Source organism: Ambystoma mexicanum, chromosome 3q (assembly GCF_040938575.1).
Source record: "Ambystoma mexicanum isolate Mex_15411 chromosome 3q, UKY_AmexF1_1, whole genome shotgun sequence".
NCBI lineage: Eukaryota > Metazoa > Chordata > Amphibia > Caudata > Ambystomatidae > Ambystoma > Ambystoma mexicanum.
In genome coordinates this window covers 1,076,964,620-1,077,108,798 of record NC_090926.1, presented here as the reverse complement: position 1 = coordinate 1,077,108,798, position 144,179 = coordinate 1,076,964,620, and positions in this window count along the sequence as shown.

The window sequence follows — 144,179 nt, the reverse complement described above, 5'->3', positions numbered from 1 at the left end:
GAAAGAAAAGATGCCGAGAGTAGTACCGCTAAAAGGCGGAAAAATAAGGCTCAGGAACAAGGACGCTATGGAAGAAAGAATGCCAGTCGGGAGGTAAATACACAGAGGGCACGGGAACCAAAGGCACCAGTGTAGCGAAGAAACAGGAACCAGTTGCAATGCAAGGAGGGGGCGTGGCTAACCTCAATATGAAGAGCACAGAACGTAACAGCTAGAACGCTGCACAGGGCGCCGTGAAGGGTGTATTAATGGCGCTTCCACCGTGTCCAACACTTCCATCGTCCTGTCCTCATGACAGTATGCCCCCTTCTAGGGGTACCTACCCCGGGTTTACCGGGATGAAGGGCATGAAACTGCCGTACACATCTGGGAGCTGAAATACTGGTCACAGGTTCCCAGGAATCTTCAGCCTGAGAGTATCCTTTCCACCGGATCAAGTACTGAAGTCTGCCTCTGTAATACCTGGAGTCCAGGATCTTGTCTACTTCATAGACTTCTGGGTCAGGTTCCCTGCTCTTTATCTGGAACCTTTTCTTCCGGTGGTGAAGATCAGGGATAAACGACTTCAACAAGGAAGAGTGAAATACTGGATGGATTTGGCTGAGTTGATAAGGAAGTTTTAGCCGAAAAGCCACTGGATTAATCCGAGCAGTGATAGAATATGGACCTAGTTATTTGGGGGCCAATTTTGATGGATGAGTCCATCTGGGTAGGTACTTGGTAGAGAGCCAGACCTTATCTCCGACCTGCCAGTTAGGATCTTGGGTGCGGTGTAGGTCGGCCTGGTGTTTATATCGGGCTCGACTTTCTTGTAGATTACTAACAGCCATCTTTTGGGTCTTGTGTATGTTTTCCAACAGAGAATCCACCGTTGGTAGGTTTGAAGGTTGGATCTTATCCAGCGGAAAGGATCGGGGATGTTGCCCATAAATGCAGAAGAAGGGTGACATCTTGATGGCTGAGTGTACTGTATTATTATAAGAGAATTCGGCCAAGGGGAGGAGTGACACCCAGTCATCTTGTTGATCATTGACAAAGCAACGGAGGTACTGCTCCATGGTGGCATTGAGTCGCTCTGTCTGTCCATTTGACTGGGGATGGTATCCAGAGGTGAGAGCTCTTTCAATCCCTAGTAGGTCACATAATGTCTTCCAGAATGTTGAAGTGAATTGTGAGCCTCGGTCAGATAGGATGGTAGTTGGAATACCATGGAGTTTAATTACGTCTCTGAGAAACACCTGTGCCATCTCCGGAGCCGAAGGTACTCCCTTCAGAGGGGTGAAATGACCCATCTTGCTGAAGCTGTCAACAGTAACCATAATTGCAGTGTATCCTTGTGATAACGGAAGATCAGTTACAAAATCTGTGGAGACATGTGACCACGGAGTAGTTGGTAGTCTGGGTTGTAGTAGTAGCCCTGCCGGTTTGGAAAGGAATGTCTTACTTCTTGTCCACAGATAGGACAAGAACTAACAAATTGTTTGATGTCAGAGAGCATGGATGGCCACCAAAACATCCGTCGGATCAGGTCTGATGTGGCAGCGAAGCCCTTGTGTCCTGCGATCCGAGAATGGTGACCCCAATGAAGGACTCGTTCTTGTAGTTTGGCATCGGGTACAAAGAGTCTTCCTTGATGGAACCACATTCCTTCTTTCTTGGTTAGTTTGTTTCTTACACATCTGGGAAGAGGCTTGAGAGCCTCTACCGAGGCTTCTTTTACTTTCTGAAGAAACTTTGAAATTGAATGGACAAATCGGACATCTGGGAACATTTCTTCTCCCTTAAAAGGTGGACTGGCGAAAGAAGAAGGACTCCTAGATAAGCAGTCTGCCAATATGTTCTTGCTACCCGGAAGGTAGGTAATGTAAAAATCATATTGAGCAAAGAAATAAGCCCATCGGGCTTGTCTGGAGTTCCTGCACTCCATTTGTTGTAATACCTTAAGATTGCTATGGTCTGTACGAATTTCAAATGGGTGTCTTGACCCTTGAAGCAGATGTTTCCATTCCGAGCATGCCTTTTTAATGGCCAGCAGCTCTTTTTCAATTACTGAGTAATTGTACTCACTGGGGTTTAGTGTGCGCGAGAGGTAGGCAATAGGGTGTTCCACCCCGTTATGCTCTTGTTTGAGTACTGCCCCCAAAGCCCCAGCTGAAGCGTCCGTTTCAACAATGAAGGGTATTCTTTGATCAGGTTGTTTTAGAATGGGTGCGGAACAAAAGGCTTTCTTCAATCCTTGAAACGCTTGTTCCACAGTGTGATTCCAACTGAAGGGAACGTCTTTTTTTAGAAGAGTAGTGATGGGGAGTACTTGTTCAGAGAAGTTCAGAATGAACCTTCTATAAAAGTTGGAGAGACCCAAGAAGGCTTGTACTTCTTTTACAGTGGAAGGAGAGGGCCATTCGAGAATAGCCGTGACCTTCTTCTGATCCATTTCAATGCCTTGTTCAGATAGGATAAATCCTAAAGAGGGTACAGAAGACACAGCAATAAGACATTTTTCTGGTTTTGCAAAGAGTTGATGGCGCCTCAATCTCTTCATAACCTCGGTAAGATGTTCCTGATGTTGATGAGGATGACGAGAAAAAACTAAAATGTCGTCCAAGTAAACAATTACTGAAACAAACAATAAGTCACCAAATAGATGGTCCATAAACCTCTGGAAGGCTGCCGGGGCATTGACTAGACCAAACGGCATAACTCTGTATTCAAACAGTCCAAAAGGAGTACGGAAAGCCGTCTTCCATTCGTCCCCTTTCTTTACCCTTAAGAGGTGATAGGCGCCTCTTAGGTCTAGTTTACTAAACAGGCGTGCCCCTTCGACTGCTTCCAGTATGTCCTTGATCAAAGGCATTGGGTAGCGATCTCTCACAGTGATCTTGTTTAGTCCTCTATAATCGATGCAAGGGCGCAGCTCACTAGTATCCTTCTTGGCAATACAAAATAAAGAAGCCCCAGCTGGGGATTTAGAAGGCCGGATCAATCCGTTTTGTAGGTTTTGATCTAAATAGGTTCTTAGAGCTTGCTTTTCGGGTATGGTCAAGGAGAACATGCGCCCAAAGGGGACCAAAGTCTCCGGAATCAGGTCAATGACACAGTCTTCAGGACGGTGTGGGGGTAGATCCTTAGGTAATCGGTCTTCAAATACGTCAGCATACTCCTGAAATACTGAATGGATATGATGGACCTGAAGAGATTCAGAAGCCACCGAGGGGCACGAGACAGCAACTCTTTCTGTTTGATTATGGAGACAACAATGTTGGACACAAAACACAGAATCAAATCTTATGGTGTTGAGGGACCAGTTTATCGTTGGATTGTGTCGGCGTAGCCAAATAATCCCTAGAATTACAGGAAAATGTGCTGCTCTTATAACGTCGAATTCGAGGGTTTCCTTGTGATGTGAAATACATACTTGGATGTTGGTCGTTGCTTGCACAATGGGTCCAGAACTCAAGGGGCGTCCGTCCACTCCTTCCACCTTTTGTTTCTCCTCTTTATTCACTAGGCAGATGCCTTCTTGTGTGGCCCAGTTTACGTCGAGGAAATTACCAGCTGCTCCGCTGTCAATGAGGGCTAGGGCCTTTTTCTTAGATTGATCTTTCCACTGCAGAGTGAGTTGTAAAACCATAAGATGTGGATCTTCTCCTGAAGTTTGAGCACAAGGTGAGCCTTCCACTACACCCCGGTAAGCGGCTCCTTCTAAAACCGGGGTCCGTCGTTTCCCCGACGCCGTGGGGGTACTTCTGGGCAGTCCATAAGAAGGTGGGCGTCTGATGCACAATACATGCAAAGGCCTCTTTCTTTTCTTCTGCTTCTTTCCACGGAGGAAAGGGGACCCCTGGCCGTGCTGATTTGCATTGGTTCTTCCCCTCCCCGGTGGGATGTTTGAGGTGTCGAGGATGGGGGTCCAGGAACTGGGGATATCTGGGATCGACCCTTCCTTTTCTCTGTCTTTCGTTCCATAATACGATAGTCTATTTGAAGAACCAGAGAGAATAATTCAGTTAGCGTAGCAGGTCTAGGAACCCTTGCCAACTCGTCTTTTAGATCTTCATGTAGACCTCTTCTGAATGCAGTATATTGCACGGTCTCGGGCCAACCCACTTCAGCTGCCAGTCTCTTAAACGCTGAGATAGAGGAAATTAGGTCCGTAGATCCTTGCTTGATATCAAACATAGCTTCACCCGCCAAGAAGCCGATCTCCTGGCATTCAAAAGACTGTCGTAACAAGTTAGTGAAGGCGTTATAATCTTGTAGGACCGGATTATTGGACGTGACCAACGGAGTAGCCCATGCTAGGGCATTCCCAATCATGTTTGATATGAGAAATCCCACTCGAGTGCGGTCTGAGGCATATGTAGTTGGCCGGAAAGTAAAATAGACCAGGCAGGCATCCAAAAACTCCTTAACCTTCTTGGGTGCTCCATCAAATTTCCCAACCGCAAGAGAAAAAGGCGGTAGGTCGGACAGATGGGCATCTCTGGTGGTCACCATCTGTCGGAGCACTGCATTTTCCGCCTTCACTCCCTTCATCTCCAGGGAGAGGCTCTGTACTGCATTTATCAACTCCTGGACCTGCTCTGCTCTGGCCATAACTGGGCGTTGCAATCTGTCAATAGTGGGGCTCACCTGTGATTCGGTGTCTGATTCGCAGGAAGATATTTCAGCCTCAGCAGATGGCGTAGTCCGGTCCGGAGTCTTTTTTTTTTAGAGAAGAGATACGGTCTGTTCCGGGAACTCGCCACAGTGGTTGTGTAAGAAGGCAGACAGCAACCAAGGCGGAGGATTCCATGCACAGCCTGTTGAGGGGAAAAAGCCAGTGGCAGAAAAAACCCCTGAATTATTTGAATGTGCACAGGGCTGGATGGACGTCCAAAGATCTTTCAGTTTCGGGAAGAAAACAGTCACTGAGGCGCGCTAGAGTAAGCGCCACGAGGAAATAAGGACAAGAGGGTCCGCAGCAGGGGATCCGGTAAGTCCCAGGTAACAGATCCAGCTTCAGTATCCGACAGAAGAAGGCCGGGAAACCAAGTTCTTTCATCCATCCAATAAAGGATCGGCTGCAGGTAGGGTGTAATGGAAAACTGGAGAAAGACCAAAGAAACTAAAAAACAGAAGCCGTGAAACTAGACGTGATGCAGCAAAGACAAGAATGAATAGCACCAGAGAAGAGGACCATAAGTATAGAAAAAAGGAAAGGCAGAATCCAGATGAACTCACCCAAATGTTTACGAGGAGAGAAAGTAAGTAGAATCAAAAAGAAACTCGGAGAGGAACGCAAGTGGAAAAGCCAGAGGCTCGAAGGAGCTGTAAAAATGGCAGGGTGAAAAATACGAAGCCCCGGAGGAAAAGCAGTCCGAAAATGCAGAAAAAAGGAGGCGGAGTCACCTGAAAGTGAAAAGCCGAGCGGAGGCAGAGAAACAGAGGAAATAAACAGAAAGAAAGAAAAGATGCCGAGAGTAGTACCGCTAAAGGCGGAAAAATAAGGCTCAGGAACAAGGACGCTATGGAAGAGAGAATTCCAGTCGGGAGGTAAATACACAGAGGGCACGGGAACCAAAGGCACCAGTGTAGCGAAGAAACAGGAAACAGTTGCAACGCAAGGAGGGGGCGTGGCTAACCTCAATATGAAGAGCACAGAACGTAACAGCTAGAACGCTGCACAGGGCGCCGTGAAGGGTGTATTAATGGCGCTTCCACCGTGTCCAACACTTCCATCGTCCTGTCCTCATGACAGTAGGTCGGTGATAAGGTCCATTGAGACCGTGTGCCAGGGTCTTGGGGGTATAGGTAGGGGTTGGAGCAGTCTGAGCGTGCAACCCCTGCTTGACATACACTGCGCGCACACTGAACACCAACGTTTGAGCAGATCCAAAGTGCGTTGTTGTCCCGGGTGACCGTTGATGATGGCATTGTAGGACCACTCTAGTGCTTGGATGCGCGTGTCAGTTGTGGGCAAGAGTAACTTCCCCTGTACAAATGGCAGCCCGTCCTGCAATACCGGGTCCCATTCCGTTAATACATGGGGATGTTGCACGATCCATTGACGGATGGTTTGTAACATGGGTAGCGCGGGTGTACAGGCACATATCACGTGTCCATGTTCCAACAAGGTCTCTGGACAGGACGGTAGAGAAACCCCCCCGGGTGAACGGGATAAAGCATCCGCTTTGCCGTGGACAATCCCTGGTCTGTGTTTAACCACGAAATCATATGCTGCAAAGAACAGGTGCCAACACACCTGTCGACTGTTAACGCATTTTAGTGACGCCAGGTCTTGCAGGTTCTTGTGGTCAGTGTAAACGACTGTTTGGTGTTTTGCCCCCAGGAGATGGTGCCTCCAAGCCTGAAACACATCCTTGACAGCCAGGAGTTCCTTTTCAGTGACCGTGTAATGCGTCTCGGTTGACGTGAATTTCCTGGAATGGTAAGCCACTGGGTGCAAGTGGGCCGTGGTTGGACAAGGTTGGGAGAGAACTGCACCCAATGCAAACGAGGACGTATCAGTCTCTACAATGAAGGGGAGTTCTGGATCTGGGTGCTGTAAAACCGGGGCTGTAGTGAATGAGACTTTGAGGGAATTCGAAGGCAACCTGATGTTCAGAGGACCAATGAAACGGCACCAGTGGACTGGTCAGGGCAGTCATTGGGGCAACGATGGATGAAAAGTCGGCGTTAAAGCGCCGGTAGAAGTTTGCAAACCCTAAGAATGATTGGAGTTGCTTCAGGGTGTTCGGGATCGGCCAGTACGTAATTGCACGGATTCTAGACTGGTTCATTGCTAAACCCCCAGGAGAGATGTGAAACCCCAAGAAATCGACCTCCTTTGTGTGAAACAGGCACTTTTCGGGTTTAGCGAACAATGCGTTCTTCTGAAGTCGGGATAGCAGCTTCCTGACATGGACGATGTGCTCTTCGAGTGTAGGGGAGAAGATAAGCATGTCATCTAAGTAAATCACTACGTAGATGTCTAGGATGTCACTGAATATGTCGTCAATAAACCGTTGAAATGTGGCCGTTGCGTTGCATAGGCCAAAAGTCATAACGGTGTATTCAAACAGACCTTGGCGTGAACAGAACGCTGTCTTCCATTCGTCCCCTCTGCGCATACGGATAAGATTGTAGGCCCCCCAGAGGTCTAGTTTTGTGTAGATGGAAGCATGGGTGAGTTTGTCTAGAAGGGGGATCGGATATCGGTTCTTTATGGTGACAGAATTCAACAGCCTGTAATCCACACAAGGACGAAGATCCCCCTCCTTCTTTGGAACAAAGAACATGGGGCTTGCTGCAGGGGAGGAGGAGGGTCTGATGTGACCTAAAAGCAGGGCTTGCTGGATATATTCCCTCAGAGCTATTTCTTCCGTTGGTGACAAGGAATAAATACGGCCCTTAGGTATCATGGCCCCGGGAACTAGATCGATAGGACAATCATAAAGTCTATGGGTGGTAGACCCTCAGCCGAAGCCTTATCGAACACCATTTGGTAATCATGGTACTCTGAAGGTATACCCGTAAGGGCGGCACCTACTGTGTGTGTAGTTTCGGAGGATTCAATCTCATTGATTGTTAATGAAGCCACCGCCCTGAGGGCTCTTGCGGGATTCGGGATGTCCCCAGATTCTACCAGGCAGAAGTGTTGACATATATCGGACTCAAACAGAACCTGGCCTGTACCCCAATTAATGTGAGGGTTATGTTTCCTCAACCAAGGAATACCGAGTATGATCTCAAACTGTGGTGTGGAAATGAGGTCAAAAGACAATGGGCCTCATTACACGGTAGGCGGTAAGGGTTTACCGGTACCGGTAAGGGCACCGGTACCGGTAAACCCTTACCGCCTTACTACGAGGTCCCTTTGCGGGACCCGACCTTAACGGCTGGTTTTACCAGCTGTTAAGGAACGGGCCCGCTAAGGGACCTTGGTGCTAATTATGGTACCGCAATTTGCGGTACCGTAATTAGCGCCTTCCCCATTCCCATTGAGCCCTATGGGGGCAAAAATGGGAATGGGGAAGTGCCTTGATGAATGGGGAATTACCGCCCCTGCTCACCTTGGAGTGGGGCGGTAATTCCGCCATCCACCAACGCGGACACAGTCAAATACCGGCGGCAACCATGGCGCTAATAGCGCCATGGTTACCGCCTACCGTGTAATGAGGCCCAATAATGTTTCCTTATGGGAATCTTGGATAATCATTTCCATAGGAGCTGTTTGCTGCTTAATCAGACCAGAGACCAGGGAGGAACCATCAACAGCCTGTACGGTTTCGGGGTGTTTCTTTGATATCAGTGGTAAATTCAGTTCTTTTGCCAAGGTGATGTCTATGAAACAACCAGTAGCCCCAGAGTCGATGACTATGGGCCTCATTACACGGATGGCGGTAAGGATTTACCGGTACCGGTAAAATACCGGTACCGGTAAATCCTTACCGCCTTACTACAAGGTCCCTTTGCGGGTTGGGGGATTTAACGCCTGCTTTTTGCAGGCGTTAAAAACCAACCTGCAAAGGGACCCAGGCAGCTAATTACGGTACTGCAATTTGCGGTACCGCAATTAGCGCCTTCCCCATTCCCATTATGCCCTATGGGGCAAAAATGGGAATGGGGAAGGGCAATGGTGGGAGGGGGAATTACCGCCCTGCCAACCTTGGAATGGGGCGGTAATTCCCCTTTCCGCCAAGGCGGTGCTGGTATTTTACCGGCATGAACCATGGCGCTAATAGCGCCATGGTTCTCCGCCATCCGTGTAATGAGGCCCTATGTGTACTGAGTGTGAATGTTCTCTGGTAGGGTACAATAGGGCATGAACCATGACCGATCTGATAGGGCCGAACAGAGGGAGAGCCTCGGAGGAGTTCTGCGTAAAGCTCGCCTTGTCCCCCGTTCTCAAGGGCAAGCTTTCTGAAAACCCGAGTGCCTGTTCTTTGGGCGACGTGGACATTCCTTAACGAAGTGCCCATTTAGGCCGCAGTAAAAACAAGCATTGTCGGTTCTCCTACGCTCCCGTTCAGCATGAGGGATGGGGCTACGTATCCCTTCTATTTGCATGGGTTCACTAGAAGGTTCTGCCGTACTGGGGGACTGGCTGTTAGAAAGGCCGATTTCGGGCCGACGCTCGGTTCTCCGTGCATCCATTTGGAGTGTTAGGTCAACCAGATCAGAGAAGGCAGCTGGGAGGGACGGCACAACCGAGAGGGCATCCTTCATAGCATTACATAAGCCTCGATAGAACACTACCGACTTTTTATTTTCGGACCAAGCTGTTTCTGCAGATAGCTGGTTAAACCGTGTGATGTATTCTATCAGGGATAGCTTGCCCTGAGTGAGGTCTAGTAACTCTAACTGCCTCATTACATGGATGGCGGTAAGGATTTACCGGTACCGGTAAAATACCGGTACCGGTAAATCCTTACCGCCTTACTACGAGGTCCCTTTGCGGGTTGGGGGATTTAACGCCTGCTTTTTGCAGGCGTTAAAAACCAACCCGCAAAGGGACCCAGGGAGCTAATTACGGTACCGCAATTTGCGGTACCGTAATTTGCGCCTTCCCCATTCCCATTGAGCCCTATGGGCCAAAAATGGGAATGGGGAAGGGCAATGGTGGAAGGGGGAATTACCGCCCCGCCAACCTTGGAATGGGGCGGTAATTCCCCTTTCCGCCAAGGCGGTGCCGGTATTTTACCGGCATGAACCATGGCGCTAATAGCGCCATGGTTCTCCGCCATCTGTGTAATGAGACCCTAAGTCTCTGGATTGTGCTTTGTGTCTGGTGTCAAAGACTTTGGACATTTCGCTCACCAGGAGGTCGAAGTCATAGAGTGCCGGATGATCATTCTCTAACAAGGGATTTGCCCAGGTGGCAGCTATACCCGTCAGATGTGAAAGCAAAAAGGCCGCCTTAGGGGTGGAATCATGAAAAGCCTGGGGCCGGCAGAGGAAATGGAGCTTGCATTGGTTGAGAAATGTCCGGTACCCCCTGGGATCACCCTGATACCTCTCTGGGGCTGCTAGAGGAAACGGGGTAGGCAAAACCACTGGGACCGGGGGTGTGGGAGGCGTGGAAGGACTTGGGTTTGGGGGCGTGGTGTCTCCGAACTCAGCGTCCGCCGGCAATGGTTGGCGGGCAGTCTGCAAAGAGTCTAGACGGTGGTGAATGGCGGTTGTGGCTGTCGCCATGTCCGTTCTTAGAGCTGTGACAGCTTGCATTAGAGCAGCCACGAGGTCCCCGGCTGAGGCTTCCATCATCTGAACGACCAGTAGGCTTCACAGTCTGTTAAGACTTGATGGTCGTGTAGATGATGAAAACTCCGTCCCCAAATACCACACGGGCAAGTATAGAATATAACTGCCCGTGCAATCTTTGGGGCCACAGGTGTGGAGTACCGTCAGAATGGAACTAGGAACGCTGGAAGTGAACCCCCTGACCACTGTAAGGCAAGCAACGAGGTTAGAGAAATCAAGGCAAGACAGTGAATGGTTTACAAGGACAAGTCACACTCTTTCTTACCCCAATGCCAGTGGTCAGACACCCTGGGTGAAGTACTGGGCAGGATTCTATTATGGTCGACGGCGGCAGGCTGCAGATGGTAATGTGGCACTCTTGATGGAAAGAAACACCTTATTTTGCCAAGAAACGTGAGCAAAGTACTGTGATGAGAAATCCGTAATCAGTCCAAGATGTAGTCCGTGGTCAGAAACCGGCCGGTCACGACAATAACTATGGAGGAGCCAAAAGCAAGTCAGAGGGAAAAACCAAGTTCGTATTTTGATCCGGGAAAGATCGCCAAAGCAAAGGTACCGAGGAGAAGCAGAGCGGGTCCGTGAAGGCAGTCCGTGATCAAGGATTCCAAGGAACAGAAGCAGGGAAAGCGCTCTACAAAACTTGCCGTAAGCAGCTGTGAAGCGACGTGTGAGCTTTCGCTCAAATCTTTTGAAAGGCAAAAAAAAGGTCATGTGAGCATGTCACATGTTACGTTCCGTGTCACGTGAGCGCGTCAAGCGTTGCTTGAAGTCAGATGCTTCTGATGCTTCCTTCCTGATCACATGATGCGTGCTCCTCGTCTTGTGGAACCAATCGAGCCTGTCACTTCCTGATCACATGTCGCTTAACGCGACGGGGCCCAAAACCAATCCGAAGACCATGAAGTGGCGTGGACAGTCTCCATGGTAACCGCCACTGGAGGTAAGGGGCTCATGTCGGAAAGGAGTTTCTCTTGAGTCGTTTGCTATGCCAACATGAGCTGTAGTCCAACCGCCGTCGGGAATTACATGGGGACATTGTGGTAGTGGTGTGTGACCGGGGACGTGACACATCCACCTGTCAATCACTGCAAATCTTTTGGTACCTTCTTGTTTGCCACTCTTTTTCCCTACTTAATCAGCCCTCCAGCCTCTTTTCCTTTGCAGTTGGTGATCAGGTGTAAGTGGATTTTAGTCACCTGACCTAAGCCCCGACCTCTGATCAAACATTGCTAATCTTTTGGTGTCTTCTTGTTTTCCCACCCTTTCCCTACTTAAGTAGCCCTGCAGCCTTTTTTCTTTTGCAGTTGGTGAGCAGGTGGAGGTGGCTCTTGGTTACGTGACATAAACCACTGCACAAGAATGGATGCTCACCCCTGTCTGCTCACTGATAAACCATGCAGCAGACATTGCTGACATAGTCACACATGACTTGGATGCCATCTTCATTACTGAGACTTGGATTGCTACCACCTCCACCCACATCCTAGATGGCATCATTCCAAACGGAAAATACTTCTACAATGAGACCATCCATACAAGATCATCCTTTACAAGGCATCATGGCCATGCACTCAACTGGATGTCTGGCTCTTTTGAAAACCTTTCTTGCCACAGTCACTTTTTACCTCATCTTCAGACCACCCAAGCCCAACACCTCCTTCATCGAATACTTCACGGACTTTGTCACCACCATGTCTCTCACGCATGCCAACAACATCGTCCTCAGCAAATTCAACATCCCTGCAACCCAGCAACCAATTAAATGAAGGAAGATCTACACTTTCTACTCGACTCTGAACATCACACAGTCAGTGGAATAACTTTGCTGAAAATGTTGGGGGGGGATGACATCTAAATTGAAGGGGCCCTTGCCAAATGAGGGGGACAAAATGGTATGCCACAAAAGTTGGGGGTGGACAAACATCATTGTCCCCCCCCAAAATGATGCCCATGCACACAGCACCGAAAGACCCAACTCACAGGAAAGGTATGCCACAAACATTGGGGGGGGACAAACACCAGTGTCCCTCCTAAAATGATGCCGATACACACAGCACCGAAAGACCCAACTCACAGGAAAAGGTAATATCTTCGACCTCATCATCACCGCCCTGTACAGCCTCCATTACAGCTCTCCAATCCCGCTCGACTGGTCAGAACTTCTGGCAAGCCCTTTGACATTAGTCACACTAGACCAGTTAAGCAAACCCATTGAAAACCCAGCAAACAAGCCTTCAGATCATTCAAGAACTTCTCTGTGGGGGCTCGCAAGGAAGATCTCGCCAAACTCCATCTCACGTGGGCTTATCAACCTCTGATGAACCAGCACTGTGACTCTCTTCTCCAAGAACTTCAAGAACTCCACACCTCCCTCACAACCAACATCAGCTGTCATGCTCCAGTGAAACAAGGCACCCTCAAACCAAAACATTGCGCATCCTGGTACACTCAATAACTGAACTTCAAAAATGAACCATCAGAAAACAAGAAAAGACTTGGTGAAATTCCAGCAGCGCATCCAACCTCGCCCTGCTCAAGGAACTCTGTGCTACGCACAGATGACTGATTACCACTGCCAAGGTCAACTACCATCATAACACCACATCTAAGACCAACAATGAAAGCAGAGCCCTCTTCAAAGCCATCAAGCACTGCCTCAACCCTCCGCTCACCCTACCCATACCTCACTAAATTGAAAATCTACTACCATCACCTCTTTCTTCATCAACAAGATCAGCATGATCCACCAACACATAGACACCAACCCCCAACTGACAGCACACTACACATCCTATCTTGCAAAACCACAACTACCTGTGCAACTTTCAAGACACATACAATGAAGACCTCACTGTCATTCTAGCATCCCTCAAGGCCACATAGTATGCAGATTACATTCTCCCTGCTTCCATACTCAAGACACTTCCAACTGAAGCATTTGTCCCGTACTTGACAATCATCAACAGTTCCATAACTGAAAGCACCATCCCCTCGACCCTCAAGACCGGACAAATCTTCCCGCTTCTCAAGAAACCAAAAATGGACCTTGAGGACTTCAACAACTACTGGCCCATCACTCATCTTCCCTTCCTAGGTAGGACTCCTCCAACACATCAAAATGAACAACCTTCTTCAGTCCTGCCAATCTGGCTTCAGACGCAGATTCAGCACAGAAATGGCTACCTTCAAGGTCATCAACGATGGCCTTGAAATTATTGATGATGGCCATCCTTGCCTCCTGGTTCTCCTTGATCTCTCAGCAGCATTGGACAAATTAGATCACCAGACACTCACTGCCATTCTACATCACCACACGGGACTCAGTGAGATTATCCTCATCTGGTTCAAATCCTACCACCAGTTTGTGCAAATAGATTCCTCCAGAGCACCACCTCTACCCCTTGATCTTCAGTCTGTACATGGAACCACTCTGAACCATAAAACATCCACACCCACCAATATGCAGTTAACAATGCAGTTGACAAACAACTCTGAACTGGAGACTTCCAGCCCTTTAAGATGAGTAGCAATACCTTTGAGATGGATGGGGATGCATATTTTAATCAAACATCAATAATTCAGATGATACATATAGCTTGGCAAAAGGTTTGTCTGTTTTAATGTAAGTAAGTGAAACACAGAGTACAACGAACATCAACAATCACTCGATACGTAACTCTCAGCTCATTTAAGAAAAAACAATATTTTTATAGACCAAATGTGTCACTACTGATGTGTAGACCTGCGTTATTACCAACGTCATCCTACGTGGCAAACTTCTAAAACCTATCGGGAAGCGGGATTGGCTCTAAGTGAAGTACTAAGCATAGGTATAATATCTGTATAGAATAACAGAGAGAAATAATTGGATAGTCAACAACAGGTGAGACAACTAAGCCCTCCCTACAAAATGGCCCCTATGAACATCACTAAATGTACGACGTCCCATTGGCTGCACAAACTAGAGGACCACCAACTATGTGGTCCTCTACAATTGGTTGGCTTCTAACCCCTGTCAATAACTTTCCACCTATGTGAACAGCATGCAGACTGAACAACCAGGTGCGGGTGAGCTCGTCTTGATACCAGCTTCCCACCAATTAAAAGTACATTTCCTTCATCACCTCAATGTTCCAGTGGCAATTAGTGTTTGAAGTTTGCCTTGAGTCTGTACTGTTCTCTGGGATTTTTTAACGAGTATGGGTACTGTCTGGCTTCCGTGTGTAGGTGTGATCTCAGGCGTTCAACTTTCTTCCATCACGTGAATGGACATCGTGTATTTGATTTTATTCCTCAATAGTCCTCTGACATCTTTTGTTTTCACTTGACCTTCTTGAATAGGAGTTTCTGTTCTTTCACGTTAATTGTATCTAATTTCAGACAATTTTAGTTCTGATAAGACCTCGGCTATTTGGCTCATCCACTCTTTAGCTGAAATATATTCTGTTTTAATTCAATTGCTTTTGTAACTGCGACACTGAATTTGAGGCCTTCATCGTTGTTCAAGACTGCTATACACGTAGTGGAACCTTCATTCTTGATTCAATCCATAGTATCTTTGAGGTATATATGTATATGTTGGCGCTTGCCGCAATCTATTTACTATAAGCATTTGGATAGCTTCAGGATTGCTTTGCTGCTTGCGTTTCATTGCATCTGTACATGATTAAACTATTTTCATCATGCTTATGGCATAATCCCCTTTATCTTGATCTCAAGATGTTACTTATACTTAGCACTTCCTCATTCTTCATAAATCTTCTGCCTCTCTGGTCTGGTTATCTTCTGTATATGGAATCGATTCAGTTTCGTATGACATCACCATTCATCCTGGTCATTCAGTTTCTTTATTTCATCAGGAATGGCATTCAAATAGTCATCATATTGTCTTGGGTGTAGGTATAGTTTCCTTAATGGATACTTCACTTCCCATATTCTCTTAAGTATAGGTATTCTTATGGGTACTGCACAGAGTTGTTGCTCTTCTTCTTGCCTTCTGATTGGTGTAGTATATGTCACATTCTTTGGTTCATACTTCTCAGGCAATATAGGTGGGGTAGGTAGAGTAGGGGTACATGGCTCCTCCTCTACACTCCCCCCTCTGGGCGATTTATCGATCACTCTCACATCTTCTTCCACATCCAGACATCCTGGTCTGAAAAAGTGCCTTTTAGGGATCCATATTTTTAGGACTCCCTTCAGGCATCCAGCTGATTTCACATGCTCATCTTTGTTCCATGTCATGAGCATGCACTCTCCACTTGGACTGCAGTAGATCCATCTTCCTACATATTTCCTGTGGTCCTTTGGATGCTAGACTTTACAAAGTCTCTGATCTCTTCATCAGTCAAGTCTTTAGGCTTCCATCCTAGTTCAACATCAATCACGATCTTCATTCCCATGGCTTTCTTTGCTGTCTTCTTACATTGTGAGATTATTATCTTTATCACACAGAATCCAAGCATCACTAATAATAGCAGCGCTCCAAGAAATTTGAACATATTTGCCATCCATTATGGAACCCATGAGAAGAGATTTCCAACCCAGCTGTCATCAGCAATATCTTCTACTTCTTCTATCATTTGACCATGAAGTTTCATCAACATGTTTATGGCCTCTGTCAAAGTTCCATTTTCGTCATCATGAGAAGGTATAAATGTGCAACATGATTCTTAAATTTTGGCACAAACACCTCCATCCATGGCTGTAATCATATCCAGAACGTATCTGTTCTGGAGAGCCATTAGTTTTACAGCTCTCAGTTCTTCTCAGATTGCATTGAATCCTTTTATAGTTGTATTAATTGTCTGCAGCAATTCCCATCTGGTGATTTGTAACCACTTGGTATTTGCTTCAACCTGGATACTTGGTTAAAGATCATCATGAACACTGATGAGGTCTGGCTGAACAGCCTGTGTTCATACGGGATGGCATCAAAGGCTTCTATTGATTTATCAGATAAATAGTTCTCTCTCTTTGTTCGACTTTTCAGCTCCACAGATCTCCTTTTTCTTAGATGAGCATCTGCTTTAGGAAAACTGTCAATATTCAGGTCACCTTTAGGAATCACCAATGCAGGAACATGGACATTCACCAATGTGCAAATTCCTCCCCAGTCTTTAGGCAGTCTGATGTAGGCTTTTGATCCACACGCTCAATAATGATCCATGATTACTGCTGTTCCATGCACCATTCCTGGTGCATCTAATATTCGTCCGCAGTTCTGATTTCCTCCCATTTTTCTTGTACCATTGTTCCTGAAGCAAAACTTAGAACTTTCTAATGGTACTGTCTGCAATGGTTCTCCCCTGTCTTCGACCCATGTCCGTAGTTTAGCAAGTCTTGGCCATAATGGCTTGCATAACATTTGTGCATTCTCAATTGTTTCTTTGTAGTATCCAATGCTCATCCATGCTCTGCAGATCACCACTCCTTTTTCCCATCCGTCTGGTGATAGTACTGTTCCTCAAATTTGTATTTGTTCTCTGTTCTTCCATCTGCAAGCTTCTTCTGCAGATTTTCTTTTGACATCAACAGGGTAATTCATAGAATTTCGCAGAAAAGTGTCGCAAGCGGCTGGCGCAGAGTGTCCGCGTGCGATTGTCTGCGCCAGGCACGTGCGCTAAAACCGATTTCCGCGCACAGCGTATTCATGGATTTTAGGCTCCCAAACCAGCCGTGGCGCAGAGAATCGCAGCGACCCTGCAGCAGCGCCAGTAACGCCCCCAAGAACGCCCTCGCGCAAGGAAAAGCCATCAAAATCGTTAAATCATCGCAAAGGGCTGCGCTAACCCTGGACCAGTTCACCGGGCTGGCAAACAGCAAACGCCAAGCGGGGAACGTGTATTTCAGGGGTGCGCGGGAAGTTCCACACGCGATTGGCCCCGTGCAAGCAGGGTACGTGTATTTCAGGGGTGCGCGGGAAGTTCCACACGCGATTTCATCAGGGTACGTGTATTTCAGGGGTGCGCGGGAAGTTCCACACGCGATTGGCCCAGTGCGAGCAGGGTACGTGTATTTCAGGGGTGCGCGGGAAGTTCAACACGCGATTGGCCCCGTGCAAGCAGGGTACGTGTATTCCAGGGGTGCGCGGGAAGTTCCACACGCGATTGGCCCAGTGCGAGCAGGGTATGTGTATTCCATGGGTGCGCGTGAAGTTCCACACGCGATTTCAGCAGGGTACGTGTATTCCAGGGGTGCGTGGGAAGTTACACACGCGATTTCAGCAGGGTACGTGTATTTCAGGGGTGCGCGGGAAGTTCCACACGCGATTGGCCCAGTGCGAGCAGGGTACGTGTATTCCATGGGTGCGCGGGAAGTTCCACACGCGATTTCATCAGGGTACGTGTATTTCAGTGGTGCGCGGGAAGTTCCACACGCGATTGGCCCAGTGCGAGCAGGGTACATGTATTTCAGGGGTGCGCAGGAAGTTCCACACGCGATTGGCCCCGTGCAAGCAGGGTACGTGTATTTCAGGGGTGCGCGGGAAGTTCCACACGCAATTGGCCCAGTGCGAGCAGGGTACGTGTATTCCATGGGTGCGCGGGAAGTTCCACACGCGATTTCAGCAGGGTACGTGTATTCCAGGGGTGCGCGGGAAGTTCCACACGCAATTGGCCCCGTGCAAGCAGGGTACGTGTATTTCAGGGGTGCGCGGGAAGTTCCACATGCAATTGGCCCAGTGCGAGCAGGCTACGTGTATTCCATGGGTGCGCGGGAAGTTCCACACGCGATTTCAGCAGGGTACGTGTATTTCAGGGGTGCGCGGGAAGTTCCACACGCGATTGGCCCAGTGCGAGCAGGGTACGTGTATTCCATGGGTGCGCGGGAAGTTCCACACGCAATTTCTGCAGGGTACGTGTATTCCAGGGGTGCGCGGGAAGTTCCACACGCGATTTCAGCAGGGTACGTGTATTTCAGGGGTGCGCAGGAAGTTCCACACGCGATTGGCCCAGTGCGAGCAGGGTACGTGTATTCCATGGGTGCGCGGGAAGTTCCACACGCGATTTCATCAGGGTACGTGTATTTCAGAGGTGCGCGGGAAGTTCCACACGCGATTGGCCCCGTGCAAGCAAGTTACGTGCATTTCAGGGGTGCGCGGGAAGTTCCACACGCGATTGGCCCAGTGCGAGCAGGGTACGTGTATTCCATGGGTGCGCGGGAAGTTCCACACGTGATTTCAGCAGGGTACGTGTATTTCAGGGGTGCGCGGGAAGTTCCACACGCGATTACAGCAGGGTATGTGTATTTCAGGGGTTCTGGGGAGTACTACACGTGAATTGGCCGTGTGGGTCCTCCCAGGTGTACGCTCCACAACCTCCACGGCCCCTGCAGGCAGCCCACACCACGGGGGACTACCCTGCACCCCTGCTCATGTCCCGCAGGCAGCCCATCCACCATGGGTATGCCCCCCAGCCAACCCACATGTCACCTTGCACTACTGATCAACAATGCATGTCTCCCACCACCCCCACCCCCCAGCAGTGCAGGGGCAGCCTCCACCAGGCCCCCACTCATGTCTCCCACCACCCCCACCCCCCAGCAGTGCAGGGGCACCCTCCACCAGGCCCCCACCCATGTCTCCCACCACCCCCACCCCCCAGCCACCAGGGGCAGCCTCCACCAGGCCCCCAATCATGTCTCCCACCACCCCCACACCCCAGCAGTGCAGGGGCAGCCTCCACCAGGCCCCCACTCATGTCTCCCACCACCCCCACCCCCCAGCAGTGCAGGGGCACCCTCCACCAGGCCCCCACCCATGTCTCCCACCACCCCCACCCCCCAGCCACCAGGGGCAGCCTCCACCAGGCCCCCACTCATGTCTCCCACCACCCCCACCCCCCAGCAGTGCAGGGGCAGCCTCCACCAGGCCCCCACTCATGTCAACCACCACCCCCACCCCCCAGCCATCAGGGGCACCCTCCACCAGGCCCCCACTCATGTCTCCCACCACCCCAGCCCCCAGCAGTGCAGGGGCAGCCTCCACCAGGCCCCCACTCATGTCAACCACCACCCCCACCCCCCAGGCACCAGGGGCAGCCTCAACCAGGCCCCCACTCATGTCTCCCACCACCCCCACCCCCCAGCAGTGCAGGGGCACCCTCCACCAGGCCCCCACCCATGTCTCCCACCACCCCCACCCCCCAGCCACCAGAGGCAGCCTCCACCAGGCCCCCACTCATGTCTCCCACCACCCCCACCCCCCAGCAGTGCAGGGGCAGCCTCCACAAGGCCCCCACTCATGTCAACCACCACCCCCACCCCCCAGCCATCAGGGGCACCCTCCACCAGGCCCCCACTCATGTCTCCCACCACCCCCACCCCCCAGCAGTGCAGGGGCAGCCTCCACCAGGCCCCCACTCATGTCTCCCACCACCCCCACCCCCCAGCAGTGCAGGGGCAGCCTCCACCAGGCCCCCACTCATGTCTCCCACCACCCCCACCCCCCAGCAGTGCAGGGGCACCCTCCACCAGGCCCCCACTCATGTCTCCCACCACCCCCACCCCCCAGCAGTGCAGGGGCAGCCTCCACCAGGCCCCCACTCATGTCCCCTATCACCCCCACCCCCCCGCCACCAGGGGCAGCCTCCACCAGGCCCCCACTCATGTCTCCCACCACCCCCACCCCCCAGCAGTGCAGGGGCACCCCCCACCAAGCCCCCACTCATGTCCCCTATCACCCCACCCCCCAGCCACCATGGGCAGCCCCCACCAGGCCCCCACTCATGTCTCCCACCCACCCCCACCCCCCAGCCACCATGGGCAGCCCCCACCAGGCCCCCACTCATGTCCCCTATCACCCCCACCCCCCAGCCACCATGGGCAGCCCCCACCAGGCCCCCACTCATGTCTCCCACCCACCCCCACCCCCCAGCCACCATGGGCAGCCCCCACCAGGCCCCCACTCATGTCCCCCTGCACCCCCACCCCCCAGCATCCAGGGGCAGCCTCCACCAGGCCCCCACTCATGTCCTCTATCACCCCCACCCCCCAGCCACCAGGGGCACCCTCCACCAGGCCCCCACTCATGGCCCCTATCACCCCCACCCCCCAGCCACCAGGGGCAGCCTCCACCAGGCCCCCACTCATGGCCCCTATCACCCCCACCCCCCAGCCACCAGGGGCAGCCTCCACCAGGCCCCCACTCATGGCCCCTATCACCCCCACCCCCCAGCCACCAGGGGCACCCTCCACCAGGCTCCCACTCATGTCTCCCACCACCCCCACCCCCCAGCAGTGCAGGGGCACCTTCCACCAGGCCCCCACCCATGTCACCTATCACACCCACCCCCCCGCCACCAGGGGCAGCCTCCACCAGGCCCCCACCCATGTCTCCCACCACCCCCACCCCCCAGCCACCAGGGGCACCCTCCACCAGGCCCCCACTCATGTCTCCCACCACCCCCACCCCCCAGCAGTGCAGGGGCACCCTCCACCAGGCCCCCACCCATGTCCCCTATCACCCCCACCCCCCCGCCACCAGGGGCAGCCTCCACCAGGCCCCCACCCATGTCTCCCACCACCCCCATACCCAGCCACCAGGGGCACCCACCACCAGGCCCCCACTCATGTCTCCCACCACCCCCACCCCCCAGCATCCAGGGGCACCCTCCACCAGGACCCCACGCATGTCTACCACCACCCCCACCCCCCAGCAGTGCAGGGGCAGCCTCCACCAGGCCCCCACTCATGTCTCCCACCACCCCCACCCCCCAGCAGTGCAGGGGCACCCTCCACCAGGCCCCCACTCATGTCAACCACCACCCCACCCCCCAGCCATCAGGGGCACCCTCCACCAGGCCCCCACTCATGTCTCCCACCACCCCCACACCCCAGCAGTGCAGGGGCAGCCTCCACCAGGCCCCCACTCATGCCCCCCTGCACCCGCACCCCCCAGCATCCAGGGGCACCCTCCACCAGGCCCCCACTCATGGCCCCTATCACCCCCACCCCCCAGCCACCAGGGGCACCCTCCACCAGGCCCCCACTCATGTCTCCCACCACCCCCACCCCCAGCAGTGCAGGGGCAGCCTCCACCAGGCCCCCACTCATGTCTCCCACCACCCCCACCCCCCAGCAGTGCAGGGGCAGCCTCCACCAGGCCCCCACTCATGTCAACCACCACCCCCACCCCCCAGCCATCAGGGGCACCCTCCACCAGGCCCCCACTCATGTCTCCCACCACCCCCACCCCCCAGCAGTGCAGGGGCAGCCTCCACCAGGCCCCCACTCATGTCCCCCTGCACCCCCACCCCCCAGCATCCAGGGGCACCCTCCACCAGGCCCCCACTCATGGCCCCTATCACCCCCACCCCCCAGCCACCAGGAGCACCCTCCACTAGGCCCCCACTCATGTCTCCCACCACCCCCACCCCCCAGCAGTGCAGGGGCAGCCTCCACCAGGCCCCCACTCATGTCCCCTATCACCCCCACCCCCCCGCCACCAGAGGCAGCCTCCACCAGGCCCCCACTCATGTCTCCCACCACCCCCACCCCCCAGCAGTGCAGGGGCACCCTCCACCAGGCCCCCACTCATGGCCCCTATCACCCCCACCCCCCAGCCACCATGGGCAGCCCCCACCAGGCCCCCACTCATGTCTCCCACCCACCCCCACCCCCCAGCCACCATGGGCAGCCCCCACCAGGCCCCCACTCATGGCCCCTATCACCCCCACCCCCCCGCCACCAGGGGCAGCCTCCACCAGGCCCCCACTCATGTCTCCCACAACCCCCACCACCCAGCATCCAGGGGCACCCTCCACCAGGCCCCCACTCATGTCTCCCACCACCCCCACCCCCCAGCAGTGCAGGGGCACCCTCCACCAGGCCCCCACTCATGGCCCCTATCACCCCCACCCCCCAGCCACCATGGGCAGCCCCCACCAGGCCCCCACTCATGTCTCCCACCCACCCCCACCCCCCAGCCACCATGGGCAGCCCCCACCAGGCCCCCACTCATGGCCCCTATCACCCCCACCCCCCGCCACCAGGGGCAGCCTCCACCAGGCCCCCACTCATGTCTCCCACCCCCCCCACCCCCCAGCAGTGCAGGGGCAGCCTCCACCAGGCCCCCACTCATGTCTCCCACCACCCCCACCCCCCAGCAGTGCAGGGGCAGCCTCCACCAGGCCCCCACTCATGTCCCCTATCACCCCCACCCCCCTGCCACCAGGGGCAGCCTCCACCAGGCCCCCACTCATGTCTCCCACCACCCCCACCCCCGAGCAGTGCAGGGGCACCCTCCACCAGGCCCCCACTCATGTCCCCTATCACCCCCACCCCCCAGCCACCATGGGCAGCCCCCACCAGGCCCCCACTCATGTCTCCCACCCACCCCCACCCCCCAGCCACCATGGGCAGCCCCCACCAGGCCCCCACTCATGTCCCCTATCACCCCCACCCCCCAGCCACCATGGGCAGCCCGCACCAGGCCCCCACTCATGTCTCCCACCCCCACCCCCCAGCCACCATGGGCAGCCGCCACCAGGCCCCCACTCATGTCCCCCTGCACCCCCACCCCCCAGCATCCAGGGGCAGCCTCCACCAGGCCCCCACTCATGTCCCCTATCACCCCCACCCCCCCGCCACCAGTGGCAGCCTCCACCAGGCCCCCACCCATGTCTCCCACCACCCCCACCCCCCAGCCACCAGGGGCACCCTCCACCAGGCCCCCACCCATGTCTCCCACCACCCCCACCCCCCAGCCACCAGGGGCACCCTCCACCAGGCCCCCACTCATGTCTCCCACCACCCCCACCCCCCAGCAGTGCAGGGGCACCCTCCACCAGGCCCCCACGCATTGCCCCTATCACCCCCACCCCCTCAGCCACCATGGGCAGCCCCCACCAGGCCCCCACTCATGTCTCCCACCCACCCCCCAGCCACCATGGGCAGCCCCCACCAGGCCCCCACTCATGTCCCCCTGCACCCCCACCCCCCAGCATCCAGGGGCAGCCTCCACCAGGCCCCCACTCATGTCCCCTATCACCCCCAACCCCCCGCCACCAGGGGCAGCCTCCACCAGGCCCCCACCCATGTCTCCCACCACCACCACCCCCCAGCCACCAGGGGCACCCTCCACCAGGCCCCCACTCATGTCCCCCTGCACCCCCACCCCCCAGCATCCAGGGGCAGCCTCCACCAGGCCCCCACTCATGTCCCCTATCACCCCCACCCACCCGCCACCAGGGGCAGCCTCCACCAGGCCCCCATCCATGTCTCCCACCACCCCCACCCCCAGCCACCAGGGGCACCCTCCACCAGGCCCCCACTCATGTCCCCCTGCACCCCCACCCCCCAGCATCCAGGGGCAGCCTCCACCAGGCCCCCACTCATGTCCCCTATCACCCCCACCCCCCGCCACCATGGGCAGGCCCCCACTCATGTCCCCCTGCACCCCCACCCCCCAGCATCCAGGGGCAGCCTCCACCAGGCCCCCACTCATGTCCCCTATCACCCCCACCCCCCCGCCACCAGGGGCAGCCTCCACCAGGCCCCCACCCATGTCTCCCACCACCCCTACCCCCCAGCCACCAGGGGCACCCTCCACCAGGCCCCCACCCATGTCTCCCACCACCCCCACCCCCCAGCCACCAGGGGCACCCTCCACCAGGCCCCCACTCATGTCTCCCACCACCCCCACCCCCCAGCAGTGCAGGGGCACCCTCCACCAGGCCCCCACCCATGTCCCCTATCACCCCCACCCCCCAGCAGTGCAGGGGCACCCTCCACCAGGCCCCCACCCATGTCCCCTATCACCCCCACACCCCCGCCACCAGGGGCAGCCTCCACCAGGCCCCCACCCATGTCTCCCACCACCCCCACCCCCCAGCCACCAGGGGCACCCTCCACCAGGCCCCCACTCATGTCTCCCACCACCCCCACCCCCCAGCAGTGCAGGGGCACCCTCCACCAGGCCCCCACTCATGTCCCCTATCACCCCCACCCCCCCGCCACCAGGGGCAGCCTCCACCAGGCCCCCACACATGTCTCCCACCACCCCCACCCCCCAGCAGTGCAGGGGCACCCTCCACCAGGCCCCCACCCATGTCCCCTATCACCCCCACCCCCCAGCAGTGCAGGGGCAGCCTCCACCAGGCCACCACCCATGTCTCCCACCACCCCCACCCCCCAGCCACCATGGGCAGCCTCCACCAGGCCCCCACTCATGTCTCCCACCCACCCCCACCCCCCAGCCACCATGGACAGCCCCCACCAGGCCCCCACTCATGTCTCCCACCCACCACCACCCCCCAGCCACCATGGGCAGCCTCCACCAGGCCCCCACTCATGTCTCCCACCCACCCCCAACCCCCAGCATCCAGGGGCACCCTCCACCAGGCCCCCACTCATGTCTCCCACCACCCCCACCCCCCAGCAGTGCAGGGACAGCACCACCAGGCCCCCACTCATGTCCAACTCATGTCTCCCAGCACCCCCACCCCCCAGCCACCATGGGCAGCCCCCACCAGGCCCCCACTCATGTCTCCCAGCACCCCCATCCCCCAGCCACCATGGGCAGCCCCCACCAGGTCCTCACAATCCCCAATCATGTGCGTTATGGTCAGCCTCCACAGCCAAAAAGTCCTACCAAGTAACCCATTCACCCACATGGAAATGGAAATTACATGTTACACCCCCAATGTTCATAAAGCTAATGAACCCATGTCCGTCACACACAATGGTTGCAATTGAATGGGAAAACACCCAACATGACATGCATGAAACCAAAGAGATGATACCACACAGTGAAGTATGAAAACAAAATTGTATTAAAAAAAAAAATGCAAAAGTAATGAAACAAACTACAATGGCAATGAAAAAAAGATAAGATGCATGTCCGTTTAAAATAAATAAAAACACCAAATCCTAATCCAAAAAAATGTTGTCCAAAGTCAAATGAAAAATAAAATCAATCCAATGAAGAATTATGTACAAAACATCCAAGGGTCCATGAGCCCAACTGAACAAAGGAAACCTACAAAAAACCCTAACTAAAATGCAACTATATACAAAAAGTGGAGCAGTGTCCGTCAACTCCAAATCATAAGAACAAACAAAGGAAACATAAAACTAAAGAACTATATACAAAGGCGGCGGGCAAGTCCAGCGGCTCACTCCGTGGTGTTCCGGGCCAGGGCATCATCAAACTCCTGTTCGATGTCCTGGAGGCGGTCCTGTTCCATGGCCCCGAGGGTCCGCAGGGACGACGCCGTGTCCTCCTCCAACCCCCTGCGGATTGCCTCGAGGCACTCGGCCCGCCTCAGGGCCCTCCGCATGGAGTTCTCCGCCCTGACCATTGTGAGCCGCGCCTCTTCCGCCCGCCGCAGCTCCGCACCTATCTGCTGGCCCAACCGCTGCCACACAGAAGACACACCCCGTCCTGGGTCAACCTGCCCTCCGGCCGATGCCTGCCCCTCCGATGTTGAAGGCCCAGAGCCTTCATGGCTCCCACCACGTTGCTGCTGCTGCTGTGCCTCTGTCCGTGCACTGCCTCCTGCTGCCTGCACATCCTCCGCCGGCTGGGGTGCAGTTGTTGATGTGGCCACCCCTGCTGGACGTCCGACTCCCGACTGTGGCAGGGATGCCTCCTCCACCAGCCTGGCCGCACCGTCAGAGGCAGCTCCACAGGGCACCCAGGTGACTGATGGGTGGGAAGATGGCACAGAGGACGATTGGCGCGTAGGGGTCCAGTTGAGGAGGGGGTCGGAGCAAGCCCCATCAGACGGAGGAATCCGGCCTGGGTGACCTGTCCCAGCAGGCTGACGTGGTCAACGAGCCATTCGAGATGACGTGCAGTCTCTCCATGAAAAGACTGCAGGTCACCTCGCATGGCCCGTTGACGCAACGCCACACCAGCCAGGACAGGCTCAACCCGGACCTGGATAGCCACGTCCGCAGGCAGAGGAAGGCCAGTTGACGTCAGCTCATCCCCTGCCTGAAAACGGGTCTGAACGTAGGCATCCCTGCTGGTGCAAGATGATGCAGGGACAGGATCGGGGACAGGATTGCACACAGGCACCTCCGCGGCGGCCTGTGCTGCCTCCTGTCCCTGGTCCTGCACTGCACCACTAGCACCAGTGGGATCCCCACCTCCAGACCCCGTCTCTGGTGCTTGCACGGCCTCCTCCTCCACCAAACCCCCCACCAACCTGGATGACTCCGTGCCATCTTCCCCTGTTGGGCCCTGTGGGGTCCCAGCTGCCCCTTCTGCTGCCGAGGAGTCCAACTCCAACCTCTGCCTCTTGGACCTCCCCCCGTCAGCTGTGGCCTGGGACGCGGCACCGGACTCCTCACTCCCCGATGAGATGACAACACGGGAGGGGAGCCGGGCCTTGCGTCTCCGGCTGGCGGTGGGATCCCCGCCGCTGTGCTCCACAGCACCTTCTCCGCCCTCTTCATCAGTTGACGCTGCAGACAGGGAGAAACAAAACACAGGCATCAGGGCACTGTACAATGGACACATACACACATGACAGTTGCACATGAGTGGCATTGGCAAACCTCAGACATGTCATCACAATCCCCAACACACATGTCATTACAACTCGCACACATGAGCCATACCACAGCCATATCGCAACTGCCAACACCATCCCTACACATACAACAGCATGAGCAGCCAAAGGTGAGCCAGACATCACATGCAACACAGGAAGTGCACCACACATGTACACACACCACCACACTTGCATGCATGTGTGTACCTCTGCCAAGTGTCGCACTGTTCAGACGGGCATCTATGTCACATCTGCCAATCAGGCTTCCACATACCGCTGTCACATGCATCCATGTTGCATCACTGTTGCACCCTTGTCAAATACACACACATGCACATGTACACAGTGCTCATACATGCAGCCGAAAACAACATACATGCGTGACATCACGGACATGTCTACTTACATACACATTCATCCAAACATGTGTGCCCACACAACTGCATTTGGCATGCAAGCCTACACACACAAGCACCATCCATGTCTCACACATTACAGCCCTCGCATGTGTCAGCCCCACGGCCCTGTACACCCCCACCCATACTCGACCCCAAACAAACAGATGTGCAACCTGCACACTACCGAATAATCACCACACAACATCGGAGGGGCAGGCATCGGCCGGAGGGTAGGTTGACCCAGGACGGGGTGTGTCTTCTGTGTGGCAGCGGTTGGGCCAGCAGATAGGTGCAGAGCGGCGGCGGGCGGAAGAGGCGCGGCTCACAATGGTCAGGGCGGAGAACTCCATGCGGAGGGCCCTGAGGCGGGCCGAGTGCCTCGAGGCAATCCGCAGGGGGTTGGAGGAGGACACGGCGTCGTCCCTGCGGACCCTCGGGGCCATGGAACAGGACCACCTCCGGGACATCGAACAGGAGTTCGATGATGCCCTGGCCCGGAACACCACGGAGTGAGCCGCTGGACTTGCCCGCCGCCTTTGTATATAGTTCTTTAGTTTTAGGTTTCCTTTGTTTGTTCTTATGATTTGGAGTCGACGGACACTGCTCCACTTTTTGTATATAGTTGCATTTTAGTTAGGGTTTTTTGTAGGTTTCCTTTGTTCAGTTGGGCTCATGGACCCTTGGATGTTTTGTACATAGTTCTTCATTGGATTGATTTTATTTTTCAATTGACTTTGGACAACATTTTTTTGGATTAGGATTTGGTGTTTTTATTTATTTTAAACGGACATGCAGCTTATCTTTTTTTCATTGCCATTGTAGTTTGTTTCATTTCTTTTGCATTTTTTTTTTTTAATACAATTTTGTTTTCATACTTCACTGTGTGGTATCATCTCATTGGTTTCATGCATGTCATGTTGGGTGTTTTCCCATTCAATTGCAACCATTGTGTGTGACGGACATGGGTTCATTAGCTTTATGAACATTGGGGGTGTAACATGTAATTTCCATTTCCATGTGGGTGAATGGGTTACTTGGTAGGACTTTTTGGCTGTAGAGGCTGACCATAACGCACATGATTGGGGATTGTGAGGACCTGGTGGGGGCTGCCCATGGTGGCTGGGGGATGGGGGTGCTGGGAGACATGGGTGGGGGCCTGGTGGAGGCTGCCCCTGCACTGCTGGGGGGTGGGGGTGGTGGGAGACATGAGTGGGGGCCTGGTGGAGGGTGCCCCTGGTGGCTGGGGGGTGGGGGTGGTGGGAGACATGGGTGGGGGCCTGGTGGAGGGTGCCCCTGGTGGCTGGGGGGTGGGGGTGGTGGGAGACATGGGTGGGGGCCTGGTGGAGGCTGCCCCTGGTGGCTGGGGGGTGGGGGTGGTGGGAGACATGAGTGGGGGCCTGGTGGAGGGTGCCCCTGCACTGCTGGGGGGTGGGGGTGGTGGGAGACATGAGTGGGGGCCTGGTGGAGGGTGCCCATGCACTGCTGGGGGGTGGGGTGGTGGGAGACATGAGTGGGGGCCTGGTGGAGGGTGTCCCCGGTGGCTGGGGGGTGGGGGTGGTGGGAGACATGGGTGGGGGCCTGGTGGAGGGTGCCCCTGCACTGCTGGGGGGTGGGGGTGGTGGGAGACATGAGTGGGGGCCTGGTGGAGGGTGCCCCTGGATGCTGGGGGGTGGGGGTGGTGGGAGACATGAGTGGGGGCCTGGTGGAGGGTGCCCCTGCACTGCTGGGGGGTGGGGGTGATAGGGGACATGAGTGGGGGCCTGGTGGGGGCTGCCCATGGTGGCTGGGGGGTGGGAGTGATAGGGGACATGAGTGGGGGCCTGGTGGAGGCTGCCCCTGCACTGCTGGGGGGTGGGGGTGGTGGGAGACATGAGTGGGGGCCTGGTGGAGGGTGCCCCTGGTGGCTGGGGGTGGGGGTGGTGGGAGACATGGGTGGGGGCCTGGTGGAGGGTGCCCCTGGTGGCTGGGGGGTGGGGGTGGTGGGAGACATGGGTGGGGGCCTGGTGGAGGCTGCCCCTGGTGGCTGGGGGGTGGGGGTGGTGGGAGACATGAGTGGGGGCCTGGTGGAGGGTGCCCCTGCACTGGTGGGGGGTGGGGGTGGTGGGAGACATGAGTGGGGGCCTGGTGGAGGGTGCCCCTGCACTGCTGGGGGGTGGGGGTGGTGGGAGACATGAGTGGGGGCCTGGTGGAGGGTGCCCCCGGTGGCTGGGGGGTGGGGGTGGTGGGAGACATGGGTGGGGGCCTGGTGGAGGGTGCCCCTGCACTGCTGGGGGGTGGGGGTGGTGGGAGACATGGGTGGGGGCCTGGTGGAGGGTGCCCCTGCACTGCTGGGGGGTGGGGGTGGTGGGAGACATGAGTGGGGGCCTGGTGGAGGGTGCCCCTGGTGGCTGGGGGGTGGGGGTGGTGGGAGACATGGGTGGGGGCCTGGTGGAGGGTGCCCCTGGTGGCTGGGGGGTGGGGGTGGTGGGAGACATGGGTGGGGGCCTGGTGGAGGGTGCCCCTGGTGGCTGGGGGGTGGGGGTGTTGGGAGACATGGGTGGGGGCCTGGTGGAGGCTGCCCCTGGTGGCGGGGGGGTGGGGGTGATAGGGGACATGAGTGGGGGCCTGGTGGAGGGTGCCCCTGGTGGCTGGGGGGTGGGGGTGGTGGGAGACATGAGTGGGGGCCTGGTGGAGGGTGCCCCTGCACTGCTGGGGGGTGGGGGTGGTGGGAGACATGAGTGGGGGCCTGGTGGAGGCTGCCCCTGCACTGCCGGGGGGTGGGGGTGGTGGGAGACATGAGTGGGGGCCTGGTGGAGGCTGCCCCTGCACTGCTGGGGGGTGGGGGTGGTGGGAGACATGAGTGGGGGCCTGGTGGAGGGTGCCCCTGGATGCTGGGGGGTGGGGTGGTGGGAGACATGAGTGGGGGCCTGGTGGAGGCTGCCCCTGCACTGCTGGGGGGTGGGGGTGGTGGGAGACATGAGTGGGGGCCTGGTGGAGGGTGCCCCTGGATGCTGGGGGGTGGGGGTGGTGGGAGACATGAGTGGGGGCCTGGTGGAGGGTGCCCCTGCACTGCTGGGGGGTGGGGGTGATAGGGGACATGGGTGTGGGCCTGGTGGAGGGCGCCCCTGCACTGCTGGGGGGTGGGGGTGGTGGGAGACATGAGTGGGGGCCTGGTGAAATCCACGTACCCTGACAAATCGCGTGTGGAACTTCCCGCGCACCCATGAAATCCACGTACCCGGCCAAATCGCATGTGGAACTTCCCGCGCACCCCTGAAATCCACGTACACGGCCAAATCGCGTGTGGAACTTCCCGCGCACCCCTGAAATCCACGTACCCTGACAAATCGCGTGTGGAACTTCCCGCGCACCCCTGAAATCCACGTACCCGGCCAAATCGCGTGTGGTACTTCCCGCGCACCCCTGAAATCCACGTACATGGCCAAATCGCGTGTGGAACTTCCCGCGCACCACTGAAATCCACGTACCCTGACAAATCGCGTGTGGAACTTCCCGCGCACCCCTGAAATCCACGTACCCGGCCAAATCGCATGTGGAACTTCTCGCGCAGCCCTGAAATCCACGTACACGGCCAAATCGCGTGTGGAACTTCCCGCGCACCCCTGTAATCCACGTACCCTGACAAATCGCGTGTGGAACTTCCCGCAAACCCCTGGAATTCACATGCCCTGCCAATTCGCGTGTGAGACTTCCCGCGCACCCCGGTATACACGCACACGTATTTTTTGTCAGCAGGTGTCCGTGTTTGTGGGTACCCCTTTGCACGTCATTTGTCCTGGAGGGCCACAGTATAGGACATTCATCATGGCAGTATATAGGTGCTATTTGTTGGCGCACCTTTTGGCGCACATTTCTTACAGGCGCAGAGACGCTACCGCCTGCTTTCTTGTGGCGGTCATGTTTGTGCCTGTGCGCTGGTTTGAGCGTGCGCTTTTTTGCCCTATTCTATTCCATGAATACGTGTTGTAGGCGAGCGTGTGGGCGTTCCGCGCACTTGTACCCTGTACTTCCCCCGTGACGCCCACATTTTGGCAAGTTGTTCCCCATTCCGAGTGTTACGCCCCGTGTTCCGCCTACTTTTGTTGCGTGCGCCGCGCTATGTGCGATTTTCGCTGTGGCCTGTGCGATTTTCGCTGTGACCTGGCGCACGCAGTTAGATGGCCTGTGCGCCAACGTGCGCCGCGCACTTTTTTATCGCACATCCGATGGTTTTCTCGCGCACGGCCTTCCATGAATCGATGTGCGCTGCTTTTCGTGCGATTTTCGCACTTGCACTGCGATTTTCGCTATTCCACTGCGATTCGCACGTTTTTGGCCACTTGCGCCGCGCTAATTATTCCATGAATCGGCCTGCAAGTTTTTTGTTCACTTCCCTTCTAATGCCAGCTCCTTTCACTCCTGGCTTCTCATATCTGATCACGTGATTTCTCGTATGGGATCTGTTTCTTGTCTTTATATCTTGTATGTAGTCATCTTCATCTGGATCTGTCTTTTCAGTTGCCCATTTAAGAGAAGCGTCACTTCCCATAAATTGGCCTCTTGTTTTACAAAGTGCTATGTGCGATAGGCAATGCGCTGTCTGGACATCAATTTCAATTGCTATGAAGATTTTTGACTTCCCCATGCTGTATGGCAGGAGTGCACATACGAAGCAGTCTTCATCTGGCGTCCTTCTTCCAACTTCTTTCATGTGTTGGTACCATATGTTGTTTCCCAAGTGTGCTGTGCTGTCTAGATAATCATTCAGTTCATAATTGTCTTATTGGGTGCTTCTTTTAATTCTCAAGGTCTTTTGTAGTTTGCTATAACCACATCTCTGAACACATCTGTATAACTTCTTCTGGCTGGTTGATTGGCAGGAACATCCATCCGGGTTCCCTGAGTAGAAGAAAGTTTAGCAAGGCTTTCTTTATCCCTGTGTCTCTTTCTGGCAATGGCTATGAATGGCCATATTGATTCTGCTATCATCTCTGCACGTGATTGTCTTGTGGGACTTGTGCTTGGGCTTCTTGTCACTGGATCAGGTGTGTCTGCATGCATTATCTGTGTGGGCCCAAACTTTGTCAATCCCTTATTTTGCTTGTTTTGCAGACCCTATCTCTGGCGTTCAAAAGTATGGTTTGAGACAAGTGCTATGTGTGATGTATTACTAATAACATCCATTTCAATTTCAGGTATTTGTCCATTTTTTCTAGGGATGGGAATGACTACAAATGGCCTGTGTTGTTTTGTAGTTGCCACGTTTACTTTTTCCTTCTGCTCAGACAAATACATAGGAGCCTTTGCATCATGTGCTCCTATATAGAAAGCAGTTCTTACTGTCAGTGAAAGCAATATTAGTATGAATAAAATACATCTATAAACAATACAGTGGTAAGTGAGCCTGTGGCACCTGCTTCTAGGGCAATGTGACCGTCTGTCCTCTTGGGGCAGAACAAAATTGCTGCTCTGATTGCCCATCTCGATCATTTGATGCTAAGGAAGGAAAAACACTTCTTTATTGACACTGCTTTTTTAGATTGCTTCTGAAACTTGTCATCTTTCTGCAGCATTTGTCCTCGATCGACTAACTACTTTCTGTAACCAATTTCTTCACCAGTCGAGGTGCAAATGTTCCTTTATCGCGAAAAAAGATGATTTCTGCGTGCTGCGTGAACTCTGTTTCATTAATCAGTTCCCAATCAATACTTCGAATCTGTTTCAGACAAGATGATATTGTAGCTTCCCTGTCAGCATGAACAAAGTTTTAGGTTTTATCACTTCCTCGATCTGTCCCTCGGAAGAAAGGTTCTATACAGCTCTGTAGTTTCTTTCAGAATAGATCGCCACCTGGATTATGATGCCCTCCAGGATCACATTCAAATTTGTAGTATTTCTTGGGTCCCGAAGAAATGACACCACATCCGTGTGCCTTCCAACGAGATGCGGGTGGTCGTCAATTAAACGAAAGAGCACTACATTGACCAGTCTATGTGCTGCGTCGGGTGATAGGGGCATTAGTGTTTTCTTCACTGAACTCAAGCAATTTCAAAAACTCTTCAGCGATGATTATAAGCAGTCTTGTAACATTTTTTGTTGTTGTCAGTATTGCCAAGAAAATCTGGAATGCGACAAGTTCTCCCCATCCAGTGACGGATACGTACGTAATACCAACTCAAAGTACGTACGTATGTGCCTAGAAAGGTCATCACTGGGTAAAACCATGAGTAACTCCGAACAAGAGCTCTGTATGGAATGAATCAGGATATTGTATTCTTTTACAATTGCTGTGTCCACAATCAAAATTTGGTATATCTTTATTCTTATCAAGGCTTAAGTGTGCCTCAGTCCAAAGTTAATAACCTTTTTCACTTTTCTTATCAAGGCTTTGAACATGCCTCAGTCCAAAGTTAATAACATACTGTGGCTTTCACGAATGCAAATCTTCTCTTACTCTGCAACTAGGATGCACAGAGTGTTCAAATGTGTCCTTTTACCCTTTTATTTATAGCTGAAAAGGGAATGTCCAAGTTAGGCCACGGTCCACTAAAAGTTCTTCAAGCTTCCCACTTGTCGGGTTATGCGTCCTTCTTCCTCGTCATGGATCTCGTCTGCACGTGCAGTGGTTCTTCCCTGATGTTTGGAGCTTCTTCTCGGTGGGTGTAAGCAGAGGTGTCTCTCCGGCGTAGATCTTTGTATCGCCCAGGAAGATCCAAGCTCGCCTGCCATGCACTTTGACAGCAGATGGTGTCGAAAGGGAAATCATATTGTGCCTCCTATACTGTATGAATATATGTATATCGGCCTACGCCAAGCCACTTACGAAGACATCTGCGTAACAAGGTCTTGCCCTTAGATCAGTACAGGCCACCATTTTAAGTCCATCTGCCATTTTTGATTCTCTCTCTCAAGTCACCCTGTGTTCTAAAATGGTGGACGGTGTCATTCAGAATGTAACATGGCCGTCTTGACCTCTGTGTACAAACTAATATGTAACTTGCCTGCAGGCCACATGTTGGGATCATGCACTGAGGCCTTGTCCTTCGTTGACCTGTATGTAGAGGATTACCTATGCCAATGAAGCTAATCCGCAAGTACATGTTAAACACAATGTATTCAAATACCGAAATGTGAACACTTGTTTAACTACATTGTATAAAGATGTATGAAAAGGTTTAACGATAAATCCGAAGACATAGGGCCTCATTACAACTCAGGCGGTCCGGAAATAACGGTGGCGGTAAACCCGCCGCCACCGTTGTTTCCGGACCGCCTGATCCCGACTCCTGCAGGCGGGAGGTGATGTTCCCGCCAGGTCTGACCTGGCGGGTTTAACACCGCCCGCCTGCAGGCGGACGAGGAAACACCGGCAGCATTACGAGATACTGCCGGTGTTTCCATGATCCCCATTCCCATCGAGTCCCATAGGACTCAATGGGAATGGGGATTAACACCATTCCGCCTCCGTGATTCCCGGAAAACCGGGGTTGTAATGCCCCGGTAATTCCGGGAATCACAGAGGCGGAATAGTAATACGAGTTTGGCGGTAACCAGGCGGTTTTACCACTGCGGTTACCGCCGGACTCGTAATGAGGCCCATACTGTTGCCATTGTAACTTGTTGTTGAATATATTAATGGTAACCCTAAAATGCATAGATGTATGAACTCGGCACGAACCCTAGATCCGTGATGTATTAACTTGTATTAACTCGTAAGTGGGCTGAACATCATGTTTTGGACTGTATAAAAGGTGCAACTATTCTAATGTACAGTCCCACTCACTGAGCACACCGAACAGGGCTGGAGTTTGCTGTGTTGTACTGAGGGCCGATAGCTATCTGTTGCTTTGTCCTTTGAAACTGTTCAGTATAAAATAAAGATCTCTGTATCTTTCTTTGTAACCCGCGTTTGGTGTATTTCCTTTTGGGGTACTCAGCCTTGATATTTTCTTTTTGATTTCACAGATGGCGCCCGAATAGGGACCCTCAAGATTGATGCCAGCTCGTTGAAGGTTGACGCAAGCCATCAGACCGAGATCAGACGAAATAACAAAAAGGGGCCCCTTTCTGAAAGAGACGTGACACCTCAACAGCGCTGCACGGCCCGATCCCTGGACGGTCATCACGCAGTCCGAGTCGGCATCTTGACGAGGGTCCACTTATCGAGGCGGGCAGATTTGCCGAAATCACCAAACACGAGGTAATATTCGTTAGAAAAGAACTTTGTAATCCGATCGGACCTCCTTAGGATTGACCAGGTGAGTCATGACCTGATTCTTAAGTATCCTGATAATTTGTTTTGGCGCATTGTATCTGCAAATACAATTATTGACCAGGTAACACCAGTATTCTGATATGCCTGGGAAATTGTCTACCTGCTTCAGGGCATTATTCCGCAGCGATAGACAATCTTTGGAATTTAGCCGTCCGGCACCACAGGAGGGGTCGCTGGCTTGTACTATGTACTGTAAGCATGGCATTGGTAGTATAGTGTTTAATGATATTTGGCACAGACAAACTAGACATGCTTCCGAACTTCAGTGGCCAATCAATGGTAGCTTTGAAATCCCTCGCATTGAGTACTTAGAATCCATTTTATTAAAGAAAAAGGCTAGACCTGCAGCATTCGATGTTTTACAGAATTGGAAGAAAGAAGCTTTAGAGCAGCTTAAGAGTAGGGAAAAACATGTGCGCCGTCATAAGACGAACGCTGAAAAAGCATTGTTATGACCAAGATAAACAGTCTGAGTCAGCAAGGACTATGGATAGGGCTTTCTCACTTGGCATTCAGAAAATCTATCCATCTAAAGACTTTCATGTTTCCGACGAATTTATCGACAAATTGTTAAATGAACGAAGGCCTGGTGCCACTGCGCCACCTCTGTATGTTCCTCTTCCTGCTGCTTTGCCTCTTCCTGCTGTTATTCCTACCATTCTTCCTCTTCCTCCAGCCGTTGTTCCTACTTTTGTTGCTGCTCCTCCACCTGCTCCTACACCTCTTCCTATTGCACTAGTAATAGTACCTCCGCTGAATTTGCCTGCTCTTCCTCTTCCAAGTGGTCCTGCACCGCTTGCAGTTGATCAGGGAGTGGGATCGAGGGTTGTCACTCGCAATACTGTACCTCCAGAGATGAACGTAACTTGGTTGCATGGGCTAAGCATTGTATAGAGAGGGATGATCGAGCTAATGTTTTTGCCACACTTTCTAACATGGATAATTTTCCTGAGAAAAATGTTTTATTGAGGTATTAGGGATTCACTTATGCGTAATGTGGGACAAATTAAACAATACAGATCTCCCACAAGGGTTGAGGGATCTGAACACTTTAGCGTTTTCTAGAGACACTGTGGAGAAAGTACAAGAGCATGTTGAGAGGGTGTTTAATTATAGAAAGGAGTTGGAAAGGTTACAGAATGAGGATGAAGATGAGGATAGTATGTATGTCCAGAAGTGGTTCCTTCCTTGTCATAAATTGATATCTGAGGAAACACGAATTTGCACAAAAGACGTGATTAGATGGATCTCAGACACGTCGATAACTCCAGTTGAAGTATATGACACTTATAGTCAGTATACACCAGAAATGAGGAGGAAATTGATACTGGTAATGGTAGAGTACCTACAGGATGAGCGTGCAAAAGGAAAGATTTGTTGTCCCACCGATTTATTGAGTATTTATAAGAGAGCTTTTTCACTTGACACTTCTTCGGCTGCTTTAGCGCTCGATTTGGCTCTGTTGCTTAGTAAGCATTTGGAGTTGCCTATTTCGCAGTAGCCTATGAGAGAGGTTCCTCCGACATTTTTCCCAAAAGTTGAGATTGCGGCTAATCTTGCAACGGGTGCAGCTGCTGTGGATATTCCTGCACATTATGTGTCACAGCTCGTTCACGTCCCGTTCTCAAGACAGGAAGTGAACACCATTAGGCAATCTATTCCCGACATTAGGAAAAATCCGACAGGATTCTATAATGAAATAGAGTCTGTTTTACAGTCCTCACTATTCACCTTAAGTGATATTGATCTGTTATTTCCTGTACTCCTGCCCGTAGATTTGTGGAAACAGGTTAGGACTATAAATGATATAGCAGGGTTAGGAGATACATGGGCTAACATAATTAGACACGATGGAGAAAGGCCAGCTGGCGAGAGACCGCCTCAGGTGATACTAACTTTACCTGACAGAATCATTGCGAAATTGAAAATTATAATTCCTGAAAAAAGAATTATTTGGGACAAGCTTACGGCCTGTGTCCAAGGGAAGTCTGAGGGTGCTACCGAGTTCTTTAATCGGTTCGAACAAGTGTTCTCGGATTTCAGTGGACAAGACTTAGGCACAGAGTCTGGGAAAAGGTTATTCGTAGACAAATTTGTGCGTGGATTGTTGCCTGACATCCAGTCGCAAATGATGTCTTCTGAGAGCGCTTGGCAAGCGAAGCCTCAATCAGAAGTACTGCACATGTCTCAGTACTACGAGAATTGTGTCAATAATGAAAAGGAAAGAGTCGAAAAGAGAAAAGGTGATTTGAAGACAAAAGTATTATTACAACAAATTGTTAGAGGCCCTAGAGGGGGTAGTTCGCAAATTAGAGGTCAGTATGTTCCACAAGGAAATGAGCCCTTGGGTCCTGTAAACATTAACCAGTGTGCCTACTGTAGGCAAGAGGGTCATTGGCGTGCACAATACCCGGTCCTTCGACAAAGGTCAAATAGCACATTTGGAAATATGGGTAGACGATCCAGAGGTCGCCCGGGTGTAGGGGGCCCTGGTAGAGGTCAGTTTGCACAAGATCCACAGCAACCTTTTTCGCAGGATAACCAGGCTCCAAGTGTGGATACTAGAAACATATTCGATCATCCTTCTGCCGCTTACCTCTCTGAAGAACTCCCTTTTGACAATATTCTGTTTCGCTAGGATTGCCCGAAGCAGGGTTTGGAACCTATGCCTATTCCCGTTAATCAGAAAGGTCCCTATGTTGAAATGATAGTGGGAAATAGGAAGCATCTATTCTTGATAGATACAGGGGCACAGAAGTGTTCCATTGATCATTCTCGGGTTCCAAACATTCCATTGTCAGGGCAAACCAATGTTTCTGTAGGGTTTTCTGGCACACCAGTTGTCTGTCCGGTTTCTTCGCCTGTACCTATTTCTTTGTGACCGTTTACGGACCACTGTCCATTCCTTTTGACTTCGAATTGTGGAGAGAATTTGCTGGGGTTGAATCTGTTGAAGGAATTAAATGCGGTAATTCATTGTTCTTCTGATGGAGTGCGTTTGACGATTTCACCACAGCAACTTTCTGTCTCCCAATTCTTGACTAGACCTTTGCCGCCAGAATTCAGTGATGTACCAGAGTGTTTATGGGCAATTGACGACAATGATGTCGGCGTTTTGCAGATCGAGCCTGTTAAAATAGTCTTGAAACATGGAGTGAAGCTGCCACGTATTCCACAATATAAGATTTCAGTCAAGGGTGAGCAAGCTTTGAAATGCATCGTCTCCGATTTTGTGCATCATGGGGTGATTGAGGAAATTACAGGTAGTTTGTGCAATAGTCCAATTTTGCTCATGTACAAAAAAGGCGATAATGCAATTCCTTTTTGTTTCATAATTGATCTACGTGCCATCAATAAGATCGTTGCTCCACAATTTCCAATTGTGCCTGATGTGATGACAATATTAACTATGATCCCGGCTTCAGCTACTTACTTTAGTGTTGTGGATCTGAAGAATGCTTTCTTTAGTATTCCTATACACAAGGACAGTAGATATTTGTTTGCGTTTACCTTAGTGGGACACTTGTTTACCTTTACCCGTGCGCCGCAAGGTTACACGGAAATTCCTAGCATCTATAGTAGGGCTTTGAAAGAACAGCTTGATACCCTTGAATTGCCCTCTACTTGTACTCTGCTTCAATATGTTGATGACCTGCTTTTAGCTGCTGACTCAGAGAGCACATGTAAGGAGGGCACTGTGTTGTTGCTTATTCACCTGTCTAAAAATGGTCACAAAGCTTCTCTTAAAAAGTTTCAATATTGTTGTCAGGAAGTCGCCTATTTAGGCTATCTCCTGTCAAAGGAGGGTAGAAGATTGACACCTGAACGGATAAAACTCATTTCTAGCATGTTTGTCCCAAATACACAGAAGGAAGTCAGAGCCTTGATAGGTATGGCTTCTTACTGGAGGCAGTGGATCCCCAATTTCTCACTAGTGATTAAGCCGATGTTGGCTCTGTCGAAGAAGGGCATTTCTTCGCCATTGCCATGAACATGGAGCACCAGCGTGCATTTAATTTGCTCAAGACTGCATTGTCCTCGGCACCGGTTTTGGGCACACCAAACTATCAAAAGGCCTTTGTGTTGTTTGTGCATGAATGTGATGGAGGTGCTTTGGCTGTATTAACGCAGGAACATGGAGGGACGAATAGGCCATGTGGTTACTTTTCTTCCGCCCTTGATCCTGTAGCATGCGCTTTGCCAAGATGTTTGCAAGCTGTTGCTGCTTCTGCGTCTGTAAAACAGAGTGAGGGAATGGTCCTAGGCCATCCTCTAACCCTGATGGTGCCTCACTCTGTAGATGTTCTGCTGAACAGGACTCAAACGCAACACCTCACTTCCGCATGGTTGACGAGATATGAATTGATCTTGTTTGCTCCACACATACAAATTAAGCGGTGTTGTGTCCTTAATCCAGCTGAACTCTTACCTTTCCCGCAAGGTACTGCTTGCATTGAAGACGAGTCACATGATTGCCTGTATACTACCGAACAAGACACAAAGGGTAAAATTGATCTAAAAGACACTCCTTTGAACAATCCACAAGGGGAGCTGTTTTGCGATGACTCCTGCTTCAAACATCCGGATGGTACATCCACAGCCGCGTACGCAATCACTACGTTGAGCACGGTTGTGGAGACCAAGAGAATCACACATAACTCTGCGCAGGCCGCAGATATTATAGCATTGACCGAGCTTGTGAACTGTCCGAAGGGCTTATAGTGAACATATACACTGATAGTCAGTATGCCTTTGGGGTGGTTCACAACTTTGGTAGACTTTGGTCAGAAAGAGGGTTCTTAACTTCGCATGGTACAAAGATCCAGCATGGCTCCCTAATAGTACAACTGCTCTCAGCGCTTGCACTTCCCACTCAGTTATCTGTCGTAAAATGTGCAGCACATCAAAAGATTGTAGATGATATAGGGAAAGGGAACACTGTCGCTGATCAGATAGCTAAACAAACTGCCACCGATCTCTCTATAGACGTGTACATTTCAAGGGAGACCGTAAATGCCCATGCAATGGATGAGGGTGTTGAGTCTGTAAGGGACATCCAAGCCGATGCCACACTAGAGGAGTCCAAGAAATGGGCTGAAGGCTTGGGGAAACACGATGATGATGGGTGTTGGGTGGACATAGTTGAAGGGAAATGGTTACTTCCTGACGTGTACATAATGATAATGGTCGTCATGGCTCATGGCCCTACACATATATGTGCCCGGAAACTCACAAAAATGTTGGAGAAAGTTTGGGCAAATGAAAAAATCTCTAAAATAGCTGAGCGCTATGTTCAGGACTGCATGATCTGTTTACAGCACAATGTGGGAAAGGAAACATCAACTCCTAGGGGAGATTTTGGTCCACCTTCTGTCCCCTTCGAGGTCATACACTTTGATTTTATCGAAATGGAACGGTGCAATAATTTGTAATATGTGTTAGTTGTCATCTGTGCTTTTAGCAAATGGGTTGAGGCTTTTCCTGTTAAAGACGCTACAGCCACGACTACTGCAAAAACGATGTTAAAGGAATATTTTCCTAGGTTCGGGCTACCAAGAGTCATCTGGTCGGACAATGGTCCACATTTTGTGTCTGCTGTCATTCTGCAGATATGTGCGGCACTACAGATCGGCAAACGGTTCCATTCGGCCAGACACGCTCAGAGTGCTGGACTAGTAGAAAGACACAACAGTATAATCAAGAACAAGCTCGCTAAGACGTGTGCCGGCACCAAACTAATATGGCTGGACGCCTTACCGATTGTGTTGCTAGCTACGCGTACAATCCCTCAAACTAAGACTGGGCTCTCTCCATTTGAGGTGGTAATGGGGAGACCTGCTAATATCTGGAATCTTCCAAAAAGTCGTTCTTTGAGTAATGTTGAAAATATACTTCTTTCAGATTATTGTAGCCAGCTGACTAAAAACTTGTATTTGATTTATCACCAGGTGCTAGAGGCTTTGCCTGTACGATACGAGGGCCCAGGTCATAGCATTCGGCCCAGTGACTGGGTATTGATAAAGGCATTTGAGCGATCTTCTTGCCTTGCACCTCAGTGGCAGGGCCCGTTCCAGTTCCTGCTGGTCACGCATACGGTGGTGCGGATGGCATGCAGGAAAAATTGGATCCACGCGACCCACGTCACGAGGATTCCACACCCGGTGCCATACGATACAGAAGAAACTGAATCCCACACCAGTACTGCAACCAACGATCCCAAAGCAGTAAACAGGATCGAGAGTGCATCGGAGACTCTCTCTCAGCCCGTGAGGCCTGGGAAAACAGCCATTTTGTCTCCACACTCTCCAAAAGTTTTGTTTCCGGAATCTGTTTTTCCGGATCTTGCATCTTCACTTGCTCTTGATACGTCGCTTCCAACGGGAAGCGACGACACGTTGTTCTCAGATCAATCAGTACCAGGGACAACGAGGTACAATTTGCGTCCAAGGAAATAGACTTACGGCACGGTTCGGCTGTGCATTCAAAGAAGGACGAAAACTCATCAAGGGCTTGCTTTTGGCCCAAGTAATTGTTTGAAAAAGGGGATTCTGTTGGCTAGGGTTGTAGAAGGACTAAGAAGTCGCTCAGCCGGGAGGTCGCCAGCTAAAAACACTGGGGCTTTCCGTTTGAAGACTGCAATGCCTGCAACCGCCACCGCTCGTACAGGACTGATACATGATCGTGTGACCGGCTGTGAGAATGGACAAACTGTTTGGGCCCCGAGAACGTATTGCTGTCTTTTTAAAATGTTAATTGGTTTATAATAGTCATTGTTCTAGGCTTTTGGTACCTAGAAGAAGTACATCCGTTAGAAAATGTGTTTCAGACTGAAAATGTACCTGCCGTTTCTACTCCTTTAGTGCATCTGCACACTCTATCTCCTAGGGATTCTCAGCATAGACAGAGATACCACAATAATACATTATTACTCATCATGAATGCTACACATGCTATTTTTAATAAATCCAACTGTTGGGTCTGTTCGCATTTACCGCAACACGGGGATAAGGGGCTAGGTTGGTATATTCATCCTTTACCTTTGACAACTGCTTGTTATGCTTCTCTTAGAGCACTATTCTTTGGCTGATGAAAAAATAGCATCTCAGGGAACTTTGATGGGACTAATTTGAATCAGTTCGAGAAACGTGTTTTGGCTCCATTAGGATGCTCGCTTTTTGCAAATAGGAGTAAGCTCAACTTTGCTTCTATTAGACCTTCTGATAGACTGTCTCATTCCTACCAATCGTTGATTTCTTTTAAAATGGCTCCTATAGGCAATAAGGATCCCACGCCTCCTTCTTACACTGTTAACCATAGCCCCGATTCAGTTTCTTTCTGCATACAGAGGAATGGCACTCAGTCAAGGGGAGATTTTAAAGGTTGCGCCAACGTTGTAAATTTGACTGGGGAAGCAGACCTTTGTATGTAGGCGAACCTGTCTACTTTGTTTGCGGTAATGTAGCATTTCCATGGTTACCCAGGGACTGGCAGGGAACTTGTTATTTGGGGATCCTGTTACCCGGGGTATTCATAGCCAGTACTCTAGAGGTTTCAAAAGCTCGTCCACGGCGGGACGAGGATGGTGACACTTCAGCACAAGTTCTGGGAGACGTAGCGAAATCCTTTGTGCCATTTCTGGGACAAATAATGAACTCTGAAGATATCAGGAAACTAGCGAGAGTATTGGAGAGAACCATCAGCCGGACCACGGACATACTCTATAATATGACATTAGAACAGAAAACAATGTGGCTGAATGTGGTGGAGTGTGTAAATTAGTGGGGTCTGCTTTCTGTGTTTTCGTGCCAGATTCCTCCCCAACTATTTTCAAGGCAATACAAAATCTGCATGTCCTTAGTTCAGAAGTGCATGTTCCCTAGGGAAACTGGGATCTTAGTGCTTAGTTCTGGGACTTCTTGCGATCTTGGCGTTGGAAGGTGCTTTCGGTCTTACTGATCATTTTGGGAATTCTGTTGTTCCTTTGTTGCTGTATACAGCGTCTTCCTAGTATATTTTCGATGTTAGGGGGATGTTGCGCACAGGCGATAGGTACATTAGAACACAAGTTATACGCCCCAGATAAGAACTCCAAAGAATATGGGCCTCATTACGAGGTATGCCGGTAAGGGAAAAATTATGCCGGTCTGTAAATAACGGCATCATTTAACGTTCCGTAGCATTCTGACCCACAAACCCGGTATTAACGGCACCGTTATTTACTATGCTGCAAATAGCAGCAGAGGCACGAACACGCGCCTTTTCAGGCAGGAAATACAGGCATGCCGGTAATAGGTGCCAATTACAACCCACGCAAACATGCAAATACCAGCATCGCGAACCCGGTAATAATGGGCTGCATGATGCCGGCAAAACAGGCATCGCGGACCACCCGCAAACAGCAACCAAGATACAAGGCAGCTGCCACAGGTGCACACAATCCCCACAGGTGGAGTCAAAGGAGGCTGTGCCAGTATGAACTGACCACAACCCCCCCCACCACAACCCCCCCACAGGTGTAGGCAATGTAGAGTGGCGCAGTACAAAAGGAGCACACCTACACACCACACCCCTTCCTACACCAAAATGCTACCACTATCATTTGCAATTATGGCGCAGGAGGACATGCCTATACTGCTACAACTACAGCAACAACAGCAACAACAACAACAACAACTACAGCAGCAAGAACAGGCAGCACAGAGGAGACGCAGGAGGAGAAGGAGGGTGAGACAGGGCCAGCAATTACCACCAGCGCAGCCATCAGCGCCTCGTAGGCAGCCACCAATCCCTCAGACCAGACCCAGCCCATTCAACCTAACCCCTGAGCAGATCCACACCCTGTACCGGTTGGACCGTGACACCATCACCACCATAGTGGACATGATACAGAACGACATTGCCAGCCACATACAAATACGCACTGCCATCCCCCCCACTACTAAAGGTGGTGTCTGTGCTACACTTCCTGGCCACAGGCACCTACCAACACACAGTGGGCCAGCTGCATGGCATTTCACAACCACTATTCTCACGCATGCTGAACCAAGTGCTGGGTGCCCTCCTGAAGCACACAAGCACCCACATATCCCTACCACGGACTGCCCAGGAGATAGCCGAAACCAAAGTAGGCTTCCATGCACTGGCAGGCATGCCCAATTGTGTTGGTGCCATCAACTGCACCCATGTGGAATTGGTAGTCCCCCATGCCATAGAGGCGGTGTACCGCAATCGCAAGCAATACCACTCCATCAATGTGCAAATGGTATGTGACTCCAGCAAGATCATCACCCATTGCTGCGCCCGATTTCTTGGATCCACACATGATGCCATGGTACTGCGCAACTCCACGCTACCCCGTCACATGGAGCGACATGCTGGATCACGTGCCTGGCTGCTCGGTGAGTTGCACAACAGGCCCATGGCCATGCTGTGGGGTACTCATGTGTGTGGATGCAGAAGGGGGGGGGTACTGCACCCGGGTGGGAAAGGGGGGGATACTTCACCAGGGTGGGAAAGGGGGATACTTCACCAGGGTGGGAAAGCTGGGGGGATACTTCACCAGGGTGGGAAAGGGGAGGTTAATAGTACACCTGGGTGGCAATAGCCAGTGAGTGGAGAATGAATGCAGAGCTAAACACTCCTCACCTGACCCAGCCAAACGGAAAATTACACATCACTGGGCCACATATCACAAATAATGCATATGGATGACAACAAGTAAGAGGCACAACCGGGGCACCATGGTGATGGCAAGCAATGCATGACTGAATAGGATGGCAGCTGTAGCAATGCGGCTAGTGTGACCATGCATAGTGAAGAGTATACAGCATGAATTGGAGGCTAACATTGTCGCACTGCCACAGCACATCTGCCTCAGCATGCATGATTACACCCTGCATCATCTATTCAACCCCATCCAGTGTTCCACACCTCTTTACAGTATACATTCCATATAGGTGACTATTTGGTACACGTACAGGGACATGTGCATGCCCACACCAAATAGCTGCTGCCATGACCGTGCTCCCTGAAGGTGGCAGTTCAGAGTGACACACACCTATGTGTATCTGCTTGCAGGTGATGTAGGATATCCCTTGAGGCCGTGGCTACTTACCCCTGTGCGGAACCCGCAGAACAGCCATGAAGAGGAGTACAATCGTGTGCACACTCGTACCCGTGTTGTGATTGAGCAGACCTTTGGCCTGTTGAAGGCGCGGTTCCGCTGCCTAAGCAGGTCTGGTGGGGCACTCCGATATAGGCCTGAAAAGGTGGCAAAGATCACCATGGCCTGTGTCATGCTGCACAAGATGTGCGTCCGAAGGAATGTACCACTGCCACCTGACATTGACATGCATGGGCCGGGTGAAGATGAAGGGGATGGAGACGGAGGCGAAGGAGCCCCCCCTGCGAGTACGTGATGCACGGGACGGCCATGCTGTACGCCAAGAACTAATTGACGAATACTTTTGAAACACAGGGACGATAAATGACTTGTGTCAGTCAGACACTGGGCCAATGTGAACATGCACAAAGGGAATGTTGGTGGTTGGGCACTGAACACCGTAACACATTAAATGGATGAACACGAAAAATAACAATGTCCAGCCATGGATTATTCTCATCACAACTTGTGTATTATTTGTAACAGCAAAACTGTGCCCACTCCCCCGTCCCAGAACCCCCCAACAAACTCCCCCACATACCCCAGTGAATAGGCCAACAAACTCCCTCACCCACCCCACATACCCCAGAGAATAGGCCAACAAACTCCCTCACCCACCCCACATACCCCAGTGAATAGGCCAACAAACTCCCTCACCCACCCCACATACCCCAGTGAATAGGCCAACAAACTCCCTCACCCACCCCACAGATCCCAAATGTCCCCATGTGTGCAACAGACAGTGTTGCCTTCACCATTGTAGTTCCTCACATTTTGTCATTTCCTATAATGTCATTTCTTTGCGACTTTTGGGTCTGGGGGTGCCATGGCCGAGCGCTCCTGCGCGTTAAGCGCACAGGGCTTGATTGCACCGCGGTGGAAGGGGATGACGTGGTGGAGGTGTCTATTATCAGCCCCCTGGCTGGGCAATGGTGTGGCTGCTGCACTTGCGTGATGTTCGCAAGAAGGGCCTGGGTCAGTGACCCCATGCACTCCCGGAATGCACACATGGACGCCTCCACGGCAGCTGTATTGGCAGCAATGGCTGTGGCTATGGCCTTCATGGCCTCATCACCAGCGACGACCTGTTGTCGCATTATCTGGAGCATTTCTTCTTGGCGGGCCTCTACCCTTGCCAGACGGACCTCGAAGGGGGTTTCAGCCGCAGGTGTACTGGTGGCTGGCGGGGTGGTGGAAGGCAGGGTGGTGGAAGGCAGGGTGGTGGCTGGCGGGGTGGTGGAAGGCAGGGTGGTGGCTGGCGGGGTGGTGGAAGGCAGGGTGGTGGCTGGCGGGGTGGTAGAAGGCAGGGTGGTGGCTGGCAGGGTGGTGAAGGCACCTGCGTGGGGTCCTCGTCCTGGGCAGTGTCCTCCTCGAAGATGCCAATGTCCGATTCTCCAAGGTCGGAGTCATGCAGACATGGGTCATCCTGGCTCTCAGTCTCCGCAGGTGGGGGGGTGCTGGCAATGGGCGTTGGGCTGGGCGTTCCGGACATTACCTCTGCCTCTTCAGCCACCTCTGTGGACACGACGTCCGTGGTGGCCGGCGGAACAATTACCACTGTCGCAGCAGGTGCCCCCTGCAGGGTTGATGCCTTGCGTGGCACACTGGGTGTGGCTGCAGGCAATTTCTTGGACGAGGGGGTGGCGGTGGCCCTGGTCCACTTGCGTGCACTGGATGTGCTCGCACCCCTGTCCTCTGTTCCACCTTCCTCATCGGTGCCTGGGAGATAGAAGAGATGCAGGTCATCAGTGATGTTGCCAAATGGCAGGTGTGATATTTTCATACATTCAGGTACAATTTAATTTCTGTTGTGTGGCATTTGCTGTACTGAGGGGACATGTTGGCAATCATTGTATGGCTGGTGGCATTGTATTGTTTTGGTGTCTGTGGGGGGGGGCCATGGGCATGGTTGGGTCACGTTGCATCTCTGTTGGGATTGGAATTTTCACCCATCATGCGTGTGGTGCAGGGGGTGGAACTCATTATTCTATTGATTTGTTGATGTCGTCTTGGGACATGCATTGGCGTGCCTAATCTGACTTCAACATCACTTGTGTCACATCATGTTTTGTTATGCGTGGATGTGATGGTTCACTCACCTTCCTCTGTTGTAGTTGCTGCGCCAAACTCCTGGTCTCCTATCCCCTCTATGGATTCTGGGTCAATAAATCCACTTGCGGTCTCCTCCCATGCGGTGAGCTTTACAGGAGAGTGTGCGCCTCCACCTGTCGCCATTCGGCCCTCCGGTTCTCCGCCAGGATCTTCCGGAACCGGAGGCGGAGTTCGTCCCAGCGCTTTCGGCAATCCTGTACGCTCCTTGGGGTGCTCCCCACTGCCGACACACTCGTAGCAACCTCCTGCCACACCTCTTTTTTTTGGGTTTGGGCCGCATGCTTAAGGTCTGTTCTTCTGATGATGTCAGCATGCTGTTTGAGGGTGTTTGCCAGCATCGTCAGTTCAGCATCACAAAAACGCTGCTTCCTCTTCCTTTGGGTGCTTTTTCTGGTGGCCTTCGACATCCTGATTGAGTTGTGGCACTCAACAACACGGGTGTAGTTGTGGTTATGGAGGATGGCAATGGATTGTGTTTTTAAAGATGGCCGGCGGCCCATTTCCCGTTCCTGCGCGATGACGTAATTTCCGGATCCGGTTTTTACGTACACGATGATACCGTGCCGGTATCACCATGCCGGTATTGAGGTGTTGGTATGAAGCGGTAACGCTATGGGCGGGCCGCACGATGCCAGTATAAGGGGGTTGGTGGCACTTTACCGGCATGGCGGGATTGCCACTACCGGCATGGGGGAATGCGCGTGCTTGCGCACTCGTAATCACCCGCTGTTAGCGGGTTCATACGTGCACGGACACGCTCATTCCGGCATGCCGGAAATGGACCCACTATTACCGGGCAACTCATAATGAGGCCCTATGTGTTGAAAGAAATTCTGATAACCGATCTAATGGCAATAGATATTTCCGACAGTGATTCAGGATTATGGACGTTGAGACGTGGAGTTGTTCGTAAAGTGATCAGAAGTAGTTTTAGTGCTTGGCATAGGCCAAAAGGAGGGTTTGTCGAACGGGAAATCATATCGTGCCTCCTATACTGTATGAATATATGTATATTGGCCTATGCCAAGCCACTTACGAAGAAATCCGCGTATCAAGGTCTTGACCTTAGATCAGTACAGGCCGCCATTTTAGGTCCATCTGCCATTTTAGATTCTCTCTCTCAAGTCACCCTGTGTTCTAAGATGGTGGACGGTGTCATTCCGAATGTAACATGGCCGTCTTGACCTCTGTGTACAAACTGATATGTAACTTGTCTGCAGGCCACATGTTGGGGTCATGCACTGAGGCCTTGTCCTTTGTTGACCTGTGTGTAGAGGATTACCTATGCCAATGAAGCTAATCCGCAAGTACATGTTAAACACAATGTATTCAAATACCGAAATGTGAACACTTGTTTAACTACATTGATATGATATGATATATGATATGATATGACATTGTATAAAGATGTATGAAAAGGTTTAACGATAAATCCGAAGACATACTGTTGCCATTGTAACGTGTTGGTGAATATATTAATGGTAAACCCTAAAATGCATAGATGTATGAACTCGGCACAAACCCTAGATCCATGATGTATTAACTTGTATTAACTTGTAGGTGGGCTAAACATCATGTTTTGAACTGTATAAAAGGTGCGACTATACTAATGTACAGTCCCACTCACTGAGCACACCTAACAGGGCTGGAGTTCGCTGTGTTGTACTGAGGGCCGATAGCTATCTGTTGCTTTGTCCTTTGAAACTGTTCAGTATAAAATAAAGATCTTTGTATCTTTCTTTGTAACCCGCGTTTGGTGTATTTCCTTTTGGGTTACTCAACCTCGATATTTTCGTTTTGATTTCACAATGGCGTGACGTCCTCGACAATGAAAGGACCGTGAAAGCGGGGCTCGTCCCACTTTTTCCTTGTGTGATTACGAATCAGGATCTTATCACCTGGGTAAATTCTTGGGCATATAAATTTGGGAGTTTGGATTGTTTGAAGCATCTCCTTCTGTGTTCTGTACTGCTGTACACCCTTGTCTCTGCAACTGTCCTGAAAACACAGAAAAACTAGATGTTAAATAGTTCAAATAGTTTTGCAATTCAAATCCTAACACTTCTGATGTTGGCTGAGCATCACTGCTAACTCGGGATGGAGGCATTAAAGGCGTTCTCATTCTCCTGCCAGTCACAATCTCATATGGCCTAAGATGGTGGTCAGAACCTGGTTGGTTCATTAATGCATACAATGCCAGTGGTAGGCGTTGAAACCACCCTTTTTTCAAAGTAAGCTTCAACTTAGATATTCTTTCCTTTAACAGGTCATTGAGCTTTTCACAGATACCATTTCCTTGTGGATGATAAGCCGAAGAAAAAGTATGTTTTATTCCGAGCAGCGAAGTAATCTGCTCGGAAACTACATTAACAAAATGAGGTCCATTATCCTATCTCATTACTTCACACACCCCCCATATGGGAAACACTTCTCGCACCAACAACTTGGCTGCACATGTAGAGTTTGCGTGTGTGCATGGACCTGCCTCTATCCATCTGGAGAAAGGACATACTGCAACTAAAAGGTATCTGTATCTATTGCAAACTTGTATCATGTCGACATAGTCGATATGCAAGTGCTGAAAAGGGCCATTTGGTCTTGGGATCAGCCCCACACTATGCTTAGTGTATGCCCAGCCGTGCCCAGCCGTGAGCTGTCATGCTGCGTGCTTCAAAACCCCTGGAACTGATGGGCCCACCCCAGTCACTGGCACCCATAAGGGCTTATCTAGCCCCAAAGGAGTGTCCTAGAACCTCCTGGACTCAGTCCTGGTGCCGTTAGCGCCAGGCTCATAATATGTGTTGAACTGCTTGGGACTACTTACTTAGCCTAGTGAGGCTGAGCTTTTCTGCATAACCAGGGTGTGGCTGAGGGAATACTTTACCTGAAGGGCAGGGTGTGGTAAAGGGACTACTTTACCTGGAACTACTTGCAAGGCTATTTAAGCAACACCCTGCAGGCAGAACACGCTTTGTGTTATTATGCACTTCTGCAGCGTAACGTTCACCGTGTCTGCTCAGTCCTCGAACTTCTACAGCCACGCCTGTCCTGAGATTGCAATCCATCGGTACCTGAGAGAAGAAAGAGGCCCAAAAGAAGAGATCACCAGGTCATCTGCAACCACTGGATATTCCGCCTACACCTTGGCATACATTGTCTCTTGATTTTATAACTGACCTTCCTCCTTGTATTGGGTTCAACACAATTTTGGTGGTGGTGGACTTGTTTTCCAAAATGGCCCATTTCATCCCACTGAAGGGCTTACCCTCAGCTTCAATCCTGGCTAAAGAATTCTTAGAACAGATAGTCCGAATACACAGATTCCCTTCCATCCTGATTTCAGATCGTGGCAGCCAATTTATCTCACGATTTTGGAAAAAGTGCTGCGAGTTAGCTCAAATCATGTACGACTTTCCACCAGCCAGCATCCCCAAACTGATGGTCAGACTGAGAGGACCAACCAGACTTTGGAGCAATACCTCAGATGTATGTTACACCAAACGGAAAGCTGTTGGAAAGATATTTTAAGGATAACCGAATACGCCTATAACAATTCTCTACACTCCAGCATTGCACATAGCCCTTTCTATACCATTTACGGGATGCATCCACAAACCTCTAATCTTGACCTGCCTCAACCTCTGGAAATGCCAGCAGTAAGAAGTTTGCACACTACTATTACTGAAGCCTTTACACAAGCAACAGACCATCTGAGACAAGCTAAAGAAAGATACAAGAAATTGGCTGACATGCATAGAAGTGAAGCTCCAAGATATCAAATTGGAGATGAAGTCTGGTTGCAGTCAAAGCACATACCAATGAAAGGAACCCGCACCATCAATCCCAGATATGTAGTTCCATATACCATTAAGGCCATCATCAACCCGGTAGCTGTGAAATTGGACTTACCTCCACACATGAGGATTGATCCCGTGTTTCATGTCTCACTTTTAAAACCAGTGCAACCTGGGACCCGAGTACAGAAACCACCGAAACCGATCACAGTCGATGGAGACCCTGAATTTGAAGTTAAGGATATCCTGGACTCAAAAATTATCAAATCAAAACTATTTTATCTAATAGACTGGAAAGGATATGGACCACATTAAAGATCGTGGGAACCTTGTGAACACATTCATGCTCCACGGTTGTTGAAAAGGTTTCATCATAATCACCCGAACAAACCGGGACCAATGGGAGAACCCACTGTTAGGTGGGTTTTGGGGGGAGAGTGCTGTCATGGTGCATGCTTCAAAACCCCTGGAACTGATGAGTCCACCCCAGTCACTGGCACCCATAAGGGCTTATCTAGCCCCAAATTAGTGTCCTAGAACCTCCTGGACTCAGTCCTGGCACCGTTGGCGCCAGGCTCATAATATATGTTGAACTGCTTGGGACGACTTACTCAACCTAGTGAGGCTGAGCCTTTCTGCATAACCAGGGTGTGGCTGAGTGACTACTTTACCTGAAGGGCAGGGTGTGGTAAAGGGACTACTTTACCTGGAACTACTTCTATTTAACCCACACCCTTCAGGCAGAACACGCTTCGCGTTATTCTGCACTCCTACAGCGTAACGCTCACTGTGTCTGCTCAGTCTTCGAACTTCTATGGCCACACCTGTTCTGAGATTCCAATTCATTGGTACCTGAGAGAAGAAAGAGAAGAGAATAGGAGTTAGTACAGCAACAAAGACCTTACCTGCAGTACTTCATCCAATTGGTCGCGCCTTCAGCTGATCTCCAACCCGCCACCCTTGCAGAGAAGAAGGAATCCACACCAGCATCCAATACTCACCCGGAGTCGGCATTCTTCCGGAATACGTCGGGCCGGTTCTTCTCATCACCGTCCTGGAGCCACGCGGCGCCTGCAAAGAAAGAAAAGAAACAGCAGGTTAGTCGCGCACGTAAAAGAACAGTTATTCAGACATCCAGCGCCACTCACTCGCGCTAATACTCACCTGAAGGAAATCTGCTCAGCATCTTATGAAGAGTCATTCGCATTAGACCGTGCCTGAAAGAAAAGACAAAACAAGTTTAAAACTTGGGCAACAAGGACTTTAAGCACCTATACCAAGCATCCATTGGCATAGAGACTTACCTGCTTAATCCAGCTATTCCAGACTCAGCCACAGCCACACTGGATCAGTGAAGTAACTAGGTCCGGGCAAAGACAGTGCTTACTGCGCCCGTGCTAGAGATTGCAGGACGGAGAGCCTACCGCACAAAACTCCAAGGTGAGACAGAAGAGGAGCAGGGCATCAGGAGGTGAAAGGAGGTGGGACCAAGCCAGCCCCACTCAGTTGCTAATATCTTGTTTCGACCTTGCATACAAACGCCTCCTGGGGTGATGTCAAGGGAGAAGAGGCGAGCAAGCATCACCATCCAAGCCATGCCAGCGCAGACATCATTCATGCAGCTACGTGCTACGCCCCCGTGGAGACCAGGTGAGCGTGACAAAACTGCAACATGTTCCATTAGGTTTGGTACAAACCAATCCTCAGCAATGGTTACAGCAAGATTCTCCCTAGTTGTATGTGCTGGGTAGTTTAGCTGTTCTAGCGCTATCTTTAATATGGCTATAGGCATTACTGGTTTACCAGTGCTCTCTTGTCGCCACAATGCTTCAGAGGGGTTTAAAGAACACCCTCTTCACTTCCACAAGTTATTTTCTTCTTGCGGTGCCTCCCCTTGGAGCTCTACTATCTGTGTTTTAGGCATATGATTATATCTCTCATCCATATTTAATAATACAGTCATTCTTTAATTTACATTAAAGGTTTGAACATTCATCATTTCTATATCTGTATTTGCTATGCGCTTGGCTTTAGCATCTGCTGCTTGATTTTCGCGCAAGATAAAATCTGTCCCTTTCGTGTGAGCTGCACATTTAATGACTGCTATGCCCACCTGGAGTTGTAGTGCCTTAATGAGCCTATCCAATAAGGCGGCGTGCTGCACTGGCGTGCCGTCCGCTCGGAGGTAGCCCCTCCTTTTCCAGCACACTAATGCTGCATGCACCGTCAACGTCACATAGGCGGAGTCGCTGTACATTGTTACTTCCTGGTCTGCGTGATTCTCGACTCTGAGTATCAGCGCCAATAATTCTGCAGCTTGAGCTGAATAAGGTGATGGCAATCGAGTACTCACAAGCACTCGAAATTCTCCATTTGTCAAATGTTTCTCTTCCACAGCGCCTGTATATCTTTGCCCATCATTTTGATCGATGACCGTCAATGAAGAAAATCTCTCCCCCTGCGAGTGCATTCTCCTTTACCCTAGGAAGCTCATCACAGAACTCTTCATAGTTTGAACAATCGTGTATAGGCTCTTCTTCTGTGATTGGCTCAGTTATAAACATAGCTGGATTCACTATTTTACATCAGACTATTTTAATCGCTGGAGTCGATATGATTACCTCATAGGCAGAAGCCCTTTGAGTAGTCAACGTGCCTTTTGGTTTTTCTAAAATTGCGAATAATGCATGTTCAACAAATAACATCATGGAACATCCCATCACTATGTTTGTAGCCTTCTCTATGGTGAACGCGGCAGCTGCTAAACTTTCTTTGCGTGGAAAGTGACCTCTCATTACTGGGTCCAAAATTCCACTGTAGTATGCAAGGTGTTTGTGCCCCAATGTAGTTCTCTGTTTAAGTACTATTGTCGTAAAAGTACCATCTGTGTGTGAGAATAAAAAGAATTCCTCTGCATAATTGGGAATCCCTAAAACTGGAACCGTGCAAATGGCTTTTTTCAGTTCGTCAAACCCTTCTTCCATTGCCTCAGTCCACACGATTTTCTCTTTCGTGTCTGTGCTTTCTTTAAGGCCTGCAAAAGCGGCCTAGTGTACGAACTATAGTCAAAGACCCATGCTCTGACATAGTTGCATAATGCTAGAAAACTCTGCATTTGTTTTATTGTGCGTGGCTTGGCTGTTTTCAAAATAGCCTCAGCTCTTTCAGGAGTAACATTCTTTCCCTCATGTGAAATCAATTGGCCTATGTACAACACTTCTTGTTGACAATATTGTAACTTTTCCTTGTCAACCTTATATCCTTTGTCAGCAAGGATAATCATCAGCTGAACAGAATTGTGTCTGCACTCTCCCTCTGTGGTGCTGCAAACTAAAATGTCATCTACGTATTGCAGCACAACGCTTTCTAAAGCAATAGTGCTCAAATCCATCTGGAGGACTCTGTTAAAAATCGATGGGGACTCACAGTACCCCTGGGGCAGCCTTGCACTTTTTAATCGTACTTGTCTAAAAGTGAACGATGTCAAGTCTTGTGACTCTTTGTGCAATGGTATTGAGAAAAACACATCTTTTAAGTCAATCACCGTGAAATATCATTCATCAACAGGTATATTACATAGAATCGTGGACGGGTTAGGGACTAGAGGGAACTCGGCCTCTACAATCTTGTTTATTGGGCAAAGGTCTTGGATTAGTCTCCAAGACCCCCCTTTTGATTTTTTAATAGGGGACACTGACGTATTACATGGTGACTCTGACGTCACTAAGGTACCTTGGTCCATCATGGCGGAAATCGTCTTGAAAATTCCTTCATCTGCCTCTCGAGACATGGGATATTGCCGTGCTCGAGGTAAAATTGCACCTGGTTTCACTTTAATCTTCACTTCCCCAACTCCTTTCAGTAAGCCTACGTCATAGGGGCCTGTAGTCCACAATGAGATTGGCATTTTCGCCATATCTTCATCAAAATATTCAGGATGCTTCCTTGCTAGCATCATTCTCTGCAGGACCTATCTTTTAATCGCTTTGATCTAATAAATAATGCACATTTCAAATATCACAAAATCGTCGGATTTGTCATCTCCAAACAAATCATCAGTGACGTCAGTCACTCTGTGGCCTTCCTCAATGGCAATTACTGTGCACCATCGTCTACCCTTAACATCAGTTGCATCTAGCAAAGCCATATTTCCTTGGACTATAGCTGCTTCTATGTCTAAGGGGAAAATTTGCCCCTCTTCTTCATCCATTGGTATCTGTGGTCTAAACAGAAACTCCTGTGGTATTTTCATGGTTCTGCCTACTAGACCGGGCAGCCATGTTAACAGAATGCGTATCCCATAATAGAACACGTCGGGTTCCAAATGGTATTGCTCTAGGTGCTATTTGTCCTGCGTATGCTCTGATCATTTTGCACACGTTTAAATAATGCATTCCTGGTGTTGAGCATACTATGCCCATCATCTGTAAACGAAACGGTCATATTCATTTTTGCCATTAAATCTCATCCTAATATGTTGACAGGTGTTTGCCTTGAATAAAGCAGTGGCACCTTCATATCACACTCTCCAATAGAGAGTGGTAATTCTTCTGTAAAAGGAACACGACTTGTAGCTCCTGTAAAGCCCTGAGTATTCATTGCATCGCCAGACATTAAAAATGTGCCCTCACATATACACGAGCGTGTCACACCCGTGTCCACTAGGAAGGAGTACGTTTTGCCACCTATAATTACGTCTATCATTGGCTCATCACGAGGATTCGGCGTAATAGAGCTGTCCTATTGTGGGTACAGCCTCACTTCATCACTCGTGAATGGATTTCCTCCATCAACAGTGACACCTCCTATTCTATGCATCATGGGCTGCTCTGTGTTTGTGTTTTGCTGAAGTTGCATAGGAGATTGCTGTGATTGTCCTTGCGGTTGGTTATCTGTTACGTGCTGTGGTTGCAAGCGTTGCTGCACTCTCAGCATTTGCTGCTCCACTGTTTGATCTTGCGCAACTCCATTTCTGCTCTGCTGTGAATATGCAGGTGGATTTGGCATTCCGTGTCTTGAAAATGGAGGATTCTGTACCATCCCATGGCTTCTACACATACGAGCTATATGCCTTGTCATTCCACACGTCCAACACACAAGTGGCTGTCTTCCCATCTGCCCATTTTGCATGTTTCGATTACCATTTTGAAAACTCTGAAACCCTTGTTGGTTATTCTAAAACATCCCCGATTATTCTGCCAATATCCTTGATTACCTTGCAAACCTTTACCTTGATATCCTATTCTTCTTGGAGCATATCCATTATTTGTCTGATCAAACTGTCTTTGGTTATTTACTTGCGACATTGGTACTGCTTGCTGTGAGTTTGATCCGCCCACGTTAGTTAACATTGCCCCTTAAATGGCATTCTTGGATAACTTTTTCTGCTCTAACTTTGCTTCTTCACCTTTTCGTGCATCGTCCGGCAGGAGTCTGCAATAATGTGCGATGGTCAACTGAATTTCCAACCATGGTTTTGCTTCTATCCCCACTAATTTCTTGAGCTGCTTCTGCACCTGCTCTGGCAGCCCTTTGCATAATATATGATAAAATACAGGTATAGACGTCCCCCAAGCCTCACGCGTTTCAAGCGCCTATGCGTCTTGAAAACATTTAATATAAAGCAACGGATCCTCTCCTTCTTTCATTTTTCTTGTCATTATAGCGCCTATATCGGACGTGTCTGGATAGAGCACTGAAAGCGCTTTCCAAATCGCTGCTCTACAGTTATGAAACGGCGCTCCATCATGCACAGTGTTGACTGTAGTCACACTAGGGTATCCTGCTCACGTCCATACGTCATCAGCTCTTTCACCAAGTATGGTGATTAGAAGACCTTTAATATCTCCTATAGCTAATGTAATCTCTCCCGTCATTTTTTCTAACTCATTTATCCATTTTCCAGCACCGGAAGTTAAATTTGGGAGTTAACATTTTAAGTTTTCCCTGTCCATCTGGGGCCATGGTATATACTGTGGCCTGGCTCTTCCTTTTTCTAACAAGGGGAACTGCGATGCTCCAAACTCATTCTCATCTCTCATCATTTGTCTATCTACTGCTGGAGTAATATTCCCACATCACTGTCTAACTGGCAATGACCTTAACCTGCTTACATAGGGCAGAGACTCCCCCTTCTGACCATGGGGTTGCCCCTTATGTCGGTCTGACTGCGTCAGTGACTCTGATGCCTTACACATAGGTCATTTTAAATCCGACCATCTTACTTCTTTATCCAAAGGCGGATGTTCTTCTTGCTCACATATAAAACTCCCAACCTCCCTAGAGAAGGTTTCCCTTTCTTCGTCCGATACTTCTTGTGCCCAACTCGTGCAACTCCTCTCATCGTCATCTCTATTTAATGTTAACCTGTCTAAAGACAGCTCCTTCTGTCTTGTACTGCAGGAGACTTCTTCCGTGTCATACAACTGCGGGCTCTCAAAACGCTCATTTTTTCCCTTCCTTTGTCCTTCTTTCTGGGCTCGCATTTCGTGATATACTTTATCAATCGTTTCCCCAATCCTTTGCGAGTCAAATTGGTCTTCCAGATTTACTCTAGTTGTGCTTGGAAATGGCTCGGACTCAGGAAAGAATTCCTCTATGTCTTCCCAGTCTAGCCGTGGATTGGGATCTCTTACTTCCCTTTCCAAATACTCAAGATTGCATGCTCTCTGTCTCCTTTTGCATTCCATGTCATTATCGACTTCTCTGCGCTTTCTCGCCTCTTCTCTTATTTTATCTTCCTCTTTCTTTTTCATATATCTTCGTTCATATGCCCTTCGCTTTTCCTCATCCCTTCGCCTTTGTATTCTTTTCTCTCTTATCTTTCCTGTTCATTGGCTTCTATTCTTTTCTCATTTACTCTTTCCTTTTCATTGGCTGTTCTTCTTTTATTATCACGCTTTCTTTGTTCTTCCTCTCTCTATCTCTTGTTTTTTAGCTTGCTCATCTTGATATAACTGTTCTCGTCTTCGTCTATCTTTTCTTCTCGCTCCTTCATCTTTCAATCGCTCCTCCCTTTCTTTGTCTTTTCTGTCTTGTTTGTCTTGATCTCCCCTTTGTCTTACATCTTCGATGCCTTTACCATCGAGTCTAAGTAAAATCTGACCTCCCAACCACTCGTTCTGTACGAGTACTATCTCATCAGTTTTATCCTTATTTCCTTTCCATTTCTTTATTTCTCTCCTTTTGTCTAGAGATGTGCTTGCTTGATCACTTTTCTCCTTATCGCGTCTCTCCTTGTCCCTCAGGACTTTGGAGGTTATATCCGTCTCTGTGTCTTTCTCTGGGCCCTCGTCACTACTTTGCGTAGGTGACTCGTATGACGGATTGCTATATCCTGTCGCTGCTTTAAGTTCTCTTAATGGGTATAACCCTTCGTCTTTCTTAGTCTCGTCTTTTATTTCAGATGGGGCGGGCGGAGCAGAAGGCTCTTCACCCCTCCTCTTTACATGTATTGAGTATCCAATCTAATGAATGCTCCTCCTCCTTCTCGTGTTCATACATTTCCCAAAGCTCTAGACTCGCTAAGCACTTTTCTAACTTCTTTCCTGTATACGCAGCATGCAAATTAGCGTCATATGTTGTAGAATTGTTCTCGATAATGGCCCGCCCTGGGGCCATGGCATAAACCTTTTATCTGCGGTCCCTTCAACCCATTCTGCACTGTACTATTTAAGTTTAAGTGCGTGCTTTGGTAGCTGTTTGCAAAGATGCACTAATGGCGTAACTTCTTCCATTTCTAACTTTCACTTCTCTTTTTATTACCACTTCACTTATGCTTTAGTTACAGTTTTCAATTTTGTATTTCAATCAACACACATTTATGAGCGAGCACCAATCGTCGCAATCTCCAATCCCGTTACAATGCAATGTTTTACTTTAATCTTGCTAAAAAACAACCATCAAAGTTTAATCTTAAAATAATCACTTTTCACGTCTTAACTTCCACATTCCTTTATCACTTAAAACATTTATTTTTCCAGCTCTAACATCATCACACTTTCCAACCACATGAAACAAAACAGACAGACTTGACCAGTCACATATATGTGCACCTCATGATCCTTTCCTTAGGGCTCGACTTACCCTCGTCAATTCTTGCTCCGACTGGAACTTAAGCCATTTCCCTTAAGAAAGTCTTTAAACTTATCTCGTCTCCTATATGTCCCTCATAAAAAAGGGGCTCTGAATTAAGGCTTCTGCTAGCATTCTTTAAAATCTAGGAACAGGGCATATCATTATAGTGTGGCTACACCTCACAACTATTTTCCTCATTTATAACTTGGCTACAATCAGGTCAATGGGCCTCATTCCGAGATTGGTGGTAGTCATGGCGCTATTTGCGCCATGACTGCCACCAATAACGGGTCCAGCACCGGTATAGTTCAATGGGGACTTACCGGTGTAGTCCGACCTTTGCGGGACCGGTAAGTCCACATTGAAAAAAAAGAAATTCTCCATTCCCATTGAGCCCTATAGGGCTCAATGGGAATGGGGAGGGTGCAAATAATGATATGATATGATAGGATTGTTTATTTATATAGCGCCTATACACAATGTGTTTCAAAGCGCTTCAAGGCAAGGGAGGGAACAAGGGAAAATACAACCACATTCTTACAGGCCATGAACAGTAAGGATGTGAAATTAACTATCGTACTCGGCCTGACGACATTTCAGATAGTGCAAGAGCTAAGACATAGATAAGGAAGGGTGGGGGGAGAGTGGGAAGGAAATGGAAACAGACAGGCAACTACCGTACTAGGCCTGACAACATTTCTGGTAGAGCCGGAGAAAAACAAAAGGTGAGGGAGAGGGGTGCAGAAATGGAGGGGAGGAACAAAACAAGCGACTATCATACTAGGCCTGTCGACATTTCAGATAGTGCTGGAGGGGTTGTGGGGAGGAAAAAAACAGTAATGGGAGGGTGGAGGAAACAGACGAGGTTGTTATCATATTAGGTCCAGGGACAATTCTGATAGAGTAAGTGCATAGAAGAAAGTAAGGGGAGGAGAGTCAGTAGTAACACATAATGTTGCAAGCCAGGATACAAGATGAAGATGGGAATAGAATGATTCAGGGCCACCATGAGTACAAGATGCAAAGGAAGTCCAGCATGAGAGTTGAGAAAGAGTGACGCACCGTGAATGAATGAAGTCCATAAAAGTCAAATCCAGCATTGGCCACAAGACGGTGATGGTGAAGGAAGGCACCAGGTGGGGGGGCTTGCTAAGTGGTGAAAAAGAGCAGCAGGCAGGAAGGCACCAGGTGGGCGGGGCTTAGGCCAGGTGACCTAGATCCACTTGCACCGGCTCCCCATCTGCAAAAGAAAAGAAGCTGGAGGGCTCCTTAAGTAGGGAAACAGAGCGGCAAGCTGGAAGGCATCAGATGGGCGTGGCTTGCTAAGTGGTGAAAAAGAGCAGGAAACAGGAAGGCACCAGATGGGCGGTGCTTAGGCCAGGTGACCTAGATCCATTTGCACCTGCTCCCCATCTGCAAAGGAAAAGAGGCTGGAGGGCTCCTTAGGTAGGGAAACAGAGCGGCAAGCAGGAAGGCACCAGGTGGGCGTGGCTTGCTAAGTGGTGAAAAAGAGCGGCAGGCAGGAAGGCACCAGGTGGGCGGGGCTTAGGCCAGGTGACCTAGATCTATTTGCACCTGCTCCCCATCTGCAAAGGAAAAGAGGCTGGAGGGCTCCTTAGGTAGGGAAACAGAGCGGCAAGCAGGAAGGCACCAGGTGGGCGTGGCTTGCTAAGTGGTGAAAAAGTGGGAAGCAGGAAGGCACCAGGTGGGCGGGGCTTAGGCCAGGTGACCTAGATCCACTTGCACCTGCTCCCCATCTGCAAAGGAAAAGAGGCTGGAGGGCTCCTTAGGTAGGGAAACAGAGCGGCAAGCAGGAAGGCAGCAGGTGGGCGAGGCTTGCTAAGTCGTGGAAAAGAGCGGCAAGCAGGAAGGCACCAGGTGGGCGGGGGTGCTAAGTGGTGAAAAAGAGCGGCAGGCAGGAAGGCACCAGGTGGGCGGGGCTTAGGCCAGGTGACCTAGATCCATTTGCACCTGCTCCCCATCTGCAAAGGAAAAGAGGCTGGAGGGCTCCTTAGGTAGGGAAACAGAGCGGCAAGCAGGAAGGCACCAGGTGGGCGGGGCTTGCTAAGTGGTGGAAAAGAGAGGCAAGCAGGAAGGCACCATGTGGGCGGGGGTGCTAAGTGGTGAAAAAGAGTGGCAGGCAGGAAGGCACCAGGTGGGCAGGGCTTATGCCAGGTGACCTAGATCCACTTGCACCTGCTCCCCATCTGTAAAGGAAAAGAAGCTAGAGGGCTCCTTAAGTAGGGAAACAGAGTGGCAAGCAGGAAGGCACCAGGTGGGCGTGGCTTGTTAAGTGGTGAAAAAGAGCGGCAGGCAGGAAGGAAGGCACCAGGTTGGGCGGGGCTTAGGCCAGGTGACCTAGATCCACTTGCACCTGCTCTCCATCTGCAAAGGAAAAGAAGCTGGAGGGCTCCTTCAGTAGGGAAACAGAGAGGCAAGCAGGAAGGCACCAGGTGGGCGTGGCTTGCTAAGTGGTGAAAAAGAGCGGGAAGCAGGAAGGCACCAAGTGGGCCGGGCTTGCTAAGTGGTGAAAAAGAGCCGCAGACAGGAAGGCACCAGGTGGGCGTGGCTTGCTAACTGCTGAAAAAGAGCGGGAAGCAGGAAGGCACCAGCTGGGAGCGGGGCTGGCTAAGTGGTGAAAAAGAGCGGCAAGCAGGAAGGCACCAGTTGGGCGGGGCTTGCTAAGTGGTGAAAAAGAGCGGCAGGCAGGAAGGCACCAGGTGGGCAGGGCTTAGGTCAGGTGACCTAGATCCACTTGCACCTGCTCCCCATCTGCAAAGGAAAAGAGGCTGAAGGGCTCCTTAGGTAGGGAAACAGAGCGGCAAACAGGAAGGCACCAGGTGGGCGTGGCTTGCTAAGTGCTGAAAAAGAGCGGGAAGCAGGAAGGCACCAGGTGGGGGCGGGGCTGGCTAAGTGGTGAAAAAGAGCGGCAAGCAGGAAGGCACCAGTTGGGCAGGGCTTGCTAAGTGGTGAAAAAGAGCGGCAGGCAGGAAGGCACCAGGTGGGCGGGGCTTAGGTCAGATTACCTAGATCCACTAGCACCTGCTCCCCATCTGCAAAGGAAAAGAGGCTGAAGGGCTCCTTAGGTAGGGAAACAGAGTGGCAAGCAGGAAGGCACCAGGTGGGTGTGGCTTGCTAAGTGGTGAAAAAGAGCGGGAAGCAAGAAGGCACCAGGTGGGCGGGGCTTGTTAAGTGGTGAAAAAGAGTGGCAAGCAGGAAGGCACCAGTTGGACAGGGCTTGCTAAGTGGTGAAAAAGAGTGGCAGGCAGGAAGGCACCAGGTGGGCGGGGCTTAGGACAGGTGACCTAGATCCACTTGCACCTGCTCCCCATCTGCAAAGGAAAAGAGGCTTGAGGGCTCCTTAGGTAGGGAAACAGAGCGGCAAGCAGGAAGGCACCAGGTGGGCGTGGCTTGCTAAGTGGTGAAAAAGTGGGAAGCAGGAAGGCACCAGGTGGGCGGGGCTTAGGCCAGGTGACCTAGATCCACTTGCACCTGCTCCCCATCTGCAAAGGAAAAGAGGCTGGAGGGCTCCTTAGGTAGGGAAACAGAGCAGCAAGCAGGAAGGCAGCAGGTGGGCGAGGCTTGCTAAGTCGTGGAAAAGAGCGGCAGGCAGGAAGGCACCAGGTGGGCGGGGCTTAGGCCAGGTGACCTAGATCCATTTGCACCTGCTCCCCATCTGCAAAGGAAAAGAGGCTGGAGGGCTCCTTAGGTAGGGAAACAGAGCGGCAAGCAGGAAGGCACCAGGTGGGCGGGGCTTGCTAAGTGGTGGAAAAGAGAGGCAAGCAGGAAGGCACCAGGTGGGCGGGGGTGCTAAGTGGTGAAAAAGAGAGGCAGGCAGGAAGGCACCAGGTGGGCGGGGCTTATGCCAGGTGACCTAGATCCACTTGCACCTGCTCCCCATCTGCAAAGGAAAAGAAGCTAGAGGGCTCCTTAAGTAGGGAAACAGAGTGGCAAGCAGGAAGGCACCAGGTGGGCGTGGCTTGCTAAGTGCTGAAAAAGAGCGGGAAGCACGAAGGCATCAAGTGGGCGTGGCTTGTTAAGTGGTGAAAAAGAGCGGCAGGCAGGAAGAAAGGCACCAGGTTGGGTGGGGCTTAGGCCAGGTGACCTAGATCCACTTGCACCTGCTCTCCATCTGCAAAGGAAAAGAAGCTGGAGGGCTCCTTCAGTAGGGAAACAGAGAGGCAAGCAGGAAGGCACCAGGTGGGCGTGGCTTGCTAAGTGGTGAAAAAGAGCGGGAAGCAGGAAGGCACCAAGTGGGCCGGGCTTGCTAAGTGGTGAAAAAGAGCGGCAGACAGGAAGGCACCAGGTGGGCGGGGCTTAGGCCAGGTGACCTAGATCCACTTGCACCTGCTCCCCATCTGCAAAGGAAAAGAGGCTGGAGGGCTCCTTAGGTATGGAAACAGAGCGGCAAGCAGGAAGGCACCAGGTGGGCGTGGCTTGCTAACTGCTGAAAAAGAGCGGGAAGCAGGAAGGCACCAGCTGGGGGCGGGGCTGGCTAAGTGGTGAAAAAGAGCGGCAAGTAGGAAGGTACCAGTTGGGCGGGGCTTGCTAAGTGGTGAAAAAGAGCGGCAGGCAGGAAGGCACCAGGTGGGCAGGGCTTAGGTCAGGTGACCTAGATCCACTTGCACCTGCTCCCCATCTGCAAAGGAAAAGAGGCTGGAGGGCTCCTTAGGTAGGGAAACAGAGCGGCAAGCAGGAAGGCACCAGGTGGGCGTGGCTTGCTAAGTGCTGAAAAAGAGCGGGAAGCAGGAAGGCACCAGGTGGGGGCGGGGCTGGCTAAGTGGTGAAAAAGAGCGGCAAGCAGGAAGGCACCAGTTGGGCAGGGCTTGCTAAGTGGTGAAAAAGAGCGGCAGGCAGGGAGGCACCAGGTGGGCGGGGCTTAGGACAGGTGACCTAGATCCACTTGCACCTGCTCCCCATCTGCAAAGGAAAAGAAGCTAGAGGGCTCCTTAAGTAGGGAAACAGAGTGGCAAGCAGGAAGGCACCAGCTGGGTGTGGCTTGCTAAGTGCTGAAAAAGAGCGGGAAGCAGAAAGGCACCATAATGGGCTCGCAAATGTCAAGCACGTTATTTGCGCCCTGGTCCCTTAACAGGTCCCGTCCACAACGGCTGGTCAGACCAGCTGTTACTGGAGGGACCCGCTAAGGGACCTTGTAGTAGGGCGGTAAGGGATTACCGGCACCGGTCTCCTTACCGGTGCCCGGTATCCCTTACCGCCAATCTCGGAATGAGGCCCGATATCTTTTCCCATATACATACATTTCAAGCTCTTACTGTTGCATTGTATTTTATCCCGCCTCCCTCGGTTACTCTCCATTATTTAATAGGCATGCATCCCTTTTGCCACTCTCTTTGGTCTTATTCACTCACCGTTCACATGTTTTCATCTTCGGACCCTCGGGATCACTGCCTTCGTTATCACCTCTTCGAGCTGCATTCAGATCCGCTTCACGTAGATGTGGGAGGGGATCCTATATTGAAATAGGGGTCCCATCACACCCATCTTGCAAGATTTGGGTCCTATTCTAACCACGATCTACAGGGAGCTTCATGTCCTGTCAGCCGAATGGCAAAGGTCATGCGATATTGCAGAGACTCTGAAGTTTACTTATGTCGACGGCCGATGGTATCTTATCTAACCATCAATCTCTGCTACAAAGTGAACTGGAGACTTCCAGCCCTTTAAGATGAGTAGCAATACCCTTGAGATGGATGGGGATGCAGATTATAATTCAGACGACACAAATAGCTTGGCAAAAAATTCATCTGTTTTAATGCAAGTAAGTAAAACAGGGAGTACAACGAACATCAGCAATCGCTCGATACTCAACTCTCAGCTCATTTAAGAAAAAACATTATTTTTATAGATCAAATGTGTCACTACTGACGTGTAGATCTGCGTCATTACTAACGTCATCCTACGTGTCAAACTTCTAAAACCTATTGGGAAGCGGTATTGGCTCTAAGTGAACTGCTAAATATGGGTATAATATCTGTATAGAGTAACTGAGAGAAATAATTGGATAGTCAATAACAGGTGGGACAACCAAGCCCTCCCTACAAAATGGCCACTATGAACGTCACTAAATGTACGACATCCCATTGGCTGCATAAACTATAGGACCCCAACTACGTGGTCCTGTAAAAATGGTTGGCTTCTAACCCCTGTCAATAACTTTTCACCTATGTGAGCAGCATGCAGACTGAACAACCAGGTACAGGTGAGCTTGTCTTGATACCAACTTCCCACCAATTAAAAGTACATTTCCTTCATCACCTCAATGTTTTAATGACAATTAGTGTTTGAAGTAGGCCTTGAATCTGTACTGTTCTCTGGGATTTTTTAAGGAGTATGGGTACTGTTTGGCTTCCGTGCATAGGTGTGATCTCCACATGCATCCAACTTTCTTCCATCACGTGACTGGACACCACGATTTGAGCCTTTTTCTTGTATTTGATTTTATTCCTCAATAGTCCTCTGACGTCTTTTGTTTTCACTTGAACTTCTTGAACAGGAGCTTCTGTTCTTTCATGTTAATTGTATATAATGTCAACCAATTTTAGTTCTGATAAGACCTTGGCTCTTTGGCTCATCCACTCTTTAGCTGAAAAATATTCTGTTTTAATGCAATTGCTTTTGTAACTGCGACACTGAATTTGAGGCTTTCCTCGTTGTTCAAGACTGCTAAATATGTAGTGGAATCTTCATTCTTTATTCAATCCATAGTATCTTTGATATATATATGTATATGTTGGCACTTGCCGTAATCTATTTACTAGAAGCATTTGGCTAGCTTCATGATTGCTTTGCTGCCTGCGTTTCATTGCATCTGTGCACGTTTAAACTAAATAGTTATCTTCATCATGCTTATGGCATAATTCTCTTTATCTTGATCTCAAGATGTCACTTATCCTTAGTACTTCTTCATTGTTCATAAATCGTCTGCCTCTCTGGTCTGGTTATCTTCTATATATGGAATCGATTCAGTTTCGAATGACGTCACCATTCATCCTGGTCATTCAGTTTCTTTATTTCATCAGGAATCGCATTGAAATGGTCATCATATTGTCTTGAATGTAGGTATGGTTTCCTTAATGGATACTTCACTTCCCATATTCTCTTAGGCATATGTATTCTTATGGGTACTGCACAGAGTCGTTGCTCTTCTCCTTGCCTTCTGATTGGTGTAGTACATGTCACATACTTTGGTTCATACTTCTCAGGCAATGTAGGCGGGGTAGGTGGGGTATGGGTACTTGGCTCCTCCTTTACAGCTCTACCTCAAGACATCCTCCATTGAAGACATCCACAGGCTCAAGGCCTGTCTCACAATGACCCTGTCATAGATGTCCAGTGCTTACCTGAAGCCCAACTCCTCCAATACGGTTCAATGTAATAATGGCCCCACAAAAATGTCTCCTGACAAAAATGTCGCCATTTTTTGTGGAGACATTATTACATTGAACATGCAGGGGACACCCCCGCAACCTGTCCCCATACATAATGTCACCATATATAATGTTGCCAATGGCTTTTCCCGGCGACTTTATGTATGGGGATATTATTACCTTATGCCTCCAAGATTTAATTCCTACGGCTAACACAGAACTCCTTGACATTCAGACCTAGCTGTCCGCTATGAACATTGATGACCGCCTGCGCCAAGTCCCTTGGGTTCAACATTGACAGACACCTCACATTCAAACAGCACATGGCAAGTAAGACACCAAGCTCTTGGTACCAACTTTCTCTCCTGTGGGAAATCAAACCCTTCATCCCAGAAAACAACATCAGATCTGCTGTCCAAGCCTTGGTCCTCTCCCACCTGGATGGTGGCAATGCCATTTTGGAAGGTCTTCCAGCGCTACCATATTACTAGAATCAGCTTTGAACAAACGATTATCCTTCAGCCCCTCATCGTACTCTGAATATTTTCAGGAAACCGTTGATGTATACAAATTTGGAAGACTTGTGAAGCTTAAAATGTTTTTTGCTGCAAGAGACCCAAGCAAGAAATCAACAATGAAAACTATCCCATCGAATCTCAGCATTTCCCACTATCTGAACACAGTTGAATTATTAAACATTCAAGAAACAGAAGACATACATACAATCGAACCATTTGCTACCGAATTGGAAATAGAATTAGATTTAGCTGAAACAACATCATTGAAAAGCATCATCTTTTTATCCTAAATTACCATCAGGTAACACAGTGGATATATGTCATGACCCCTGCCCCTGGCCTTGGCACTCAGGCCATCTGGGCTGCACCACGGTCCTCCATCATGGCCTCAAGGGCCCCACCATGTCCCCCAAGACTCTCTTGGAGTCGGTCCTGGCTCCTTCTGCGCCAGGCTCATATGGAAAGGCAGAGAACTGGAACTCACAATAGCATTTATACAACATGGATGCCCCCACAAGGCTCAGTTCCAGAACTGAGCCATGCAGTCTAGCATTTAGGGTATGGTCAGCCCTGGGGGCAACTGGAATACCTGCAGGCTATATAAGCCATGCCCAAGCCAGTGAACACGCTTCACGTTACTCTGCTGGTCGCAGCGTGACGCTCCCCACGGTCTGTTGGAATCTTCCTCTGCCTTCTGGGCCGTACACCTGCAAGAACAAGAACACTGTTAGAATTTGCTTACCTGCTTCTGTCCTCCGCTCAGAATCCCAAACATCTAGCAACTCGGCGAACGCACGCTCGCTCTCGGAAGCCGCAACCTGGAAGAATAGAGAAGCAGCATTAGTAAGCGTTTCTTCTTCAACATTGAAAAAGCAACCAAAAGCTGCACGCTTACCCGAATTTAACTTGCTTTGGGTCCACGTTCATCCTGGGCCATTCTACGACCTGCAAGAACAAAGAAATGACCGATTAAAAGGGAGTTCATGCAACACTTTACTTACCGTTCTCCATCTTCTCGGCAACATACAGCCCGGAAAACCACGGCGGCCTGCAAGAAAAGGGACAACAAGCAGGTTAGCACAAGAAAGGCACATAGCACCGTGCTCCACGCTTCCACTTACCATCTCGTGCACCGCCCCAGTAGCACGGCATCACCAATACTCCTTCCGCACCTAAGAAAGAAGGAAATACATTAATAGGGGCAATTGCAAAATTAAAGGACAAACTGCCAAAACAGCAGACTTACCTGATGAAAGGAGTTGCAGCAGGTCTGGACTCTGAGGGGCCCGCACCAGTGAAGCAACTCGCTGGCGCCACGCCCATCCACACACACCCCTGCCCAGAACTGCAGGACAGAGAGCGCATCATACCAAACAACAAGGTGAGGAGAACACTAAGGGGTCGTTGGGTCCACAAGGTAGGTGGACTCCAGGCTAGAAGAGACAATAAAGCTAAACCCAAAACTACTGTGTTTTCAGACCTGGTCCTCAGCCGAACAAGAGTCCAAGGGAGTGGGTCTAAGGTCAGAAGCAGTCCAGCCAGATTGGGTGACGTCCCCGTGGATACCAGGTGAGCATACAATGTATTTCAAAAAGCTGTACTTGAAGATCTGAGAACAAACTATTTAAAGAAAAAGAAACAATCAAAGAACATTAAATTAAATATAATCTTGTCTGAGAGAAAAGCTATACAAGAACTCAAGAAAGATCAGGATTTAACAGTCATATAAACTGACAAATGTGAGAAAATTGTCCTCCTTAATACCGAAGACTATATCAAAATGGCCAAGACACATTTGAGTGATGGAAATTGCTATAAAAAACTCACAGATAATCCAATCCCTAAACTTTCCGAAGAGTGGGCTGACAAAAGTAAGAAATGGAACAACAAAAGCTTGCTTACAGATGAAGAACTAAATTTCATGAACAAACAACACCCAATTATTGCAAGCATTTATTTTCCTCCCAAAATTCACAAAAAATATGACAAATTACCGGGTAGCAGACCGATAATGAACAGCATAGGGTCTTTAACAGAGTCAATTTCAGCATACATAGAAACACATTTACAACCGTTGGTACAAAATCTCTATTCCTTCATCAAAGACACAAAAGATGTTATTCAACAGCTTACATTCATCAATTGGGAGTCTGATTTCAGGCTAGTAACATTTGATGTAACAGCCTTATATACAAGTATCATCCATAACAAAGGAATAGAAACAGTTCGATCTTTTCTGCAAAAACGATCAATATCCTATTTTCACCAAAATGAAATGATTTGTCAAATGTTAGAATTTACTCTCAAGAACAATATCTTTCTATTTAAGAAACAAATGTACAGACAGAAACAAGGTACAGCAATGGGCGCCAAATTTGCCCCTTCCTATGCTAATCTCTATATGGGAGCTTATGAATTACAGCATGCATGGAAACACAGCTCATTCACAGAAGGACAAGTTGTATACTGGGGAGATACATAGATGATATTTTTGTAATTTGGAAAGGCAATAAGAAATCACTGCAGGAATTTCATAATCATCTCAACAATAACAGTTTCAACTTAAAACTAACAATGGAAGAAAGTAATCAAAGGATACAATTCTTAGACTTGGAACTGTACATCAAAGAGGATAAGATTCACTCAACGTTATATGTGAAACTGACCGCAGGAAACAGAATACTTTACGCCAAAAGTAACCATCCATCACACATATTAAACAATATTCTGTATGGAGAATATCTACACATTAAACACAATTGCACTGAAGAAAAGGAGTTTTAAAGACACAAATAATTGGCAGAGGGAATATTAAAATATCGGATCAATTAAAATATTTTGTTTTGACAACTATATCAAGTTTCAAGAATCTCATTAACCATTGGCGTGAAAACTAATTGAAGGTGCGCAAGAACTTGTGACTAGCAACTTTAATTTTACTACTGTATCACCCCTGAGATGTATCCTGCATGCTGCAGCACGACTCATCAAAGGACTCCCCACAATAAACCACATCACCCCGATCCTCAATTAACTGCACTGGCTCTTACTACAAGCCTGTAATATCTTTAATTCCTGCTTCATCGTCTACAAGGATGTCATCCTGAGGTCCACAAGTTTCCTCACTGAGAAACTCAGCATCTCACGAGGCCTATAATACACCAAAAATAAGGACATGTGTAGACATGAACGCCACTGGTGCAGGAAGGAAAGAACCAGAAGACAGGCCTTCTCTGTCTACAACCCAAGACTCTGGAACCTCCTCCCAGCCAACATCAGACTCGCCCCACTGCTTCTCGCTAACACCTAGGCCCACACACCCTCCACTCCCCACCCTACCTGAGAATGGATAATCTGCTCTTTGCGGTTTTCTCGCCTGGTTGCATGTAGATTCCTTTTTGCCAAATTGCTTGCCCTCTCCCTTCCATGATAGCTCCCAGTTTCCTTGTTTACCTGTTTCCCTCCTGGTTCTTCACCATATGATAGTAAAGCGCTCTATTGCTTCCCAAAACTAGATCCACGCTCAATAAATACCCTATTAATAATAATACTAAAGTTGCGTGCCTGGTAGGGAATTCATATTAAAGGGTATTGCAGAGTCCCCTGATCTCAATGTAGGTGGTTACACAGTTAAACACTACACTACACATATTTTGGAGTGGTATGAGTGAATACACATGCCAGGAGCTGGCCAACTTGTTTTGATCAGGGTGTGTTTGTATTTGTAAGACATTAACAATTCTGCAGCAGGTAGGGAATATCCCAGAGGTAAGGGAGTGGAGAGAGTGGAGAGCTAATCAGAGATGAATGGTGCTAGGTCTTTGGGTTTTGTGGTGCAACTATCTCCATGGAAGTACATGAATCTGTAGCTTCACAGATGATGGATGACATATCAGAGGGTGGAATGGAGCCAAGAAAGGATGAGATGGGGATGGCAGCAATAAGAAGGAGGGGGTGGAGATAGGCATTCAGGGTGTCTGATCTAAGATGAAAAGTATATGGCAAAGTCAATGGCAGAGAGAGGGAGGAGGAGATAGAGATGGCTGCTGGTAGGGGTAAGGAGTGAGAAATCTGGAGCGTGGAGGAGAGTCTATGTGCTTGACCATGAAGACACAAGATGATCTTAATGCAAGTGTTAGATTTAGCCGCATCCAGACCAATAGAAAGAGTGGAGTGCGTTTTTATGGGTGACAAGGAGTACTGGTATGCAGGACATCTGCCAGGGCTGTAGGTGGGGCTACACTGTTGTCTTTAACGGGCAAATGTCGGTTGTGATCCAAGGTTGAGGATGAGTTCAACTGGGCACGAAAGTGCAAGTCTGGTAGTGATATTGGAAAGGACCTTTGCAAGTGGAGAGAAAATGAAGGAAGGGCCTGCTCAATGGAGTGAGTACTAGGTGGGAAAAGGGCAAGGATGGAGGACCTGGCATCAGCTAGACAGTGTGTTAGTGAGTCAGCCTTGAATGTGGTGATGTGCAGACGAGAGGGAAAGAGGGCTGTAATGAACAGAGTAATCTCGAATACACATTTTGACGGTCCTCTTGACTTTTTGTTTGTCTTTAATGGAGTTCTAAAGAAGATGTCTCCAGTGAAAACTACAGGTCTCACTGGAGGTTGCAACTGTTATATGTTTGTGGCCTTTTCAGGACCTCTTATGGACCACAAAAATAGGAGCAACAACCAACTTACCTCTTAACCTCTGTGGTCCAGAATATGTTTTCTAGTTCAAGATGGTTTAAAGTTGTTGCTGCATAGGTTGTACCTATTTTTGTTCACAGGAAGCGTTTCTCTTCCTGGAAACTCCAGAATTGAACCTCTGGTGCTGTGCAACCCTGTTACCAGTTACTTGGACTTTGATGCCTTTGTGTATGATTAGGTGTAAACCTGAATTGGCCAGGTAGGGTGATTTCCTTGTTGTGAGCTTTGGCCAAGAACTCACAAAGGAAAGTATGACTTTCCCTGGAGTGATGTGCATAGGCCGGCTATCTGGAATTCCTCTGAAATCCACATCCACTGCATTTGCATTTGAGAATACCAGTATGGTGGCTAATTGGGTGGTCCCCAGAGTTTGAATGGTGTGATGGTTTAGGGTTACTCCCTCTCCTTCAGTTTAGTATAAAAGATCCAGGAACTTTGTCAACTGCTAGAACCTGACCCTAAAGCATATAATTAAGATGAGTGTCCCGCGGATGACCATGGAAGCTCTGTGCCAACATATTTTGGGATCTTGAAATTCCAATGACGTAGCTCTGACTTTCTATCAACCAAAGGGAACCGTGTCCGGTGCTCCTTTCCCTTGAATCAGTGCGGTCAACTGGATCTTTCCATTACGAGGTGTTTTTTGGCTTTTCACTTTGCTGCACTTCCTGTGCTGCTTGACCTCTGGAACAGAACTGTCCACTGGTCCTCCTGTGATCCCTGACGTGGATGTTGCTTTACAGGAAGAAGCCTCTTGAGTAACGGGCCCCTGGTAACATGGAGCCCTCCTCTGGAGTGGTTCTGAACTGAGACCTGAAAGGGGCATGCTTCATGGGCCGCCCATCTGCCTTCACTTCGCGCTTTTCTACTGTTGTAGGGCGTGGGGGTCTCTCTGGCCTCAACTGGGCATCCAGGTCTGCTGCTCCAGAATGTCACTTGCCTGTTGCCGGCCTTGCTCCCTGGCTATCAAAACCATGGTCTCCCAGTGGCTGCTCCAACGGGACCTGCTCCGATATTCCCTGGAACACCTTTGGCTGATTTTCCTTCTAAGGATCTTCTCATGGGGATACTCTGCCTCACCTGTAAAAGATGTGTTCCATTTGCCCGTGGCTGTTGGGATCCCATGTTGAGAAGGCCCATCCAGAACCAAGCTCTCCTCTTCAGTGACGTTGCTACACAACTCAATGATCTCCCATCCAGAGGCTTGGCGAGTACCGACTGCCTCCATCCTCTGATCCTGGTCAGGGTCCTCTTTGCACCCAAATATCTTTTAGGGTCGTGCAAAATATTTACTTGCTTCCATTTAATACCATTGGTCTATTTTTTCCTATGGGCCCATAGATTTACCATGGGTGATTTAAAACACGTCCAGTGAAATATTTGGAAATTCTTTGGTCCTGTGAGACCACTTTTAATCCATGTTCAGAAACATTATTTTAAATGTGTCCTTATCTGTTTATTTTGTAGTGTTCCTATGCAAAACTTTATTAAGAACAGAACTTATTTTGGTAGCTATATTGAGTGGATTAACCATTACTGTGTGATAATGAAAAGGCTTTATTGTACTGTTACACAAGTTCACTCCATCTGTTTAGCTGTCTTGACTGCTCGTGCCATTCTACCACTTGGTTAAGTGAACACCCCGTTAGCAAGTTAAGTTATATATCTGGGTCCTAGGAATCGAGCCTAAGAATAATGGCTATAAGAAGAACAAAGGTGGGAAATTGATGGAGAGAGAGATCGGCTGGGCAGAGATCAATGGAGAGGATAGAGCAGGCGACGAATGAAGAAATCAAGAAAAAGTATAAGGGAGTTGCCATGGACGTCTGTCAGAAGGTTTTGGCAGGAAGACAGTCGAGGGTCTAGTCGGTGGGCATTGGAATTTTTTGAGTGATTGAAGTCTCCCAAGAGGAGGATTGCGGTTTTAATGGGGAGTAAGTCAAGAAGGAGTTCCAGAAGGTAGTAAGGGAGCCAGGGGGCAAATAAAATGATGAGGATTGTGGATGAAGGGGTTTGGTGTGAGAAGATGAATAGCAATGAATTCTAAGAACTTGGAGAAAAAGTCAGATTGGCAGAGAAGTGGGGTAGAGGTAATTGGTCTGACTAATTATAGGGCAACGTCTCTGCTTCTTGCAATCAGTCTGGGAGTGTGGGGGAAGGTAACAGGATCGGTAAGGAGAGCAGTGAGTGTGGCCATGTCCTAGGACTGATATATGTTTCTGTAATGGGTGGTGCCATTCAAAGTGGTCTGTGAGAAACGAGGGACTGGGCATTCCAGAGCACGAGGGTGAGCGTGTTAGGGAGGCACTAGAAGCAGAACGATGGAAAATGTGGGTTACTGAAGGCAAGGAGAGGGGATAAATGAGGTTGGAGCGTATGCTATAGGTTTTGAAGAGGAGCATACTAAAGGGATAGGGTAGTGTGGGGAGGCGGGGAGAATGGAGTGGGGTGTCACGCAAGTGTGGGCTTGGGTGATCCATGCAATAGGTAAAGAGTGGGTAGTGTGATGCTTAGGAAGCGGCAAGAAGAGGCGGCATGTGCCTGTGTGATGCAATAGTCTAGTTTATCGACAACCAGAGAAACAGTAGTTAGGTTATAAAATATACATGGAATCCCCTCAATTAGACATGGACGATCAAAGGTGCAGTTGGCAAGACAAAGTGCACGTGATCAAACAGAGGGGGTGCAGATGTGGATGATATGGCATGCAGTATGCAGTAGTCTACTAACAGTCTGGAGTGGGTAGTAGTAATCCGTTGGCATAAGATGGCACTGCCCGGCAAATGGTATCAGGGCCTGGACAAATAAAGGTAATACCTGGTAAATGGTCTGACTCCCTGGATAGATGGTCTCAATAGCTGGCAAATGGTTTAAAGTATGATGTCATTACTTGGCAAATGGTGTCTGTAACTAAGGAGATAATGCATAATTCCTCACAAGTGGTGAGTGCCACTAGGATGGTCACTCTTTCCCCAGACCAGACACTGAGGTATATTTTTAAACGTGTTTATTATCTAAATACTCAAAGGATTACATGCCAGAATGGCAGCAGTGGTCAGAAAGTAAGTTGTCCAGGTATAAGCTGGTGAGGTTCTCAACCATGGATCAAACAAAATGGGACCTATTGATCAAAAAGTCTTCGCCAATGGAATGTCCAGTATATTTATAGTCTTAAGAAATTAACAATCCAAGCCCAGTGACAGGTCCAGAGTAGAAGTGTCTCAAAGTTCCAGCAAGTCCCAACAAATATATGAAGTGCATAAATTAAAGACTTCCCTCGTCAATGAGGATATCGGGATCTAAGTGGTTTGTTTGAGAAAAACAAATCCTGCGGCTGAAAATACTGTTTCTTTTGTTTTTGCACATTTCAATGCACCTATATGTGGGGGGACACATTCATCTATATGTGGGGGGACACCCCATTATCCCCTTACAATATGTATTACCCTACCTGACCCCCCCACATATAAATGTGTTGAAATGCGCAGTTTAAAATTCAGCATTTTCGCCTGCTGGATTTTCGACCGCGAAACAATGGGATGATACCGGATATCATCACTCTTGACAATGTCCTCCCTGGAGAGGGGACTGTGAATAGTGTGTATTTTGTCACAAATAAGAGTTCAAATGCAGTCTTACCCCTGCATAAAGACAGGCATCCAAAATGATTTCAGCTTTGTATTGGTAGCTGCACATGGTACACCCAGTTATCCCCCATTGAAAGTGTGCATTTTGTCAGGCACAACTTCATGGAGTGATTTGCCTTTTCTATTACACATTTGGTCTCTGGACAAAATGAATTTAAACAATGCAGCTCTGATCCCCCAGGCTCTAAGGCCCTTCTCAAGGCTTGCCCTGCAAAAGCTGGACTATTATGGAATGCCTGAGCTGCTGTCATGGCTACTACCCCCCTGGAGTGCCTGCATGACTGATTTGCAGTCTGCTCTCTTCCGAGGGATCATCCAGGTAAAGCTTGCGTTAAAATCTACCATTACTACAATGTGTAATATGCTGCTGGCAGTGGGCCTATGTGATCAAGTATTAAATTGTAAAAGAAGAGTTCATCTTTCTTAAAGGAACCTCTTTTGGCTTTTTACTCCGATTCAGTCTTCAGACATGTCGCAGTTTGCATAGTTTAGTTTTGCTATGCCTCAAACCTGGCCAACAATACCTATCAAGAAGCAGCTGTGTAGTTGCAGTAACTCTAACGTGAGGAGATGCAAGTCCAGCTTGAGTGGTGGCTATTAGCCTCTCTCTGACTACTTCATTGGGGATTACTCCTTGAATAGGATCTCCTTTTTCATAGGAATTGACTACTGCTTTGTTTTTCTGTCATTAATAGAATTGCATGGAAATAAATCCTTTTGGACTAGGTGAGATACCAAAAGGCACTTATTTAATTTGCCTCATCCATTGCAGTAGTTGAGCGAGTTATGGCTGATGCTCTCGTTTTCACTGTGTGCTCTTGTGTATGTGCGATTGTGTGCTTCCCTCGTAATAAAAGGAGTCCGTTCCAGGACTCAAACTTGTTTCGAGTGTGGTCTGCAAGAGACAATTGTATGCCTGTCTCTGAAATCATTCTGAATCCTCCAACGTAAATGTGTAAGTCTGGACAATGTAATCAGACTAAGAATGTGGGCTTCTGAGAGGGCTTGGCATTGAGCCAGAAACAACTCATGTAATTAGTCTGAGCGGGCGTGTCTCCTAGGTGTTTCTCTAGCAATGTCAGAATATTTTATTTATTATATTAATTTATACATTTTATCCTGTTAAATGCCCTGTGATGGCTGCACATAGAGCTGCATGTGGGCAAATTCCAGCAGCTGTAATTGCTGATCCATCACAATGGATTACTTGGTGGAAGTTAAATAATGGAATTTTAGGTAACATGGTGTCTGGCTCTCATGGTCCGTGTCGGATCACTCATTCTTTATGAGTCTGCTTTATAATATTTTACATCTTGGGCATGCTGGGTTGCTTCCCCACTGTACACATCTGGCATGTAATGCTCTTGCATTAGCCACACTAGAGTGAGTGGCAGCTTCAAGTTGAACTAAAGGTGTGTTTGTGTGCATTGTTATTCCCAGCCATGGGGCGTTCTTTCTGGCTATTTATCTGGACTGCAGTTATAACTTTTTCCTCCGTGTAAATATCCAATTCTGGAGTGACTATACACATGATTAATAAGCAACTGGTTTAGTCTCCCCTAAATTACAACCTGTGTAGGTATCAAATGCCATCAAATGTATATCCTGATCCTCGTTGTTTGTCTTGCAAAGGACCAGTTTGTCTCATCAATGAGCCCATGCTGCAAAAAAAAAAGCATAACAGTGGTTTCATTAGCTCAGTTTAATTGGACATGTATGATCTGCCAAAATGTTAAAGACCTATGATCTGCACTTGTCAAAAACCAAGTGACCTGCCTCTGCCCTCATCCATGAGAGTGGAACCCAGGAAGGTGAGTTAAGATTTATTTAAGTTAAACAAATGCCCTTTTGGCAGCCAACCTGCAAATTCAGTCCACTTGTTGCAAGTGCTGATGTAAGTCCTTATGAGTGACATAAATATCTACATATTGCCTGCAGTTAAGATATTCTTCTATGAGACTTGGTAGTCTGCTCTGGGGGAATTCTTATATCCCTGCACAAGTCTCGTGAACTCAAAATGGCTCCCCTGAAACATGAACGCTGTGTATTTTTGGGTTTCCTCACTTAAATGATTGTGTAAAATATTGGTTACCCGGATCAAGTTTTGTATTTGCATCTGTGCAGGTTGGCTAAAAGCTTGAATATGCAGATCCTTGGGGTGCCTTTGTTCTAGATGGAACGCCCGATAACCACCATAATACAACACCACGCTTACTCTCTCTTATACACCAACACTCAACTAGAACACAGCGATACTATAACACATTCGGTATAGCTGTTCTCATACTAACACCCGCCACATACTCCCCATCATCCTAACTAAACATCAGCTGAGCACACTGTTAGCTTAAGTGTCTCCTCAGGCCTAATGCAACCACAAATCAGTCTGGGCGTCATCCCTGCAGAATGAACACATATGCCTGACCTCCCAACTGCTACACCTACCGCTAAGAAGCAGCTATCATGCAACTGTCACCCCGGCTGCACACATACGGTGCACACATGTACCTTATGACTCTTTCTCTCTCTACTGACTTTCAGAGGGCGTTCAACCTACCAGCGCTTTGAGATCATACCAATGATACATAAGGTGCTATATAAATGCCAAGTAATATAACATAACATAACATCAAAAAAGCAGTGCAATAGTTATACAGGAACATTTTGCTCAAGAAAAAGCACTCGTCTAATGTGCTAATCAAGGACAATAAATGTAAGAGACTTTGTACTATACTCCCCACACCCCCATGCACATGCACACACCCAGCATATCTCAGCATGCACATCATTGGCAAGCTCCCCACAGCCCCCATGCACACATCCAGCATATCTCAGCATGCACATCATTGACAAGCTCCCCACAGCCCCCATGCACACACCCAGCATATCTCAGCATGCACATAATTGGCATGCGCCCCATCGCCCCCCAGCACACACCCAGCATATCTCAGCATGCACATCATTGACAAGCTCCCCCCCGCCCCCACGCACACACCCAGCATATCTCAGCATGCACATCATTGACATGCTCCCCACCAACCCCACCCAGCATATCTCAGCATTCACATATTGACATGCTCCTCACCGCCCCCATGCACACACCCTGCATATCTCAGCATGCACATCATTGACAAGCTCCCCACTGCCCCATGCACACACCCAGCATATCTCAGCATGCACATCATTGACAAGCTCCCACTGCCCCCATGCACACACCCATCATATCTCAGCATGCATATCATTGACATGCTCCCCACCGCCCCCACACACACACACAGTATATCTCAGCATGCGCATCATTGACATGCTACCCACCGCCCCCACATACACACCCAGTATATCGCAGCATGCACATCATTGACATGCTCCCCACCACCCCCCCCACACACACAGTACATCACAGCATGTGCATCATTGACATGCTCCCCACCGCCCCCCCACACACACACACCCAGTATATCTCAGCATGCGCATCATTGAACTGCTACCCACTGCCCCCACACACACAGTATATCGCAGCATGCACATCATTGACATGCTCCCCACCGTCCCACACACAAATACACAGTATATCCTAGCATGCACATCACTGACATGCTCCCCACCAATCTCACACACACACACCCACAGTATATCTCAGCATGCACATCATTGACATGCTCCCCACCGCCCCCACACATACACCCAGCATATCTCAGTATGCACATCATTGACATGCTCCCCACCGCCCGCATGCACACACCCAGCATATCGCAGCATGCACATCATTGAAATGCTCCCCACCACCCCCATGCACACACCAAGCATATCTCAGCATGCACATCATTGACATGCTCCCCACCACCCCCACCCAGCATCTCAGCATGCACATCATTAACATGCTCCCCACAACCCCCAACACACACCCAGTATATCTCAGCATGCACATCATTGACATGCTCCCCACCGCCCCCACACACACACCCAGCATATCTCAGCAAGCACATCATTGACTTGCTCCCCAACGCCCCCACACACACACCCAGCATATCTCAGCATGCACATAATTGACATGCTCCCCAACGTGAGAAATGTTACTCCCTGAGGACATTTGCAGCAACTTAAGTTCATGAAAACTTGCTAGATTTTTGGTTGGAATTCCAAAATGTTATATCAGGTTACACCAATGTTTCTAGCATTGGGTTGGTGTAACAAAAAGCAAATACGTGGTTAAGAACCTCTGAATACTTGTTTAGTGAATTTGGTTTCATGCAGTTGATTTATTATAAAGAAGCTTGTTTGTAAAAAAAAAATAAGTTCTGATGGTATTGTGGATATCTTTCCTGTACAGCCCTGAAGAAAACAAATCATCATGGACTTAATAGAACTACCAATGACATCCATCATTACTGTTTTAAGAACATATCCCTACTACGTCTGTGTCTTGCAGAGTGACATAGAGTTGGCCAGCTATAAATGGGCTTGCTATAATTATGATGTGTTATTCACATAGTGCCTTTTGCCACAGCGCTGTACATAAAACATATTTACATACAATATCACCCAACCAAAGTTGGTACTCATTTATCGACCTCAGAAGGATGAAAGTCTGATTTGGCCTTGCCGGGATTCGAACCTGCAGATGACACACAGATCACAGCTGTGAGTGCTCAACCCACTGACCCATCTCACTTTCGAGTGCGTGCAAGCTGAAACGCACTTCAAGAGGACCATTTTATTTTCTCCAAACTGAGTCATTTATTCATACAAATTATCTCTGCTTCTGAAGAAAAATACATGAAACACAAAAACAGCGCAGCAGTGCTTATTATTCATGTGTAGCTTGCAAACAGGAGGGATAAGTGGTGCATCCAGGTGCTGAAGTTACAGGTTCAGAAAATAAATGCCTGGGAGCCAGGGAAGTCATTTGGGGGGTGCTAGGGACCGCTGCTGCGACCCCTGCTGATGCAGCTGTGACCCTTTGGCATGGAGCTTGTTCTTTTTAATAATAGTTTCTTGTTTTCAACAGGCCTCTGCGACCCCTGTTGAAAACAACAAACTATTTTTTAAAAGCATGCAAGCACGATGCCTGGCGGCAGGCACAGCACCGGCACCACTTTGTCTCGAGGGTTAAGGGTTGCTTAGCAATCAGCTTATCCGATTTCCATTGAAACCCCACCTCGGTGCACATTAGTGACTCTGCTGCTTTCGCTTCACTTCCAACTCCCCGGGACTGAGCCCTGCCGAGCTGGGTATGAGACTGCAGTGCTCAACCCTGCACCAGATAAGACTCCTGTGTGCCCTGGAAGGTGCAGTGCAGACTCACATTCTGTGTTGCACATACTAACCGACCAAAAACACATGAACTGTGTGATGGGGTCACGGGTCAAAAAAAACTGAATATCTGTACCTCGAATATCACATAAACAATACTTCTAGTCCCTCCCACCGCAGATATCAAATATGAAAGAAAAAGCGAAGATGGGTCAATTTATCAATTGGCTATGGTCTTATTGTAATAAATTACACTCTGACATTTTTAAAATAATCTGTCACTCGCCAACAAATATGGTATGTTATGCTAAAGGTATTTATATAGCGCACCGTCACCAACGGAATTGGTCCCCATGCGCTCTGGCGGATCTGTAAACAGGAAGGAGGGCAGGTAGGGTTAGTCGGGATGAGGGGAGTGGGAAAAGTGGTGGGCTGTTGGCAGCTTCAGCTCGGTAAACACTGAGTGCTCTGGGCTTTGGTGCAAGTATCGGACCCGGCGAGACCTCATGAACTGTGGGTGCTGTTTATGTGTTTTTGCTGTGGTGTGGTAAGTGCGTGCAGATTGCTGGGAGAGAAATGGTTGTGTGACTTTTGTGTGGGTTAAGTATGCAGAAAGTCGAGGGTTGGGTTAGTGGGGTCTGCTTCCTGATGCCAGGTTTGATGTCAGGTACTTCTGGTCCCGTTCGGGTTGTATCCCTGTGGGTGGGGTTGTTGCAATTTCTTTATGGGCCGTCTCGCTGTGGTGGTGCTGCGCTGATCCAGCTTTATCGTAGTGAGTATTGTATGGAGTGCCTACCATCTCCTACCATGGAGCGATAGGTGTGTCTGAACCTTTTCTTTGGGTGTGGAACTGGGTTGGTACTATCTATTCTCTTGTTGTCTAATGTGGCCCTGGTCCGCTGAGGCTTTGAAGGGTTCAGGGTCGGAGTGCTGTTGATGGGACGTCCTAGTGTATCTGTCTAGGTCAGCCTGTGTATTCAGTTGTTAGGAGCTTCCTGCCATGACTATCATAGAGAATTAGACTATACATTACAGTTAAAAAAATAAGCAACCAGAGTGAATGGCTTCCGCTTTGGGACTGTCAACACTGGGTTTCAGTGAAACCAGAATCACACTGAAAATGGCTATATGACACATATATGCAGCAAAGCTCTCTGCAACTCCAAGAACAAATAAGGCTGCACTTGGTTTCTCCTGAGCCAGCCAGTGTTTGGAGGTAACCGAGGTGCGATTAGTGACCATGCTGTTAAAGTAATTATGGCAACCATGTTTACTTCCTGCGATGCCCCCACACAGGCATAGATATTGCTAACAATGTGGCAAGTGAGGGCGGGGTGCTCACTCACCCCTCGGGGACTACAATAAATACAGTTTCCTGCTGGACTTCAGCCCAACCTTGTGGTTGCACTACACAGCTGTGGGCCTGAAAGTTTGTGTATCCTTTTTAAATCGATACAATTTACCCTGTCTTCACATGACCCAGTGCCTGTCTGTCTCTCAGGCGGTGCTTGACTGTCACCAGACCTGAGCACTAGTTTTCCTAAGAACACCCACAGACAGCTAAAGAGTGACTTGAGAGACATGAGGCGCCCCAGCTGGGGGACAGGGCGCTGCACTAGGACCTAAAAGCCCCGACTCCTCCAGCGTGCTGCCCAAGACTAGGGAGCAATTGCAGCGGGAGTCGTGTTGGAAACTGCTACTGCCTGAGCCGTGCAGAGGCATGGCCCCTTTCTGCCCCCGCATATCCCGTGACAAACCAACAAGTCCTTGGATGAGTAGACACCCCCATCTGCAGACACTCACACCCCACACCACCTCAGTCACCTGCTGCGTGGCTCTGGTGACTCTCAGACAGATGTTTACCTAAGTTGCAAGACTTTAACGTCGCGTCATTGTTTTTGTACTTTTACCAAATATTGGGTAACAGTATCCCCGCTTCTGGACATCGCCTTAACGTTGTGCCCAATTGCACTCCAAAACATTAGACCCTCAATCTCTCTGCACTTTCTTAAATCTGGCTTCACCGAATGATTGGAATTTGCCAGTGGGAGGATGGTTAAATGTTAAAGGTATTGATATCGCTCACCGCCACCAACGGAGTTGGTCCCCCGACGCTCTGGTGTATCTGTAAACAAGAAGGTGGGTTGGGTTTGGTTAGTCGGGAGGAGAGGGAGTAGGAGAGTGAGAGAGGTGGTGTGCTGTTGGCATCTTCAGCTCTGTGTACAGTGTGCTGCGCTTTGGTGTTAGTATTGGACCTGGGCGTGACTACGTGTGCTGTTGGTGTTGATTATGTGTTGTTAGTTTGTTGTTGATGCGGTGTGGTAAAGTGCGTGCAGTTTGCTGGGCGAGAGTAGGTTGTGTGAATTTTCGAGTGAGTTAGGTATGCAGAGATGTGAAGGTAGGGTTAGTGGGGTGAGAATCATGGTTGTGGCATATCTTGTTCGGTTTAAATTATATCACTACCGGCGGGATTAGGTGCTTATATCCTTTCTTGGCCGTCTGGTTGTAGAGGTTGAAGCGCAGCGCCCTCCCTGTTGTATTCTAATGAGCAATGTATAGTGAGATTAGTGTGTCTATTCTCCTCCTTGGGTGTTGGAGCGGGTGTAGTGTGCATCCCTCAAGAGGCCTCCACATCTCTATAGCTGGCGTTGTCAGGTTTGGTGAGAACGCACCATGTCACCAATTTCCCAGTCCAGAGCTGTCCTTTTATCATAAGTCATCTATATCACCAGGGGTTTGGTCCAGTTTGCTTTACACAACGGAAGTTAGACAAGACTATAACACCCAGAATGCATTCGTTTATGAAACGAAATCCCAGGACTGGATAAATGCCAAGCATGAGTCAAATAGTCACTGAAACGTAAGCTCACGTGCTCCTGTGCTGTGTATTCTCACTGTGCCCAAATCAGAAGGTATTCACGAAAACAAAAAATAAAGCCAACATTATTCACTACGTTGCGTTTGCCTGGCAAAGTGCCCAGCTAATGATCACTTATCTAGAGTGGTGAAGTGAGCTAGAAATAGGTTTCCCAGAATCCACTGCATTGCTAAATGAAGCACATGGGCTAGCAAAATGGTGTGCTGTGATATGGCCATCTGATTACCTTATCAGAGCAGCCAAGTGGCCACCTGTAAAGTGCTGGCTGTTTAGCTAACAGCACTTTGCGGACTTGGATGAAGGTTTTACACATGATGTGGGGCCGCTGTGCCAGACACCACATTGACATCTGTAGCATAGTGTATTTCAATAGTTAGGTTAACTTGGTGGGCGGACGGCTGGTTGGCACGAGAGAGAGAAGAACGAGAGATGGAACGTGGGAGAACGAGGACAGCGAGATGCGGGTTTCGAAGTCCAACGCCTGCATTCACTAGTCGGTGGGGCCTGATGCGAATACTTGTTTATGGGAGATAATAAATACTAATCTCCAATCATATCGTGCTTGTGTTTCATACTTACCTTTACACTACAAGTGGCGACGAGGATTCAGGCTCCACCGCGCCCCGCCCTGAAGAACCGCGGTGCCGCGACGGATACGATATCCCAGTGGCCGCTCCGCTTTTCCCTCTGAGCGTTGCAGCGGCCACATTGATCAACCGATAGTGCCGGGGAGGAACGACTGCATCCACAGAGGCCGTTCCGCCTTTCCTGGCGTTGCAGCGCCAGAACAAGTAAGTCCCCGCCCTTTTCCGGATACATAGAGCCAATAAATCTCTAATAACATTACGGACAGCTAAAACTACCATATTATATAAAGTAAAAGGACACTGAAATCGGGACATACCGTATTACATAGAGTAATTGAGCAGTGAAATCAGCACATACAAGTTTAAAGCCCTACAGGGAGAGTGAAAGTGATACAAAGGGTAATTGAAGGCTATACAAGCTCTCAAACAAACAAAAAAAAAAAAAATTGAAAACTCAACAACTCAATTGAACCTATCAATTTTCAAACGCACAGGCAGACATAAGGAGTATTACAGTGCATCCTCAAATTTAATACCAATGCAATTGAACTACATGTTCCATAAACGATAAATCTACACACGCTCAATCCACCATGGCATTCAGTAGTGTTCCACCCCCCATGTTTTTCCTATCAGAAGTAGGAGAACCATCAATTCCATGGAAGAGGTGGATTAAATCTTTTGAACACTATGCAGGGGTGGTGTGTGGACAGAATTGCAGCGTGGAAAAAAGAAAGTCACTCCTGTTGCACTGTTTGGGACCAGCTGGACAAGAAAAATTTGAAGACTTGCCTGAATTATCACCGGAAGATAGTGCAGATCTAAATGAATATGAGTGCTCAGTAAAGAAGATGAGTAGACATTATGAAAAGAAATTGAGCACCATCCTTGAACGTTATAAGTTTGGGAAAAGAGTCCAAGAAGAAGGCGAAAGTGTCGAGCAATATGTAACTATATTAAGAAAATTGGCTAGGACGTGCAAATTCAATGCTCAATTAGAAGAGAGAATACGTGATCAGTTTATGCTGGAATGCAGAAGCAGCAAGGTGAGAGAAAAGTTGTGGGCTGAAGATGACCCTCCCCTTGATACAGTTATAAGAATAGCCAAAGAAGTTGAACACACTGAGAAATGTGTTCGAGAACTAGAGAACAGAGTACAATCTATTGAAGTCAAAAATGACACACCAAGGAATAATATTGGTATGAACACTAACAAGAATAATGGATCATTAGCCCAAGTGATGGAAGTAACCGGTGGGAAGAACAAGTGGGACAGAAATCGTAAACCTTCGTGGAATGAAAACAAAAGGAATAAAGGAAATTCCAGCATACACACGAGAAGGAGAAGTCCTCCCTCACGTAGGCAGAGGAACAGTCCAAGAAGGAAAAATACTGGGAAATGTTTTAGATGTGATAGCACAGATCATTGGGCGGACAATCCTGAGTGCCCAGCACTGAAAATCATATGTGGAAAATGCAAGGGCAAGGGGCATTATGCTAGGTGTTGCAGAGCACAGAGTAACTCCATGAATTGGATCGGAGATGATAATGACAGCAATGGAGAAGATGACGAGTGCGTATTTACCATAATGGATGAAGAGCATGAGGAAGAATTAGAAAGCCCCAAAGCTATGGTGCGTGTCGATGGAGTAAACATGCACATGATGATTGACTCTGGTGCCAAATATACCTTAATTCCGCAATGTATGTGGGATAAAAGAAGACATGAATACTTACATGAGTCAGACATAAGACCTAGAGCTTATGGCGGAATAAGAATCGACGTTATCGGATGGTTTTGGGGTGAGCTACTGTTTAAAGACAGGAAGGCAAATGGAAAAATTTATATCACAAAGTCAGGCAGAATCCCTTTACTAAGCTGGACTCATCAAAGTAAACTCAAAGTCAAGTTAGATGCCAGTGCAGATGAATCTGTAATGAACATTGAAAATGGGAAGCTAGGAAAACACACAAAAATGAATAATACAAAAACTAACGAAGAAGCATTTAAATGTGTTTTCAGGAATGAGATTGGATGTTTGAAGGGTTACTCGCATAAGATCAAGATGAAACCTAACTGTGTTCCAGTAGCTCAGAGACTTCGCAACATTCCTTTATCCATGAGAGACGAAGTAAAAAAAGAAATAAAGAGTCTAGAAGACCAAGGTATCATAGAAAGTATCGATGCCAGTGAATGGGTGTCTCCATTGGTTGTCCTAAGGAAGAAGTCAGGGAAATTGAGAATATGTGTAGACATGCGGGAACTAAATAAGTGTGTTATTCCTGACAGACACCCACTTCCCAACATTCATGAAATAGTTTCCACCATTGGGCCATCGAAACATTTCTCCACTCTTGACTTAACATCTGCGTATCATCAAGTAAAATTACATAGAGAATCCAGGTGCATGACAGCATTTATCACACCAGATGGTCTATATCAATATAAGAGGTTGCCTTTTGGGCTTATATCAGCGGCATCTGTCTTCCAGAAAATTATGCATAGTCTGTTTGCAGAAGACCAAGGTGTCATATGTTTCCAGGACGACATACTAATACATGCTATTGATCAGATAACACACGATGAGAGATTACAATATGTATGCAAGAAACTGTATGAAGCTGGAATGACATTAAGCAAAGAGAAATGCAGAATTAATTGTAGTGAGATTGAATATTTAGGGCACAATATATCAGCTGAAGGAGTGAGACCGAAGAAACAACTATTGGATGCCATTGAGAACATGCCAAGACCCAAATCTAAGGAAGAAGTGCGTACTTTCATTGGCATGGCCGAATACTATTCGAAATTCATGCGAGATTTCGCTATGCATACAATTCCACTCCGAGAACTTTTGAAGAAGAAATCATTTGTATGGGACACGGAATGTGAAGAAGAGTTCGAATGGATAAAACATGAGTTGAATAAGGCACCATCACTAAAAAATTTCAGGAGTGGAGAGAAAACAATCATCGCAACGGATGCCAGCAATGTAGGCCTTGGTGCAGTGGTCACACAAATGATCAATGGCAAAGAAAGACTAATAGCTTTTGCATCTAGGCTGTTAAAAGGTGCAGAAAAAACATATGCAGCTATTGAGAAAGAGACATTAGCTATCAAATGGGCTGCAGGAAAATTTCGAAATTTTATTTGGGGTGCAGAAGTGGAATTCCACACGGACCACAAACCACTGGTTCATGTCATAATGAATAAAGGCTTGGAAAATGTTTCGAGCCGCATAAAAAGATGGGTCATACTCCTGCAAGAATACAACTGTGTAGTTAAATATGTGCCAGGTACAGATAATCGTGCTGCTGACTGTCTTTCGAGACTCACCAATGTTTCGGAGATAAATAGTGATGACGATATGAACCCAGAAGTTGTACTTAATATTGAAGAATTATCCATATCGGAGAAGGAATGGGAAGATGCGGAGAAATCAGACATGAAATTTGAGAAATTGAGAGAAATACTACTGAGTGGTAAATCGTTGATCAAAACCAAATATGAAGAAAGTGGACTGATCGAGTTTTGGAAGGTAGCGAATGAACTCAAGGTGGAGAATAATAGAATTCTGAGAGGTGACAGAATCGTTCCACCTGCAAGTCTACGCCAAAGGATCATTACGCTGGGCCACGAAGGTCACCAGGGTATTGTGAAGACAAAAAGGAGAATACGTGATGAATTCTGGTGGCCAGGATATGATCTACAAATTGAAAGGAATATACGTGATTGTATCCTTTGCAAAGAGAGTGATAGAGGGTGTGTGAATGAGAAATATCCCATGGTAGTTACAGATATTCCGAGTAATGTGTGGACTGATCTAGGTATGGATATATTAGGTCCAATTTACAGTGAGGGAGAACAACAATATTGCCTGGTAGTCATTGATCTACTGACTAGATGGGTAGAAGTTATGATCAAACCATGCATGACTGCAAAGATGGTTGTTGAATTTTTGACAGAGATCTGTGGAAGGGAAGGTTTACCAAAGAGCATACTAACAGATAATGGTGTCCAGTTTCGTTCGAAAGAGATGAGAAAATTTTGTGATGAGAATTCCATTGTGCATAAAAGAAGTGCAATATATCACCCTCAGACCAATGGAATAGTCGAGCGTTTTAACAGGGTATTAAAAGATGCAGTAAGATGGGCATGGGCGAATAGTGTGAGATGGGAAGAAGCGGTCAAACAAAAGATTAATGCTCATCGTTTCACAACACACTGCACCACAGGTTTATCACCATTTGAAATGAGTAGAGGTCGGAAGGCCAACACTAAGTTGACGCCTTCCTGGATGAAAAGGATGACTGTTATAAAGAAAGATTTTGGAGATGCGTGTGAGAACATCAGAAGTATGCAATTGAAGAATAAAAAAATTCATGATAGAATTGTAGGAAAAATAAAAAAAAGTCACCATTGGTGGTAGGAGGTTTGGTGAGGATCAAGCTTCCTCCTGTTTTGAGAAATGGCCCGTGCAAATGGTCAAAACCTGTCGGCATAGTCGAAGTGTTTAAGCATGCAGTGAGAGTTCAGGATGGTAGAATCTGGAATATGGAGAGGGTATGTACATGGGATATACCCAAAGCGAATGTGAAGAAACGTGGTAGTGATGAGAGAGACAGTGATGATGATAGCTCCAGTGATGTAGAAAATTGTGATAGGAGTGTAGAGAATAAGAAGAGCATGCAAAGTGTTTCCTTGCCAAAGGCTAAAACAGATATACCACGAAAGTCAAGCAGAGGAAGAATCATTCATGAACCCCGTGGATTAACAGACTTTGCGTGGGGTCATTGAGCCAATGGAAGACTATATATATATATATATATTTTGAACTGTCTTAATGTAATTTCAGTTTAACATTATTTGTAGCATTAGATAGATTAAGAAGGGGAGATGTGTAGCATAGTGTATTTCAATAGTTAGGTTAACTTGGTGGGCGGACGGCTGGTTGGCACGAGAGAGAGAAGAACGAGAGATGGAACGTGGGAGAACGAGGACAGCGAGATGCGGGTTTCGAAGTCCAACGCCTGCATTCACTAGTCGGTGGGGCCTGATGCGAATACTTGTTTATGGGAGATAATAAATACTAATCTCCAATCATATCGTGCTTGTGTTTCATACTTACCTTTACACTACAACATCGATACACCTAATTCCTAAACCCAGGACTGTGCGACTGTCCCATCACCAGTCATTGGTATCAGCCGCTCAATTCGAATATAGTCTACCAAGACTACCAGTGCATTAGCTCGAGTGTGATTGAGCACCCTGACCACACGTTGCCATGTTCTTCTATGTCAGCTTTCTGGATCCTGGGGCACTGGACATGCCGGAGCACACCAACACCAAGCAGAAGCAGCTTGTATTACCTTGTCCAGAACCTCAAGATGATAGGAAGTGCAGGCAAGCCAAGGCAAGTGCAAATGTTCACATTGATATATGATATGATGAGTCATTTATAACATGCCTGTACACAAGTGTTTCTAAGCGCGACAAGACAAGGGAGTGGAGACAAAGGAAGGACAGAACAAATGATTTTACTAGGCCTTGTATCATTCAGATCGTGCAAGGGGAAGGGAGAGGAGAAGTGCCATGGAGATGGACGGGGGGTAAGGTGCAATGGGCAAATATCTAAGTAAGTGCAGCCTGGTGGCCAGCTCAGGGTATGTGCAAGAGGCAGGGGACTGTAAGATTGCAGATACAGTCCCTAAGTGCATGGTAAGCCTAGAGGCAGTGTGCAGGGGGCTACTGGTCGTGCAGGAGCCTGGTGCCCATTAAGGTACAGCAGGTGCCTGGCAACCAGTTAGCGCTGCAGCCAAGTACATAAGCAGGGGAGAGAGAGAGAAAGCAGAAGCGAAAAGGAAGGTCTGGAGTTGCTTCTGTAAAGCTCAGGAGGTCCTGCTCAAGTTTGAGAGAGGCAGAGAGGCTGTTACAGAGGGAGGCCCCAGCCGAAGAGAGCAATCTATCCCCCACTCTCTGCCTGGAGAAGCAGTAATTTGGTAATATGGGCCTAAAAACACTAATATTAACAGTACCTATGGGGATCCATTCTTGTATGAAATGTATATCATATTACATTGATATTGTAACCATATTTGTCTTAGTGTACTAAGGAATAATGCTATATGAGGCCATTTCCTGTTTTGTCAACGTTGAAAGGTTGTGTGCCATCACTTGGGGGTGGGGTCAAATAACATAACTTCCTGTGATCTTATCAGAGGTCAAGGGCCGTGTGATGGGACTTCCGCTACTCTTGGCATTTTGGTGAAATGACGTCCCTCCTGGGAGCATTAGGAAATGATGCGATATCCAGGAACTTCTGACTCTTGCGCTCCCTGCGGCTCGTACCTTCAGTCTTGCTGGGTGCAGGAGGGGGAACGCTTTGCTACACTGGCTGGAGGTTGAGACTCCTCGGACTGGGCCCTCGCTTCATACTGCTACAAGACTGGACTAGGAACCAGAAGTGTCTCTTTATTACACCATGCGAGCAAGCCATCTCCTCTAAGTGGGGTTTAGAAAATGAGAGCAAATGGGTCCAAATAGTGTATTTCCAGCGCGTCTGTCCCTATATGGGGATTGGCAAATAGTTACACATAACATACATTGACATAAAAGCGAGGGATACGATACTGGGAGATTTATAAATAATTGTTTTCTTTAAGGGATGTTAGGAGAGTGAAAGCTCTAATGAAGGCGTTGTACTGACTGGGAGAGAGGTAAGAGGTGCAGAAAACCAGGGCGCCCAATGGCGGAGGGGCGCACTGGGATATATCCTGTGTTCTCTGAAGATCAGTCCTCCTCTGCATTGCTATGAGGAAAGAGAGGATTTCAGGACCAATGCAGCTGCATGCATCCAGTACCAGCTTCTTTAAAAGTTAAGGGGTAAGAGGCAGACACTGAGGCTAATAACATAAGTCTCGCTTTGGCCCCTGCTCTTGACCCTGGCCAGTGGGATTCCTTCTTGCCTAAAGGGCCGCTCTGATTGACACCTGAAGTTTGTCTTCTCACTGCCAGGCTGCCAGCAAGCTGATTTTCGGGGACAGTTTCAGATTGTCTTTTAATCTCTGTGTCCCTGAAAGTATATGTTGCTTATCAGCAAGAAACTAGGATCCCTTTGGGACAGGAGTCAGAGGGGTTCAAATCTGGGATTGCCCATGAAAACCATCGACAAACGGTAGTCTTGCGCATAAGCCATGGAACACTGTGCCTGTGGAACAATGGCTTCCATTTATGCCCAATGCTTGAGGTGTTTCTATTTAGAGTGTTCCTTCTTCACACAGGAAACAAGTCAGTGGAACTGTGAATGAAAGGAACCTTTGTTTGGGGGTTTTAGTGTTGCTTCGAATAGTGTCCCAATGCATCACAATCCATTAATCTACAGCAAGATACACAGATTCCAGATCCAGGCACACAAAAAGAATCCAGGGAGAAAGGAGAGGAGGCAGCAGATCCCATCCAAAACAGTGCAGAGACCAGACCTTACCTAGCTGACCCCATCTAGGAGAGCGCAGTGACCAGACCTTGGCCTAGCTGTCCAGAATCCCATCCAGGAGAGCGCAGTGATCAGACCCCTTGGCCTAGCTGTCCAGAGTGACCAGATCCCTTGGCCTAGTTGTCCAGAGTGACCAGAGACCTCGCTGGCTTTCCAGAATCCCAAACTCAAGTTTACATTGTAAGTAGCAAATCACCCACGTCCCAAACTGCATATCCCGCTCTTTTGACTCTTGCATCCCATTGAAAATCTCATTTAAAGTGCCAAATTGCCAGCATAATCCATTCACCTTTCCATAGATTAATCTGTATTAGCCTGTGTAAGTTAGTGTATTCCTTTTATAAGTCCTTCAGTTGTCTGTATAAGTCTGTAGTATCATTTTGAAGTAAATCAATGAATTCCCCTATAAAGAGATTGACAGTGTGAGTTGGTTGAAATTCGAAATTAACCACCTCAAGCCAAGTGCCTTTCTTTAATAATTATAGCCATTAAAGTATAGCCTCAACAGAATTAGTCTTTGTGTAACAAAAACCCAAATTGGCCCGTGTACTGTGTGCGCTCCCATGAATTGCTAATTTGCCTATGTCCCATAGAAAAACCCAAACCGTAGTCCCATTGAGAACCATCCCTTTCTGTCAAAATCCTATCCGTTATATGCCTTTGTCCTTCTCCTTGAAATCGATTTCCGACAGCTAAGCCCTTTTCTTGGCTCCTTTCATCACACATCCCGTGTGAAAACGAAATTCCCAATTGCTGTGTGTGTTTTCTTTTGCATCTGTCTTCTTTCCCAAAAGCAAATTTCTTACCTTGTGTTCATGTTGCCTTGGTGCCCAGTTTAGTAGTCTGTAAGCTTCCTTATCTCTCAAGTGTAGCAACACAAATTTCTTTTCTAGCTGTCCCACTGCGGTTGTAAGCTGCTGTGCGAGTAACAAGTGAAATCCGATTATGCCGTTTTGCTCTTAAATCTGGTTTGCATTTTCTTTTCTGGCATCCCATCTTGGGGTGGTGGGCTGAATTCTAAATTCGATTTTCCCTCTTTATCCTGACTCCTTGCCACTGCCTTCCATCCATAAAGAATTAAGTTAGCAGATGTTTGGGGGTGAGTGTTGCAGGAGGAGTGCTTAACCTTAATTACATCACATACTGTAAAATCATTTTTCCTGTTTTGCCCTTTAAGATTGATGTGCATTGTGGGGATTTTGAACTAACTGTGTTGTAGGAATCTTTGCATCTGTATTGCCACAACATTGGTGGCTGCTGTCCAATTGTTTGATTTTGCTTTTATTTTCATTGAACCATAAAATTCATAAATATCATATTGATACACAGCGGCCTGGTTCCTCCTCCACTGTGACATGGGCCGTGTGTGAAGGTTGGGTGCGAGACGGGTTCGGTGCCTACACAAATAAAAGAACCGTCGTTGATTAAAGATAGAAAGCGTTTTTATTGTGCACCACATTTATTGTCAGGGGAAAGAGTCCCTGGCTGGAGTGTGCCGTATTATAAAACCGTTACAGAATGCAGATCCATGGAGCTTTTGATATTTTAATTAGGATGCTCGTGGCTGGAGTAAGGTGTGCCTTCCCCCCTTTTGGAATGCTTTGATATACCCAGGGCTGTCACAGTCCATGTGAATATGACAGGGGAAGACAGCACCTATAGGCTGTGTCATCCCAGAGTACAGATGACTATGAGTTTGGTGCAGGAAGCAGATGAAATGGGTGCAGAGTGACCACACTCATTTCTCAGAGGTTGGTCTCCATTCATTTTCATTTATCAAAAAATCAAAAACTTTAGGCTGTTTGCTGGAGGTGAATGTTATTAAAAGAAACCATGCCTTGGTTTGGAAGCCAGCACCGTCTCTTCATTTTAATGAGTGCATTTTCTATATGGGATCTACAGATGATGGCCTGTTATGAAATCCTATAACATTTTGCAAAGCAGTACAAAGGGCCTTGGGGAGTTTATGTATTCCTAAATTCGGGATAAATGAGGGTGTGATTAGGAACCAGGTGCACAAACACAAATATGATAGTGCTCTTTCAGTAAAAAAGCAGGATTTAAAAAAAGCATTTATGCAGTTTAGGAAGGCTTCACAGGATTATGGGGCTAAGGTGAAATCCTTAAAAAACGCTTTTTGCTGTATATTGCAATGCTCTCTATTGTGCAGAAAAACAATTCTTTTTTCTGGAGGTTGATTAAGGAACCCTTAGATCAATGCACTCGTCAATGCCACCCACTGAGTCCGCATGCTGGGAGGATCACTTTTTGTCTTTGTCTGGTAAAACTGTGGGTGCAGAAGGGGTGCCTGTTTATGATACCCCCTGGATATATTTATGAGAGATTAGGGACCTAATACAAAACAGCAAGGCCATGAATTCTCCAGGCCCAGATGGCTTGGCAAACATGACCCTAAAGTCAAAATCGAATCTATGGGCTGCAATCGTATTTGTTTCATTTCAGGAGATCTTGAGGTCAAATAGGCTACCACCTTCGAGGGAGAGAGCACTTATTGTAGTTATCTACAAGAAGGGAGGGAGGTCGGGTCCGTGTAACTATCGACCTGTCCTCCTTCTAGATGCATCGAGTAAGATTTGTTGGGCTATTGTTTTGAAAAGGCTCTATGTGTGGGCCGATAAAAAGGGTAGCCTAGATACATTTCAGTCTGGCTTTCGTTTGAGACTGAGCACTACTCATAACTGCTTTGTTATACATGTATTACAGACTCAGGCAAAACAGCAAAAAGAGGTACTGTATTGTGCATTCCTAGATATTTCCCAGGCATTTGACAAGGTAAATTGGGGTCGTCTGTGTGACGAGCTGGGCGGGAGGGGGTGGCCCCCTGGCTTCGTGAACATACTGACGGCCTTGCATTTGCAGACTAAGGTGAGGGTACGTATGGATCAAAAGGCGAACTTTACCAGGTGGATAAAAAGTAGTTGTGGTTTACGTCAGGGAGGCGTTTTGGTGCCTTTTTTATTTAACCAGTATACTAATGATTTTGGAAAAAATGTTAAACAAATAAGAAACTGCGCCAAAATTGGGAAAGCTGCCAATTAACTATCTAGCACACACCGACAATATAGTTTAATTTGATTTAACCCCTGTTGGCCTTCAAAGAGCTTTGACAGCTACCAACGAGTATTTTACTGCCATAGATCTACAATTAAATGTGAGCAAGTCTAAAGTTTTGATGATGAATTATGGTAAAAAAGGAAACTAAATGATAATTGGTTTAGAGCACAGAAGCGTTTGGAAGTTGTCCAGATATTTAAATAAGATCAGTGCAAATAGAACAAAGCACATAGACTCAGACCAAATATTAAAGAAAGTAAGAAAGAGTATGTCTTAGATAGCAGCGACTGATAGGAAATTTGTTAGGTTTTCGGCAGCCGCAATGATGAAGTGTTATCATCAAAAATCGGTTCCAAGATTATTATATGTGGCCGAAACTGCTTTAGTGGCGAATTATTGGGGAAGAGTAGAGTCATTGTTATGGAAAAGGCTGCTTCTTCTTACAAAGGGAACACCAATGCCAGTTATTAGGCACGAGATGGGACTGCTGTCTATTCAGGCTCGTGCGGACTGGAAGAGGATGCAACTTTTTTTCCTCCCCAGCACCTAGATGCCTTCTAGCCATAGTTTGCGCTTTATAAATCCTATAAATAAATAACTAAACAACTGTTGAAATCACTTCTACAACCTCCTGAAAATTGTGTCTTGTCTGAGTTACGTTGTGAAATGCTGAGTAATTCATGTACAGTCTTGACAGAATGGTTACAGGTGTCTACAAAAGATTTGACTGAATGTGATGTTGATCTTCAGAAGCTTATGGAACCTTTGGATAACATCAAGAAAACTGTTTTTGGAGTAGAATGGATCAAGAACCGAGCGCAGGCAATGGAATACCATCTGTCCCATTGCTTACAATATGAAGTGAGAGCGTATAATGAATTGCCCTATTATCTGAAATCGCGTACTTCTAGGAGCTATAGGATGAAAATGGAACGGTTTAAACTGAACTTACTAGCCTGTAGGGAACTCGAGGGTGTAAGACAAGGTATTCCGCAATCTCTGCCCCTTTGTAGATATTGCTCCTGTTACGTAGAAACGCTTCGCCATCTGGTGTCGGATTGTACCATTTTGACCGAGTTTCGTTATAATTTTTTGGGGCGTTTTGTCTCAGATGAAGGTGTATTTAATACTGATTGGTTTTGGGCAAGGATTTGAAATAGCTGTGAGCCCTCTTTGGATATAGCGGTCTTATCATTTTTAGATTTCGATTGTGGAAAATGAAATGTTTTTATCGAGGTTTTAAATTCTAATTTGTTTATTACTGATATGAAATTAAATGATCTGCAATGTAATGTAATGGATTTGTATATTTTGGATGTGTGTGTGTTTCTCTTTTGTAAAGGTTATTTTTGTTTAACCATAAACTAATAAATACTTTTTTTTAAAACAGTGTGCAAAAGAGATAGGCCGGCGCAACCACATGCCCCGACTCTGAGCTTGTTGAGACTTTCACAAGATAAGGTGCTTGGCTGTCTCCAATGAGCTAGTTCCACCAACTATGCAATATCTGGGCTCTGTGGTCGCTGTCTAAGTCCATCCTGCTAAACATGATCGGCAGCGTTTTGGTCAGGATCAATTTTAGCCACATATCAGAAATAAGGATCCTATTATGTGGATAATCGCGCAGATAACGAGGGGCGGCGACTGATTTAGTGAGATGTAACAGGTACTCACCACGATGAGATTTGGTCGCTAGGTTGTCCCTCCACAGCATAGCAAACAGGGTTCATGTTTTGCTTAAATCTTGAGTAAGGGCAGCCAAGGGAATCATAGGCAGGATGGGCACACCACTTACGCCTTTTGCTCGCTAATGACTTAAGACAGACTTTCCAGTTACGGGTGAGGTAGCTACAGATGAGAGAATGTGCAGCAAAGAAGGGTCTGAGCAGTTAATTCATCTCCAGTATAACTGGCAGGTCTTTAACCAAAGAACGCCACCAATACTAGTAAACCCACATCCCGAATAGATATACTCTATCGGGCTGAAGCATAGGCAATTGATGATGGCCTTGAGGCACAGCCCCACAATATTCCTGAGTTTGGGCAAATCTTTCCTGCCCCATATTTCTTGCGGTCCATAGAGCAGATGGAGCTGATTTTTGACATTATATACCTGTGCTCTAGTGGTGATAGAATAGCCACAATGGTCGCAAATACAGCGAAGAGCAGCGCCCAGAAACCGCCGTACCGTGATCTCAGTGTGTTCCAAGTGGGGCACCCAAGTCAACTTACTATCAATAGTAACCCCAAGATATTCGTAGGTGCCAACAATGTCCAGAAGACTTGACTCCAAAGCCCAGTAGTAGCAGTGCTTTTTACTAGACTTAGAAAGGCAAAAGGTCATGACCTTTGTTTTGTTGGTATTGATTGTCAGTCCGTTGTTATTGGTATAATTAGCTAAGCAATCAAGCTGAGTCGTCAGCATAGCCGAGTGCTTCTCTAGCCTGGGTGGGAATATTTCCTTACCACAGAGGCCTTACCTATATAATGTGACCAACTGCCATATTATATAAGTATCGGAATTGCTCATGGCAAATAGTTATCTATACCTGTGTTGTCAGTTTCCGCAGGTATCGCAGGGTAGTAACTTTCAACAGAATTGCCGGTCAATGGCTTTTTGGTAGGGTACTGTAGAAAGCAGTGATCTGCTGCGACTCATTCTGCTCCCTTCACTATACTACCCCTCCCCCCCCACTCCTTGAGGTGTCTTAAGGCGGGGGCTGGAGACCTCGAGGCTACAATCTTGGAATGCCCTTTTAAATGTCACTCTTGACCTGTGTCTCATGCTTCACTGTTCACTATTTGAAAAGACAAACCTATTGCCTTTTGCAATGTTCCCTGAGCCTTCAGCGAGGCCCCTCTCGGCTTTCACTAGATGCTCTGCCAAGTGTCTGCTGACAGGGTCTGTCACTTTTCTCACCACTGTTTGGCAGACTCTCGATGAGCAGTGTGTGACCCCTGTTTGACCTCTCACTTATCCTCAGCTCAGGTTCTTCTTCTACTTAACCATATATTTTAATCTTAAGTATTTTAATCAAATGTATTGCTTGCCTTGTGTAGTATTTATAATCATATGCAACATTGTTTGCCTGGCACAGGTAATATAAATCAGTGGCAACACGCTCGTCTTGGAAGCAAGAGGACGCATAGCAGCACAAGTTCGAGTCCTGGGTCCGTGCTTAGAAACCTCTTCTAGAGCAGCGCTTTATAAATAACAAAAAATGATTATAATTGTTGAGAAAATAACTGTACGTGTGTTGTTTACATTGAGAAGTGTTGTTTTTGTTCACTGTCATTTTGATTTTGCGTAAATGTTTTTAAACGGCAATATTTTCTGAAGTATAGTTCAAATAGATCAACAAAACATATATGAGCCGTTACCTTACCCTGAAAGAATCAGAGAGGTAGTTACAGTAAAGTAAACGGAGGAACTGTTACAGGGACAGATACAGAAGAGTGTTATGTACACTGACATACAGAGAGGACAGGTACACAGGAGTGTTATGTACACTGACATACATAGAGGACTGACGCAGTTACAGTACAGTGGCCTAGACAAAGGAGTGGTAAAGTACACTGACAGAAACAAAGGCGTGGTTACATTGCATTGCCACACATAGAGAGTAGTTACAGTACAGGGTCATACACAGAGGAGTGCATACAGTACACTGACAGATACAGAGGGACAGTTGCAGACCACTCACATGCAGAGGAGCAGATACAGCAGGCTGACCGATACAGAGGCGTGACTACAGCACACCAATGACAGAAACAGGTGGCTGGTTACACAGGCGCTCAATAAATAATCTAATAATAATACACTAATACTACTATTTGTGTTTATTTTGTATGTGTACCAGAAGTGCTGTACATAGGACGAAAGATATAGCGAAGGCGTCCGTGAGGAGGGTGCCATTACAGATGTACTCTGGTTATATTGGTGAGGTCATGCTGTGTTATGAAGGGGTAAAGTATTGATACATATAAAGGAGAAATTGAATATATGGCATACGTTATATTTGGGCATTGAGCCAATCAGGGGCGTTGCTAGGGGGGGGCTAAGGGGGCTATAGTCCCTGATCTTTTGGTTGTAGCCCCGGGTAGAATCTCAGGAGCTACAGCCAAAAGGCTGGCTAGCCCCCAGTCCCAACAGTTCCGACATCAGCGTAGCCCCGGGTCTTTTCCAGACCTAGCAACTCCCCTGGAGCCAATATTTATACATTGGTGAGGAGGGCATCCAGGCGATTGGAGATGCCCTTTCAATGGCTAGAAGGCACACCTTAGCCTGGACTTGAATAGCTCCACAAATTGGATTACTTTGGTGGCAGGGCAGAGAACATTCCATGTATTAGGGCAAATAAAGAAAAGGAGAGGAAGCGGGAGTTGGGGTGGGGTTTGGGGTCAGTTAGCTTGAGAAGAGGGGAAGAGCAGGGATCTCTAGAGAGAGAGAGGTGGTCAGAAAGATAGGGAGGGGATTTGAATACAAGGAGTAAATATCTGAAGAGGGAACATGTCTGCATAGAAAGACGTCCGACGTGGTGACTGAGGAATTCGACCATCTGCAGCTTGGGGGTGCGCACGCATGGGCTTTTTTTTAAATTTGAAATTAAATTGAATGATGGTAGATCAACCTCTCGAAAATGTGTGGGGCTAATTTGCACACATTTGCCTATGCTCACCACACGATATACACACAGACCTGTGTACTCTAGGTGGACACAGCCTACAGGTGCCTCCCCCCTGCCATATTTAGTTGGGAAATGATGCCCAAGAGTACATCAAGGCATCTGAGAAGGGGGAAGGCAACATCTGCCACTTGCCATAGCCAGCCTAATTAACTAACACTGGCTCCATGGATCCGCCCTATCCTTTTGTTGGCACCGCTGGTGGCAGCTTCGCATACTAATCCGAGTTAATTCAAACAGGCCCATGAGGACCAGGTCGCAGGGCTAACAAAAGAGACAGGTAACCCCAACATCTTTTGTATGAATGTGTGTCAACCCGAAGCCAGCTCCCGCCTCTTAGTATCAAGGGCAGTGACCTGTCATGTCTGCGACAGCTATTTATAGTTGTCATCCCTGCAGGGAAACCCCATTCAGAAGGTACGAGTATGAGATTTGTTGGCGACCAAAAGTCTGATCTTGCCGCAGCTTCAAGGGAGACCTGTCGCTTTAATCAGGAACCATAGAGCTCAATTAACCAGAGACATTTTGATCCACAACAGACAGGAAGATGGGTGGGACTTTGTATTACATTTTTTCACCACTTTACCTTTTCTGTTGCAAAGCACTCTGGTTATGACCTCACGCATACAGGAGATTGTTGGTGGGGACCCAGGATTGGTTCATTAAGGTAGGCTTAGCCTACACCAATCACTCTGGCCCATTTGGCTTTAAAAGAGGGCTAAGCCATTTTTGGGCAGATCATCTAAAGACTTCACAAGGAGTAACAAGAAGAACTCATTTGGACCCTGGCTGAAAGAGCAGTCTGCCTTACAGCTTCCCCCAGTGAAGGAAGACCAGGATTTCCAAAGAGGGAAGCAAGATCCCTCCCCTAAACATCTCCCAGGGAACAGAGGGAGATACTGAATCTAGAGGACCCTCCAGCAGCTCCGGAAACCCAGCCAGCTCGCAGCGTGCCCTGCTAGGCTCTGCAAACAAGCTTCCTAGGTGGGAGAGCTTTGGCCCATCCGCCTTAAAGGACGACACAAGCCCAGTGAAGAAGCTGGGAGGCGTGCATCGACAAGCATCAACCAGCATCTGCCTTAAAGGTAATTTTAGAGCAAGTCGAGCCACTCGAACTGCAACCGACTGCACAGCTGACTGTTGTCACGCTGCAGTCGTCGTCCCAGACGCCTCGACCAGTGCTTCAGACCCTCCAACAAGCACTGAGACAATTCCTGAGCCCAAGCAGCCATGTAGGCCAGCCTGCAACTGTCCGTCAAGCCTAGCTTGCTGAACTGCCCGCCGCGGAGACCCGCAGCTGTCTCCCGTCTTGAATTCTGTCGCTGGAGGTGCAAAGCGCCCTGATACCGACTCTACACTATCGAGCACCAAGAACTTCTACAAGCACAAGGAACATTGTGGTTCTGTCCCCCTCGTCTTTCTCCGAAGGCACCTAGTGACATTTTACGACCCATTGTTCCCTTTGTGTTGAAACCAAATATCCTTGAACTATTGCATTTAATTACTTTACCGACTATCCTCCTGTCAGTATCCAGAGTGCATCCCTTTTCCTTCTTGAAACTGTCTGTCCTCTGCATTCCTTTACAGGGTGGGTTGCATTTTGTAGTGTGCTAGAACTGTCTGTTGTGATAAAAATTAAGTAGATATTTGTATACAACCTTGACTGGCCAGTTCCTTTTATTATTGGGTAATAATTGTATTTTTGCTGTGTTGCAACTAACCAACGATCCACAAACCTGCGGAGATAAGCCTGCTGTTCCGTCCACGTTACCAAAATTGGACAAGGAGGTTTATAATTTGCTTATGTTTACAATCTGTTTGAATCACTACTGGTCTACAAGAGGTGTGGGCCTGATTGATGTTTAGAAACCGATATTCATCCCTGGACCATGGATGCCCAGAAGTTGATTCGTCACAGTGACGGTACATCGTGGTGGGAGAGGATCTAGGTAGGTTGTAGAGGGTGCATGTGGCAAAGGTAAGCACTTTTGTGGGTGGAGCAAAAGGGTATAAGGTAAAACCCAAGAACAAACTAGAGCAGTAATCTAATTGCTGAAGACCAGGGTGTAGATTAGAGTGTTTATAGTATGGGGGGTGAGGTGCGGACAGATTGTTTCAATATTTAGTAAGTTATTCCTGGTCCCATTGGCAGTGATGGAGTGATTGAGCTTAGATTTGCTATCAAAGAGGACCCCAAGGTTGCAAGACTTGGGTGTGGCAGTGAGTAGGCTGAGAGTAGAGGATATAAGGGATGGGCGAGTTCGGATGGCATTAGAGTCCAGTAGCAATATAGCTTCTGTCTTGGAGTGATCGATGGCAATGAAGCAGCTGCCGATGCTTTGTGAAATGACACCTGTGAAGGAGGGAAAGGGGAAGAAGACCTGTGGGTCATCCACAAAAGGGGGTAGTGGAAGCCAAATAAAGTAATACGTTGACTCAGGGAGGTGGTGTGCTGGCGAAGTAGGCCTAAAACTGAAACTTGAGAGACACCCAGTGGAAGGCGGGTGAAAGAGGATGTGCCAGTTGTGAGAAACCTGAAGGTGTCTCCCTAACTAGTCCCGTGGGATCCGTCATACAGGTGGCCAGGACACGGACATCACTATTGGATCCAGTTAATGCTGGTGGACCAGTGAGGGAGGTGCACATGGATAGGGGGTCCTCAGGGAGTGGAAGTGGGACACTGATGGGTGAGACACAGTATCCCCCTACTTCTAACACATTTTCCCCATCCTGCCACGTAGGATACTCAGACACTCTACCCCCCTTTTCCAACACGAACAATTTTGCACATCATGAAAGACAACGGACTAACACCAGAACTGTTTACCTGACATGTCCCAACACAAGGTAAAGTCAGGCAATTCACCAGAATCACACAGACTTGACGGCCCTTTCCCTACCCAACAGGGATAATAGGTGGAGCACGAGAGCACACGATGAGCAAGGCAGACCACACCACGACACAGCTATCCAAGTACGGCAGTTCAAGAGGAGGAGAAAGGTGTCGAGAACCGAAAGGGTGACAAGTAGAGAAGCAACCTTGCCCTTTCCGACTCAGACCCGCGAAGCCTCCCTGAAAGGAATCGTAAGACCATGAACAATAGCCAGCGTGTGTTGCAGTAGATGCCAACGGTACACAGAGCATGCCTACACTGATAATCAGAACAGGGAGAGACGCTTGCTACTATGGTACCATCCTTGACTCCAGAGATAAGAAAAGCCAAGCCGTTCATCACAGCCAATGAGTCGAAGGGAGAGCCAAAAAGAAACTGAACTGTGTTAAACGAAAGTCACAGAGGGCAAATTAAGGAAAGTTCAAATAACTGTTAACATTAAGGGAAAACCAGCTGTAGTGGGGTGCGGCACCATTTGGGTGCTCATTTGAGAGACTCTGGTTAATCCCACGTTTGTTGAAACTACCGATACAAGAAGGCCCTAGGACAGCCTGAAGGAAAAGGTCAAAGTGGTCATACAGGGGTCTAGCAAACCCCCCTGTACAGTCGAAAGTCTTTGGCCTGCACGTAATTGAAAAGCTAAGGGAGGTGAAACCCGCATAGTAAGAAAAGAGAAAGAACTGTATGATTGGCAAGAGTTGGCAAGAGTGAACCCGACGGAGGGATGCCAATGGAAAGGGCCGAAGGCTGAAGTCCTAATGAACAGTATATTGACAGGAGTGCACCCGACAGAGGGATGTCCACAGTGAACTGTTTAAAAAGACATTAAGGCTTGTGAATGCTACAGGTGAAATTGTTTTCAGTAAAAGCTGTAGTGAACCTGACGGAGGGAGGCTGATATTCGAGAGAGGTCTGAGCCCGGAAGAGGGGGACCCAGGGGTGAAACGTCATCATCCAACGTTCATTTGGAAAGGAACTTTTTGTTAGTTATTTTTGGATACATCAGTTCCTCAGAGGCAAGAGACATTTTGTAGAAAAGAGACTTAACCACCAAAGATCCTGATAGCTGAAAATAGAACTGTCGTCTCGTGCTGGGAACATCTCGAGAGTGTGCTGTGCTCAGGAGTCCTGCCTTGTCCCGTGCTCAAAACGTGGGGAAGGGAGACTCCAGGCAACTACATCCTGACATCATTTGTGAACACTCCTTTCTTTCTTGTGAATCTTATCCCACACTCTTTTTGTATTTAATTGTAAGGATTGGCAATATTTCTTTTTTAAATGTAGGCCCTTTTATTTGACAAGACGCCACTAGAACTGCCTTATTATTATTTGATGGTCGTAGCTTACTCCCATCTTAGACTTAGGCTCAGATTAGGCGTTTTCCCAACCTGCATATACAGTTTAATAAACACCCTTGAACTGTGATCACTTGTGTCTGTCTTTACTGTTTCCACCATGAGTTCCTTACACAGTGTTCCAGAGGATGGAGAAAGAGCTACCAGCGACTTGGGAGTCAGAGCTGCTGTTCACTGATAGACACAGTGGAGAACTTGCAATACCTTGATATAAACATAGATGAGCATTTAGAGTTCAATAAAAGAAACTGGAGCCGTTACAGAGCAAAGATAGAATCAGCAGTGCGAACCGTGCATTGACGCAAACAGCGGAATACTTGGGGTAGGCAATATAGTGCACACCTGAGAGAAACAAAGAAGAAAATCTAGTAAATGGATAGAAAAGAAAACAATTGCAACACACTGATATAAACTGAGGCGCAGTACACTCATAGGAATAGAAATGGAGGAGTGGGCGCAATAAGTAATAGAGGTGTGTATGTAATACACGGATAGGAAGAGAGAAGCAGTTACAGAACACTCAGAAATAGAGGAACTGGTGCAGTACTCTGTTAGAAACAGAGGTGTGTTACAGTACACTGATAGCAACAGGAATGGATACGGCACAACTGATAGAAATAAAGGAGTATCCGCAATATGCAGAGAGCAGCACGAGTGGGTGCAGTAGACTGATAGTGACAGCAGTGCTTACATTACTCTGATAATAATAGAGGAGCAGGAACAGGGCATTTATAGAAGCAGCAACAGGTACAGTACACGATTATAAGCAGAGGTGGGGTAGAATACACGGATAGAAACAGCAGTAGAAACAGCGGAGCAGGTACAGTACACTGATAGAAGCAGCAACAGATACAGTACACGATTAGAAACAGAGGTGGGGTAGAATACACTTCTAGAAACCGCAGTAGAAACAGAGGAGAAGGTACAGTACACTGAAAGAAGCAGCAACAGATACAGTACACGATTAGAGGCAGAGGTGGGGTAGAATACACTCCTAGAAACCGCAGTAGAAACAGAGGAGAAGGTACAGTACACTGAAAGAAGCAGCAACAGATACAGTACACGATTAGAAGCAGAGGTGGGGTAGAATACACGGATAGAAACAGCAGTAGAAACAGAGGGGCAGGTACAGTACACTGATAGAAGCACGAACAGATACAGTACACGATTAGAAGCAGAGGTGGGGCAGAATACACTTCTAGAAACAGCAGTAGAAACAGAGGAGAAGGTACAGTACACTGATAGAAGCAGCAACAGTTACAGTAAACAATTAGAAGCAGCGGTGGGGCAGAATACACTTCTAGAAACAGCAGTAGAAACAGACGAGCAAGTACAGTTCACTGATAGAAGCAGCAACAGTTACAGTACACGATTAGAAGCAGAGGTGGGGTAGAATACACGGATAGAAACAGCAGTAGAAACAGAGGGGCAGGTACAGTACACTGATAGAAGCAGCAACAGATACAGTACACGATTAGAAGCAGAGGTGGGGTAGAATACACTTCTAGAAACAGCAGTAGAAACAGAGGAGAAGGTACAGTACACTGAAAGAAGCAGCAAGAGATACAGTACACAATTAGAAGCAGAGGTGGGGTAGAATACACAGATAGAAACAGCAGTAGAAACAGAGGGGCAGGTACAGTACACTGATAGAAGCACGAACAGATACAGTACACGATTAGAAGCAGAGGTGGGACAGAATACACTTCTAGAAACAGCAGTAGAAACAGAGGAGAAGGTACAGTACACTGATAGAAGCAGCAACAGTTACAGTAAACAATTAGAAGCAGAGGTGGGGTAGAATACACTTCTAGAAACAGCAGTAGAAACAGACGAGCAAGTACAGTTCACTGATAGAAGCAGCAACAGTTACAGTACACGATTAGAGGCAGAGGTGGGGTAGAATACACTTCTAGAAACAGCAGTAGAAACAGACGAGCAAGTACAGTTCACTGATAGAAGCAGCAACAGTTACAGTACACGATTAGAGGCAGAGGTGGGGTAGAATACACTTCTAGAAACAGCAGTAGAAACAGACGAGCAAGTACAGTTCACTGATAGAAGCAGCAACAGTTACAGTACACGATTAGAGGCAGAGGTGGGGTAGAATACACTTCTAGAAACAGCAGTAGAAACAGACGAGCAAGTACAGTTCACTGATAGAAGCAGCAACAGTTACAGTACACGATTAGAGGCAGAGGTGGGGTAGAATACACTTCTAGAAACAGCAGTAGAAACAGACGAGCAAGTACAGTTCACTGATAGAAGCAGCAACAGTTACAGTACACGATTAGAGGCAGAGGTGGGGTAGAATACACTTCTAGAAACAGCAGTAGAAACAGACGAGCAAGTACAGTTCACTGATAGAAGCAGCAACAGTTACAGTACACGATTAGAGGCAGAGGAGTGAGTAGAGTCCACTGCTAGAAGCAGCATCAGAAGGGCATGTCCAGTGCACTGATAGAAACAACAATAATAAGTACAGCAATAGAAACAGAGGTGTGTTACAGTACACTGATAGCAACAGGAATGGATACGGCACAACTGATAGAAATAAAGGAGTATCCGCAATATGCAGAGAGCAGCACGAGTGGGTGCAGTAGACTGATAGCAACAGCAGTGCTTACATTACTCTGATAATAGTAAAGGAGCAGGAACAGTACACTGATAAAGGCAGAAGCACGTTTATTTTCAATAAGGACCACCAGGGCTGCCAAATCCTTCTGTTTCCCCATACAAAATGACTGATCCAGAATAACAATTCTTTGTGATTGAAGTCTTGCCATGCCCATCCAGTTGGCTATTTCTTAGCAAATATGGAATGAACGGCCACCCAATCTGCTCATTTCCTGGCAGGTATTGCTCTTGCAGTCTGCTCATTTCCTGGCAGGTAATGGAGTCTGCTCATTTCCTGGCAGGTATTGCTCTTGCAGTCTGCTCATTTCCTGGCAGGTAATGGAGTCTGCTCATTTCCTGGCAGGTAATGCTCTTGCAGTCTGCTCATTTCCTGGCAGGTAATGCTCTTGCAGTCTGCTCATTTCCTGGCAGGTAATGGAGTCTGCTCATTTCCTGACAGAAAATACTCACCAAGTCTGTTCATTTCCTGTCAAATACTGTTCACCCAGTCTACTCATTTCCTGACAGCCAGAGTCCACAGGTTTCACAGCCAAGGTCATTGCCATCTCCTAAAATGTCTGGAAGTTGTGTCAATAGGTGCACTTAGTTGCCATTAGCTCTATTTTGAAACTGAGAAAGGATTTTAGATCAATTTGCCTCCTGCCCATCTTCAACTAAGGACTTTTAGCAAGAGTGCATTTCATTGAAGTGTTGTTGTTTCACCAGCATCAATCAGTATAGATGGACACAGAGCCTGGGGTAATTTAAGACAGCGCCCCTCACCCTTGTAGGAAACCGTTCCATGCTTGAGTTGGGACAGTTCAGTACACAAATAGTCTCATTTTGATGGGGATTTACAATTCCATAGATCTATAAAAACAGGCAGAGAAAAGCTCTCTGCGTGTTTTCACTGATTGGTGTCGTTTTGGTGAGGTTTCTGCTAACGGCGTGTGACGTAAAGCGCAAAATACGCTTCTTGCGTTTCACCACTCCATAAAGGGAAACCGGTAGCTTCTTTGCACACATCTGATTTTGATGCAGTGGCGAGCCAGGAATCCTTAGCGATTACTTTCTGCTTCTTACACGTGTAAATCAATACAAATTCATTGTAATGACTGTGGTCGCCATAACTGATCACTAAGATGCGCTCATGGCAGTGATCTAGGAGTATTTTCCAGCTGCGGCAGAAGAAAGCACCGGAACCTGCAAAGTGTGGGCAGCAGATGTGGAAGCGAATGCGGATGCAGTCCACTCATCCAGACTGAGCAGCAAGCTTAAAATGAGCTGGAAAGTCAGAAGTCAAGTCCCACTCCTGACATATATATTTATACTAGCCTAAGTACCCGGCTTCGCCTGGGATGTCCATTCTCAGATTTCTTTTCATAGTCCACTGAAAAAGATGAACAAATATTGTTGTTTGCCACAAAGGTAAAAAAGCAATACATGTTAATGTAACTAATTAATTGAACACCAAATTTTCATTTATCTCTGATTTAAATTCTCACTGGTGCAGTCGCAGAGTGGAAGCAGACGTTGGCAGACCATACTCTTGGAGAGTCTGTCTTTCTGCTCTATGAAAGAGGCGGTTCCAGTTACCTCTGAAAACCTCTAGGTGGCCGCGGAGCGGGCCGCGGAGTGCAGTCGCAGAGTGGAAGCAGACGTTGGCAGACCATACTCTTGGAGAGTCTGTCTTTCTGCTCTATGAAAGAGGCGGTTCCAGTTACCTCTGAAAACCTCTAGGTGGCCGCGGAGCGGGCCGCGGAGTGCAGTCGCAGAGTGGAAGCAGACATTGGCAGACCATACTCTTGGAGAGTCTGTCTTTCTGCTCTATGAAAGAGGCGGTTCCAGTTACCTCTGAAAACCTCTAGGTGGCCGCGGAGCGGGCCGCGGAGTGCAGTCGCAGAGTGGAAGCAGACATTGGCAGACCATACTCTTGGAGAGTCTGTCTTTCTGCTCTATGAAAGAGGCGGTTCCAGTTACCTCTGAAAACCTCTAGGTGGCCGCGGAGCGGGCCGCGGAGTGCAGTCGCAGAGTGGAAGCAGACATTGGCAGACCATACTCTTGGAGAGTCTGTCTTTCTGCTCTATGAAAGAGGCGGTTCCAGTTACCTCTGAAAACCTCTAGGTGGCCGCGGAGTGCAGTCGCAGAGTGGAAGCAGACATTGGCAGACTGTGGCAGGCCAGGTGGGCCCAGTCTAGACATTAGTCTTGACTCCAACCCGACACCAACCCGGCAAAGTCTACTTGACCTACCAGACCTACCAGTCCAAGGTAACACTGGCGACTAGTAAGGGTAGGGGGGACCCTCTCAATTTTGAGCAGGAGGAACTGGCCCTGAAACGAGATTCAAAGTTATCATCATCCATAACCCTACCTCTAGCCAAACTAGGTTTAGCTCAAGAGCCCGATGCGCAGGAGATGAAGAAGTTGCTTTTACCACCACCTAGCAATGCTTCACCATAACCACCAACAATCCTAGACAATTTACCAACATCACCTCCCTCAAGGCGGCTTGGGAACTTTGTAAACGCGGACACAATGGCTACATCAGCCTTATCTACATCTTTGCTGATGTTGTAAGTCAGTGTAGACCAAGAACAGGAGTCCTTAGAGGAGCGAAGGGGGCCTGTACAGCTCGAAGATAAGGACAAAAGTTCCTCTTCCTCTTCCTCCCTCCACTTTTTCAGCCCCCTTCAACAACACCATGTGAACTCATTGCAAAATAGCCCCGCAGCGAACACCATCTTAGTGCCAAAACCACCTCAGTGCACCAATCCAAAACAAAGCTTCACCCACCTGAAGACGCGGGCTGCTAAACTCTTGGCCACCAGGGCCGTGGCTGTTGGGGACGCGGTCTCGGAGGATGCCGTCGGGCCCGGCGGCTCGCCAATGGTGGCTCCTAGTGGTCTGCCGTGCCCGCGGAGAACGAGTTTGGATGTGCGGGTGCAGGTCCATCGAGAGGAGCCGGCGCTTGTGGTCGAGGACACGCTCTGGGCTCCCCAGGCCTCTGTGGTAGCAGGCGGGGTGGTTGGGAGGGGGACTCAGGAGCGGACAGAGGTGGGCATTGGACCGTGGCTGGACTCGGCTTTGGGGGGCATTGATCTCAGGCGGGCCTCGCGATGCGGACCTGCCTCCTGTGCTGGAGGCTGACGCTGGCTCAGCTGGCGTTCTGCGAAGGGAGGCGTCTCTGCTTCTCCTCTGGCCACGCCCACTATCAGCGTCGTAGTGATGCCGTCGGAGCCGAGTGGGAGGGGGGAGAGCTTGGGACCTGCACTCTCCTTGCCCACGCCAGCCCAGGCACTGGACCCCGTGAGCTCGCAGCTGCAATCGAGGGATGTTCACACTGAAAGCCTTTCAGAGGAAACAAAAGAACTACATTTTCCTCTGCATATTGAACTTGAAAAAATCCCCTTTGCCAAGTCACAGGAAAGTAACTCAAACACTACAGCAAATAAAGAAATGACTGAGACGCAAGTGCTTCCCATCTCACAATCTGTAACATCATCTCAGGAATACACCTCAGCTCAGTGCGCACCTAAAGAAGGACCGCAACCATTGAAGAAGAGACCGATAATTTTCGCCAAAGGGAGTCGATACATGGTGAGCAGGCTAACCAGACCTGCCGCAGGTAGAAGCAAACCTCCAAATGCCAACAAAAAAAAAAATGGGCCCCAAACTTGGGTTGCAACACTCAGTTAAGGCTGATTTGGTAGAATTTTTTTTCAAGAAACGTGGCAATCAACAAGACGTCACCTTGGTGGAAATATCAGACGGGGAGCTGTTGGAGAACGCTATTTTGACGGAGAATAACAATCAAACCGTCGATGACGCAAATAAGAAAACTCCGGTCTCTAAAACCATCAATGTTCATGCCGAGCCATCCAACTCCCCTCTCAGGTGGCATTTCAGGAATCCGCCAGCCATAGCTGGAAAAACAGCTCCAAACCCCAGCACAATGCTTCAGAACACATCACCTAAGACCTTGCCACAGAAAAAGGATGTACTACTCGAGGTGACTTCTGGATCGGATCAATCTCGAGCTGAGGGGTCCCGTGAAACCAGCCATGACTGGACCAGGCCTGATATAACCGCGAAGATGGTTAATAGAGCTCAAAAATGCAACGAACTCGAAAGCGCCCAAGAAAATGATATGTCTATAGATATAAGAAACATATCTGTGGCCACCCAAGCAGACAGTTTAAGATCACCAGAGACATCCTCAAAATCTAGAAGTAGGACAGAGTCGACTCCAATTCATTCGCAAGACCTCCCTTGTACCACATCTATTCCAACAAGACGTCTAAGCGAACTTCATCACTCAGTCCCTATGGATTCCCCACAGAAAAAGCCTGACCTGATGTCCCTAATGGCAACAATAACCATTGCCCTTACGCCATTTTGTAAACTATATGAGTCACTGAATGACACACTGAGAGACCAAATGTCTATGATGGCATCCATGAACTTGAAAATGACCAACTTGGAAGGTTTCATAATGGTGGGGGAAGGTAACAGGCTGACAGCAAATAACTCTCCGAGACAGTCTATACAACTGGACTTGGCCCAGGCAAACACGAAAATGATGCAACAGATGGAAATGCTGAGGTCCTCTATTCCTATGTGTTTGAAAGGAGCTCTAGGCAACGCAAAGGACTTGTCCGAAAAGGCTGCACAAGCCGGCATTCCTAGTGACACTTTGCCACAAGAAGACGAGGACACAGCGAGGGAGACGGCAGCACAAGTCTGCATTCCAAGAGATACCTCGTCACAAGATGACGCGGACCCAATGGGGGAGATTATCGCCATAATTGAGGCGGACGAGGAAAAACAGTCCCTTGAGATGAAAGATCTGGACACAGATCCAAAGAACCCAACTCCAACAAACCCTTTTTCGTGCCCAGCTAAGGAACGGAAGGAAAAACAAAAAGAACAAAAAAAAAAAAAGGAGAGGAATCCCTTTCGAACTTCACTTTTGGCATTTTCAATCAGGCAAAAGTGTGCTCCGACAAAGCCTCTACTGTCGGCCCGCAGAAAGAGACAACAAGTTCCTCAAAGATCTCAACTAAAGCAGGAAGGTATCCTGGGAGACAGGAAAAAACCAAAGTCTATGAGAAAAAAAAACTACCAATTCAAAAGTAGAAAGAATCCGTCAAACACGTCTTCCTAAAAATTAAGGAAGGGGGATCCATTAAACCAACAGCGTCTTTGACTGTAAGACAACGATGTCTGAGCGAAAACTTAGACTGGAGCACTTACACCATTGAAGAGTCAGACCTGGAATCTAACACAGGTTCGTCCTTAAAAAGGAAATCAGAACTTTTAGATTCGATAAAAAACCAGCAAGAGCCTCTGAAAAAGATTCAAATTCATGACTCAAGCAATGACTTAAGGAGTGTTAACACTCTACCAACAACGACAGACATCCCAGACCAAGGGACCTATCAACAATTCCACTAGTGGACGGGACAAAAGGTCTAATTCTGGGGGTGAGGTCTGTATTTCTCGCACACACAGTGACGCTGAAAGATCTGGCCCCTTAAACAAAAAAATCACCAGTGGATGTATATTTGAATTAAAAAGAAGGAGGAAACAGACGACGATCTCATCATGAACAGGACTTCAATTCTCAAGATCTTCAGCAAAATCCCAGGGTTGAGACAAATCCGAAATGCGGACCTGTGGATGGTGGAACCCTGTGGTTCCAGGAGGAAGGACTGCTTGCCGCTACACATTTCATCCAAAGTAATCAGACTTCTATTAGTACACGAGGAAAAGAGTCTATGGGTTCTGGGTTATGCTCTGACAGAACTCAAACCAACTCACAGGAAATCCAGGTATGAAACAAGTATGGGATCACAAAAATTAAAAGACCAATTCATCCCTATCAAAGAAAAGAAGGAAGTTCATGAAGGTGCAAAAGGGAAAAAGAAATGATAGACACTATGAGATCAGAGATTCGAGCGACAGTGAATTAGAAACACCTAGGCTACCAGGAGGAAAAACATTTACCAACTGTCGACATGACAAGATGAACACACGACAGGCAGATCATGAGTCCGTCACTTCATTTCAAGATACAAAAAAAGATGAAACTCGGAGACCTAAAGGACCTCGCCCAGAGAACGAAAGAAAACTCCCAACAGTTCCCAGACACACCAGGGACCCGGAAATGAGGTCTACAAGATCCCCAAAAAATTGGACATGGGCAAAAAAAGGTTTCCCCGGATTGTAGAAACTAGCCATTATTTGAGAGAACAGACAAATTGGACCAGCATGAAGTACGGGGTCTCTCGTCTACGCATGCAAGACGCAGAACAGTTCTCAAAATGGGATGTTGGAATACAAGAGGGTTTTACCATCTTCTAGCGCAAAGCGATGTGAACCTGGGATCATTCGACCTCCTATCCTTGCAGGAAACCTGGATGACCGAGAAACCGGAACTAGACGGATACGAAGTGGTTTTTACTGAAGCAAAAAAAGGCCTAAGGGGTCGGCCGTCAGCGGGCCTTCTAATGGCTATACGTTCAGGAAGCAGCCTTGAGGTCCACAAGGTTATACATTCATTGCATTTGAAACAAGCAGTCATCTTGAACTGGTCCCGCCCCAAGGACATCCGGGGAGAAACGCCATTGAGAAACTCCTCGTAATCAACGCATATTGGAATCCGGCACTGGTCACAAATGAAGACTTCCTGAACGAGATTGTGGAAATATGGGATACATCGGCGTCAGTCCACCAGTGGAAACATGCCATCCTAAACGGTGATTTTAACGCTATCTGCGCAGGAGTGGGAATCTGTAGCAACATAGGACAGTCGGACGGCCCCAGCATGACTAGAGGTAATCTACTAGAATCCTTTATGGCAGACAGAGATATGCACAATTTGCACTGGCTGAGAGGGAAAAACAACATAGAAGTTCCCACATGGCAAAGAGACAGACAGCAGAAGATCATAGATCATAGCTATGTATCGAAAGATCTCCTGATGCTCATGAAAACCTCGTTAGTAACGGTAACAGAGCACAGTGACCATAATATGCTGTCTGCCACCTGACGGGCGCAGCAGGACCCGAAACTACACGCACCTTTGGAACTGGAAGTAGGTTGCGGTTGGTCACGACTGAAACTCTCGGAGGGCGCGATCCGGGAAATAGCAACGAAATACAGGCGCACCGAGGTGAGAAGCTCCAGGAAACATACCATGGAAAGGCTGGACTATGCTCCCCTCCTCACAAGATACTTAAAACCTAATAAGAAGTTCAGACGCCAACCCTTCAATCCTATTCACCAACATGATCAAGAAGTGGTAAAAAGGCGTAGTATAATTCGACAACTGAAAAGAGTTTCCAAAAAAGCACCTTCGGAAGAAAACGTAAAGAAATGGAAATATGCAAACAAAGAGTACAGAAATTGGCTGCTCCAACATCACCACACCCTGTATCAAAAGGATGCAGAAAAAATGCCAGGCGTTCTACAAGGAAAAAAATCTAAAGACTTCTGGAACCTAATCAAAGGAACTGTAAAGAGCTCAGACAACAAAATTCAAAACCACATAGCGGAAAATCAATGGTCTATGCACTTTTCCAACCTATACTCCCGTCCAACATCAGGAAGAGACTTATTTCCCATTCAATCACCAAAAATGAACAAAGATACGAGCAACTGGAACATCTGCTCCGACGAAGCAACCATCCTGAACATGATCAAGAAGCTCAACAACTCACGGGCACCCGGACCAGATGGGCTGAGCAATTTAGAGCTGAAAAAACACCCTGAACTATGGGCCAGGATGATAAACAAGATCTTTGAAAACTGCAACATCAATCGCGCGATACCGCATTCATGGATTAAAGCCATAGTAGTGCCGATCTTTAAGCGGGGGGCACCGGACGATCCCAATCATTATCAGCCCATCGCTCTCCTCGATGTAACCGGCAAGGTCTTCGCTTCTCTAGTGCTAGAGAGCTTCCAAGAGTGGCTGGGAAAAGTGCAGTACATAGACAAATTCCAAACAGGTTTCACCAAGAACGCAGGAACAGCAGTGAACATCCTGACAATTAACACTCTTAAGTCAAAGGCGTTCCAAAGCGGCACAACTGTCTACATGGCCTTCATCGACCTGGTCCAAACTTTTCACCAGGTCGATAGGGAACGTCTATGGAATAAACTTCAGACCAGACATTGTCCTGCATCTGTCTTGGAACCAATTCAAGCATTGCATGAAGAGACCTCCATGAGGATTCGTCTAAGCTGTGATGGCGTGTTATCTGATGAAATAAGGACATACAGAGGCGTCAAACAGGGATGCTCCCTGGCTCCCGCCCGCTACAACGCTTACATAGCTGACTATGAGGAATCTGAAGGAGAAGTCAGATGTTTCCCACCAACATTGGGCGGGGAAAAAACCTTGAGACTCTTATATGCGGATGATATTATACTCCTAGACCTTACACCAATAGGGCTGCAACGCCAACTGGAGCACCTGGTCGCTTACCTTGAGAACAATAATCTGTCTAACCATCAAAGAGAAGCAGCGAAAAGCAAAGACTAAAATCATGGTGATGGGGAAAGTCAGGAAAAACACAAAAAAATTAATCTGGAAGCTAGACGACCAAGTGTTGGAGGAGGTTACAGCATTTAAATATCTGGGAGTAATGCTGTCTAACCATCAAAGAGAAGCAGCGATGCAACAATTCCTCTGGGAAAAGCTGAGGTCCCTGACAGCCCAAGCAACAGCAATGGACCGCAAGTATGGACGTTTTTCGCACGTTCCAGTTTTGAATTTTTACAAGGTGAAGGTGGTGCCATCCCTAATTTATGGCGTAGACGCAATGCCGTGTTTGCCGGACGGAATCTGGTTGTCGTTGGAGAGCCATTTCTGAAGATCAATTCTAGGCCTGTCAAAGTCAACACCAATGGCTTTAATCAGGCGTGAACTTTGTCTACCATTGCTTGCAAGTACAAAAACAAGATCTTCGCTACTCCTTTTCAGAAAACTGCTGTGTACTTCGAAGCCTAAAGCTCTGGAGCTGATAAAGAAGGACCTCGATTCAGATTCCTATAAAATGCTAAATAAATGGAAGGAGGAAAACCTTCGACTTCTCCAAGACCTGGACTGTTCGGAAGACCTCTTGGTACACAATCCTAACAAAGTCACAAAGAAGCTCTATGAAAATGCCTGGATTTCCACGTTGGAAACGGCTAGCAGATACCGCCTGACCTCTGCCATTGCGACTCCAGAAATGAAAATTCAAGAGGTAAGAGGCTACTTAAAGAAATGTTCAGATAAACAAGCAAGCAGACAGTTCCTAAGATTCCGACTCAACCAGGTGAGAACAAAGGAAATACAGGTCTTGAGAAATCAATCTGATTCTGCAACCTGCAGATTCTGCTTAACAAAAGACACTGTGGAAACCAGCCGCCATCTCCTGTTGGAATGTAGCTCTCTAAAAGAGGTCAGGTCAAAACATCTTGCAAGAGCTCTAACAAACTATTCTACCTTAGATGATAAACTTTGGGCATTGCTTTCAAGTGGGGAGAACGCCAGCTGTGTGATTGGGGTCACTCAGTTTTTCAGACATTTAGATTTGAACAATGAAGATACATCAAGAGTGATGGACAATTTTTAATTCGATTCAACGGGCTATACCTGATGAAATGGAGGGATACTTTGTCTTGAGCATAGACTTTAAATATGCTCTTTGTAAAAATTGTCATACAATTAAATCAAATAAAAAAAAAACAATTCTCACATGAATATCATATTTGTATGCTTACTCTTACTTTTTTGCAGTGTTGTTAGCAGTGGTGGCCATTTTTGCTGCTAAACACACACTGCAAATAATCAGAGTAAGCATACAAATATGATATTGATGTGAGAATTTAAATCGGAGGTAAATACAAATTTGGTGTTCAATTAATTAGTGAAATTAACACGTATTGAGTTTATTGCAAAACAATTCAATGAAAAGAAAGACACACTAACTCTCTTAAAAAAAGAATGTGAAAACAAAAAAAACACAAGACCAGTTTAGCACGGACATCGCAATGATGAGCACTTTCTACAAATGACCTGCAGATGGCACGCGGAACACCACAAAACATAATGCCAAAAAAACAAATTATTAATTATCTCGGGAGCGGGATGATCAATCGAGCTAGAAATAGTTGCATTAATTCAGCAATGAAATAAAGATTATTCCATGCAAAATTCATGACGCCAGACCTCACCGTTCATGAGTTACGTCCCCAAGATCAACGCCATATACAAACCCACAAACAAACACAACTTTGTTTCATATATATTATATATATATATATACACACACACACTTTTCAATTGAAAGTGGGGTGGGGTGTGTGCATATATATATATATTCACACACCACACTTTCAATTGAAAAGTGTACATCCTCATAGGAATGCAGCGGGTGACTCCTGGTAGGAGAGAAAGAAGCTCCTCCTAATATCGACCAAACACAAGGCTATAAACAGAAGCCTAAAATTACAAAATGTGTACATTTGCTCAGGTTTGTGGATGAGTACAATTTGATCAAGATAACATGTGGATAAGATAACTTGTGGAACATTATTACCTGCACAACAAAATGTGTAGTATATTTTATAGAGTGTCCTTGTGGTCTGAAATACATTGGCTCAACAATAGGACCTCTTATAACGAGAATCCTGCAGCATTAAGAATGTGGATCTAATTATTCTCTTGCACAGCACTTTTAAGAAACTCATAATAGCGATTTTTCCCTGATGTCTTTTGGAGCACATGTTAAAGAAAATGTATGCAAAGGGAATAGAGAATAGGAATAGAGAAAGACAATTACGTCAATTGGAGTCCAAACTTAAAATACAATTTAATACAATGTGCCAAATGGACATAACAGCGATGAGCAGCTTCACATATTTTTGAACTGATTGATCCTTGCTGTTCCATCACCTTTTAATGTCTCTTTTCTCCTGCTTTATTTCAGCGTGTCTTTTGCAAACAAAGAGGTATACCTAATACTTGTTGGATGGCCCACTAGGGCAGAATAAGGGATGCAGCTAATTCTTTTACAAATGTGCACTATTAATGAACGCTTGTTAGTCCACTTGGGTGGAATTGGTATTGCTAATAGCCCACTGAGGCAGAATTTGAAATGTTGTGAACCTATTTTAGGCTTCACGTGTGTATGTTTGAATCTGTGCTGCTGTACTTTTCTAATGCTGCACTTTACACATCTTCAGATTTTTTCCAAATGGGTATTATTAATAAATTGCAAGCACACTAGGTTGGAATTGATAGCATATTTCAAATCTTTGCTGCTTGCCATCTGGGGCAGGATGTGAAATATTGTGAACCTATATTTCAGGTCTCATGAGTATTTGTTGGAATCTGTGCTGCTGCATCTTTCTATTCTTGCATTTTATAGCTTGTGAATATGTCACAAATTTGTACCTGATGTGATTTGTGATTGTAATGTTTTTCACACTTGCACTTGAGCTCATTATTGCTTTAAAAATATTTTTGGAAATATTCAAGTGCCCTTTGAACCAAATGCTAAACTGATGTGTGGCGATAAACTACATGTACTAACCTTAAAAACATATGACAAAATATTGCTGTTCCATTTAAAGATGGCGCTTCGATTTGAGGTGTAGAAATAGTGCTGCTATCGTGTTCGTCATTAGACTAAGAGTCAGGTGATTTGTAATGGAGGCTTTGCATTTTGTTTTAAATTTCGAGCTCTGCACTTTGGTAATTGTTTGTAACTTGTAATGCCTGACAAATTCCTTGAGAGGACGGAACGTGTGGCGTTTTTCAAACCAGTCTTCACAGGTTTATTTATTCAGCATATGGCTGTGTGTCCAGCTGACTTTTGCTTTGATTGAATACAATCAGATAAAGCACTAGAGCACTGTACAGAACGAGTGCCCGGGTCTTTTTTCGTGCTTGGGCTAATAACGAGTTATGTTGTTTTCAGCTTCTGTTTATGGGCTCATGTTTGGTGAATATATATATGTTAATCCACAGAAAACTGACACCTGGGGGTGTCTGGGTCACACTAACAACACGGCAGCTAAACACAGACAAAATGAGTCTGTTGTAAAATTGCTTTATTTAGACAAATGTCCTCACAAGAAAGAGACCAGACACAGAGACCAGACACGCTACGCGTTTCTGCCTCTCTAGGCACTTGATCACACTGAAAAAATATATATATGTGGAATGTGTGACTTGGCTCAAATGAACTTTCCTACTTTCGCACTAATCCCATGGGCATCAAGATATATATGTATATATATATATATATATATGACAAAAAGAGGAGAGGGCCGCACTCCAGTTCCCTGCACAACCTTCTCAGCCACTGGTGTTCTCCTCCTACCCGTTTCTGTGCTATACACATCGTCAGGGAGGCAGTCTTAACTTGCAGCTCACAGCAAGTGCAGGTGATGACAATCAATGATGATTCTGCTGCAAGGGCTTCTGGTAGATGTAGTCATCAGGTTAGCAAGGAACAAGCTCACACCCAAACCCACAGTGGAGAAAGAGGGGGGGTAGCCTACAGTGAGGCACTCCAAAGCAGGGCATGTATCACCCCGGTGCAGCACCCTATCAGGTCTTGAAGATTCCACCCTTCAAAAATCCTGGAAATATGACAAAAAGAGGAGAGGGGCGCACTCCAGTTCCCTGCACAACCTTCTCAGCCACTGGTGTTCTCGTCCTACTGGTTTCTGTGCTGTACACATCATCAGGGAGGCAGTCTTAACTTGCAGCTCACAGCAAGTGCAGGTGATGACAATCAATGATAATTCTGCTGCAAGGGCTTCTGGTAGATGTAGTCATCAGGTTAGCAAGGAACAAGCTCACACCCAATCCCACAGTGGAGAAAGGGGGGGGAGTAGCCTACAGTGAGGCACTCCAAAGCAGGGTATGTATCACCCCGGTGCAGCACCCTATCAGGTCTTGAAGATTCCACCCGTCAAAAATCCTGGAAATATGACAAAAAGAGGAGAGGGGCGTGTAAAGACTGGAGGGGGGTGTCTGTACTTCCGCTCTCTATATGGTAGAGGAGAGGCACAGAGGACCCAAGCCAAGATTCTCTATTATTGGTAACGTAGTCGAGCAGTCAAGGCCTAGCTTCTCAGGAGGTGATGCAGGCTGGTTCTTAAGTACAGTGTAGTCCCCGAACCCTCACAAAGGAATGTCCACACACTGTATTACTGAAAACACAGTCTTTATATAATTAATATTCAAAGGTATGTACACGATCACAATAATGCACTTTGTACTCAGAAATCAACAATGATAAATATATACAATTCTAAAGTGGTACCACCAATGTTATCAAATCTCATTAAAGTGCATCAACTGTACCGTTAAAATGTCACACAGATCAATAACGAGGAAACCAGCAATAGAGATAGGAAGGAAAGCAAGATGGTTGAAACAATAGGCAGAGTACTGGCCTCTACCCTTAAGCACAGTTCTGTGTGGAGATCCCCCACCTAGGCAACCTGTAAAATAAAGATATATAGCACAAGCCCAGTCCATATATTGTTCAATAGCCTTATTTCCTCCTATTAAGGTTTTACCCCCCAATGTACCTGGTGGAGTAGAGTTCTTCGAAGACGCGTCGAAGGATCTTCCTTGAGTGAATCCCTTTAAAGCAGGAGCCACGGATCGTCGAGAGGCGTTGAAGATGGTGAACTTGTCGTCAACGTCAGCGATGTGAAGTTCAAGGGTGCCGAGACCACAACGTCGATCCAGGCTGTGCTCATCAGCGACGTCCTGCGAGGATGAGGTGTGCGGGGCACCTCGGCGATGGATTGTTCAGGACCACAAAGAGTTTCAGAAGAACTGTGGCCCAACACGGGTGTCGAGTCGTCGAAGTCTTTGTGGCCTTCAGGTGCCGGGAAACCCACCGGCGGATTCTCCTCGGCACGTTGGTCGTCCTCGACTTTCTCCGGCGGGACAAAGCGGTCGACGATGCGGACAAGGGAGTCCTTGGATTCAAATATTCTTAGGCAAAGGAGCGGGCAGCTCCGGTGGTCGGCGGCACGGCGTCAAGTGGTCCCCATGGCTGGGCAACACAACTTCGACGGGCCACCAGCGGTTCACAAACCTGCGAACCCTGGTCGACGGCACTAGACTTCGACAGCGGCGAAGTCCGGGTGCTTTGCTTCGTTCTCCTCAGCGGTCCCATCTTGGGTCGGCAGCCTTTCAAGGGTCTGACTTCTATGGAGCTTCGGCGAAGGTTAGCGGTGCTCGATGGTCCATCGGAGCACGGGAAGAGGGCGCCTTACCAGGTCCTCTCTCGGATCAGTCCTTGACGAGTTCGGCAGCTTTCAGATCAGGTCGAAGCAAATGCAACAGCAAGTCTTCGTCTTCCAGCTGGGCGTCGAGGATCAGCAGTTCCAGTTACTCGTCAAGTGTAGACACAGCTTCTGAACGCTTCTGAACAATTTCCAGTGGTGAGAGGTCCCCAGATATACTATCTTGTCTCTCATCCACACTGCTGGGTCACTCTCAGCAGCCAATCATACAGAAGGGCATTCATGCAGTCAGTCAGCCAATCAGGCACACAGTGCATTCAGGCCATCCTCCTCCCTCTCAGACACTCACAACAAGGAATGTGGATTGGGACAAGTACCCAGCCATTCAACAATACACACTGCATTCAGGCCAGTTTCGGGCAGGGCTGTCACAATCTTTGTCTCTCATACCAGAAACCAGACAACCACAACAAGAAGTGCATATTGGTCACACACTCCATTCACCCAGGTCCCACCCACAGGGTGTACCCACAACATACAGTCACTGGGAAGGCTCCAGTAAGTCTGGACTGGACTTCACAACAACACCATATATGGAACTTCCACCCAACAGCCAGTCAGGGGGAAGGGACAGAGTCAGGGCTTCCCAGGACTTTGGGAAAACAAGGTAACAGGTAATAGAAAGCAAGAGGCCACAGGGGCCATCTTGTTTTCCATCAGGAATCAACTGATTCCAATGGCAGGGCCGGGGTATCCCAAAATGGAGGATACTCAGGGCACTTGTCAAATTCAGCATGGAGCTGCCACCAGCCCATACCCTGCTCTGCGGGCCACCCACAGGTGCCCGAAAACATACACTAGGGGCACAGGGTTGTACCCCCACCCATGGGTGCCGTAAGGGTATCCTACGGGTCTGTTACCAAACCAAAAGAGAGAGAGCTGCACCGCCAGGAGTCCCACCTGAACTCCTGCGTGGAAAATATGACAGAACACATGATAAAAAGGCAGTAAAGGACAAGGATACGGAGGCCCTCTCCCTCTGATGCATTTCCAGCATCACAGTCGCTCCCCCCAGACTGAGGTGGAGGGTGCCTAATCTCCCACGGGATAGACACCCTCATCCAGACGGTCAACATACCTTCTGGTAAGGCCATCTGCATTATCGTGGCTCTTCCCTGGTCTGTGCTCTATGGTGAAGTCTAGCCCTTGCAGGCTAATGGACCACCTGAGCAGTTTCGGGTTTTCACCCTTCATCTGCATAAGCCACTTCAGGGGATTATGATCTGTTTGGACCTTGAAGGTAGACCCCGTAAGGTAGGGCCTAAAACGCCTAAGGCTCCAAACTATACTGAAACTTTCCTTCTCAACAGTAGCCCACCTAAGTTCTCTACCCTTGAGTTGTCTACTGATGAAGATGATAGGATGTTCCCTCCCTTTGTCATCTAACTGGGACAAGACAGCTCCAATTCCGGTGTCGCAGGCATCCGTCTGGACGATAAAGGATTGGCTGTAGTCAGGCGCACACAACACAGGTGCCCTTCACAGACTTTCTTTCAAGCCATCAAAGCCCCTCTGACAGTCTTCCGTCCAATTACCTTCCTAGGTTGTTTGTGGGAAGTCAGAGCTGTCAGTGGTGCAGCTATGGTTCCATAGTCCGCCATGAAATTGCGATAATACCCAGTGAGCCCCAAAAAGGCTCTCACCTGGGTTTGAGTAGTGGGAGTCTCCCAGTCCTGTACATCCTGTACCTTACTGGGGAGAGGTTGGATTTGACCCCCTCCTAACTCATGACCAAGATAGGGGACATTCCCCTGAGCTATCTGGCACTTGGTGGCCTTGATAGTGAGGTTAGCCCTTTTCAAGGCCTGCAACACATTACCCAGATGTGTCAAATGCTCTTCCCAAGTGGAACTGTAGACGGCAATGCCGTCTAAATAAGCCACACAAAAGGCTTCCAGCCCACTGAGAGCATGATTGACCAATCTCTGGAAGGTGGCTGGGGCATTCTTCAACCCAAAAGGCATGATCCTAAACTGGTAGAGTCCCTCTGGTGTTGAGAACGCCGTCTTTTCCTTGGCATGGTCCATCAGAGTTATTTGCCAATAGCCTGAGGTGAGGTCAAAGGTGCTCACAAATTTGGCAGCACCTATGGTGTCCACGAGCTCATCAGCCCTGGGCAATGGGTGCGCGTCAGTTTTGGTAACGGCATTGACTCCTCGGTAGTCCACAAAGAACCTCCAATCCTTGGTACCTGCCTGGGAACTTGCCTTGGGGACAAGGACCACAGGACTGGACCAGGGACTGGTTGAGGGTTCAATAACACCCATATCCAACATCTTGGCGACCTCAGCCTGGATGTGGTTCTTAACAGTGTCTGACATACGGTAGCTCCTGCTTTTGACAGGCACGCTGTCACCAGTGTCAATCTCGTGCTTACACCACGGGGTAAGGCCTGTCGTCAGTGAAAACAGAGAGGCATACTGCTGGAGCAAAGTCCTGCAGGCCCTCTGCTGCTCTGTTGTCAAATTTGGAGAGAGATGCACTCCCTCCACTGAGCCATCCTGAGGGTTGCTATACAGCAAATCAGGAAGGGGCTCACTCTCATCCTCTTCTTGCTCTGAAGCTAGCAAGAGACATGAGACTTCTGCTCGCCTGTGGAAAGGCTTGAGCCGATTAACATGGAATACCTGAGGGGCGTCCCCTGGGATTCCCATGTCAACCAGATAATTGACCTCGCCCATCTTGGAAATTATCCTGAAGGGTCCAGTCCATTTATCTGCCAATGCCCGAGGCTTGGTAGGCTCCATCACGAGGACCTCCTGTCCCGGAGTCCAATCCACTGGCGATGCTTTAAGGTCATGCCAGTTTTTGTTCAATTCCTGGCTGGCCTTGAGATTCGCTGTTGCCTGACCCATCATCTGTGTCATCCTCCGTCTGAGGCCTAACACATAGTCCCCCACTTGCTTGGAATGACCTGGAGGGGTGGCTTCCAAACCTTCTCTGATCAAGGCAAGGAGCCCCCTCATGGGATGTCCAAAGAGTAACTCAAAGGGGCTGAAACCAACACACTCTTGAGGTACCTCTTTGTAAGCAAACAGCAGGCATGGCAGGAGGAGATCCCATTTCCTCCTTAGGGGCTCTTCCAAAGCACCTATCATGCCCCTGAGAGTTTTATTAAATCTCTCAACCAGAACATTGGTCTGGAGATGGTAAGAGGTGGAGAACTTGTAGGTTACTCCGCACTCTTTCCACATGGTCCTCATGTAACTAGACATGAAGTTGGATCCTCTGTCAGAGACAACCTCCTTAGGGAATCCAACACGGGTGAAAATGCCCATGAGAGCCCTGGCAACCACCTTGGCAGTTACAGTCCGAAGGGGTATAGCCTCAGGGTACCTGGTGGCTTGATCTACCAAAACCAGAATGAACCGATGTCCACCTGAAGTGGGAGGGTCCAGGGGACCGACAATGTCGATGCCCACCCACTCAAATGGTGTGCCAACCACCGGCAATGGCTGCAGTGGGGCAATGACACTGCCTCCAGTCTTGCCAGACAACTGACAAGTTGGGCAGGTCCTGCAGTGGGACTCCACTTCTACTCCCATCCGAGGCCAGTAGAAATGGGCAGAGAGCCTCTGCTTAGTTTTCTTGGTACCAAGATGACCAGCTAAGGGCACCTCATGCGCCAACTGCAGTAGGAAGGGCCTGTAAACCTGGGGTACCACCAACCTCTTGAGGGCACCAGGTTCAGGCTTAGTGGGCTCACAAACAAGGAGCTCACCCTCCCAATAAATCCGGAATGCCCTAGGCACTTCTCCTCGTGCCTGGGACAGAGCCTGTTTCCTCAGACCCTCGAGAGAGTGGCACTCTCTCTGTCCTTTACAGAAGTCTACCCGGGAGGGTCCCCCTTCAGCTAACAAGCATTGAAGATCGGGATAATCCTCCGGGTTAAGAACCTCTCCCACAAGAGAGTCTTCTGGCTCTTCTCCCACAGGAGTTGAGACAGGGTTTACCACTGGACCCAGCCCGTCCGGAGCATGGATCCCAATGGGTGCTGTAGGAACAGCAGGAAGAGAAGGAACTCCCTCCACAGAGGTGGCCTTCTTGTTCTTCCTTCGTCTTGCCTTAGGCCGCGCCTTTGACTCGGGTACCTGACTCACAGCCAGACCCGGGGTCACCTGTGACCTAGGGACCGCAGAAGCAGCCATGGGAAGACCATCCGAGATCAATCCCAACTCTACTAGATCATTACCTAACAGAATGTTAACAGGGACATTGTCCTGAACCAGGACAGGAAGCTTTGCCGTCTTGTCTCCAATTACGAGTGTGACTAAGGCTACAGGCGATAATTTGGGAGGCCCACCAGCTAACCTGGTGGTTCTCAGAGGAGCACCTACATAGGCCCTCATTAGGACCTTGGCGGAGGACCATGGCGCTATTTGCACCATGGTCCATGGCGCTAAGCTGCCAACTCCGCCATGGGGGTTGGCGGACTTACTGCCCCATTCCGAGGTTGGCGGGGCGGTAAGTCCCCAATCCCCATTTACCCTTCCCCATTCCCATTTCTGGCCCCATAGGGCATAATGGGATTGGGGAAGGCGTTAATTACGCCACCGTAAATTACGGTGGCGTAATTAACAACAAGGTCCCTTAACGCCATGGATTTTAACGCCTGCTAAAAGCAGGCGTTAAAATCACCATGGCGCTAAGGGAACTCGTAGTCAGGCGGTAAGGTGCGCCATGGTTTACGCCGGCGTAAACCCCTTTCCGCCAGGGTCCTAATGAGGCCCATAGTCCTCTGGCTTGAGCAGGGTCCTGTCCACCACTGTCATGCTTGCCCCAGTGTCTCTCAAACCAGCAGAAGGCTGGCCATTCAGGAGGACACTTCTCAAAAATTCAAAAATCTACGGGTGTTCTGTGGGATAGTCGCCAGTACTTCCGCGTACTGGTCCCAGGCCCCAAGGGACACTAAGGAAATCTCTACAGGAGCACCAAATGTGATCCCTGTAGAGGAGGGGAGGACAGTGCCTCCACCTCAGACATGGGGTAAGGGTAGGTCAGGCTGACAGCCTGTACTCCAAGTGCCTTACCTTTACACTTGGAGTCACCCCTCTTGTGATCCAGAGCCCCACAATCCCAACAAGCGCCGGGAGTGCGGGGTACGGTACTGGAACCACTGCGAGCCTGCTTAGCAGCAGGTGGACCACTACTCTTATTGCCACCCACAGATGACTTATCCCTGCTAGATTTTTGGGTCTTAGAAGAGGAGGGTTTATGTTTACCCGACTGTGACTGCTTTTGGGACTCCTCAGCTTTCTGAGAGGCCCCCTTTTCTTTGTACTTGTCCTTCCCACTGGAGTCCTTAGGGGGCACCTGGTGGGAGACCCACTTGTCATCCAGCCTAGCCAGCCTAAAGGGATCCAAAATGTTCTGGTCAGCAACGTACTGACGCAGCTCCGGTGAACAGGCTTCAGAAAAATGCTCAAAAAACAACAGGTGGGACAATTCAACAAAAGTTTTCACCTTGTAACCATCAATCCACCCCATAATGTTCATGTGTGCAGCACTCACCCAGTCAACCCAAGACACATTCTCTCTTTTCTTAAAATGCCTGAACCTTTTAAGGTATTGGGTAGGTGTCTTGCAAACTTGGCAATCAAAGCAGACCTCATACACTCATACTGACCCCTTTCTTCCACACTCAGCTTCAGAATACAGTCATACCCAGTCTGAGGCACTCTGCTTAACAAACACTTAGCCCAATCTCTTTTGTCAACATCATGAATTGCACAAGCCATTTCAAATGCTTCAATCCATTGGTGGATATCAGAACCCTCCACAAACACACCAACCAAATCTTTCATAAATTTAGTTGCGGGGGACCTGACACTCTCACTGGGTTTCGCTGAAGTCTCCACTCTAGCTTTCTCTAGCTGGATTCTCTGACATTCAGTGTCCTGGTTCTTGAGTTCAAGGTCCTTATTTTTGAGTTCAAGATCCCTATTCTTGAGCTCCACTTGTTGAGCCAACTCCTCCTTCTTAAACTCAGCATCTATTTCCAGCTTGCGATATGCAAAGGCCAATTTCATCCTTAATAACTGAAGCTCCAAGGAATTGCTGGGGTTCGGAACAGAGGCAGCAGGAATGGTGGCATTCCCAGAAACAGATTCAGTAGAACCCCCAGGGGCAGAGTCCTCATTGGTTGCATTCCCCCCCTCATCAAGAGTTTCACCATCGGTCTGGTAGTCCACCAGGGCAGCTATCAGCTCAGCCCTAGACTTATCCACAAAGTCTAACTCCCTGGCTTCGCAAGCACTCTGGAGAGCCTCTAAGCTCATCCTAGTCAATTTACCATTTGCAATAGATTCCATTGCTTGTAATGCAGTTATTTTGTACACAACTAAACCTTCATTTAATAAAGTGCAGATATTTTGTAAGTGGCACGGCTATACACTGATTCTTAAAACCATAAGCGTCCCACCGCTGCCACCAGTGTAAAGAGTGGAGGGGGGTGCCTGTACTTCCGCTCTCTATATGATAGAGGAGAGGCACAGAGGACCCCAGCCAAGATTCTCTATTATTGGTAACGTAGTTGAGCAATCAAGGCCTAGCTTCTCAGGAGGTGATGCAGGCTATTTCTTAAGTACAGTGTAGTCCCCGAACCCCCACAAAGGAATGTCCACACACTGTATTACTGAAAACACAGTCTTTATATAATTAATATTCAAAGGTATGTACACGATCACAATAACGCACTTTGTACTCGGAAATCAACAATGATGAATATATACAATTCTAAAGTGGTACCACCAATGTTATCAAATCTCATTAAAGTGCATCAACTGTACGGTTAAAATGTCACACAGATCAATAACGAGGAAACCAGCAATGGAGATAGGAAGGAAAGCAAGATGGTTGAAACAATAGGCAGAGTACTGGCCTCTACCCTTAAGCACAGTTCTGTGTGGAGATCCCCCTACCTGGGCAACCTGTAAAATAAAGATATATATCACAAGCCCAGTCCATATTATTTCCTCCTATTAAGGTTTTACCCCCCCGATGTACCTGGTGGAGTAGAGTTCTTCGAAGACGCGTCGAAGGATCCCTCTTGAGTGACTCCCTTTAAAGCAGGAGCCACGGATCGTCGAGAGGCGTCGAAGATGGTGAACTTGTCGTTGATGGCGGCGATGAGAAGTTCAAGGGTGCCGAGACCACAACGTCGATCCAGGCGGTGCTCGTCAGCGACGTCCTGCGAGAATGAGGTGTGCGGGGCACCTCGGCGATGGATTGTTCAGGACCGCAAAGAGTTTCAGAAGAACTGTGGCCCAACACAGGCGTCGAGTCGTCGCAGTCTTTGTGGCCTTCTGGTGCCGGGAAACCCACCGGCGGATTCTCCTCGGCGCGTTGGTCGTCCTCGACTTTCTCCGGCGGGACAAAGCGGTCAACGTTGCGGACAAGGGAGTCCTTGGATTCAAATGTTCTTAGGCAAAGGAGCGGGCGGCTCCGGTGTCGGCGGCACAGCGTCAAGTGGTCCCCACGGCTGGGCAACACAACTTCGACGGGCCTCCAGCGATTACACAAACCTGCGAACCCTGGTCGACAGCACTAGACGTCGACAGCGGCGAAGTCCGGGTGCTTTGCTTCATTCTCCTCAGCGGTCCCGTCTCGGGTCGGTAGCCTTTCGAGGGTCTGACTTCCAGGGAGCTTCGGCGAAGGTTAGCGGTGCTTGATGGTCCCTCGGAGCACGGGAAGAGGGCGCCTTACCAGGTCCTCTCTTGGATCAGTCCTTGACGAGTTCGGCAGCTTTCAGATCAGGTCGAAGCAAATGCAACAGCAAGTCTTCGTCTTCCAGCTGGGCATTGAGGATCAGCAGTTCCAGTTACTCTTCAAGTGTAGACACAGCTTCTGAACGCTTCTGAACAATTTCCAGTGGTGAGAGGTCCCCAGATATACTATCTTGTCTCTCATCCACACTGCTGGGTCACTCTCAGCAGCCAATCATACAGAAGGGCATTCATGCAGTCAGTCAGCCAATCAGGCACACAGTGCATTCAGGCCATCCTCCTCCCTCTCAGACACTCACAACAAGGAATGTGGATTGGGACAAGTACCCAGCCTTTCAATACTACACACTGCATTCAGGCCAGTTTCGGGCAGGGCTGTCTCAGTCTTTGTCTCTCATACCAGAAACCAGACAGCCACAACAAGAAGTGCATATTGGTCACACAATCCATTCACCCATGTCCCACCTACAGGGCGTACCCACAACATACAGTCACTGGGAAGGCTGCAGTCAGTCTGGACTGGACTTCACAACAACACCATATATGGAACTTCCACCCAACAGCCAGTCTGGGGGGAAGGACAGAGTCAGGGCTTCCCAGGACTTTGGGAAAACAAGGTAACAGGTAATAGAAAGCAAGAGGCCAGAGGGCCATCTTGTTTTCCATCGGGAATCAACTGATTCCAATGGCAGGGCTGGGGTATCCCAAAATGGAGGATACTCAGCGCACCTGTCAAATTCAGCATGGAGCTGCCACCAGCCCATACCCTGCTCTGCGGGCCACCCACAGGTGCACAAAAACATACACTAGGGGCACAGGGTTGTACCCCCACCCATGGGTGCCATAAGGGTATCCCACGGGTCTGTTCACCAAACCAAAAGAGAGAGAGCTGCACCGCCAGGAGTCCCACCTGAACTCCTGCGCGGAAAATATGACAGAACACACGATAAAAAGGCAGTAAAGGACAAGGATGCGGAGGCCCTGTCCCTCTGATGCATTTCCAGCATCACAGGGTGCACTCCAGTTCTCTGAACAACCTTCTCAGCCACTGGTGTTCTCCTCCTACCGGTTTCTGTGCTCTACACATCGTCAGGGAGGCCTCACTGTAGGCTATTCCCCCCTTTCTCCACTGTGGGATTGGGTGTGAGCTTGTTCCTTGCTAACCTGATGACTACATCTACCAGAAGCCCTTGCAGCAGAATCATCATTGATTGTCATCACCTGCACTTGCTGTGAGCTGCAAGTAAAGACTGCCTCCCTGACGATGTGTAGAGCACAGAAACTGGTAGGAGGAGAACACCAGTGGCTGAGAAGGTTGTGCAGAGAACTGGAGTGCGCCCCTCTCCTCTTTTTGTCATATTTCCAGGATTTTTGAAGGGTGGAATCTTCAAGACCTGATAGGGTGCTGCACCGGGTTGATACAGGCCCTGCTTTGGAGTGCCTCACTGTAGGCTACTCCCCCCCTTTCTCCACTGTGGTATTGGGTGTGAGCTTGTTCCTTGCTAACCTGATGACTACATCTACCAGAAGCCCTTCAGCAGAATCATCATGGATTGTCATCACCTGCACTTGCTGTGAGCTGCAAGTTAAGACTGCCTCCCTGACGATGTGTAGAGCACAGAAACTGGTAGGAGGAGAACACAAGTGGCTAAGAAGGTTGTGCAGGGAACTGGAGTGCGCCCCTCTCCTCTTTTTGTCATATTTCCAGGATTTTTGAAGGGTGGAATCTTCAAGACATGATAGGGTGCTGCACCGGGGTGATACATGCCCTGCTTTGGAGTGCCTCACTGTAGGCTACTCCCCCCCTTTCTCCACTGTGGGATTGGGTGTGAGCTTGTTCCTTGCTAACCTGATGACTACATCTACCAGAAGCCCTTGCAGCAGAATCATCATTGATTGTCATCACCTGCACTTGCTGTGAGCTGCAAGTAAAAACTGCCTCCCTGACGATGTGTATAGCACAGAAACGGGTAGGAGGAGAACACCAGTGGCTGAGAAGGTTGTGCAGGGAACTAATATATATATATATATATATATATATATATATATATATATATATATATATATATATATATTACATGGCCTGCAGTAGCGGCTATGTAGTTATGGTTAAGTTGCTAAACCCATAGGAAGAGCACTTTTTGGGCGTTTTATAACTTCGCTCTCCCTGGACAAATCCTCACCAAACTTTGCAAAAAAAGTATATGGCCCACTCTGAGGTTTGGTCCAGGAGGGGAAAAGTTATAGGGGGTCCCATAATTTTTTTTTTCCCATAGACTGAATGGAGAAAAAATGTTGGTCACGTCTACAGCCCAAACCGCTGGACGGATTTTCACCAAATGTACGGTAGGGGCGGCGGCTTGATCCCGTAATTTGGTGAAAATTCATCCACTATTGTTTTATGACAAAAAAGTGGGTCTCAAAAAATGTGTGATATCTATGTCCGCTCCGCGGACACACTTGCCTGTTTGCTCCGCGGACAGGACAACGATTGGATAATCGGCATGCGTCATGTCCGCAGACACGTGACGTGTTCGCTGATTGGTTGGGGTAAAGCGTGAGGTGCGTCACATTGTTTCGATGCGCCCGCCATATTGGATCCGCGGACAGCGCAGCGTGGAAGTGAGCATAAATCCAATTTTGGGGGGGCGTGGCTAGGACGGCCATGTAAAGGGACATGCTCCGGATGAGCTCCTTCGATCATGTATTGATCCTGGGGATAAAGTGCGCGCACGGATGCCTGCCAGCGCTGTGAATTAACATTTGTGACTATGAAGGTGGGGGCCGTACTCGCGGAACTTTTGGTGCACATGGGATGCACGGACACAAAGTTATACCCATTTGTATAACTGCGGGCCCCGACTCGAAAAATGGAAACAAAATGGCCGCGGGAACAAAGGCATCATCGAGGGTCATGGGCGCTCTGCAGCGATAGCTGACGGAAGGATCAGACGGTACCAGTAATGGATTTCAGGATCCTGTTTTAAGCAATAGACCCGAAGGGGCTGTGGTGTGGAGAAGTGGAGGAGAGATGGCAGACTGCGAGCCGAGAGACAAGATCGAGACAGCAAGCTGCCCGAAGAGGCGTGCGCCCGGAGCCCGAATGCGCATAGATGGTAACTGACAAGACCCGCCGCGAAGTCGCAGCTGATGCTGGGCCACAGTGAAGCCAGACTGAACTTGGAAGGCGCCCCCGGAGAAAGGTGGAGACCAGGGTCACAACACCGAGAGTGCGCAAGTAGGTGGGTGGCCTGGTGCCACGCAGACCTTTGTGCACGGGGAGGTGCAGCTGGCTTATGCCCGGACAATACGGCAGGATGTCTAATAAAGTTGTCAGACCCAGGACCAAACAGCCCACGATAGAGGCCTACACCAAGATGCCCCCAGGTGCGGTGGGAGGCAAAGGCAAGGAGACCCCCACGACAGAGGCGGAGGCACCGGGCACGATCCAGGAAGTGCTAGCAGCAATTGCAGACTTGAAAGTGGCCTGGGAGACTAAACTGGGCCAGGCAATGGACGAACTGCAGGTGGGCCTGGACCTCAAGATCGGTGCCGTCCAAGAGGAAGTGAACCTGCTGAGACTGGACGTGCGGACGATCGCGGAGCGCACCGGGAACTTGGAGAAGGAGATGGCCCCGAATAATGTGGCATGCGCCACACATGGATCGGAGCTACATGCCCTCATGCAGCGGGTGGGCAACCTGGAGGACAGAGCGGAGGAGGCGGAAGGGCGGGCCAGACGTAACAACATACGAATTGTCGGTTTGCCGGAAGGAATGGAGGGGCCCAACCCAACAGAATATGTGGAAACCATGCTCCAGCAAGAGATAACTGGTGGGGCGCTGACCCAGGGGTTTGCGGTTGAAAGGGCGCACAGGGCCATAACAAGAAGACCGCCCCTGGGAACCCCCCCGCGACCGCTGATCGCAAAAATTCTGAACTATCGAGACCGGGAGAAGATACTTGAATTTTTTCGGAAGGGAGGAACGATCGAAAGGGGGTTGGCAAAAATCACGGCATGTCCGGACTATACGCTGCACGTACAGCGAAGCAGGATGAACTTTGGGTCAGTGAAAAGAAGATTAAAAGAAGCAGGCCATCGTTATATGTTGCTTTACCCAGCCAAGTTTAAAGTGTTCTACAAGAACAAATCCCTGTTCTTTGAGACGCTGAAGGATGCAATGGAATGGCTGGATATGCAAGGCCGCCCTCAGGAACCGGATATCCAGATGGGGGCTGCAGGACATTGGGGCTTGAATATAGAGTTCAATTAAGCTTGTGGGGAGTGCACGGCAAGATAAGCTGGCGGGATCGGCTGGGCGCAATAACCCTAAACAGATAAGTGGGAGCACCTAGGAGGCATCCCTTGAACCCATTAGTAGTATACCTAGTTAGGTCACTGTTAGATCGGTGACACCCTGCGGGGTCCTCGTCCTCGGACGCCAGATAGGACCAGACGCGGGTGGGTCTGAGATCCAGGGATGGAGCTGGGCATTTGTTGGGGTAGGGTGGGGGGAGGGGTTGGGTTGTGTGCATTGGGGTGGAGTTGGGGTACAGGGGGGGAGGGGAATTGTTGAGGCTGGGAAGGGTAAGAGTCGGTAAACGGGCCATCACGGGAAGCATCGGAGGGAGGAGTGGACTGGGACCACACCGATTAGATGGCATCGGGTAATCTTAGAGTGGTGACCTGGAATGTGCGGGGCCTAAACAGTTACTTAAAACGCGAAACAAAGTGATGCTGTATCTAAAAAGGATGCATATTGATATAGCCTTCCTACAAGAGACCCACCTCACTAAGGAGAAGCTGGAGGTGGTCAGGAGAAAATGGAGGGGTAGTGTTATGGGGGCCACGTAATTGACATATGCAAGAGGCGTGGTCACATGGGTGGCACCGCATGTGCCGTTCCAAGTGCTCAGTTCAACAATAGACCCAGAGGGCAGAATGGTGGTGGTAACGGGACTCCTGGAGAACAGAGAGGTGCACATCATCAATTTGTACGCCCCTAACTATGATACGGCGGCTTACTTTAGGTCCCTATACAGTAAGATTAGCCCCCTGGCGGGTAGCGCGATAGTGTGTATTGTACCCTGAATCCTAGAATAGACAGGTCAGATGACAAATCAGGGAAGCCAGCGCCAGTGGCTAAAGCGCTGGGGACAATGTTGGAAGACCTAGGCCTAGTGGATGTCTGGAGGAAGCTGCATCCATTGGATAGACAATACTCGCACTACGCAGAACCACATGACTTGCACACAAGGCTAGACTAGGTGTTTGCAGCGTCCGAGATATTGGGAGAAATGATGGGAGCGGAATATAAGGCTCGGGTATTATCCGATCACTCGCCTCTGGTCGTAGAGTGGCGATATCAACCCCCCAGGGCGCGCATCCCGACATGGACACTCAGTACTGAGGTTTTACAAGACGCAGGGTTTCGAGAGGACCTGAGGGAGGCCATCGAGGAATATTTTGAAACTAACACAGGCAGTGTACGCTCTGTGGGTACAGTATGGGAGGCGTTTAAAGTGGTGGTGCGGGGGGTCGCTATATCGAAATCTAAAGGGCTCCAAGGGGGCATTGAACGGGAACTTCAGGAATCAGAAAGAGAGCTGGAGGGTCTCATGCAAAATGAGGAGACAACCCGGGAGAACAATGTCAAGATAAAAGGCTTACAGTTAACCTGCAGTGGACTCTGGGATAGATTATGCAAATTAAATTACAAGAAATATACAGAGAGACTACATGCAGGGGGAGTGGTTATTTGGTAGGTGTTTGCTTCTATGGGTGTGTTATGCTGCGGTGGTTGTGGCCAGGGCCTAGAGACTTGGGTGCATGGCAGAAGGCCGTATGGCCATGCACCCAAGACTCTAGGCCCTGTTCAAAACCACTGCAGCATAACATACCCATGCAACCAAACATTTTGACTGTGGTATGTGAGCTGCTTAGGGGATATGTTTTCAAAAATGTGTGTACTGATTGGCAGTAGTGTAATAGTGTTTAGAGGATAGTGAGATGATGTGTGTTAGTTTGTTGGATTGTGTTCAGGATGTTGTTATTGAAGACTCTAGGCATTTTGGGTTGTATTTATTGGTGAGGTGTTCGTTTGCATGGCTGTGTTATGTTGCAGTGTTTGTGAGTCTAATTATTATATACTTACTGTTTCCTTTGTTGAGGCTGTATGTAGAGTTTTGGCCAGGACATGCAGTCACGATTGTAGGGGTTGGCAACAAGCACTGCAGTATAAGATACCCATGGAAGCAAACATTTTGGATTGTGGTCTATGGTCAGGTGTTTGCTTGAATGGGTGTGTTATGCTGTGGAGTTTGTGAGTCCAATCATTATATACTTACTGTTTGACTTTTTGTGGTTGTATGCAGTTTTTTCCATGACATGGGTAATTGGAGCAGACATTCTTTTTTAATCTCTGTGATAACAGAAAATATCATATGTTAGTGTAGGTAGTTCATAATGAGTTATTGAATTGCATAGTAGACATTTCTGTATTTTGTCGACCCTCATAGTTTTTTTTTTTTTAAATATATTTTTATTTTATATAAACCAAACAACAATACAACAGAACATAAATAAACACATTTAACAACAAAAGCACTGCAATCCCCATCCCTCCCCCCAATGAGCCTGTATGGTGTCCGCCATCGGTATCCGCTGCGAGCGGAGGGGCATCATCGCTCTCAGATTCAATTTGAGCCGACCCTGTTCCAAACAGCTCGGCTATCATCAATTTCCATGCCGCGAGGGAGCACATTTCCTCCTCCTCCCCTGCAATACTGGTATCCCACCACACCGCCGTCTCGGCCTCCGCCCATTTTTGGAGATCCCTCCACCAGACCTCCACTCGTGGCTTATGACACTCCTTCCATCCCATGGCAATCCTACGTTTAGCAAGCACATAAGCCAAATCTTTCAATTTCTCAACATGTCTGAGTTTACGCGCTCTGGGATATCCCCCCAGTAAGCAGGCCCAGGCTGAATCCACTTTGAGCGTGATACCCTTTCCTGACAGCTTCTGCGCCACTTCGCCCCAGTAGCCTGCAATTACTGGGCACGCCCAGAACATGTGTATCATGTCTGCATTCTCCTCGTCACACTTGGGGCACGCCTGGCGTCCAGTGTCCCGAATGTTGGATATTCTCAAGGGGGTCATGTATGCCCTGTGCATTATATAAAGCTGTATTTGCTTAAACCTGGCATTCCTCGATACTTTTTTATGATACCCCAAGGCACGCTCCCACAACCCATCTGCCATCGGGGCCCCCAACTCTGTTTCCCATTCCAGTCTCAAGTGCACTAAATCAATCCCAACCTTTGTCATCAACATCTCGTACAACCTAGAGACCTCATGCCCGCCCTCCGATGTGTCGTATAGTATCTCCACCGTGGCGTCCGGTTCATCGGCCAAGGTAGATTCAGGCCACCTACTCCGGATCTCCTGCACTATCCTGTGATATGTTACATATTGACCCCTGTGCAATCCCGACACTGCCTCTAGTTCTTCGAACTCCATGATGGTCCCATCCTGCCAAATATCTCCCATGGTGACCAACCCCACTGACTCCCAGTATGTCCGGATGATTGCTCTGAGCTGCCCGTCTCCTTTCGCCAGTGCGACCAGTGGTAACTGCGGCACACACGGCAAAGGGTTACCCATCATCCGGCAGGCCCGTCGCCACATGTTCCGTCCCAAAGTTAGCATTCTAGGACGTTCCCTCATGCATGCATTAGTCACCCAGATCACCTCCCGCAGATAAAAAGGGGAACAGTCCCTCCCAAACAGCCTGTGTTCAGGGGTCTCGTCGTCAGAGAGCCACCTGGACACATATTGCAGCTGCGCTGCCACATAATAGGCCTCAAAGTTCGGCAGTTTAACTCCGCCCTTCTCGTAGAAGTTCTGCAGCTTCCACAGTGCGACTCTGTTACGCGTGCCGTGCCACAGGAATTCCCTGCAAACACTATGTAGCCTCACAAAAAACCTCTTAGGTATCATATAAGGGATGTTGTTAAAATAGTGCAAAAGCCTGGGCAGTACCACCATTTTAAGCATAGCTCCCCGGCCCATCATCGCTAATGGCAATCTTTCCCAGAACCTCATGCATTTCTCGATCTTCCCCACGGCAAGTTCAGTGTTGTGCTTGTGTTCTTCCTCAGTCGTGTGATACACGTCTATTCCCAGGTATCGGAAAGAGCTCGTCGCCCACGGGATCTGCAACACTGGCAACCTCTCCACCGGAGTCCCCACATAGCCACCCAGCGGAAATAGAGTGGATTTCTGGGGGTTTACTGCTATACCGGACAACCAGGCATACCTCCCCATCACCTCTAAGACATACTGCAAATTTTCTTCTGGATATCTCAGGTATAGCAGCATATCATCTGCATACAGGGATATAAGGTGACACTCTCCTCCTACATCGATGCCGACCGGGTCATATTGCTGCCGGAGGTAAATTGCTAAGGGTTCAAGGGCCAGGATGTACAACATTGGGGACCAGGGACACCCCTGCCTAGTGCCTCTGCCCAACTGCCATCTCTCTGACACCACTGCACCCGTGCGGACCCTAGCCAGTGGTGCACTGTATAGCATCTCGGCCCACCTAATGTAACCTGGTCCCATCCCATACCGACCCAGAGCCGCCAGCAGCCACGGCCACCGAACAGAGTCGAACGCTTTAACCGCGTCCAGTGCCACTATCGCCATTTCGCCGTCGTCACTACGTCCCCATTCGACCACCCTGTGGAGGCGTCTGTGGTTGTGAGTAATGTTCCTGTTTGGGACATAGCCCTCTGGTCAGGGTGGATCAACTTGCCGATCACTCTCCGCATTCTAGTAGCCAGGACAGCTGTCAGGATCTTGCTGTCCTGGTTCAGCATCGACAAGGGCCTGTAGGAGCCACAATCGTGTCCCGGTTTATTTGGCTTGGGGAGCGGTATTATAATCGCCTCCCTGAGTGACTCCGGCAGCCGTCCCACCTCGTACGCTTCGTTGAGCATTTCCAGCATGGGCGGGAGCACTTCCTCTGCATATACTTTATAAAATTCACTGGGGAACCCATCCGCCACTGGGGCTTTGCTGGTGGGTAACTGCCTCACAATCTCCTTCAACTCTTCCAGGGTGATCGGAGCATCCAGCTCCTCTCGCTCCTCGTCACTGACCCTGGGCAGGCCTACGTCTTCCAGCACTTCGTCTATCTCCTCCTGGCTGCCCCCCTCACAATCTTCGTATAAGACCTTATAGTATTCCACGAATGCCCTGTTTACGCCTTCTTGGGTATCCGCCTCCTCACCCTTTTCATTGATTACCAATCTGATCGGGGATCGTGGGGTCTCGCTCTTGTACAGCCAAGCTAGAAGTCGGCCCGTTTTGTCTCCCCCCGCATGCAGTCTCTCAATATACTTCCTATAGTTCAGATTACAGAGCCTGTCCCAATGTTCCGCACACTTCTGTTGCAATTTGGAGACCGCCTCCGTATCTATCCCACCACCTTCCAGCTCCTCCTCCAGCTCAGTCTCAGCTCTATGCAGATCCGCTAGGACTCCCCCCATCAATCCCTTGGACTTCGCAATGGCGATCCCCCGCATTACGACCTTAAAGGCCTCCCATAAGGTGCCAGCCGACTTAACGCTATCTGTGTTCACCTCAAAATAAGCAGTTATCTCCTCCCTCATATCCTCTCTGAAGGCAGGGTCCTTGAGCGCCTCCGCCCTGAGGCGCCATGTTGGTATACGCGCTCGTGGGGGGTAAAGCTGCCATCGCATGACCAGGGGCGAGTGGTCAGAGAGGACTCTCGCCCTGTAGTCTATATGGTCGCACTCCGCGACTATGTCCGGCGTGGCGAAGAAGTAATCAAGCCTCGTGTGCAGTTGATGCGGGGCCGAATAATGCGAGTATTGCCTCCTGCCCGGGTGTTTCGCTCTCCACACATCTACCAGGCCAAGATCCGCCAGCAGCGTCTGCAATACCCTGGCCGCCGGGCTGGGCTTAGCCATCTTGTCATCCGACCTATCCTCCCTGGGATTCAATACACAATTGAAATCGCCGCCCCAAATCACTGTACCCCCCATCCCGACACTGAGCTTGGTGCACAGCGTCCTAAAGTATGTCGCCGTGTCCTGGTTAGGCGCATATGTGTTTACAATGCACACTACTTTGTTCTCTACCAGCCCCCTCACCATAACCAACCTCCCATCCACCTCCACAACCTCCTCAATTAGCTTAAATGGGACATGTGGCGCCACCCACACCAGCACTCCTCTGGCATAGGCGGAGTACGTTGATCCCACCACTGTCCCCTTCCACTTCCTCCCTACCAGCTCCAGTTTCTCTCGCTTTAGATGCGTCTCCTGTAACAGGGCTACGTCTATCTTTTGCCTCTTAAGATACAACATAACTTTATTTCGCTTCAGATAACTGTTAAGCCCTCTAACGTTCCACGTTAATATCCTAAGGTCCCCCATGGTCTATCAGTAGTTTCCTCCCCCCATCCGAGGCAATCCCTCCCCACTATGCAGACACCCAATCCCGATTTCACTCCCAGGCTCATACAAAAACTAAAACACCCCAAACCCCTAACCCAAACAACTGCCCAGCTCCATCCCTGGATCTCAGGCATCCCTGTGTTCGGTCCTCTCTGGGAAACCCAAGTAGAGAACCCGACAGGGTGTCACCCCACTAACAGTGACTAAACTAAACACAAAAAAGGGGGTGTAAAGAGCGGCCTTTGGAGGCTACTCTCCCTCGCAGCCATGTCCGTGCTCACGGACCACGTTTCATAACCACTGACGCGCACATGTTCTCCAGCGAGTTCAATGACTATATTCAAGTCCCAATGTTCGTAACCCGACCGGGCCCACAGCGTTACTTATCTCGTCTTTTTTTCGCCAGCCGTCTGAACATCTGGCTCCTGAGGGCAGTTTTGCGCATCCAGCCACTCCATGGCATCCTCCGGAGTGTCAAAGAACAGCAGCTTGCTCTTAAAGAAAACCTTCAGTTTGGCCGGATAGAGCAACATGTATTTATACCCCGCTTCCCGCAATCTCCTCTTTACCGATCCAAAGTTCATACGACTGCGCTGTACCTGCAGGGTATAATCGGGATAGGCAGTTATGTTCGCCGCTCCTCGTTGTATTGTGCCTCCCTTGCGGAAGTGTTCGAGGATCCTTTCCCGGTCCCGGTAATTAAGGATCTTGGCGATCACCGGCCTGGGCGGGTTTCCCGGCGGTGGCTTCCTAGTTAAGGCCCTGTGCGCTCTCTCCACCGCAAAACCCTGCGACAGGGTGCCTCCTGTGATCTCCTGCAGTAGCATGTTCTCGATAAATTCCGTGGGATTATGGCCCTCAGCTCCCTCCGGCAGGCCCACGATGCGGATGTTGTTCCTCCGGGCGCGTCCTTCCGCCTCCTCCGCCCTACTCTCTAAATTGCCCACTCGTTGCACCAGGGCATGGAGTTCACGCTTTTGCACGGCGCAGTCCGCCGCGGTAGGGCCCATTTCTTTTTCCAAAGTCTCTGTGCGCTCTGCCAAAGCACGCACGTCCTGCCTTAGGAGGTTCACGTCTTCCTGCACCGCCCCAACCTGGAGTTCCATTGCGGTCTTCAGTTCAGCCACAGCGAGCTGGAGCTTAGTCTCCCAGGTCGCTTTCAGGTCCGCGATCGCAGCGAGGACCTCCTGGTTCGCACCCCCGGCGGCCATTTCCTTGGCCTGAGTTTTATCTTTGCTTCTGGCTCCGTCTGGGCCGGGCGGCGTCTTAGCGTATTCGTCGAGCGTGGGCTATTTGTTCTTCGCTCTTAGGGGCTTATTAGACATGTCTCCCGTCCTTCTGTCCCTGCTCGGATCTGGGGCAGGGTGTCACAGTGCGCTCTTCGGGTGTCCCCTCGCTATCGCCACATCTCCGACACGAAGTTCCTTTGTCCTCCGGCTCCCCCGGCCATCTTGTCTACTGCATTTGTCTTTCGCTGGCCCAAGATAGGCCAGGTCGCGTCTCACCCTTTGAAGCACACTTTAGGCCATGAAGAGTCAGGGGCACAGTTTCAGGTCACACCGCACGCTCCCCTGCTATCCGCACGTCCGGTTACCTTCGGCCAGGCCCTGCTCTCTTTCCAGGTCCACGCCGTCGGCCTCGCGGGCCCGGGTGTCCTTAATGACCACGATGCACCCGAGTCATGCTCCTTCACTACCACCACGCTCCAGTGCGATCGTCAGGCGCCCAGATCAGTCACTCCTTTGTTCCTTCGTTGAGCGGCGGCGGCCATTTTCTCGTTCATCGCACTCTCTCCTCCAAGTCTTCTCTTAGCTTCTTGTTGCGCTTTCACGGTGCGGGCCCGTATCAAAATGTGTCCACACGTGCACCCGAGATTCATGTACGCAGCCATCTCAGTCTCAGCCAAATTACATCGGTCCTTGCACGGTTTTTGGTCGGATAATGTACGGATCTGCGGGAGCCCCCGTACAGACACGTCCTTTCACATGGCTTCCTAGCCACGCCCCTCTCGACCCTCATAGTTAGTACTTTAGAAGTACTATAGTTCAAACCAGTGTACTGTACAGTTTGCTTAGTTCCTGTGTTTGTTTATTAAATCATTGGGTCTGTGGGAACAGAATCCATGCTGGATTTAAAAAAAAACTTTCTATGTTCTGGTACAATATATTTCTTTCATTGTTTTCAGTAGGAGGAATTGAATAGGTGTATGGTTTTTGATTTGTAAGTGGTGGTAGTATTGTTGCAATTAGATAGCAGTTGGTGTATTCTATTTGTTTATTTCATTTTCCATTTTAGTGGTATTCATCTGTTGGCTTGTTGCAGATTATTGAGGCAGTTAGATACATGTTGGCATATTCTAACTGTATAGTTCTTGTTTAATTTTAGTGGTATTCATTTATCTGTTTGCTTGTTGCAGAATCTTGGGGCAGTTAGATACCTGTTGGCGTATTCTAACTGTTCATAGTTTTGAAGTTAAAGTTTTGTTAATGTTCATACACAGATTAGTTATAAAATGTTGGTTTTAAGAATATTAAGTAAGCGTTCACAAGATTTGCTGGTAATCTCTGCTTTAGAGTAAGGGTACTATCATTACATTCGATCCATCCACTATTCTTTTTTATATATGCAGTGTAGTGACCTGCATTGGTTGTGGCTCCTGTGTGGTAGATTATACCTATTGTTATGAAGGTTTTCTTGCCAAGTGATACTTGACCATGTGTGAATCCAGTCAGCTTGCAGTTGTTTTTGGTACTATCTGCATTGTAACATAAAAGCATTACTATTACATATTTACTATGTGTCTGTATTGGTAAGGTGGAACGATTATCGGAATTACAGATAGTAAATAATCTGCTATGGTTTGCATTTTGTACAAGTTGCTGAAATGGAATGGATTCACAGTTAGGTATGGATGCATATACGAAGCGTTCATTAGGAACTTCTTCTTGTGCTACATGGCTGCAAAGAGTGCATGTATGTTTCCACATGTATGAAATCTGGAAGATTTCATTTATAGGTATGTTTTTGTTTTCTAGTACTTGTAGTAAGTACATTAGAAATTCTTGTGGATCTTCTTGTGTGTTTATAGTGAATTTGACCATTCCAGCACAGTAGTCCAATTCCTGCCTTATTCCAGTATTCCAGAAACACTGTAAGTATTGTCAGGATTGTTGGTTGCATTTCTGTGAAGGACTAACATTTGCAAACACAATTGGTCTGTCCCGTGTAAGTAAATGTTGTCAATAATTTGTGGCAATTGGAATGTAATATTGATTTCTCCATTTGTGTAGCAATTTACACAAGTTGTATTTGAAAATTTGAATGGACCTGACAGTTCTGTGTCCAAGTCATTTGTTCGGAGTGTGCGTTGTTTTTTTAAAGAGGTAATTGAGTTAGTTTGAGCAGTAGATTTGTCTTTGGTTGTGGTCCTTTATGAATGAATGATTAGCTTCTTTTACTTTCTTTGGGAGAATTGCTGTGAGATCCTGCATAGTTTGAGTCTGAAGTAGTTTTCTTTTACAACGTTTTGCTTTTTGCGGAACAGGATAGGTTTTTATATGGGGGGATGTAGAGTGACCGCAGTCTATTGTATTCTGGAATGCAAGGAATATCAACATTTATTTTACTTGCATCAAAGTTGATTAGAAATAGTCTGTAAAGTTGCACTAATAAAAACCTATGAAATCCAATGAAAGACCTTTGTTAAAGGGACGTTATGGTTAAATTGCACTGATAAAAACCTATGTAATTCACTGAAAAAACTTTGTTAAAGGGACGTTATGGTTAAGTTGGACTAATAAAAACCTAGGAAATTCAATGAAAAAACTTTGTTAAAGGGACGTTATGGTTAAATTGCAATAATAAAAACCTATGAAATTCAATGAAAAGCCTTTGTTAAAGGGACGTTATGGTTGCAAGTAAAACCGGAAACCCCCAGAAATTCGCCAGTTATGGTAAGCTAAGCAACCATAACTCGTGCCACCACTGTGCACTGCTAAGACTAACACCCAGTACATCAAAGATGACATCACAAATGTCATTGATGACATCACTGATGACATCACATGTGAAATAAATTTTGATAAAATGTCCCTGCAAGGAGTTGTGTTTATATTGTTGGTAACAAGATGTCAGGGGTGATCGGGAGACCGATCATGAACTACTTAATCTATTAAAGAATGTACTCCTCTAAAATCATCATTGTATTGGAGTGTTGTTGTTAATACAGAAACCTAATCATATATAAACGTAGGCAATGACTGCAGCATACACCATAGAAGTACGCTATTTATAATCTTGTAATTTTGGATAGTACAATATTAAATTCTACCTTATCAGAGTTTTGAGTAATGTAAACATGTAATAACTAGCTAACAATTCAAGAATTACAACAATTGTACTGGTACAAACAATACATATTAAGAACCCCAATGCATATAAATCAGAGGCACATACAGGGAAACTAAAGTAAGAAAGAAACAGTATCATCAGAAAATGTTAATGACATTAAAGTTTATCTTCATATATACAAATGAATTCTGTGTTTGCAGCCTGCTCATTTCCCCATGTATGTGCACCATGAGCTGAGACCAAACCCTAAGGAAAGTACTTAAAGAACATATGACAAGGTTAACGTCTAGATATATAGCACCTTTTTCAATTTTAATATTCTGTCAGTGAACAAAACCACCTGGCCTATATATGTCAGTGAACAAAAACAAGTGGCCCAGATATGTGATGTCATTAGTGATGTCATCAATGACATTTGTGATGTCATCTTTGAGGTCCTAGGTGTTAGTCAGCAGTGCACAGTGGTGGCGCGAGTTATGGTTGCTTAGCTTACCATAACTGGCGAATTTCTAGGGGGTTTCAGTTTTACTTGTATATATATATTCAGTGAAAACACTTTGTAAAAGGGACTTTATGGTTAAGTTGCACTAATAAAAACCTATCAAATTCAGTGAACAATTTTTTTAAAGGGATGTTATGGTTACAAATAAA